General features: G+C 34.8%; 16 protein-coding genes, 1 long non-coding RNA gene and 1 other non-coding gene across 23 annotated transcripts in view; 7 read left to right on the top strand and 11 right to left on the bottom strand.

Annotated features, from left to right (window-relative positions):
* Positions 1-2,663, bottom strand: part of LOC149405440 (transcription factor bHLH157-like) — a 3,765-nt gene extending 1,102 nt beyond the window's left edge. Inside the window, exons 1-7 of the mRNA XM_089607182.1 lie at positions 2,171-2,663; positions 1,592-1,684; positions 1,424-1,505; positions 1,302-1,343; positions 1,166-1,225; positions 305-1,069; position 1 (exon numbers count right to left, since the gene is read on the bottom strand). The exon at position 1 is cut by the window's left edge and continues 101 nt beyond it. Of these exons, the coding sequence (XP_089463308.1) occupies position 1; positions 305-1,069; positions 1,166-1,225; positions 1,302-1,343; positions 1,424-1,505; positions 1,592-1,684; positions 2,171-2,286 (1,159 nt within the window). The 5' untranslated portion in view covers positions 2,287-2,663. The remainder of the gene's footprint in view (positions 2-304; positions 1,070-1,165; positions 1,226-1,301; positions 1,344-1,423; positions 1,506-1,591; positions 1,685-2,170) is intronic.
* Positions 2,664-21,927: 19,264 nt separating this feature from the next.
* Positions 21,928-28,481, bottom strand: LOC149405439 (trehalase-like). The gene is made up of 11 exons (XM_089607987.1): positions 27,806-28,481; positions 26,589-26,708; positions 26,380-26,495; positions 25,917-26,017; positions 25,440-25,549; positions 24,947-25,019; positions 24,699-24,863; positions 24,526-24,619; positions 24,317-24,416; positions 24,025-24,238; positions 21,928-22,050 (listed from the first exon to the last, which is right to left on the bottom strand). Exons 1-11 carry the CDS (start codon positions 28,348-28,350, stop codon positions 21,967-21,969), a joined length of 1,722 nt encoding a protein of 573 aa, XP_089464113.1. The 5' UTR covers positions 28,351-28,481; the 3' UTR covers positions 21,928-21,966.
* A 6,445-nt stretch (positions 28,482-34,926) lies between these two features.
* LOC149405438 (uncharacterized) lies at positions 34,927-37,612 on the bottom strand. 2 transcript variants are annotated; one of them, XR_016295525.1, is made up of 3 exons: positions 37,305-37,612; positions 35,913-35,981; positions 34,927-34,945 (listed from the first exon to the last, which is right to left on the bottom strand). XR_016295525.1 is itself a non-coding variant. In XM_089607181.1 (2 exons), the coding sequence occupies exon 1, from the start codon at positions 37,514-37,516 to the stop codon at positions 37,322-37,324; it is 195 nt and encodes a 64-aa protein (XP_089463307.1). In that variant the 5' UTR covers positions 37,517-37,612; the 3' UTR covers positions 36,594-36,886; positions 37,305-37,321. The 2 variants fall into 2 exon arrangements, 1 of the variants encoding a protein (XP_089463307.1); XM_089607181.1 differs by lacking the exons at positions 34,927-34,945; positions 35,913-35,981 and adding an exon at positions 36,594-36,886.
* Positions 37,613-39,226: 1,614 nt separating this feature from the next.
* On the bottom strand, positions 39,227-47,480 carry ABCF3 (general control non-repressible 3). Its single transcript, XM_089607179.1, has 18 exons — positions 47,221-47,480; positions 45,895-46,110; positions 45,615-45,804; positions 44,869-45,077; positions 44,615-44,752; positions 44,320-44,448; positions 44,135-44,236; positions 43,902-44,048; positions 43,242-43,304; positions 42,970-43,016; positions 42,787-42,846; positions 41,523-41,605; positions 41,220-41,314; positions 40,850-40,936; positions 40,330-40,417; positions 39,817-39,902; positions 39,627-39,689; positions 39,227-39,531 (listed from the first exon to the last, which is right to left on the bottom strand). Exons 1-18 carry the CDS (start codon positions 47,422-47,424, stop codon positions 39,406-39,408), a joined length of 2,133 nt encoding a protein of 710 aa, XP_089463305.1. The 5' UTR covers positions 47,425-47,480; the 3' UTR covers positions 39,227-39,405.
* Positions 47,481-51,011: 3,531 nt separating this feature from the next.
* LOC149405436 (luminal-binding protein 5) lies at positions 51,012-54,594 on the bottom strand. The gene is made up of 8 exons (XM_089607180.1): positions 54,324-54,594; positions 53,460-53,727; positions 53,157-53,371; positions 52,816-53,058; positions 52,254-52,733; positions 52,016-52,170; positions 51,851-51,933; positions 51,012-51,759 (listed from the first exon to the last, which is right to left on the bottom strand). The coding sequence occupies exons 1-8, from the start codon at positions 54,379-54,381 to the stop codon at positions 51,246-51,248; spliced, it is 2,016 nt and encodes a 671-aa protein (XP_089463306.1). The 5' UTR covers positions 54,382-54,594; the 3' UTR covers positions 51,012-51,245.
* A 2,891-nt stretch (positions 54,595-57,485) lies between these two features.
* Positions 57,486-60,862, top strand: LOC149405435 (beta-amylase 1, chloroplastic-like). The gene is made up of 4 exons (XM_089607178.1): positions 57,486-58,139; positions 59,029-59,239; positions 59,326-59,442; positions 59,821-60,862. The coding sequence occupies exons 1-4, from the start codon at positions 57,622-57,624 to the stop codon at positions 60,610-60,612; spliced, it is 1,638 nt and encodes a 545-aa protein (XP_089463304.1). The 5' UTR covers positions 57,486-57,621; the 3' UTR covers positions 60,613-60,862.
* A 9,955-nt stretch (positions 60,863-70,817) lies between these two features.
* LOC149405434 (uncharacterized) lies at positions 70,818-72,060 on the top strand. Its single transcript, XR_016295439.1, has 3 exons — positions 70,818-71,051; positions 71,208-71,263; positions 71,470-72,060. It is a non-coding gene; the product is annotated as an uncharacterized LOC149405434 (long non-coding RNA).
* A 6,061-nt stretch (positions 72,061-78,121) lies between these two features.
* KLCR1 (Tetratricopeptide repeat (TPR)-like superfamily protein) lies at positions 78,122-81,899 on the top strand. The gene is made up of 3 exons (XM_089607176.1): positions 78,122-79,108; positions 79,827-80,735; positions 81,340-81,899. The coding sequence occupies exons 1-3, from the start codon at positions 78,408-78,410 to the stop codon at positions 81,572-81,574; spliced, it is 1,845 nt and encodes a 614-aa protein (XP_089463302.1). The 5' UTR covers positions 78,122-78,407; the 3' UTR covers positions 81,575-81,899.
* A 1,161-nt stretch (positions 81,900-83,060) lies between these two features.
* Positions 83,061-86,088, bottom strand: SKIP16 (SKP1/ASK-interacting protein 16). The gene is made up of 3 exons (XM_089607175.1): positions 85,869-86,088; positions 84,563-85,053; positions 83,061-84,010 (listed from the first exon to the last, which is right to left on the bottom strand). The coding sequence occupies exons 2-3, from the start codon at positions 85,048-85,050 to the stop codon at positions 83,239-83,241; spliced, it is 1,260 nt and encodes a 419-aa protein (XP_089463301.1). The 5' UTR covers positions 85,051-85,053; positions 85,869-86,088; the 3' UTR covers positions 83,061-83,238.
* A 3,426-nt stretch (positions 86,089-89,514) lies between these two features.
* LOC149405431 (Leucine-rich repeat (LRR) family protein) lies at positions 89,515-92,714 on the top strand. Its single transcript, XM_089601253.1, has 6 exons — positions 89,515-89,750; positions 90,271-90,425; positions 90,512-90,729; positions 91,006-91,615; positions 91,743-92,228; positions 92,339-92,714. The coding sequence occupies exons 1-6, from the start codon at positions 89,560-89,562 to the stop codon at positions 92,449-92,451; spliced, it is 1,773 nt and encodes a 590-aa protein (XP_089457379.1). The 5' UTR covers positions 89,515-89,559; the 3' UTR covers positions 92,452-92,714.
* A 334-nt stretch (positions 92,715-93,048) lies between these two features.
* TRNAQ-CUG (transfer RNA glutamine (anticodon CUG)) lies at positions 93,049-93,120 on the bottom strand. The gene has a single exon. It is a non-coding gene; the product is annotated as a tRNA-Gln (tRNA).
* A 6,396-nt stretch (positions 93,121-99,516) lies between these two features.
* LOC149405429 (Nuclear transport factor 2 (NTF2) family protein) lies at positions 99,517-101,583 on the bottom strand. Its single transcript, XM_089604891.1, has 3 exons — positions 101,066-101,583; positions 100,419-100,615; positions 99,517-100,114 (listed from the first exon to the last, which is right to left on the bottom strand). The coding sequence occupies exons 1-3, from the start codon at positions 101,399-101,401 to the stop codon at positions 99,865-99,867; spliced, it is 783 nt and encodes a 260-aa protein (XP_089461017.1). The 5' UTR covers positions 101,402-101,583; the 3' UTR covers positions 99,517-99,864.
* Positions 101,584-102,903: 1,320 nt separating this feature from the next.
* Positions 102,904-109,618, bottom strand: FTSHI1 (FtsH extracellular protease family). Its single transcript, XM_089607174.1, has 15 exons — positions 108,714-109,618; positions 108,552-108,636; positions 107,333-107,767; positions 107,205-107,258; positions 107,056-107,121; positions 106,861-106,956; positions 106,656-106,784; positions 106,497-106,549; positions 106,210-106,405; positions 105,684-105,798; positions 105,301-105,575; positions 105,129-105,212; positions 104,381-104,493; positions 104,042-104,291; positions 102,904-103,232 (listed from the first exon to the last, which is right to left on the bottom strand). The coding sequence occupies exons 1-15, from the start codon at positions 109,370-109,372 to the stop codon at positions 103,044-103,046; spliced, it is 2,799 nt and encodes a 932-aa protein (XP_089463300.1). The 5' UTR covers positions 109,373-109,618; the 3' UTR covers positions 102,904-103,043.
* A 1,750-nt stretch (positions 109,619-111,368) lies between these two features.
* Positions 111,369-118,183, bottom strand: LOC149405427 (RING/U-box protein). Its single transcript, XM_089607173.1, has 15 exons — positions 118,023-118,183; positions 117,755-117,860; positions 117,523-117,608; positions 117,108-117,198; positions 116,958-117,007; positions 116,308-116,377; positions 115,925-116,034; positions 115,731-115,796; positions 115,143-115,600; positions 114,964-115,047; positions 114,784-114,859; positions 113,548-114,616; positions 113,368-113,442; positions 112,328-113,227; positions 111,369-111,821 (listed from the first exon to the last, which is right to left on the bottom strand). Exons 2-15 carry the CDS (start codon positions 117,824-117,826, stop codon positions 111,612-111,614), a joined length of 3,417 nt encoding a protein of 1,138 aa, XP_089463299.1. The 5' UTR covers positions 117,827-117,860; positions 118,023-118,183; the 3' UTR covers positions 111,369-111,611.
* A 5,407-nt stretch (positions 118,184-123,590) lies between these two features.
* Positions 123,591-129,074, top strand: LOC149405426 (calcineurin B-like protein 7). Of its 2 annotated transcripts, XM_089607166.1 has the most exons (8): positions 123,591-123,753; positions 124,496-124,578; positions 125,467-125,526; positions 125,652-125,760; positions 125,897-125,949; positions 126,703-126,783; positions 126,915-127,027; positions 128,704-129,072. In XM_089607166.1, exons 1-8 carry the CDS (start codon positions 123,654-123,656, stop codon positions 128,756-128,758), a joined length of 654 nt encoding a protein of 217 aa, XP_089463292.1. In that variant the 5' UTR covers positions 123,591-123,653; the 3' UTR covers positions 128,759-129,072. The 2 variants fall into 2 exon arrangements, with proteins under 2 accessions (XP_089463292.1, XP_089463293.1); XM_089607167.1 differs by lacking the exon at positions 125,467-125,526 and having other exon boundaries at positions 128,704-129,074.
* Positions 129,075-132,088: 3,014 nt separating this feature from the next.
* Positions 132,089-133,506, top strand: LOC149405425 (calcineurin B-like protein 7). 4 transcript variants are annotated; one of them, XM_089607171.1, is made up of 8 exons: positions 132,089-132,230; positions 132,323-132,405; positions 132,519-132,578; positions 132,671-132,782; positions 132,863-132,915; positions 132,994-133,074; positions 133,187-133,243; positions 133,393-133,506. In XM_089607171.1, the coding sequence occupies exons 1-8, from the start codon at positions 132,161-132,163 to the stop codon at positions 133,504-133,506; spliced, it is 630 nt and encodes a 209-aa protein (XP_089463297.1). In that variant the 5' UTR covers positions 132,089-132,160. The 4 variants fall into 4 exon arrangements, with proteins under 4 accessions (XP_089463297.1, XP_089463296.1, XP_089463298.1 ...); XM_089607170.1 differs by having other exon boundaries at positions 132,674-132,782; positions 133,187-133,299; positions 133,393-133,490; XM_089607172.1 differs by having other exon boundaries at positions 133,187-133,275; positions 133,393-133,490.
* Positions 133,507-133,539: 33 nt separating this feature from the next.
* Positions 133,540-135,899, bottom strand: LOC149405424 (SGNH hydrolase-type esterase superfamily protein). The gene is made up of 5 exons (XM_089607165.1): positions 135,583-135,899; positions 135,133-135,260; positions 134,769-135,008; positions 134,442-134,697; positions 133,540-133,766 (listed from the first exon to the last, which is right to left on the bottom strand). The coding sequence occupies exons 1-5, from the start codon at positions 135,863-135,865 to the stop codon at positions 133,540-133,542; spliced, it is 1,134 nt and encodes a 377-aa protein (XP_089463291.1). The 5' UTR covers positions 135,866-135,899.
* A 1,545-nt stretch (positions 135,900-137,444) lies between these two features.
* Positions 137,445-140,476, top strand: part of LOC149405423 (WD repeat-containing protein 55-like) — a 4,317-nt gene continuing 1,285 nt past the window's right edge. Inside the window, exons 1-13 of the mRNA XM_089607346.1 lie at positions 137,445-137,500; positions 137,735-137,839; positions 137,946-137,978; positions 138,068-138,132; positions 138,230-138,317; positions 138,406-138,478; positions 139,004-139,110; positions 139,226-139,268; positions 139,391-139,447; positions 139,684-139,760; positions 140,163-140,211; positions 140,299-140,345; positions 140,429-140,476. The exon at positions 140,429-140,476 is cut by the window's right edge and continues 26 nt beyond it. Of these exons, the coding sequence (XP_089463472.1) occupies positions 137,745-137,839; positions 137,946-137,978; positions 138,068-138,132; positions 138,230-138,317; positions 138,406-138,478; positions 139,004-139,110; positions 139,226-139,268; positions 139,391-139,447; positions 139,684-139,760; positions 140,163-140,211; positions 140,299-140,345; positions 140,429-140,476 (782 nt within the window). The 5' untranslated portion in view covers positions 137,445-137,500; positions 137,735-137,744. The remainder of the gene's footprint in view (positions 137,501-137,734; positions 137,840-137,945; positions 137,979-138,067; positions 138,133-138,229; positions 138,318-138,405; positions 138,479-139,003; positions 139,111-139,225; positions 139,269-139,390; positions 139,448-139,683; positions 139,761-140,162; positions 140,212-140,298; positions 140,346-140,428) is intronic.

Here is a 140,476-nt window from a genome sequence, read left to right as displayed (position 1 = left end):
ACTGTTGTTTGTTTGATGCCAAAAACAAAAACAAAAAAACATTTCGTCAACAACTTTTGCGCTTCGATCAAATCAAAAGCTATATAATGATTTCTGTTGAATTTACAAAATAGCCAAGATTCGTCAAAAACGTAATGAAATAGCTCAAATTAAAAAAAATTATATAAAAAAAAATAAAAAATAAAAAATAAAAAAAACAAGCAAATTGTCAAATATTTTTTAACAGTGTTAAAACTATTTATATACTCGGGTCAATATTTTATAGATCAATTAGTTTTAAACAAATATTCTGGGTAATTTTTACCTTGGAAGAGTTGGGGATAATCCCTCTCAACTCTTTGATACGATCTTGGATGAGCTGTCGATCTTTGGGCCTCGGCCGCGTACTCTCGCCGGGCCTCGCTCTTTTCCTAACGGCCCTTCTCGGATCCTCGTTCGGCTTCTGTTGCTGCTTCGAAGACGAAGAAGACGGAACGACGACATTGCTCGAAGAAGGAGCGGCGATGCTATACGCGTCGTCGATCCACAGACCGACCTGCGATTTCGTGGCCTCTCTCCTCTTGCCCGAGCACGAACGGTCCAGATTCGATCTGGTCAAGCAGCTCGTGGCGCTGCTGGACCCGCCGGCCAAGAGCTCCTCGATTCCCAATTCCGAAAATAGCCCTTTCCGCGGACCGGGAGCGAACGCGGAGCTCGGGCCCGGGGCGTCTTTTTGTGTCGAAGTGCTTTCGACCAATCGCGTCAAGTCGTCGAGGCTTTGATCCTCCGTCGGCGGCGGCGGCGGTGACGGGGCGAGCCACCGGGAGAGATCTTCGGGGGTCGGAAAGTCGTCCGGGTTGAAATCCTCGAACAAGCCCTCGAAGATCGACGGCTGAGATCGTGCGCGGTCGTCGATCACGCTCCCGGGCCCGCCTTGAAGATAATTGTCCGAGCACGGATCTTGGCCGAAATAAGACGTGCTCGTGCTCGAAAACATCGCGTTCGTGTCGTACTGAACATGATCACGGTCGCCGTGGATCTCTCGGAAAGCGTGTATCGCTTGATCCACGAATTCCAAACTCTCGCAGATCTACAAACAGAAACAGCAATAATGAAAATAAATACAAAAAATTATCTTTATTTCTCTGTGTTACATGAGAAAGAATAAAGATAGAAACTTGCTAACCTTGTGAGTTGAACCAAACTGAATTACTCCCCGAGGTTCCACCGGTATCGCAACAATCGTCTGCAGATCGGAGTTTCTTCTTAGTAAGGAATGAATAAAAAAAAAAAATTAAAAAAAAAAAAAAAAAAAATTGTACCTTTATTCCAGAGGAAAATTGTGAGCAAATCTCTGAATCAACCTGTAAACAACTTCTTATAAATAAAAATGTGGGCACAAGAAGGCAAAAGCTATGGTGGAGAAAAGAAGCGACTAAAACACCTGAAATGAATTCCGGTCCAGACCAAACCCGTCGGCGAGAATCCATTGATGCTTTCCATTCAGAGCAGCTTGGCCAATAATTCTACATTGCCATGGATTTACAACATTTGAGTGGTGTGATCTTGTTCAAAATTAATTATAGTTTAAATTTACAAAAATAAAAAATACCCTTGTCCGAGCATGTGAACTTTGTTGAGAAGCAAGTTGTGAATGGGTGACCCAAGTCTATCTTCATAGTAAGCATCTTCCAGAGTCAACAACCTAACAACACAGTCGTTCACACTTAGCCATCATCAATCGCTCATGCTAATTCCACTCATACATGATTAATTCCTCAAATAGCTTTTTTTTTCTTCCTAATTGCTCAATTAGCTTTATACACTAGTTGATATCTTTCTCATACATGGGATAATTGAATTTGAGTTCTAATCTCTGTAAGGGAGGAAACAACAAATGAAATCATACACACGTTTTCTAGATAGGCCATAAATGAAATTTTTTAAAAAATAATAATAAAAAAAAAACACAAACAAAAAAGGAATATGCTTTAATGTTGAAATGTTACTCTTTTCAGCCATTGCACTCTAACTCTGTAAGTAACAATTTTTTAATTTTTTATTTATTATTTTTGTGCAACTCACTAGTATTTTAAAACTAAATCTTGAACATCAGAAAAATAAATAAATAGTAGATAAAAATTAATTATTGAGGCATTAAGATCAAGTTGAGAGAGAGAGAGAGAGTTACATGGGATTTGAGAGATCAAATGCCCAGAAAGTGGCATAAGACCAAGCATTTGCGACACAGAGATTCTGGAGAGTCCTCTTAGTCGCCGAACAACAATTCCACGCTGACTCACCCATTTTTTTTTCAGTGACCAACTTTTTTTTTATAAATCTCTCGGAAGCTATTCCGCTACCATTAAACGACGCCGCTTTGTATATATATATATTGCAAGACAGCTTTTCAAATCCCAAATTCCTCTCTCTCTCTCTCTCTCTCTCTCTCTCTCTCTCGGCGAGGAAAGCAAGAGAAAAAAAAACCCAGCTTTTTCTGCGGACGAAGAAAAGAAGTTGATGGTCTTATGATAAGAGTAGTTCAGGCCGAAGAAGAAGACTGAGAGAGCTACAAAACAAACAAACAAAAGCTGAGAGTGTGTGTGTTTGTGTGAGAGAGAAAATGGAAGCAGAAAAGTGGTCGGTTAGAGAAAGAGAGAATGACTACTAAAAAATAGATGAACAATATATATATAGATATAGATACATATACAATGAAAGTGGTGGCTTGGGTTTTTGTTTTTGTCTCTCTCTCTCTCTCTCTCTCTCTCTCTATTACTGTGTTTTTGTTTTTATTTTTATTTAAAATAAATAAATTGATGAGACTCCGAAGAAGAAGGGAAACACCTTTGTGCATTTAATTGTGTTAATTATATCTTTGTCTTTGGACTTACCGGAAAACTGTTTTCTTTTTTGCTTTATCTTTCCCGTTTTCAGTTTGGATGACTGGCTATACCCAGTCATTTTTCTGTGTGTCTTGTTGTGCAGGTACTACATACCGCGAGAATTCAAAATCTCGCGATATTTTGGTGAACTAAATTGAAAGGTAGGAAAAGCCGAAAAGCAATAGAAATGAAACATATTAATGGTTCGAGGATGATGGTATAATTAAAGGAAGATATCATATAAGTATGTCTTTGTATTTTAGTGAGATTACCATGATTGTAATTTTTTTTTTTTTGCCCAATTACTCTCCTCTAATTTTACATGTATACTATATAGGTTTGATTTCACATGTATATACTTGGGGTTTCAAGTTAATACGAAACAATGTAATCAGCCTGAATATAATGTCATTTCGAAAATAGTTACGTCAGCAAATGATTGCATGCATGAGCATAAGTTTGTTGGATTATCTCTGGATATAAGCACAGCTTTAGTTAGAACTTAGAAGGAGCTCCGTAACTATAAATTTGATTAAAATATTTAATAATTAAGCTAGCTCTTAATATCCTTAAAAAAAAGCTCATTTTTAAGATCCATGATAAACGTTTCAACGTATTCATTCTCTAAAGGTCTGTTTGGAACTCGAAATATGTGAGAAAAAGCGAAAAATTGAGGAAAAATTAAAATAGTATACGAAGAATGCAGAGAAAACCAAACTTATTCATTATGTTTAAAAGGATAAAAATCAAATTTCTCTCTTAATTTTCTAAAATTCAAAGAAAAACACAACGTACGGATTCATATTCTTTTCATTCACGCTTTTTGGGTTATAAACTCACCCTAAAAGTTAACCCTAGACGCATCATATGAATTTTTGTTTTCTCTCTTGAGGCTGCTTGCAGCGACGGTGGCGCTTATTCGCCAGAGCTCATCAATGTTGGGAGGAGCAAATGAGTCTTAAGGAGGTCTTTCTTTTGATGAGTAGCCAAATGGAATATATCCACGATAATTTTAAATTAAGCCTATTTATTTTTAAAACGGGTGACCTGTATAGTTATTTTACCATTTAAAGGGTATACCCGCTATCCAATCCTCTTAAGAAAACAGAAATATGGATATATACAGTATAGATTTTTTTTAAATCGAGTTAAAATTACAAGAATAAGTGTATCTAACTTTACCCATAGATAAGATTCAAGTTATGAGCTTGAAAAAAGAAACCTGGAATTATGAAAATAAAGAAATTTATTTTGTTATACTATTTGAATTTCACCTACACACTATATCATCATTAAATTGCTAATTTTTAGGCAATCATCTATTCTAATGACTAAAATTGAGGATATGCCTTCACCTCTATAAAAAATTGAGGATATATATGTATATATATTTCCACCTCTATCCTGGCGTCTATGTTAATGATGTAACCTATTTAATTATCGAAAGATAATGATAGAGCCTATTTGTTATCAAATACTCATTATGGATAGCCGAAATAAATGATAGCAAATGATTTTCTTCATTGTATAATCCACAAATTTTGATTTTTCCCCTTTCAAATTGGTAACCATTTGCTCAATTGGTAATCCATTCAAACAAAGAACCGTAAACATGAAGTTTTCCTAAGTAATAATTATTTAATAAGTGGAAAAGCTAAAGAAGTATTTCAATTTTACAAGAATTTTTGTTACGTGTATATGTAGGTCAAATCGTAAACATTAACTAGCGATGGATTTAAAAAAAAAATTATTACGTGTATTAGCGATGGCCAAAAAAACACTGCTTATTCTATCAACCCCAAAAAAAATTATATAAATAGAATTAGTTTTAATGTATAAGAACAAATTAAAAGATGTTAATACAAAACCATGTCACAAAAAATGCATCAATGCATAGAATAAAATAAAAGTTCTAAATATCGAGATATGATCGTCAGCATCAAAAAGCCTAAATTTTAGCGCACACACAAGAGTGCTTTAAAAAACTGCACACACAAAATTATTCATGTCCCTTTCGGAGCTCTGAACAAATTAAGATAAACATTCCATTCCAAAATCCTTCGAACAATATAGTGCCAATAGTAATTAATAATACATGACCCAAAAAAGGAAAATGCCTTATTTTATATCATTACGTATACATCAAAAATACATGTTAAGCTTAAGACCTATACCTTCTTTCTATTTGAAGGAATGACGACGTTGGAGTATTTATATTGTAGAATTATTATTACTATTATTATTATTTCTTTTTTTACAAAAGAGCTCGTCACATGCAGTGCATAGCCGGGGAAAAAATCAAGGGCGAAAATTAAAAAATATATGTAAGACATAATAAAAATTATAAGCTATTCCATTAAATAATATGATATCTAAAGTTGAATTTTATATATTTTAGTAAACTTAAATTTCAATAGGATATCTTAACTCTTTAAATTAAAAACATCATACTTCCCCTTTCACGGATTGACATAATTATAAAATCAATAAAGGTTATTTACGAAAGTTTGGAATGAGTGTGAGTTTAAATGTCAAAATTATGAAATGTATACCAAAAATAAATTACTGGAACCCGGAATATGTGTTATTGCAATCAAAAAAAGAAAACTAGCTATTAGAATAGAGTAAAGAATAGGAACGTGAATTTATAAGAACTTCCAAGTAAATATATATAGTTAATTATTGCATAAACTAATATAATAATATTGCAATTATTAAGTGAAAAATTATACATTGGACATTAGTACATGTACTACACATACATAAGGGGTCTAGGAATTAGAGACACTCATCTCTCACTCCATCGTCATAAATGTTTGCTTATTTTTCTTTTCGATTTTAAAATTTTGACATTATTGTTATTTTATTTATTGTATAGGATTATAGGAATGACATTATTGTTTGTAACTACTAAATAGCTATAGGCCATTTACATTAAATGCAATCAAACGTTGGGAATTCGCACCAACGTTGGGAATTGAGCTTTGCGTATGTGAGACCGGCATAGCAAATATACAATACACTTATGCTTTTTTGAGACTCAATTCGGCGATGCCTCGAGAGAGAATTATTTTCGGGCAGAGAATATTCCGGGATATTTTGTGGTGGTGATCTGTGCTTTGTGGGTCCCACAGCTTGTCAAAAGCACAATAATGTGGGCCCCACTGCTTGCATTGAGGTTTGTAACTTTGTCTGTTGTGGTTCTATCGAGACGTGATTGGCTGTTATGTTAGCCTTTAGCAAACACAATTAAGACGTGTTAGTCTATTTTAATGCTGATTTCGTTTCAACTAAATGAGAATTTCAGTTTTGACTAAAGCATAATGTTTCGGTCACACGTCGATCAGAATTTTGGCTTGTTTTTGGATTATGAATGAAAATTATAACCTAAAATATACTCTAATATCTTGTTTCCGATGCCAATCTTGGACACGAACATAACATGATTCTATTTATGTTCAATTTTCAAGGCACAAATTTAGTTAACACCATATATTATTGTGCTATTTAGATATTAATCAACAAACCAACCTTGAAGAGTGACTTGTTTGAGTTGGTGCTAAAAATGGATCAACATGAACAAACTCTAGATGATTAAAAGAGATTAATCGGAGATGTCAAAGGTATGACTGAGTACCTCGAGAAGTGGTAGAATTTTAAGCTCCGAGAGGCAAATGAAATGACTATTAGGTTGTTGAAAGTAATGATCATGACCGAGACGGAGCTGCAAAATCCTCACTAAATGCTGAAAACACAAAATTCTCAGACTAATGATCGTGGTCATGGTCGCTTTGATTCTAATTATTAATTGAATGATAATTCATTCAACATCACAATGCTTTGAATAATTTTAAAGTTTTTTTCTTGATTTTTCACGCATAAAATCTACCCAACAATATCGTGAAAAAATCATCAACACAAACATCTTTCTGACCTCCAAATTTTGTTTACTCACATCAAACTCATAAGGTCCATGTGAAGTAGTTCGGGAAACGAATTTACATTTTTTTTTTGTCTTTCAAGTGTTTGAATTGTGAAAACCCTCGTTTATGATTAATACACACGTGTTCCATGAGTGACCATCGAGAAGAATGTGAGTACGGATCACACACTTACCTATATTCTAATACAGTAAGTGGGTTGAGGATCTCTCACTACGTAAAATAATTATCCCGATATGGTTCGGACCACTTTAACACTAGATGAATCCATAAATTGTGAATGAAATCATATATGTTATACCACATTATAATCGATGTTGTAAAATAGGTGTCGAAGGGCTGTATGCGAAATGAAACTACATGGTGTCTACATCTCCAATAAATATGATTTTAAGACATAATTTAGGGAGGCATAAAAAAAATCCATAGAGAATATACGCTTAATAATGAACTCACTCAGGGCTAGTGAAGATGAATTATTCAAGCCATCCTCGAAGCATTCGAATAATTCATAAAAAGAAAATTATTCCATTGATTATTTCATCATCTTGCATTAACTCTATCATTTGAATGGAATATTTGTTAATGTCCCGATCTCTTTGTTTCCCACAAAAAAAAAAACGACGCCATATGTAATCTTTAGAGACGGCCGTTCACATAGATCTCGGGTGCCTATCAAATCATCATGAATAATCCATTGTAGATCAAACTCTATGTATGTGTATATATATATATATATATATACACACACACACACTTTAACTTAACTAGAGGTACTTAAAAAAAACTTGCTAATTTAGTGGGCATCTAAGCTTTAAAAAAATATAGATTTAACAAATAATACAAAGATCACCTTGAAAAGGATATTATTATCAATAATATATAATTATTCTACGTAATCGACTATTAAATTTGACGTGCGGTTATCAACCTTTTTTTCATTTTCATAACGATACCTTTTGAAACTGAGCACTTATCATCTCATTGCAAGTTGCAAATAAATAAGTATTCTTTTTACGTATATCTCTTAAATCTACATGTATTTTAGGGTTCATTTTTCTAGTTGCTTGCAGCTATACACACCAAATAATGCAACTCTCTCTCTCTCTCTCTCTCTCTCTCTCTCTCTCTCTCTCTCTCTCTCTCTCTCTCTCTCTCTCTCTCTCTCTCTCTCTCTCTCCTTTGTAGGGTATCCAAGGTCTACTAAAAGCAAGAAGAGACACTCATAATTCTTCATAATAGAACCAAGGAGAATGTTGGCGCACCACTCTCATGAAATTATATATAAAGATATATATAAACAAATAAATTAAATCGTATGGGTCCTATATTATGTCACACAAAATTAACATATCGTCTGAGAATATTGACTTCGAAGTGTATAATTTCATACGCGATAAACATGCCACAAAAGCTATTCCATCACTACTGTATATCTCCCTTAATTAATTAGGTCATTTTTCCTTTGGATAACATTTGTTAAACAGCTAAATTTATTGCCATTACTTGAGCTTGCGTGACCTACTGGTATATCCTGCATTTTTCCTACTGTCCAACAAAATAGCTAGGGACCATATTATTTATATATATATATATATATATATATATTAAAATGTGATATAATTTCTTTTATTATTTTTATTTAACCCTGAAAAAAAAAGAAGTAAATCATACATTGCCATGCAAGGACGGAGCTAGCTAACAACCAGGGGACTTATTCTCGTTGAACTTTTGAAAATTAAAATGTTTGTCCCAAATTCTATGATATTTTGCATATTTAGCCCCAAATCATATGATTCTTTCGTATTTTTCCCTTGAATGTTTTTTTTTTCTTAACCATCCCTTATTATTTTATCAAATTTACCCCCGATCGACTACAAATCTTGGCTCCGCACTATCTGCCATGCACTAAATTGAATACAGCCAGACAAATAAAATATTAATTATATATGTATGGTTAAATGATTGAAAATATTTGCTGAAACTTTCATGAGCGCTCTGTCTCTCTATATGTCTCATTGTTATCTTGAAACATCTTCATTTTATTGTTCATTTGGTAGTCAACATTATTAATTATAACGTCTCTGGCTTTAACTATCCTTATCAAAAGCTCATCTTTATGGCTTGTGGGTGGAAGAGTCAGAATCAGGAGAGAGAAGACCCACAAGTGATTGCAAAAATGGCAAAGCTTTCTTCTCTTTTTTTTTTCTCTCTCTTTAGCTATAATTTTTTTTCTTTTCATATAGCATCAAAAATTCATACAAACCCTTTCATCTCTACTTAGCAAAAGGCTATGATTTTGTCTCCTTGACACAGCACACGCTTAATCATAGCCGTTGAGAGATGAAGTCAACGGCTTTATAAAGTTTGGATATTGCAATATTGCATGCACTTATTTATATATTACTTATTTAAATCTTTGCTGGAAAATCATTTTTGATGAGCTAAAAGTGGGGAATTAAATCCAATAGTAAGATTTTAGCTCGTTCTTTTGCATGTCTTTTGTTGCCCTCCTTTTAATCTTTCCCTTTATGTTGGGAATTAATTAATTGAAGTTTGCTTAATTAGACACAAGGCTGTTGATCAATTAATTGAGGCCATGACAAAATGTGATCAATTCAAGTGACATGCCCTACATTTGATGATTGGATGGCCGATTAAAATCCTACTTGTAACTATTTAATAATTGTGTCATTTTTGTACAAAAACTTTATTTATTTAGGCAAACAAATATGCTTTTTCCAAAGTAAACAAAAGAGCAGGCTGGCCAATTTGAGGGATACAACAATATATATTATTGATTAGTAGTCATCATGCAATGTTTTTTTTTTACTTAATAGTGCAACATTTGAATATTTGGCATCTAATTACTCTGGTCTATTGATTCGAAATTTTAAATTAAAGGTTTGTTAAAAAATTAACAAAAATTTTTTTAAAAAAAAAGATCTGAATCAGTCAAATTATCACCCCAAGTCGTAACTCGAGAAATATGGAAGTACATAAGATTAGACTACAAGACTAACATTTGATTACCATGAATAAAATTTTATTGCGGTAATTCTTAAGAAGATTTTAGAATCTTAAGATTATTATTAATTTTTTTGTTCATGAATGTGGGCGATACCACTAAAATTATTAATAGCCCTTACATATGGCGGAAGAAAACCGTAATTACAGTTTTATTAAATATAAATGAAGTAAAAAAAAAAGAGCGCGAGAGATAGATTACACGAGACTCTTGCGATGCTATCTTTTACAATAATACGACGAATATTTAAGGGAATGTCCAAAAAATTAACAATCGATAAACAATCTAAGGAGTGTCCAAACTTTCACGATAGACATGAATTAACTCGGCACTCTTCATAGCTCCAGAAATAAAGGCCCATTGAATAGACCACAGAGGTTGAAATGCTCCAATAATAGCGCCAACAATTACTTTACTATCACTTTAATTACTTTCAATTTGTGTCCAAAAGTGAGTTAGATGATGAATACACCAAATTAAGCTTTCGATTTCAGCCTCCAAGCTCGAAGGGACATCAATGGGACCTGCAAAACAAGCTATACAACGTGATTAGGGACAAGACTGGCAATATCTTGGCGATCGCATTGAAGCGAATCAATGACCCGGCAGCGGTTTCTATGATTCCACCTAAATTCATATTAAAATCTTAAGATCCCTATAAGATTTTTTTAATTTCCCCCTTTATTATCTTCTTAATTGAAAAGTTTCTTTAAATTAAATCTTTAAAACAGACGAACTTCTACATAACAGAATGTACAAAGTATACTGATATATATATATATATATATATATATATATATATATATATATATATATATGAGTGATTTTTTCAAAGGTTTTTTTTTTAACATATCTTGTAATTAAAATAAATGTAGCGAAAAAACAAAATACCACTGCCATCAGTGACCTAAAGAAGTTCATAAATAAATAGATAATAACTATTTTTGGTTTATTGATGCACTTAGCCACAAAGACTACTTGCCTCGGCCGAAGCAAAAGCACAAGATGCTAAATTATTTTTTCAAGCTAAGTACCTCGCCTCGAAGATTAATCTTCGACAAAGTTAAACCTCTGTGTGGGGGAAGAAACACTATATTAGCCATATTTACTAATAATCAGCGAGAATTAAAAATAAACTTTAATTATTTTGTTCATGTCATCAAGCTTACCTGCTTAGTTTTATAATGAGTTTTTTTTTTTTAATAAATATGAAACAAAATAACTAATAACAAATGCATAGACACGAATACAAGATAATTGAAACAAAAATAAACTCGGATCAACCCAAAAACCGGTAATGAAAAGGAGAACAGAGAACGTCGATGCTGATTTCAAGATTTTTCTTAAACCAACGGCCTTTCAAAGTCCCAGAATACAATGACGCATTAGATGAACAAAACACCAATATGTTAAACTCCAACGAATGAGAACTCTTGTTGGAAATGACCACTAGTACGAGAGAATTGAGCGGATTGTATGTCCATCTTATCTCTTTTCTATGGTGCCTAATTATCTAAGCAACCATAAGTTTCTTTACAACCTCCAACCACTATTGCATCTTAATGCTCACAAATTTTACAACCTTCAAGACTTAGTTACAAACATTTTTAGACTTTTGCAAAACTGCTCGGCTATTATTGCACAATATTATGGAAAGAAAAGTTTGTGAACGAAATTTTTTTGGGCTTTGGATAGGAAGCCAACCAACCAACCCAACCCACCCGCCCCGTCTGAGTGGACGGCAGAGCGCGTGTGTTGTTGTGGAGATGCACTTGTGTGCAGTGGCGGAGCCAGAAATTGAATCGAGGGGAGATACAATAAAAAAATTTGAACAAAATTAAAGATACAAAATATATAATAAAGGCCTCTAAAAAAATGTTAACACACAAATGATTAAAGGCATAATATATTATTTATAAAACATAATTTGTAAAGAAAAAGAATTGGACTTTCATCAAACATATATTATGCATTGATGAATCAGAAAATTCAAACAATGTAAATTGATAATGTACAAGCACATATACAAAAAAAAATATGTATATTTACGTATTTAAACTAGGATAAACAATAATAATTTTAAGAATAATCATACAAAGCCACATAAGTAAATAAAAAAAATGTAAAATTGATAATCATACAAAACCACATACGTATATAGAAAGTAAAACTAATTAAAATTCATTTTTAAAATATATAAATAAAATACTTATTTTGTTAATGATAAATTAGTAGTTGGAAAAGTCGAAATGATAAAATTTAAGAGAAAAATGGTAGATATTTGAAACTTTTCTAAAATAAATAACATTAAAGAGCTAAATAATGATTTTTTTTTTTTTAGAAATCAACTACAAAAAATGCAATCGAGGAAGATTTTTTTTTTTTGTAAACTTATAATTCTTATTAATCTATAATTATTTTAAAATTTAAAAATTATGTACTTATACCTACTAAATTTTTTTCTCGAGCCAGTGGGGACCCGTACACCCATTGGTCCCCACGTGACTCCGCCCCTTGTAGACGCCCAAAATAATACACGAGGTAACACAGAAAATTGGCACAACACTTTAAGTCGCTAAAAAAAAGCTATTTAGAAAGTTGCTCAAATTTGTATGTAACGCTTTATAAGCAACTCAAAAGTCATTTTTGTAGTAGTGCTCTTTCATTAATAATAATAGTATAATCCTAGTTGGTATATTCCGCTATCGTTTTACAACTTATATGTGCATTTATTTCAAAAACAGTTTTAGAGTTAGATCTACTCAATTTGCTGCTGAATTTTTTTATATTTAATAAAAGAAACTAGTACATTTTTTTTTTTTGAAGGCAGCTTTGCTGCAGTTGGGATTGAACCCACGACCTCCACACAGGAGGTGGTGTGGAATTACCACTAGGCTATCCTAGGTACCACAACTAGTACATTTTTTAGATGAATGATAATTTATTAGTAATTATGTATTATTATTAACTATATATAATAAAAAATTATTATACATCCATGGATCATTTCGTCATATTAATTTGTAATACTTTAATCATGAAACATGAACTATGATGTTGATGAATAGTTTTAACAACAACAAAAAAAAAATGGAAAAATAATGTACTTTATTATAATTTCAGTAAATAACAATATTTTTTGGCTTAATAGTAAATGAACATATTCTATAGATTACTAATCTTTGAAGTCATTAAAATGTCAGCCAAATCATTATCTAATCTAAGAGGATAACTCTGTTAAGAATGTATTAGGATTGAGATTATCGTTAATGGCCTCATGTGTTCATCAGCAATTTGAGGAAGAGCTAATTTTCTCATTCTCTTTATTTATAATTCAGGCAAGTTTCTTTCAAAGTTTAAATTTGTTTAATAATTACCTAACTTTCCCATTATAGGATATTAAATTTATTTCTTCCAAAGTGGGATAGAGCAAAAGGCTCTTTATTTTTCCCAGTGGGAAAGCGAAATCTCAGCACTATTATTCTTATAAAAAGTGTGTGTTTAAGTTCATAAATATATTGTTGTATTTATATCATATGAAGAGTATTAAACCCTTGTCAAAAAGGTTATACCACCATGTACGTAAAATAAATATATATTAAAGATACCCAATAATTGCATCATTTGCCACCGATTTCATAACATTTTCTCACTTTCCACCAAAACACTAATTTGTCACAAAATGCCACCATCTATGTCAATAATGTTGACATCTATTTTTACCCTTCACTATGAGATGTCAACATTGTTGACATAAATATCAACAATGTTGACATCTCGGTGGCATTTTGAGACAAATTAGTATTTTGGTGAAAAATAGGAAAATGTTATAAAATTGGTGACAAATGAGGCAATTTCTCATCGTTATAATCTCATTAGTCATGCCAGATTCTCTTGTTAAAAATGCTCAACTTTTTATTGTTTAGGTTTAAAGAGGATATTGTGGAAAGGCTGTTCATATTTGGAAATAAATTGATGAAAAAAAAAAGATAATAGTAATAATAATCAACATAGCTGAATTCTTGGTATGCTCTGAATATCAGAAAAGAACAAAGATGCTGACTTTACTCATCTAAATTAATGATTTCAGTGGTCCATATATTTGCATTATAACTTTTAACTATACTGCAAGTTTCATTCCAAGATTTAGCTTCCCATAAAGTGCTTGCAAAGATTCTTTTTACTAGTTACAAGAATTTAAAATTTTATAATGAAGTTACAATGAATAAAAAAAAATGGCATTTCACATTTTTTCAATAGTTCCTTCAAAATTTATATTAACAACCAGATTATCTATCGGAATCCGTCTACAAGGACATTTTTAACCTTGATCATAATTATAAAATAAATAAATTAATAAAAAAAATTAGCAATACCCAACGAAAATTACTAGGAAAATAAGAGAGAGAGAGAGAGAGAGAGAGAGAGAGAGAGAGAGAGAAATCTCAACCTCATGTTAATCATATTGCTAATAATAGACGGGAAAATAATAGACAAATTTCATAAATATTATTTAAATAAGTAAACAACGAAACTAATATAAATAAACTAAAATAACTAAACCGGATATCACCAAAAAATCGATAAAGAATGAAAATAGAGAACACGTCAAGACTTGTTCGACAATTTTCTTAATGCGTTATTGTTCTCCTACCAGATGTTGGAATAGCATGAGCAATTGTCTCTCAGGATAAACGACGTACGAGAAGAATAAAGCATCAACTTATTCAGCTCTGATGAACTTGACATTATCCAAGATACTAGCACCAACACCGAGAGAATTGAGAGAAAAAAATGAAAGATTTTCGTGTGTTAACTACAGCTTTTTTCAGCCCATTGTTTGGCTTTTTTTTTTCTCTTATAGCGGCTTATTTTTTCTGAACTTTTTTTTGGCACAAAACCGTTGTCCTTAATGCACATTACACCTTTTATTTGTGTAGAAAAAAACATTTAGCCATAATGCCATTAGTTTATGATTGTTACCAGCCCATAAGTGCAATTTAACATGGTAAAAACGTAAAATAAATAATGATGTTTTTCAACACACTTTAAACATCAATTTCTCATTCATTTTAGCTCCAATTTTTTAAAATAAATAAGCGATTTTATATCTCTCGTACTAAATAAATAAGAATCAATCAAAACATTTTATTTTTTATGAGTGGACCCCACTCGAATATTTTTCACAAATTAACCAATAACTTGATATTAAATTCTCTTTAATATCAATAAACACACAATTTTCCAACACCTCATTTTTGCAACAAAAAAAAAATTAAAACTAGTTCCAAATGAAAAGGAAATGTGTTTTTTGTCCAGGGTAGAAAAATTAAGTTTTAAGTTTTCCTTTTACGAATTATATAAAAAAGAGGAAAAAAAAAGCTTACAAAGGAATCTCGCACCTTTTTTTGGAGGGGAAAACAGACAAGGCAATGTAGCTGCCACGTCAGCTTTTATGCTGTCCAATAAAAGCGCAGCATGAATGTTGAAATATCTTTCAACTTACCATCACATTGCAATTTATTTACAAAAGCATATTACGCATAATAAATATATATGGAGAAGTTTTGGAAGCTAAGTTGTCGATTTTGAAGTATTATTGTTGTTTCATCTTTCTTCTGACTCACGCAACTATTAGCGTTTGAAGTTGTTTTATGTCTTCTATAGTTTTTTAGTGTTTTTTTTTGTTCAGATTAACGACAAGTTGTTTGTTAGACTTGGTTCGCTATTTTTGTAACCGTCATGTAGACTTAATACTTGTGTATTTAAAAGAGATTAATTTATTATTTCTTTATTCAATAAGAAATTCTTTCATTTTCGATATTCTTCTTCCTTTTGAGATCTCAATTTCAATATGGTATCAGAGCGTATCCGCGTTATATGAGATCCTCGATTATATTCATATATTTTCTCGAGCTATGTGATTCGCCTAAATCATGGTGGAAATGAAAGTTTCATCGACAGAGACTCATCCTACAAGAATCGTCGGAATTCCAAGACCTAGATCAATGATTGAAAATCATTTCTCTCCATACTACCTTCATCATTCAGATTCAACGAGAGGGAGTCTTGTCTCAAATGTGCTCACTGGTACGAACTACATGCCTCGGAGTAGATCGATATTGATAGTTCTTGAAGTCAAGAACAAACTTGACTTCATCGATGGATCCATTGTGAAGTCGTCACCATAAGATCCAGATCTTCTGCGATTGTGGAGTCAGAACAACAACACCATTATTTCTTGGATCATGAACTCTATCACCAAGGAGATTGCATCAAGTATTATATTCAGAGGCAATGCGAAAGATATATGGAACGATCTTAAAGAACGATTCCAATAGAGCAATGGTCCAAAGATTTTCCAATTAAAGCGTAAGTTCGCGAATCTTGCTCAAGATCAGTAGTCCATTGGAGTCTACTGCACAAGATTGAAGAGCATCCACGAGGAGTTGAGCGATTTCAAGCATGAATGCACATGTAGAGGAAAAGCCAAATTGAGCGACTATGCGCAAGCAGAATACGTGATGCGGTTCCTAATGGGATTGAATGAAACTTAAACACACGCGCGTGGCCAAGTCTTGCTCATGGGATCGACCACCAATTCCTCCAGTCAACAAAGTCTATACAATGTTGACTCAAGAAGAGATACGGAGATTGGTCGGATTGGACTCTCTTAATCCAATTGATCAATCCAATTCTCTTCCAACGGCTGTCAGAGATGACCATAAGAAGTTTAAAGCCAAAGATCGTCAAATCCGGGGTCACACAGTAGATACATGTTACAAAATCCATGGCTATTCTCCTGGTTACAAGTTCAAGCCAAATCCTCAAGTCAACGCTACATAAGGCTCTTATAATGGCGGTCAAAGTGAAAGCTAAGGATCATCTTCAAATCTCTCTTTTGAGCAAATTCACCAGATTTTCAACCACTTGTCAAACCAGTTTTCATCTTCCACCACCACTCATTCTGGCACATCTAATGAAGTCAACATGACTTCATTCCGAATATATTTTTACAATTTGGTTAATTATACTAAATCTTCTAATTTTATCTGTGGAACTTGAATCTTGGATTCTGGCGTTTCATGGCACATTTGTGCAGAAAAGTCTCTTCTTACAAATTTAAGATCGCTTCAAATTCCACAGTTCCTTTGCCTAATAATATGTTATGATTTGATTATGTTCTTTATGTGCCTAGTTTTTTAGTCAACTTTATTTTCGTCGATGTTCTAACAAAAGAATCAAATGTAAATATGTCTCTTGCAACTGATTCTTATGTGATCAGGATACCGGGGGATATGAGAATGATTGGCAAGGGTAAAGGTTGTAATGATCTTTACATCTTAACAAAAGATAACATCATCAACACCACTGTTGTGGTGAACGCAGTCACTTCTCAAAATTGGCATCAACGGCTTGATCATAGATCTTTCCAAATATTAGCAGGTTTAAAACAACAATTATCTTTTCATAGAATTGATATTTGCTAAGCAGCATAGGCTGCCTTTCATATCTGATAATAACTTTTCAAAGTGTATGTTTGATCTTGCTCACTATGATGTCTGGGGACCCTATAGTGTTCCATCTAGACAAGGACACATATTCTTTTTTACTTTAGTGGATGATATGTCAAAGTTTTGTTGGATCTTTTCTATGAAATATAAATCTAAAGTGAATTCTATCATTCCACGTTTTTGTGTTTTTGTTACTAACCAGTTTTCTACTTCTACTAAATTGTTTGGATTTGATAATGCTAAAGAATAAATTTTTGCAGACTATTTCTCAGAGCATGACATTCTACACCGATTTACATAGGTAGAAATACCGCAACAGAGCTCTATTGTGGAAAAAAAAGCATCAACATTTTCTAAATGTATAACATGGGCTTTGTTTTTTCAATCCAAGATTCCTATAGAGTTCTGGTCAGAGGGGGTCAAAAGTTAAAAATGATTTTTTTAGGGTAAAAGTCATAATTAAATTTTTTAGAGATTGCCAAAAATTAAATTTCAAAGGAGTTTAGAATGAGTTTGTATAATATATATAATTTGTAAGTATAATTTATAAGAGTAATAGAATGTTAATTTTGTTACAAAAATATTGTAAGTAGAAGTTACTAAAATTACTAATTAAAAACTAAAAAAATTATTAATTTTATTATTTTTGAAATATGATTTGAAAGGACGGAATAATAAAATCCGAAAAAATAAGGGGGACATTGCCCCATTAAGTGAGCCAAGATCCTGCATTATATATATATATATATATATATATATATATATATATATATATATATATTCTGTGCCAAATTTTCGAAAGAGCTGCTAGTTCTATTCACAATGTAACTAGTTTTGATTTTTTTCTTCCCATTTTTGTATGTAATGTAATCTAATGGTATGTTTTTCCACAACAAATTTATTGCTCTAGGAGAAGAAAACTACTTGTTCTATTTATTACTATATTTAGGAACCAACGTGAAGCTTTGATTTCACTAAAGCACAAAAGGTGTCGCTACTTATTTGACAGGGTTTTATTCCTTCGACTGTATATTGTCTTGTAAAAATGCAATCTTCTTGTCCACATTCTCTAAGCTTCTTCAGTAGATTACAAGAAGTAAAAATCAATTAAAAAAAATTTGTCCCTTTTCTAGATTTTTACAAGGACGAAGAAGGAAAACTAATGCTATTTAATATATCCATGCTACGAGAAAATCATAAGCAAAGGTTTGATGACATGATTAATCTACAATGAATAGGCACTACATAAATATAAAACTATCAATTTTGTAATTGCCGTATAAGTCAATAAGCATGCCCACCTCAAATATAGGTTTTTCAAGAGTAAGCGTAAGCGAGAGGTATTTACAACATCAAAAAAAAAAAAACGATTATTACTATAATTATTATTTTCATATAGACTAGGTCCTAGCATACAATGCTACTAAAAAAAAGTAATAAATAAACCTGAATTAGCAGAATATATATATATATATATATATATATATATATATATATATATTCAGGGGAACTATATTAGATAGAGACTTGACTGGCCTTTTAATGAGCCACTAAAAACTAGCCTCACAATTACGACCTTCTTCTTCTTCTATTTCTCTCAAAGAGCGTGATTGATCATCATGATCATAATTTTATTTATTTATTTAATGTAGGCGCTCACTGGTTAATTATCTGACACGTGGCGTCCTCCGATGCTGATTGATGGGTCAATCTGACGGCGGTGATTTTAAGGTAGGGTCTGGATCTGCCGGTTGTAAAGGAGACAATGGGCCGGAAGGGTTCAGAATTTTTTTTTTTTTTTGTTATTATTTCTTTCAAAATTTAATTATTTATTATTGAATAATAAAATATAAAAGGAAATGTTTTTTTTTTTTTTTTTGGTTCTGTCTTCACACACTGTGGTGTGGTCAGGCTATGGTCGGCGAGGGGCTCGCTGATAGTGCGGAGTGGGGCCCACTAAGGTCCCACGTCATGGCTATGCTGGACTGAATCATGACCCTGTCAGCTTTGCTGACGTAATCATACGCAATCACTGGATTGCCTTTTTTTTTTTTATTCATCTCTGTGAAGTAACAAGAGAATGTCTTGTCTTGTTTTGTCTCACTTTTTTTTTTTTTTTTTTTTTCACTTTATATGATTATGATCAATAATTATTTTAGGAAGAAAGAAGTAATTGGGCTTTCAAAGCCATTCCCTTCCAGTACCGTTTAAATTTTGACCCAAGTATCAATGGTCCAATCCATATTCAAATGAAGCATATCCCTTATAATTTTTTTTTTTGTTGAAATTACCCACAGACCTTGTTTTAAAATTTTTTCTCAAGATTTTTTTTTTTTTTAATGATAATACCTTTCTTTATTTTGATAATACTTCTGAGAATATCCTATTTTACAGTTTTTACTTTTCCGTTTATAGTTTTATTTAACTTAGTTTTTTATTATTAACATTTTTATTTAACTTTTTCTTAATTGTACACATATTTATTTAAAATAACGGCAAAAGAATATGAAAATTAAAAATATAAGATTTTTACAAAACATTTTAAAATACGAGGTATTTAGAAAAGAAGAATTTGTTCCAATTAGTAAATCTCTTATCTTTTTTTTAGATTCTAACCAAAGTTTTATTTTATTAAAAAAAATAGTCCACCAAGTTCGCAGTAAATTCATTAACAATTTACTCTTTAAATTAATATAATTTACTTTTTAGTTAATTAATCTACTGCGGGCTTGATAGTCTATTTTCTTAATAACATAAAATTTTGGCTTTTTAAAAAAAAAATGATGGACTATTGAGCTATTGACTTAATTGTTTTTTTAGAAAACCACCATTTTTATTAAGATATTATTAAAATTTCCCTTTTTTTTATGGGTAAACTAGCAACGTAGCCATTTTGAAACATGATTTTTGGAATCTAGCCAACGTTTGGTAAATTTTGCAATATAGCCATTTACTGAAATTTACGGATATAAAATACATAATTTATCCTTTTTCTTATACTTACTTGATCAAAACACTAGCCCACGTTTGACCGGTTTGAATTGTATACAGCCAATTAATTTCAGATTTTTTCGCAATTTAATTGGATATTTAGCTAATTTAATAGGAGATTCGGTGATGTAATTAAAAGATAAAATTTAATGCAATAAATGCACAAAAAATTTACCATAATTAACAGAAATTAACAAATCAGTGGAGATTAACAAAAAATTACACTGAATTTGCTTACACGGCTATAATTTCAGCAATTTAATTTCAGCTTTTTGAATTCATAATATGAGATTCGGTGATGTAATTAAAAGGGAAATGAAATATTTATTTGATTGAATAAGTCAAACAAGATAATGAATACACGTAATTATGATAAAATCCCGTTCAAAATTAGAAAATAAATTTGGAAAACAAAAATACCGTATTAAAGGAAATGAAAGAAATCGGCTCTACCTGCACATATGTAAATTTACCATAATTAACAGAAATTAACAAAGCAACGGAGATTAACAAAAATTTACGAACATTTGCACTATATTTGCTTACACGGCTATAATGTTCATTAAAGAAAAAAAACGCTCAATAACCAACTTTGTCAAGTATAGAATTTTTTTTAAAATTCGAAATATAAACCGAATATAACAAATTCGGCTACAAAACCAAGTTTCAAAACGTGGGCTAGTATTTTTGAAACCAATTCAAGGCTAATATAGTAAATATCATCTTATATAAATATGACATGTCATCAAATTTGGTTAGATTAGAAAATTAAGCGAAACGTTGACTAGATTGCAATTGCAACGTTTGATGTGGCTTAGATCGACTAATTTTTATTTTTTCATCCGGTAAAATATTTGTAGTTGGTGTTTAAACTATTATAAAAAATAGAAACTCTTTCGTATAAAAATACTTCTTTAAGACGAAAAAAATACTTTATGTCATAGTTTTTATATAAATGTCCCCTCTCTCTCAAACGAAAACTAAGATATTAGACAAGCTTACTAAACATTCAACACATAAGAAATCAAATACAAAATTATAATTCGTGAAGTGTTACGATTTCCCATTGAGTAAAAATAACGAGCAAGTCTGTTGATGTTCTTTATCTTATATATTTATAATATATATTTCGAATTGATTTTTTTTTGTACCAAAATATGAAATTCGATCTACTTACGCAAGAGTTTATGAGATAAACAAATAGGTTTCAAATTAGGTTTTTGAGTGGTAGTTTTGTTCGAGAAGTGAAAACATTACATTTCTAATTTTGATAATAATAATTAAATTATAAATCAGAGGTGTTTTATTCCTCTTATTTTGCGTAAGTTTGAAAATTTTCGCTTTTCATTTTACTAATTGGTGATTATTTTATTTGCATTCTGAACAGTTTTTCTTTAATATAGCTTCTTTTTTTTTCTTCTATACTTTATAGTTTGTGGTAGATCTTTAGAGAATCCCATATTATTGTTGACGGTTTGATAACTTGTGTTCTTTTATAGCCATGGAACTCATATGGTTGAATGTGATTTTAAACCTCTAATTGCTTATGAATAAATTTGATCAGAAGACTATCTTTCTACTCTTCAAAATAAAGAGAGAAAAAACGTTGCTTTATTGGTGTAATGTTGTCAACAATGAATCTTGAGGCCCTCAGGCCATCCAAACTCTTCCAACAATGCTAATATAACTCCATTCGACCACCCGAAGCCGGTCTGCATTTGCAACATTTCAGAAGACAAAAGTTATATCAAATTTTAATATATATATATACATATATATATATATATATATATATATATAAATGAATTTTACAATGTTATGCTTATAAATGCATTGTCAATATAGTGATTCTAAATGTCGTTTTTGGATCAGAACTTTAAAAAATCATGTTGTTCGATCTAGAGACGAACCCTAAGAACGCATGTAGGTCAAAATATCATTTTTGTTATTTCTTTGTTGGACTCAAGAGAACCATGATTATGAAAGAAATGAGCCAATATAAATCAAATTTCAAAGATATTAGAAAATTCAACGAGAACGCGATGAGGTCATTGATAATTGTGAGCGGTGGCTTTAAAGTAAAGTGGGTCCCACCACTTTAGATTCTTTTCTTTTATTTCTTTTATATGTGTGTTGTGTCAAACGAAAACACACGGGAGAAAAACTAAGAGAGAGAAATACTGTAGGTGTGAGAAAATAAAAGAGGGAAAATCAACCTAAAACAACTTAGAGAGAAAAATCAAAGAGAGGAAAGAGAAAATTGTGAGCACTTATAATCTTTGTAATCTCGGATTAATTTTATCAGTGGAACCACTCTCTAAAGCCGGACGTATGACTTATTTGATCCGAACCTGGGTAAAACTCTTTGTCTCATTCTTTTTACATTCTCGTTGATTAAATTGTCTGAATTGGAGCCACAGAGGCAAATCTATATTGTTGTGCTATTATATTCTGTATTCCGTAGGTATCCAATCCGAATCGTTCGCACAATAACGTTATTCTCTTTCGGGCTCGAGAGAGGTATGATTATGAAATGGACGGACCCAATACAATACAAAATCTAAAGAGTCTTGAGAAAGACAACAAAATCAAGGGATAGTCCTAGACTCTATCTTCTCGTTGCCGGATAGTCGGTTTTCTTGCCCCTATAATCTAAATAAGACTAGGAAAGTGAGCTAAGTATGCGTATATGGATTTCTCCCAACGCATGTTCTATATATATATATATATATATATATGTATGTATGTATGTATGTATATATGTATGTATGTATGTATATATGACGAGAGGATCTAAGTTTCCTCTTTAGGTTTAGAGAGGGAAATTGATGAGAGGAAGAGATGGAAGATTTTGAAATTGTTTGCCCACGTGAGAATGACTTACCTAAAACTTATGTTGATTGATGTTTAGGGGAGTAAATTTATAGGAAGACAATGAGCTAATAAGGGCCAAGGATACCAAGGAGGATCATGGAAATCGAAAAGAACTCTTGTTGGGGAGATGGTTGCCGCGAGAAGGTTTTGGCGAGAAGGAACATCAATAAAGATGGAGTTTTGACAAGAATGAATAGAGGGTTTTCGGACAAGAAGGTCTTTTAGCGAGAGGATGAGTCCTCAGGCGAGAGAGTCTTCATGTGGGAGGGTCCTCGGTCTTCATGTATGAGAAAAGTCCTCGAGTGAGAAGAGTCTCAAGCGAGGACGGGCCATGGGTCATAGATCTTTTGAGCGGGCGAGAGGGGTTTACATAGAAAATAGTGAGGTTCACCTTGTTAATATGAACCCTTTTTTTTGTATACAAAAATGCATACAAAGCAATTGCTATGAGAGATTAAATCCATTTTAATATTCCTTAAAACATTATTCAGTATTGGAGTTGGTGTTAGCTAAAGGTGGAACTTGTAGCCTTTTTTTTTTTTTTTTTTTGGTAACGTTTTTCTTACCAATTTTTTGGTTAAATTGACCGAAAAATACATACCCAATTTTTAATCATTTTTTAATTTAAAAAATTAGGACATTTTGTGTATTATTTTTATTTAAGAAAATGCATAGCCATTTTTAAAGTTTCTTTTTAACAAGATTTTAAACGCCGGCGAAAATCGGCGAAAAGAATACACGAAATGTCCTAATTTTTTAAATGCAAACGGAATCCATTCTTTAGTCTTAGCCAGTGTTAGAGAAGGACGTACTTGAGCAACATATTCACCGCCGGACCCAATAGATCCACATTTTTCCACATTGTACTTTTCGTACATGTTTCCGGTCTTTCTGAAGCTGACATAGTTGGTTCTTATCCACTTCACCGCGATATCCTCGGCCAACGATCTTGCCCTTTTGGATCCCGATTTTGCCAACCCCTCGATGATCATGTGTTGGATTGGAGCCCACCCATTCGGAAAGTCCCTGTTTTTTTTTTTTCAAGTTTAGATACCATTTACATATGAAAATGAATTTGAGTCTCTTAACGAAAAAAAAAATAACCATTGTTGTCCTGAATTTGTTGCCGACGTGGCAATCCCGGCTTTGTGAACTAGGCCTGATCTTTGAAGACTTCTCGCAATCTTGTCCACCAAGTCAGCATCTACACATTAAAAAAAAATGCTCACAAAATCCTCTCAGAATTCATTAAATTATAAAATAAAAAGGTTGCCAAGATTAGGAATATGAAAAATCAATGATATTTGTCAAACCTGAGTGAAATGGCATGATCCATAAAGGAATGAAGTTTGAAGCAAAGGCCTTTTGACTTTGTTTCTGATTCCTAGGCTCCCACTTATCAACTCCCTAAAGTAAATGGTTATGTGTCATTTAAATTATTGAAACCTATAAGAAAATATAAAAAAAAAAAAAAAAAATTAAGTACCTCGGACGTACTATTGCTTAGCCGGTAATCAAACCATTGGCCCTTCTCCGTGTTCCAAAAAACATAGTCGATAGCTTTCTTTCTTTTGCATGAAAGTTTTAAAAAGCGTATCGAGACGTTTTGATCTCCGGTCACTCTTGCCAAGAAGGCTATGTTCAATTCCATCTACATGTCGCCAACAAAATAAATAAATAAATAATGCTAAATTTGAAAGATTTTGAGGCCTATTATGTGAGAAAAATGTGTACCCCGAGTAGGAACGCGTTCAAATCGACTGGTAATATTGATGTTGTTGCCAAAGTTGTGAAATCAGAAATATTCCTACAACAACAAAAAAATACTACAATAAAATATAAAACGTAGACAACCTTTGCCGGAGAAAAAAATGACCGGCTAAAAAAAAAAAAAAAAAGCGGTTACAAAACAAGCATTTATAAAAAAAATAAAATAAAAATTACTGTTTCTGACCTGCAAGAGAATACCCGTGATAAACTCGAAAGGGTAAATTTGTTATATACTTATTTCATATCGTTTTTATATATTCAATTACATCTAAGTATAAATAAGTCATTAGAGTGAGTCGTTCGGATTATGAGAAGAGTTATTTAGTTAATTATTTTTTATTTTCTTTGTCTTAAGATCATGATTCATCCACATATCTCAAGTGTTTGTGTTCGCCACCATTTTGATGTTAATATATAATAGTTTCTTTTGCTTGAGCAATAAACCAAGGAAAATTACCTCATCCATCTTGTACTGAAATCCCACCCGGATTCGGCGGTTGAAGCGACTTCCCGGTAAAACAAACGCTTCTCATAAGCACTAGAGATACCCGAGGCAAATTCCATATCCTGAGATAGCGAATGGAACCAAAACTTAAATCCGATTCGAGCACTAATATCGACTAAAAAAAAAGTTCACTTTACTCAAGTATAAAAAAAATTGATAGAAAGATTAACACTATATGAGTGACCCATAAATAGTGAAGCCTTTTTTTTAATTATTATTATAGAAGTCTAGTATGTATTTTGTTTATTCGTATGTACTATTTTCGGGAAAAATATGATATAGAACTTCATATCTTTATCCCTATTTTTTTTTTAAAACGGACAATCAAAATAACTATCTTATTTTAAAAATTATAGCTTTATAGTAATTATTAGCCTTCCCAAATAAATAAAAACATGGCCATGAATGAAGCTAGTTCATAATTCGTACCATAGTTGAAGATTCAGGCCTCGGTTCGTTCCACATTGCGTAATATCGACTTAAACTATGATTACGACCTTTAGCATCTTGAACGGTAACCAAATGTTTTCCTACCAAATAATAAAAAAAAACCTTAAATTATAGTTTGAAATAATGATCTACAGTCTCAAACATATCAATAGTGGAAATGTCATACTTTCTTTTCAAATTTAATTCACCAAATCTTCATTAACTATTTTTATTTTATAAACTTACAATAGTTTCCTTGTTGTCTGTAGTTTTATTGGACTTAATTTTTGTTTATTGCTTACAGATTTATTTAGCATTTTTCCCTGTTTAAAAATTTCATTTAGACTGATAAAATCTTCTGAAAATTTAAAACAAGCTATTTATATAATATTTGAAACTATGAGTTATTCTTGTAGTTACCATCTTCAAATGGTGTATTTGTAGAACTTCCTCTCAATAATACCTGATGTCCAAAACTTGTGCTCTTTGATAAGTGCTGGGAGAGACTTTCTAGCGAACTCCAAATCCTTTGTTCTCTTGAATATGTCCACTACCATTGCACTCAGTAGAGGAGGCTGACTAAAATAATAAAAATAAAAATAAAAATAAAAATCTACAGATGATATGAAAAGAATTTGACGAGTTGGGTGAATTATTATATTTTATTATTACCTCCGATTTGTGTAATAAGTTCTGGCACCATTAAGGACGAAACCATATTCGTCTATGAGTGAAATAAGGTTAGCAACAATTCCTTTTGCCGTGTCGTACATTTTGCTTACAAGTAATCCTCTGCAAAAATAATCAAAGCAAATTAAATGCTAGATGATGATTGTAGTGTTAAAAATTATTCTTTTCTTTTGTTTTTCTAAAATTATATTTGAAAAATATATAAAAAAAAAAAAAAAAACGTGAGAGAAAGTCAATAAAAATTAAACATTATCAAGACGCTAAATTGAACAAAGAGCAGTGCCAAGTATCAAACACTAAAACACACAAACTTCTAATAAGTTTCACATCACTTCCCGCGAATTAATACTACCACTTTAATAAAATACTCAAAAATCTCCTTCGGATATACTATTTATAAATCATATCACTACTTCATGATAAATTGGTACTCCCGGATGGTTATTAATAAAATTATTGCCCAATCAACCCATAAATGAATACAAAAAAAAAAAGGCTTCTTTTTTTTTCAACGTAATTAGTCCATAAATATTCATTCTACGAGTGATATCTTGGTTTTTAAATTAAGGGACCGTTTGGTTTAGTATTCTAATTTTTTTTTTTTTAAATTTGTTTTCTGATTCTAATTTTAAATTTAAAAAACAGATTTAAAATTACGTTTCAGAATATTTTAAAATGTTGTTTGGTTATGTTTTACATTCAATTGTTTTAGAGCTTAATTTAAAATATAAGAGAGATAAAATAGAAAACACATTTTTCTTATTTTCTGTTTTCTAAACAAATTAAAAAAAAACATAATTCTAAATTTGTTTTCTAAGTATTGTAACCAAACATGTTTTCAAAAAGTAAGTGTTTTCTACAATTTAGAATTAGAAAACAGAAAACAAATTTAGAATCACAAACCAAACAACCCCTAACTTTTTAAGTAAGTGTTTTAAAATGTATATCCTAAAAACAAAGCTCGACTCTAAAAATCTAAACTTGTTTAACTTGAATGTAATGTTTTTAGGATTACAATATAACTTAATCACTTCTAATGTTTCCTAAGTAAGAGATTTTATCAAATAGTTTACTATAGATTTTGCTAGAACATCATTTTTAACGTAATATATATATTATCGAACATCCTTTTAACGTAATAAATTAGTGCGTAATATCCGTCCAATCATTGACGAACACGTGTCTAAGACAGAACTAACCTGATTATCCAATAAGAATCCCAATAATAAACCTCTCTGAATCTCGAGCCAGGAACGATGATCGGACGAGCGAGAGGAAGCAGAGTATGGAATTCAGGCCTCTCCAGAACCTTCCGAGAGACTCTTCTGCTCAGATTCCTCCACAGAGAATGAACCTCCAAAGCCCAAGACCTCGCTGCTTCGGACTCCACGTTCTCCAGAAAACCCTCCGGCTCGGGGACGAAATCCACTGGATCCGAGTACACCATATCTTCCCCTGCGCCGTCGAAGTAGTCCCTCACGAACCGCCTCAGATCCTCGCCGGAGACCGACCCGTTTGGGGACCTCGAGAGCTCGCGGAAAGCGAGCTCGGTCGAAGATAGTTGGGACTTGAGTGATAAGTCGACGTAGAGTTTGGGGTCGAACTCGGATTTTCCGAAAGTTTCGAGGGCTGTTTGTTGGAGCTTCTCCAAGAAAGTCAGCAATTGGTTTGTTGCAAAGGAAGAAGAAGTTTGTGAGAGAACGGAGACCGAGGAAAAGAGAAAAAGAAGTGGAAGTGGATTCATGTTTTGTTTATTTGGTTTATGGAATCAAAATCTATAGTTTGTAATTATAAGTAAACGAATCGGAAAAAAAAATTATTATAAAATGGATTATTGGCAACGATGATCGTGATTTGTTTCTAGTTTATGTTAAGGCTGATGAGTATGCATTCGATATGTATATATAATATGTGTGTGTGTGTGTATATGTGTTGACATATGTGTATGTATGGCTGATATACTGCCAACAACACACTTTGGATTTAAGACTACTAAATATTTTGTCCTGTTTATTAGAGTGGAATTTATTTATATTTAATAGTTATGACCTGATTTTGTAAGATTAATTTTAAAGATTAATAGTAACAATAACTAACAAAAAAAAAAAAAAAAATATGAAATATTTGTTAAAACTTAGCTTTCGACACACTGAGAGAGTGGTATAAACATCTCCCGCACTATGTTTTACGAACCGCAAATACTTAAAAAAGTAAATAAATAAATAAATAACAGTAATCTTATCACCAAAATACGTGTTAAATAGCAAATTTACTGCAAATACCATAAACATTCAAGTTTACCATAAATACGCAGAATACCACTATTATCATTTGATTTTTTTTTCCTAATATCATGAATCTTTTTTATTTTATCCATCATAATTTTAATATTTATATAAATTTCTTAGTAACCACCTAAAACGTTTTAATTGCTATATAACAAGCGTTCAATGAATGCTTACAAAATAGCATTTTTAGCATACGTGACATTAAGTTTTTGTTTAATCCGTAATCATTTTCGGCCAAAAAGATGAATTCTTTTTTTTGCTACAATACTCATGTTTTTTTTTTTGTAATAATTAAATCTCATTAAGTGTTGATATATATGTAAATATTACATATTCTTCATAAAATATATATGTGCTGCTTATATATCTTGCGAATATCTTTTTTTTTCGGTTTACTCATGGAATAACTTTATATTACGCGGCACGTGGTACCACTTATGTTAGTCAAATACCGCAGTATATCTTAGACATAATGTGTTTCCAATAAAATAATGAGAGAGAAAGAGAGCATATGATGACACGTGTCACTTCCTTATGAAGCCACGTGTTAAAATATTAAGAGAGAAGTAATTGACTTGACTATAACACATTAAGCTCGAAGGCTTCTTATTCCACAACAACGACTCATTAAACTGTGAAACGTTACCCTACGTGATGTGCTTCCAATGCTGGGGTATTCGGCGGCTCTTTATTCAGTGCTATGCATGGTTCCTTGGTAACTTCTAGTTTGATCAGGGAAACCACTGAGACCATATAGATAGATAGATAGGATCAGTGAGCTATTAAGCACTCTTTCAAGGGTGTTGAGCGACAGCCCTTCCACTCGGCACTGTCGGATCACTAAGGCTTTAGCTAGCACGCGAAAGTGTAGGATCATCATGAGTACCATCATACTTGCTGACCATCGATGAACAGATCGGATTAACCAACCAAAGCCGATTTCAAGATACTTTTGGGGGATGAGCCCAGTCAATCAAATGAATTGTAATTACAATTGAAACGAGTATTTTACAGAGAGCCGACAATGGCGGCGGTAAAAAAAATAGACTTAATTGGCTGCGTAGCCATCTTAAACACTAGCAATTTATTTTTAGCCAACCTTTCGTTAATTTCCTGTAAATAGCCATATTGCTTACGTGGCAGCTTATTAATTAAATTACGTTTACATTTTTGCCCTTATTTAATTCGGCAGATTGAATTAATTAGGCAGTTTTTTTTTCAAATTTCGAATTAAATAAATAAGGCAGTTTTTTTTAATTTTTTTTTAAGGAAACCGATTAGGAAAGTAGTTAGAGGTACCTGTTGACCTTAGGCAATCAGTTTCTATTTTTGTGACAAAATATAATATTCAATCTGCAAAATATTCCTCATTTATTGACTTTATTCTGAAAAACAATTCAAATATTACAATTACGATATTCATGATCTCAGTTGGCCGCCAAAATATTTTAGAACGTCCAAAATATTTATAGAATTTTTTCAAGTTTTTATTTACACGAATATACTGAAAATATGCTTTGTATTTACAATGAATATACTGTAAATATGCTTTGTATTTACACGAATATATTGTAAATCAGTTTTGTATTTACACGAATATACTGCAAATCAGTTTTATTTTTATAATGCTTTACGCTGAAACAATTGATATTAACTGTAATTAATCAACGTCGTATTTACAACACTGGAAAAGAAACACCAGAACCAAAATCTCAACAAATTCACAATCACTAAAACATATCTCATACACTCAAAACCACCGGCAATGCCGATGAAGAAGAAGAAGAAGAAGGAGCACGGCGGAGAACACCATGGCCGACATCACGACGTGGACAAATGAATATTTTTCTCTTTTAAACGAATCTTTTCTTCTTCTGCCATCTTATTTCTTCTCGTTGCCTCCCCGGAGAAGAAAGAAGATGACAGAAGAAGAAAAGATTCGTGGTGAGCCTGTCGACGAGGGTGCATCTTGGCGTATTCTGTGGTGCGTTTGTTTTGAATGTATTTTGTGGTACGTGATGTTTAAATTCGTTTGTTAATGCATTTATGGAGTTTTAAATGCTCCATTGATTTATGCAAGGTAGTTATGGTCGAATTTTTTTTTCCATTTAAATTATTACGCTGAAAATAATGGACGGGAATAACAAAGGGCAATCCCGTCCAAATTTGACTGTTAATAAATGACAGTGGCTATTTACAACATATTAACGAAAGGTGGGCTAAAAAAATTGCTTATTTTCGGGAGGCCATTTAACTTAATTACCCAAAAAATATGCTTTTTTGGATCGAATACGGCTTTCCACATAATTCTATATGTATCTATGATAAAGTTGCAAAAATAAGAGCTTGAATACCACTGGTAAATAATCCAAGAAACATGACAGTGAAACTAACCACTGGTAAATAATCATACTCAATTCGATGGAATTGTTTGATCTTAAATAATTATGAGAAGGGTCCTTCGAGCTAAATAGATACTAATGGAATTATTTAGATGAAATTATTTAAGAGAAATCACACCAATTATGCCACATGAAACGTTTTGAATGCTATTTAGCCAACCTTTCAACTTTGTTTAAAAACTAGCCGATTATTCACACATGGAAGTCTTATTTGATGGACATTTATAGTAATAAATCTTGTAAGCACATCTCGGCAAACATTATTGTAGCTAATGTTTCGAAGTTCTTTTAAAGCAATTTTGTAGCCATCGTTTGACTTTTTCAAACAAAAAATTATAGCACCCCTTACTCAATTACATAAAACAAAAATCTTATGAATATCTCCATTAATACTATGTCTTAGTTTCATTTAATTTTAATATATAAGAATCAATTAAGGATATTGATTCTGTTTTGTCAAACTAATCGGATATATAATCATTATTTCGTTTATTAGAAGTAATATGAATGTCTTGATTTTAGGAAGCAGTTAAATAACGTGAATATTGTATTCAAATTTGTTTTTTTTTTTTTTTTTAAACTTCTGAGCGCTCTCTCGCTGAGTCATTCTCAAACTTGCGTTCAAAATTTCGTCATGGTAAATTGTTGACGCTAATATTAACAAGTATTTACCAAAATTAACAACTTCGTATATCCAAAACCATTTTGAACCAAGAATCAAAGAAAAGCTCATAAATACTAATTATTTCTCAACTTCAAACAAGCTTGGCAAAGTGAAGAGCCCGGCTATGATCAGACGGTCAGTCATCCGCAACCAGTGAAGGAGCTAATGTGGGCTTAGAGGGGGCCCTCAAATATCATTTTTCAAAAAAATTTAAAATAATTAATTTTTTTTTTTTTTTTTCCATTTTATGTGGAAAGTTTTCGTATTAGCCTCCCACTGACCAAAAGGGTGGAGCTAAAATATCCTGGACAAAGCAAACAAAAAACAAACACGCAGAGGAGAGTGGTACAACTTACAAGGATAATATAGCAATAATATTATACTCTAATAATAATGGAGAAATTGTCTCAAGTAGTAACAACTTTGATACTTTAGACTAAAATAAGTCAAACTATGTTTTTGGACACTTCTTCTAATAACCGTAGACCTATATATTTGTTTAATCCGTAATATTATAAGTCTACAATTAATGACAATTGTATACTTTCATGTCTATATTTACTAGTAAAAATTCAAAAACATATTATGATTTATTTCGATGCAAAGTATCAAAGTTGCTACTATACTTTGTGGCCGTTTTCCCAAATAATACTCTGACAACATCGTAGTTCAACTGTCCAGAGCCCAAATCCATAGGCTTCTAATGTTGGATCTATATCCACGATGTGGTGTGAGAGGTTAAATATTGGTATTTATCTATACCCACGATGTGGTGTGAGAGGTTAAATATTGGTATTACTATTCTTTTTTAATCTTTCATGCCACGACGACTCAAAAGAAACCAGGCACAACCATCTAGTGGAAATAAATGACGAATTTCAATAAAATCAATGTTCCGTTCTTTGAAAGTACATTATCTAGGTTTTATTTGCATTCTCACACTTTTCCTTGATGATGCCAAATTATAGGTGTTAAATTTTGGGATTCTTTTGCTCGTAGTAGTTTTATCGTCTTTGGGGGCATTGACCCCATAGAACTCCGTTTAAAAAAAAAAAAAATTAAAAACCATAGAACTCAGCAAGCTCGTTAACAATATTTAACCCTAGATCTCAACTTTAATAAAGTAGCTTCAAATGGTTGCTTTGGACTCAACTTTAGAAATAAATAACTACAACGCTACAGCACTCTTTTTTCTCTCTCTAAAAATTAGGGTTTTCTCCTAAACTTCTTCTCCTCCATTGAAGCAGCCGCCGCCGCCCCCCCAGGATGCTGCTCGCCGGCGTGCTCTCAGCCCCGACGTCGGTCTTGAAAGGATCCCTGCCCTTAGGGCATTCGACACCAACTCCGGTCAACCGTCTCCTTCCCCCCTCCGATCTCCGTTCTCGTTCTGGGTGCTACCCCGCGACGTTTTTCTCCGATCTGAAAGCCTGCTCCTCCGGCCGTCCTCGTGTGGTCTTGCTCGGGTGTTCCTCCCGGTCTTGGTTTTTGCAGCTCTCGAGAGCGAATGAGGAGCCTTTCCGGGAGATCTCCGGTGCCCCGAATCCCCTCCACCGGAGGTCCTCGCGAATCCTCACCGATCTCGGTGGCTTGGGTGTTGACAAGCTACCAAGATGCAGCGGAGGTTTCTGCTCCTTCACGCCCCACTCGCCCTCGTCGGAAGCCACCCTCGCAGGCGAAGGTTCTCCAAGCCGGAGATCTTCTACGGTCGACGTCCCCGGCACTGGTTCTACCCAGACGGTGTGGACTAGCGTTTTTCGGATGTGCACAGCGAATCCCACCCTCTCGTGTGTAGATCCGAAGCTCCGACGTGGTCCCGTCGACCCCGATCCTTTTGGTCTCTCTCGGATGGAATCGCTGGAGGTGATCCGTGCCACGGGTTCGAGCCATCGAAGCCGTATGCCGAGTGACAGATGTGGCTCGTCGACGTTCGCGACGCGGCCGGGCTCGCTGCAGATCTTGGGTGCGGGTGTTGGCCTTTTTTTAGTTTGTTTTAGTTTGTTTAATTTTTGGTGTTGGCATGGACCTATCCTTTTATTGCTATGCTTTGTTTTGTTTTGGACTCGGATTAGCCGTAGTTCCCTTTCCCGTAGTGGATTTCCTGTTAGATTTTGATCTGTGCAGGTTGAAGAGTCATCTTATTCGTGGCTATCGGACCAAGGTTAGTTGGATTTTTCTATCGCCAATTTTTGGATTTTTGAACGAGCTTCTTGTGTGCTCTATTTTTTTTTTTTTTATAACCATGGTGTCCGGGAAACCAACCCGACTAAAATCCACGGGGCCCTGACATTATCGACCGGGAGACTACCCCAGTGGCCCCAATTGTTGCGTCCAGGGGGAATCGAACCGGAGATGTACAAGATCCCAAGAATCGCCATTACCACTAGACCAACCACTTGAGATTCTTGTGTGCTCTATTTGTGCTTATAATCCTTCCCGTGGTCGGAAGTTTGCACATACGTATTTCTACCGGAACTTAGTATTAGATTCACTTCGACTTGGATCTTGATGATCCATGTACTAAGGTGTTTTTCTCCTGTATTAATGGGTTTTTTACTCAATTTTAATGGAAAATCCGTTCTATTAAAAAAAAAAAACTACAACGCTACAGAGAAGATTCCCAAGGGAAAGAATAAAAACAATTGCTAAAGATAAAGACAATCACTCACTCAGATGTTTTTAAGTAACTGATCAAGGATTTTTTTGCAAGTACTAGGCTTAAAAGAAAAAGAGAGAGTTTGATATAATCGTCATGCCACGTCACACTTTTGAGTTTAAGAATACATACGCCAGCAGCAACAAAAAAACGAGTAATGCGTTTGTCAGGCTATTCATATTTCATATGTAGTTGTGGTCAAAGGGTAATTTGTTAGGGTTAATTCAGTAAAATCTGGACCCCACTTCCCAGTCCAGTACAAATTATTGAATGCTTTCAGTCATTTATTTAATTATTGCATTCATGAAAGAGCTCTCAAATGTATCCCCGCCCTGAGAAACAGACAAACCCATGAGACAAAACAACAAAAGACACCTCTCATTACCACGCCAGATCAGGAAAAATAACATGCAATTTATTAGCAAATATCAGATTTCCCTCCACCTGGGTGCCTCAAAAATCCATCAAAAATTACTAAAAATGACTCATCATCTTTCATAAATAATACTCCCCTTCTTTATCTTCTTTTATATATTATTGTTCTAATAATCCTAATTCTCTATTGAAATCAGCTCAACTATAGCTACGCAAGAGGACTCATTGAGCTCATCATCTCTCAGAGAGCAGAACTCAAAGCAAAGAACGAAACGCTTGGTTTAGTGAAGCTTTCAGTCAAACAAAAGTTGCATTAAAAATGGTGTTTTTATCTCATGTCATCGCTAACTTGTACGTGTACAAAAGAAACGTTACAAATTCTGCAGGAAACAGCATTTCACACATTATTCTCATAACCAGAAGAATAGGCAATAAATATATCCAGCTATGAAAAGATAAAATAAAATAAAAATAATTACGTGACTAACTAGAAGTCTAGAACAAAGATAGCCCATGTTAATACTTAGTAGACATAGCTGGCTATCACTACAAGTCTACAAACCATGAATCATGACTGAATGTGATATTTCTGTTTACACAGTTATAAAAGCAAATGTACTAATTCATTCACTCACTCTAATTATGGATATAATAATACTCTATAGAGTGAGTCAAAACTCAAAAAGACGGTCATCAAACGAAAAAGAGAAAGAAAGAAAAAATTCTACCTTATCTAAACGGTACTTCAATCATTCATCATGCTTGAATGGATAAACTGTCTCCACTAACCAAAAACTAAAATATCTATATTTTATTTTAATTATTTTTGATCTCTGGAGTTATGTGGTCCATTTGTCTTTATGGCAATAAATCCTATAAGCAGAGCACACTAATATATGGGGTTTGGTTCAGAAGACAACTAACCTGGAAGTCCGGATGTGTTTTAGACTTTAGACCACATTTGAGAGCTGAAATCCAGCCCCCTGGTTTTGACTGCACAAAAGCTCAGTGGAGTCAGTCATCTCTCTCTCTCTCTCTCTCTCTCTCTCTCTCTCTCTCTCTCTATAGATAGGCCAGCCATTACTACTTTTGCAACAATAATTTGACTGCCTTGACTTCAAAAGGGAGAACTGAAACTGTCCCTTTAGTAACTCTCTCCTCTATAGAAACTTCCTTCACAGCCAGAGAGATATAAACAAACAAAACAAAACAAAACCAAGTTTCCTCTCAACTCAAGAGGGTTCTTCTTCTCATTTTTGAATGGAGCTCAACACAGGTTCTTCCACTTCAGAGAAGCAAAAAGCATCGAAGGGTGGTTTCAAAGAGAAGAAGGCGAGGCTGTACATTATCCGCCGTTGCATTTTTATGCTGCTGTGTTGGAAGGACAATGGAAGTTCTTGATTTCGCGGTAAATCTCTTCAGCTTCATGAGTTTAGAGTTGTTACTCCTCTACTAGATAGAGATTACATGGTGCCAAAAAGATCCTACCTTTTTTCTATCATTATTAAACTGCATCAAAATTCCTTTTCCTTGAATGAAAAACGAATGCAAAAGTATAGATAAAATGTACTTCAGAACAAACATTCCTTCAAATACAAATTATTCTTTTTTTCAATAGCATTTACCCTATTTGCTAGTCATAGAAACCTCCAACAACACTGTTGTTGTTATAGAAGAGTTTTAACATTCTTTTCTCAATTCAAACAAGAGTTTAATAGGAAGGGTTAAAAATGTTCTTGGATCCTTTTCACATTAGGTAATATGGCAATCCGGTGTAAGATAATCAAACAAGTGTGCCCTTGAAAATCAGTTGTATTTGTCTCTTTAATGGCTGGATTACGACAGTTCTTGACTCTTTTCCAGCTCTTATCAAAAGATGACAGACATTGCAAGAGACTCTGTGGTCATAATTCAGAAGTAAGCTAAACAAAAGTGGAAATAAACACCCTGAATTTTCCATTCGGGACCAAAATCAACAAAGTAATTAGGTTATAATCAAGGTTGAAACATCCAAACACGAAAATCAAACACCACATAATTTGTTTCTTTGTATATAATTATAATAATAATCTGATCAATATTAGGGCATAGAACAAACAAGCGAGAGAAGAAACTAAACTTTATTGCAGATCATATAGGAAGGCAATACAAATTTCGGTTCTTCACAGCCACCAAAGCACAATTTTCAAATTTCAAATCAATTGCAAGATCAGAAACCCTAGAAAAGCTCAATCTTATCGGTTACATACACGAGTACGAAGGTAATTATAATTCTTTACACAGTAGGAGGATTGGGAATCGAGAAGGAACAAGTACCGAGGGGTCAAGGGCGATCAAACGGGGAGCTGAGAGACGTCGTTTTGGGGGTTCGCAGTCTCGTCTGGATCGTCTTCGTCGTCGGAATCTTCGGTGGTGACATTGACGCAGGAGAAACGCTCGAGAGAGTTGAAGAACGCGGAGGTCACGGTGGCGCTCAGCCATATCGCCATTTGATCAATCTTTTCTCGGCTCACAATGCTGTTTTCCATTTTTTTTTTCCTCTCTCTTCTCTCTCTCTCTCTCTCTAAAGAAATTCTTTTTCTGTTTGTTGTTGAAGAAATCGGGGAATTTGGAAAAGTATCTTATACGACTAGTCGTACTTCGTAGTAGTTGGTGTATTCGTACGAGAATGGAATCGATGACCGGTTTTAATTTAAAAAAAAATGAAGTTATATAGAGGAAAATTCATATTTATATTTTTACACGCTAATTTAAAAAAAAAGGTAATTTAATAAAATAGTCAATTTAAATATTGGGAATGACTAAATAGTCAAGATTTGATAAATATTAGGTAAATAGTCAATTTTATATATTTACAAACGTAAATATTAAGTAAATAGTCTATGTCATATTAAGTCACGTCATCATTTATGGTTATTTACTTAATATTTATCAAATTTTAGTTATTTAGCAATATCAAACGTTTAAATCGACTATTTTTTCTAATTTTTTGTTTAAAAAACTATACCCACATTCTTAATCACAACCTGCTTGTTTTAAGTGAGATATGCTATCACATATTAGATTTAGATTTGAACACACAACTTCACTTAAAAAATACTACTTATCACAAATTTGAAACGAGACAATTAAATCAGTAACTCAATAATTCATCCATTTTCTAAAAAATAGTTCACGTTTATTTTTATTTTAAAAAAAATAGTCCATTAATCCGCTGTAAAATGACTAATTAATTGCAACAAGCTCCACATTTGAAAATCCGAAAATCTCTCATTCTTTTATAAGATTTACGACATCATTTAAAAAAAAGGGTTAAGAGGTTGAAAATGCATTCTTTTAAATATTAAAATTAATGAAAAGGTGATGTTTCAAAGTCCAAAACTCTGTTAATCGATGATATGTAGATAGTCCCGGATTACAGAAATGAAACGCTGACTGCCAATGAAAATGCTAACAAAAAAAATTGCGAAAAAAATGCTAATGGAAAATTTATTTTTTGACGAATTTAAACCAGAGGATCATGAAGATGCTTATGACAAATATGTTATAGAAAATGTTTATAAAAGTACGAGAGACAATATTTTTTTTTTATTATCTCATCCACAATTTCGGTAAAACTTGCAAGGTAATTAAGTATTGTATTCTCACCATTTCGTCCGACAAGTGATTCTTCACTTGTTACTAACTCACTTGCGGCCGTCAATTTTAACGGCAGGCAATTTCCGTTAAATTTCTCTACTTTTCCGTATTTTGGAGAGAATTTTATACAATTCATTTAAACTCCAAACAATGATAACGTAATTATATAAAAGCTTGAGCGATCATATGCTTTGTAACGAGACATAGATGAGTAAATTACAACTTAGTCGATTATTCTTTGGAATTTGTCTCATGCTTCATAGCTCGTACTGTTTTACAGGTTTTTTTAATTGGGAATTAGACTCCTTGGACATAAATCCACGTCTAAAAGTTTCCAACTCGCTTAAAAACCAAAATCGGAATTCAATTCCAGTTTCAAATTGTTACGGCTTGTTCAGATTTATTTATTTATTCTTTTCAATCATGCAAGTACTTCTAATTTATTTATTTTTAACAATACCGGAGCAGAACGTTCCGCTCCGGTTTGGCTAGAATTCCGGCCATACCCGAAACGGAACATTTCATTCCAGTGGCAGCCAAAATTTCAATTCAGATGGAACAATTTTCTTGTTCCGTCCGAACGCCCATGATTATGCAGATAAAGCAAAAATACTCGAATAAGAAAACACGAAAAAATAAAGTTCATGAATCTCTGTAGCAATGTAATGACGGAAAACTCGCTTGCTCAAAATACATTTATCCAAAAACAAAAAGACTCGGAGCATAAGGGACTTGGGTGTAGGACTTTAAAAACTATGCAGGGTATTTGATGATTGAGTTAAGAGGTGGACTGAAGAATCTTCTTGTAATCATGGAAAGTTCCGTGGAAAGGAGAAACTTTACCTTCTGAGACCACCCAAAGCTCCTCCACACTTCCGGATATGAGATGCTCATCGTGACTCACCTGAAACCATCACCGATCGGTCACACAATCGGATACACCATTAAATCAATTCTAAAATTGAAAATAGTAATGGACTCGCGGTAGATTTTAGTTACCATGAGAACGCCTCCTTGGAACAAGACAAGCCCTTGTATGAGCGCCTCCACGGCATCCAAATCCTACATCACGACGATTTATAGTTTTTATGAGAAACCAACAAGCCAGAGACAGTAGTTTGTTGCTTACGAAAAAAAATGACTTAATTGCATATATTAAAAAAATTATATAAAAGAAAAATTGCTTTACCAAATGATTGGACGGCTCGTCGAGTAATATGATGTGTGGCTTCTTAAAAGTTATCTTCGCAAACGCAACTCTGCTCTTCTGACCACCTGTTGAAACAGCAGTTCATAAAAGGGAAATGAAAATGGATAGTCTATCGATCATGGCTTTGTAAACTGAATGCTCATTTCGGGTGTTAGATAAATAGCCATTTGATGATACTAATGAATTTGGAAAATGGCCAAAGTTTGTCTGAGATTCACAAAATAGTCGAAGTTTGTCTAAATTTAGCAAAATAGCCAAAGTTCTAAGAAAATTCGCTAGTATTGGGTGTCAATATTTTTCACCGTGTATATCAATTTATATACGGGTTAGTATTTTATATATGCGTGTCAAAATTTTAGGGTCAAAGCTTGCAACTTTGACAACTTTCCTAAAAACTTAAAACCGCCGCTATTTGCAAATCGATTAATTTTGAATGGCTATTTTGCATAACTATAACAATATATAATCATTTATAATTAAAAAGAATAATACCAGATAACGTGTACATGGGCTGGAGTGCGAGATTTCCAGTGACACCTAAAGAACCCAAGTGAGACCTCAGCTTCTGTTCCGGTACACCCTACAACAACATATCTTCAAGTCAAAATTCATCCATTTCATATCCAAATGATGTGCTATGATCGGCATCATAATAATTTAACGATGGTTACAGTATGATCCTACAATCCGCTGACAAAGTTGGCCCGTTCAGTTAGAAGGCACTCCTTTTTCTTTTAATTATTATTATTCAATGCGTATTCTGGTGATCACTACAACTCTACCTTGCTAAAACTGCATATAATAAAAGTAGAGCAGGCTTCGAAATTGCTAGACTAAAAATATCTTGAAATTCTTGTGAAGGCGTTATATAATATTTATTTAGTAGAACAGGCTTACTAGATACTATGCCTTTTGAAACCATGGTTAAAAATTTAGAGGAGAAGTATGTTCTTATTTTTCCCTCTCTTTTTCCTAAATCTATGGTAAGGACGTAGCTAAATAGAGAACTTACTGGGTAGCATCGCATCATGTACAATAATGGATTTGAAGACAAATCCAAGCCATCAACATGGTGCTGACTGAACACAGCAATACGAACCTGTATGGCCATAAGAGATGAGTAATCAGATAAAACATGGAAACTCTACGGTTTCAATGACATGATTTACATCAGGAACGACGAACCCAGCGATACCTTGGTGACCACCAAATATGATTAGGCTTCTTATTTCTATTTTCTAAACCAATTCGATGCTTAGATGTAGTAGTGTAATCAAACACGGGTATTAGATAAATTGATATATATACCTTTGCAGAGTGAGACATTGTACCAGAAGTTGGTATTGTGAGTGGAAAACGGTATTAGAAAAATTGAGCCATACCTTTCCAGAGCGAAAAGTTGTACCAGAAGTTGGTTGTAGTTCTCCGGAAATCAATTTGAGTATTGTTGACTTTCCTATCCCATTTGGCCCGACCACTGAAATTTTCAGTCCACGAAGTCAGTGTAAACATGAGATAAAAGTAAAGGAAAATGGATTATCTAAGAAAAGGAGGAAAGAGGCGCATATTTTTAACATAAACATAGATTTCAAAGAATGCAAATTGTCAAGTACAAGTTTTAATTTGTTTATGAAAAAGTGCAATCTCCAATCATAGAAAATAGGATCCAGTAAACCAAGTCTTACTTGCTATACGACTATCTAGGTCGATTCCGAAATTCAAGTTCTTAAACATTATGGGTCCACCCGGATAACCGAATGATGCATCGCTGCAACATGAAACAGCAGTAAGCTCAAATAAACACTGGATTTTAGTAGAACATGGAAAATTAAACAACACTTTAACTGATTAGGATACAGTAACAATACATTGACATGAAATCAAATCAGCACACAGTCATCTTTCAATAAGACGTGGATCTTAGTTCAAAATAAGAATCAAATCCATTCTCCTATACTCTCTTGTTTTTCTCTCCACGATCCAAGCCCGAATTCTATTTCCACGTCTGTCACATCCTTTTTTTGAGTTTCCAAATCCTTTTTCTTATGTACTGCTTTCTTTTAGACATTAGACTCATGTTTCCTTAGCTTTTTGACTGCTGCTTAATGGTTGGTTAACGAAGACAATAGTGTAATTTTTAGGACTCAAAGGATAGTATCGTAAATAGCCATAAAGTGCTAGTTAAGTCTTTTAATTTGTATAAATACGAGAAAGGGAAAGGGAACGGGAAACAAATATTGAGTAGAGAATTGGATTGTTTAATTTGTAGAGAACAAGCCTCTCAAAAGCTTGTAAAACCTTGTATTTTCCCTTTTTCTTTGGTAATGAAATATCACGGGGCGTATCAGTAATACTTTCATATTAACTTAACATTGAGAAGTTTTGCAATACAACTTGTTATTTCCACTCCCAAAGATAAGGGTACTTTGTATTCTATAAATTATCCACACAAAAGTCAACAAATCTAAGACAGACTTGTAATTTTCTTAACTATAACGTAAGGACATCAAAACACCTAAGTATAAGCTTATTGGAGGTTTCTGATGGAGTGTAAATTGAAAAGAGATTCGTAATTTTTCAGTAAAACACACAGGGGATGTTTATGTTCTTTTCCTTTTAGTATATCTCGGTAGTTCATTATTCTGCAAAAACAGTGTTCTGATCATCAACTAATTGAGTATAGTTATCAACAATAATAAAATAAAAAAATCAGCAATTTAGTAAATGTTAAAATATAGTTATGAATTAACAAAGCACTGGATAATATAAACTTTAGGTCCTTTCCTAAATCAACTTTGTATTTTAGATCTAGAATAATAAACTTTGAAAGTAATGAACTCCAGAAACTAAAATAAATTAGAGTTATTGCTACCAAGTTTCATTATACACAATAACAATCTAAAATGCATAAACAGACAAATAAAAACCCAGAAAACGTAAAATGCTAACCTGAAACTTATAATAGGAGGACCCGGTCTATCATCTGGAGTTGGAAACTCAAACTTGTAACTGCATAAGAAAAGGCCAATTAAACATAAAATCAATAAAGGTATTATAGAACGGATACAAGAAACTTCGAGAGTAATTTGTATATGAGATTCCAAATTGACTAAAAGGGAAAGCTCTACTCACTCGGGATCATTAACAACTTCATCCACGACACCCAAGCGATCCAACGCCTAAATCGGGAAAAAAAAAAAAAGGAGAAAGAAGGAGTGAATACATTTACAGGCCAAAATCAGTTCAATGGATGCAGCCAAAAATAAAATGAAGGAAAACTTGTTGAATTGATTCAAATGAATAAATGATGGACGAGTTCACAAAATACAAGCACCCAAAATCGTCAAGATATATCCAGGGAAAAAGAATTCCATGAAACAGTAACGGAGTGAGAGGGGATGTACCTTGATTCTAGACTGGACAAGAGATGCCCTCTTTGCATTATAACGGAACTTGTCAATGAAGGACTGCATTTAAAAAACAAAAAGCGCAGATTAGAACACAAGCTGAAAATATACCAGAAAAATTCATTCATAGGTGAATCAATGAAAGAACAGATAGACACAGAGGACATAGTACCGTTATGAATGTTAGGAGAATTGAATATATATATATATATATATATATATATCTATATATATATATATATATATATATCTATATATATATATATATATATCTATATATATCGGTAAAAGCTAGAGCTACTTGCAATTATTCAAGCAAGATGAAAGGTTAAACCAAGGAAACAAATGAATTAACCAGACTACATAAGATTTAAACTCTCACAAAACTGGAGTAGAATATAACTCTCACCAAACTCCAAATTCATATATATTTACATCAGATAAAAAAATTAAAATAATTATATGGCCATTTTTTTGGCAACAGTTTTGGTTTTGGAACGGCCACCCTCAGGTCTTGATGCAAAGCACCTCTTAAAGGTAGAATCATATCAACAAAGCATAATGCAGGCGAAATTTCAAATAAACCAGCCTCAAATCCACATGAAGCAATAAGTACTGAAATACAGATTTTTACATCAAAAAATAAAATAAACAAACCTGCATATGCGCTCTTGAACGTTCATTTGATTCGAAAGCTTTCTGCTGATTTTTCATTTTTTCAGCCCGTGTCCTCTCAAATGTATCATAATCTCCCTTATAGCAATGCAGTTGCTGCCCGTGTAAGTGAATGATATCTGTAACCACCTGCAGCAATGGAAAACTATAAATGAGGCTCATCTTGTTAAGCGCTTTATAGATTGGTGTATCAGTGGAAGGACAAAGGTATGTACCGTGTTCAAGAATTCTCTAGCATGGGAGACGACTATAATTGTTTTAGGCCATTTAGTCAAGTAAGTCTCTAGCCAGAGAACAGCATGAAGATCAAGATGGTTCTGCCAGTAGTTTCAGCAAATCGTTAGAAAGCTTATGCAAATCCTATATATTTATAGTGCATTAAATTTCAAGATATACAAACCGTGGGTTCGTCAAGTAGCAAAATATCAGGCTCTATGAAAAGGGCACGAGCAAGAGCAATTCGCATTCTCCATCCACCAGAGAATCTCTTCGTTGCTTTCTTCTGCATTTCTGGAGTGAAACTGAGACCCTGCAGGAGGTACATGGATCAGAATATTAAAAAAAGCTAAGAAAAACAAAGCACCAAAAGGAAGAAATTGAGAATCCTGAAATTCATGCCATACAAAAATCATTAATACAGCAATATGGCTAAAGCACCAGGTCAGGGAAGTAAATATAGGAAAAAGATAACTAACTGCAAGAATGGAGGCTGCACGGCCCTCAGCAGAGTCTGCATCAATTAGCTGAAGTCGTTTGTAAATCTCTTCCAGCCTTTTATTGATGCGATCTTTCTCAGCCGTATTGGTTTTTTCATCTTCGAAATCCAGTTCTCTCTTCAAAAAAATAATGATTTGTTAGGGACCAGGGAGGGCAAAAACATCACTCCGGCTATAAACAAAAGTAAACCAAACTTGAAACTGAAGGGAAAATCCTAAAAAAAACTCTCAACCTGTTGCGCAAGAAGATGCTCCTCTTCCTGCAACAACTGACTTCTCTCGAGATCAGCATTAAGAACACACTGCAGGGCAGTAGTATCATCACCAGAAACTTCTTGTTCAACGTGCAATATCTGGCAGTTCGCAGGAATTCCATCAATAGCATGCATAGCCATGTGCCTAAGTAAAGTTGTTTTTCCAGTACCATTTCTTCCAACAAGACCTGTAAGAAATAACACAACATATCAGATGCCGCCGTCAAGTATTACACAAGCTCCGGATTTTTCAAGTAAATGCATAAAGTTGCAACCAATCATCAAGCCCAACGGGATGAGTATTGAGCTTGTCTACACAACATGTACGAGCCAAAAAAGAAGAATATAACAAGTAAAAAAAAACCTCCCAAGTATTGTGAACTATAACGCCAAATGTAACCAAAAATTGTTCATGCAAAAGCTCTAGCTTCAATCTAAACTCACTCTCTCATTCCTAAATAGGACACGAGAAGCAATAAATGGGAGGGTTTTTGGAAGCTCTCTGTTTGCATTTTGGATATTTACTACCAGTTATAACACTGTCATTGACAATTTTTCTACAGTAATGTGATATTTCACTCACTCAAGAATGGGCCAAAAAAACACGAGATACTCCATGCTAGTATAAGAGTCTCATCATAATGAGGAGAAGAAAAAAAAAAACACTTCATCCCCCCCGTATCGGAAAATGAAATGAAGAGGGTTTTTCAGTGCAACAAACTTACCATAATGTCTTCCATATGAAAGTATGAGTGAACCATCCACAATGAGTTCACGACCTCCAACAGAAACACTGAAATTCTCCATAAAGATATCCTTCACAGTTGGTCCGCCAATATTGTCATGGTTTACACAAACAACAGGCATCCCTGCTCTGGCCGCGTCCATTTCAGCTACATGCATTTGGTATTCTACCTGTAAAACACAAGGACAATTGTAAATTTATATGGATCATAAACAATGGTCGCGAAAAAGGTCAAATACATCTTGGTATGGATTTTTTACCTCTCTTTGTCGCTCGTCCTTCCTCTTTTTCCTTTCTAGCTTCACCTTATCACGCTCGGTCAACAGAGGGCCATCAAACACCTCAACTTTCTTTTTGGGAGCTACCTCCTCATCCATTCCTTCATTCATTCTAAACGGAGTTGCAAGGCTACGCATGGCCGGTTTAGCTTTGACTAACCCATGTTTTCCAAACTTTTCAGAAAGCGTGCTACAAACCTTTCGTGAAAAAGACAAGTTTGCTAAATTAATTAATAACAAAAAATGAAATTAAAATCAACATTATAACTGAGGGTATAACTTTAAAATTTCCTTAATTATCGGGGTATGGCCTTAAGAAATGGATGGGATTCAGGGGAGGGTGAGGGTGAAAGAGTCCTTTCAAGTTGTTGCACAGCTAGCTTATACGGAAAATATTGATAATTTCCCGTTACCAGAAAAATCCGAGCGTTAAACGAGTGGAAAGAGCAATATGGGACATTTACTTTCCTAGGGATCTCACAACTAGGGGATTGGAAGACCCACAAGAGTCTATAAGCAGCATTGAGGAAAACAATAATTAAGTCAGTCATAAAGGATAAACAGCCTTGTTGGAATCTGGATGATGCTGTGAACTTCCCAGTTAAAATTAATGTTCGTATCTCTAGTTACAGAGAAAGCAAGCAATTATGTTTTTCAGCATCAGGATAACATTTGAGGGAAGCCCTCGCTGAAAGTTGCTATCCTGTGCTACTAAATAAGATCAACATGAAGAACGCGATCTCACTCTCATTGTGTTGTCTCTGTTGTCTTGTATCATTAAAAAAAACAATATCAGCACAACCACTATGAAACAAATTTCTACAAGACTGCGTTGAAATAGTCATCAACATGAAGTTTATAGATTTCATTCTATAACTTCATGAATCATGAGATTACTCCATTTGATAATTACGCTACAGTCTCCTAATTGTCAATTGGTATCTGCTAAAAATTGGTTCACAAATTAGCAAGAATTTCTTGTTTGGTTTTCTGAAAAAAACAGGTAAATCTCATCTCATCAAAGTCGACTGCCTCAATTACAGAGACCAAGAATGTAAGCTCGCTAAATTAATACACAAGCGATATTAGCACCTGTGTCTCGAATCTACAAATTGTTGAATCAACTCTTTTCTCTGATTTTGGAATCAATGAAAACTCGGTGGATGAACAAACCAATTGCATAACCAAATGAGAACATTGCTCAGAAATGCTTTTTAAGCACCTCGTTCTACAACCAACGCAATCGCGCGGCCATTTCCGACCTAATTGCCTAATCCAGAAAGATGAATAAAGGAGAGCAAGACTCACGGAGCGACACTCGGAGAAGTCGGAGACGCATTCGGCGGCGACGAGAAGGTCACCAAGGGCGTCGAAAGCGCCGTCGCCGTCGAGGCCGAAATCGAAGTCGTCGTCGGCGAGGACGTTGACGATGTAGTCGATGATCGGCTCGTCGACGTCTAGGGCTCGACGGCCCAGAACTTCGTTCACCACTGACCTCGCCACCTCTGTCATTTTCTGGATTCAGAGTGATGATTTGGCAGGGTTTTGCAGCCGAGTTTAACCTTTAATTTCACAAATAAAAAAAAATATAATATAAAAAACAAACTATTGACGTTTGACACTATTTCAGTAAATTGCTTCGGATGTATATAACTATATATATATATATATATATATATATATATATATTTTTTTTTTTTTTATTATCAGTTTTAACAATTGTTTAGCATAGATTGATTTGCTTCTTTTTTTTTTTAAGTATTGAACAGGTAAAGTTATTTCTATGTTTGTAAAAAAATTAAGATTTGATGTATATATATATATATATATATATATATATATATATATATCATAATATTACAAATTAAATTTGTATCATAAAATTATATAATTATACAATCTTTTCATTTAATAAAAATGCATGCGTCGCAAACGATTACTTGTTTGTGGCTAAGTGTCACAAAATCATCACAAGTCGTCGGAGATCCATAACCCATCACACCTTATTGTCCTGAGTTATCAATGTCATGCTTACCACTTAAATATGGGCTTGTGGAATGAAATGCATTTCCATTTTCACGAATTCTGGGTTTTAATTGGAAGGAATTATTCATTCCAGTGTTCACCGAAATTCCATTGGGTTTGGAAATAGAATTTTCATTCCAAGTATATGGAAATGAATTTCCTTCCGATCATAAGATTTTTTTTTTTTTTTTTTGCACAATTTAGAGCCGTTGGATTTGCAACAGTCACAAATCGAACGGCCCATAATTTTTTTAAAATATTAAAAATAAAGCTTTATTATACATGCGGAAGAAATCATTTCCGCTGGTGGAAGTCGACATCCGCTCGTCTAATAGAAAGAAATCTTGTCACTCACGTTTTCCCACGGAAAGAATCATTCCGCTCGAATTTCAAGGCCGAAAGGAAAAGATTTTCATCCTTATTCTGTACCATAAGCCCAAGTTTATTACCACTTGATTTATAGTATTTAATAATAGGGCTTGAATTAGGGTTGTATAAAAATGGGAATATAACACATTTATACCATGTGTTTTAGTGAAATGTCGACTTTAACCTTTGGTTTTCAAAAATGTTGAAATCATACATTCTGTTTAACTAAAATTACGAAATCATACCCTGAAACGGATAATAGTGTCACAAATCTCTCTTTCATTGATATAAACTCTTATATAAGAAAAACATAATCAAATCCAAAACAGTATCCTAACTTTCAAATTTCCAATTTTGAAATAAAAATAGCCTTAAATTGAAATTAAATAATAAAATTCATATCTCCCAATAGATGACTTCATTCTGTGTTCGAATTGCAATTCTGAATCATGGGTTCTCTGTTCGAATATGTAATTTTGATGACTATCAACTTCGATTTTTACCCTTTTGCATTTTTTTGCGTTTTTCACGATTAAGAGGCTGTTGTTTATTTTTTGGTTTTTAAATAAATTACATATATGACGCGAATGAATAAAGATAATTGGTGTTTACATATAAATATTATAGTCAACGTCAATGAAAAGTCAATAAAAAGAAGATTTGTGGCACTGTTATCCGTTTCGTGGTATAATTTCGTCGTTTTAGTTAAACAGATGGTATGATCTCGACATTTTTGAAAACCAAAGATTAAACTCGACATTTCACTAAAACACATGGTATAAATGTGTTATTTTCCCTATAAAAACCAGCTGAAAATCGGATTAACTAATAAATGAACTAATGTGAAACTAATATTTTGTATTGATCTAATTTTTAACAAGATTTATTGATTTTTTTTTTTAAAGTTATTTTCTCTCTCCATAATACTTGTTATTGGTTCTCCATGAAACTTGTTTATTATGTCGTTGAACATTGCTAAAACTAAGTAATTAGTCTGATGATATTGTTGATTGCTGCTTACGTTGCTATGGTGAACCGGTGTGTATTTATTTTTCTAGTTTGTATATGTTTAACTTTGTGACTCTATGTACAACAACTGTATTCATGTTGCTGGTAAATTGTGTTGCTTTGTTGTTGATTGATTATACAATATTATCTTCTTCTTTTTTTAGAAATAGTGTATAAATTAGGGGTTGAGAATAATTTTTTGAAGGCTAAACCGGTCCAATTACCTTTCAAAATATTTAAAAACAAATAATTCAATTCAATTATCGAAATTAGTTGAAACCGAACAAAACCGATCTAATATCACCCATAGCTCGAATCCAATTTAATATTTTCTGTATTTTTTTTTAAGTTTGTGTATTTACGTTTGTTTTTAAAGCATTGGTGTACATGTAATGTGATTAATTTGAATTATTTAATAGTTCGTTAAATTTTGTAGTTTCTTTATTATCATTAAATTATAACATATGATGGTTTGCAATGTTTTGTTTTTGTCCATACCAACTTGTCATATGGTCGATCAAATAAAAAAATCTGCGATAAGATCCATTTCGGCTTGGGATTAACACTTTTTGATTCATTACGTTGAAGTATGCTTAGCAGGCGTTCAAGAAAGCGACATGCTACTAATTAAGTACTTGATCGACACCAAATTAGCGAAATTGGCTCAATTGATCGCGGACTCCAAAAGCTCATTGTCCATTACGACACTCTGAAACTCGGCATTTCCAATGATCGATCAACGACCACTCTGAAACTCGCACGGAAAACGAGTTTGACTTTCTTCTAGACCATACATTGGAGACAATTGGATCGGGAGACCACTCTTTCGGGCCTTTCCGAGGGCATGAATAAGAATCATGCCATTGCCAACTACAAGAGGAGATTGGCAAATCCAAAGATCCAAAATATAGAATCCAAGTACACCTTAGTGTGGACTATGCACATGAACCGGATAGGATGCCTAGTTGGTCAAGGGAAAAGACATAAAATTATGAACAAAAAAAAGTTCTAATATATATTTCAAATTTTCAACTAGCTTCACTATCTATTATACTTGTATATAGCATTTTGTTTACTAACAATAGATTTGTTTTATATAGATCTCCTTGTGTATCCCATGCCGAAGATAGATCCATTATGGCGCTTAGGGCGAAACCAAATCATTACGCTGGTTATCAATTGTAGGCATATCTTGAATACAATGTAGTAAAAAAAAATTATCCACATAATCACACGAGTATAGAATGGGTTTCATACAGAATTAGAATTCAATATTTATACAATAGTAGTTATATATCTTAAGTTCGTTTACGTTGGATTTCTTGCAGCTACTAATCAATGAAATTTTGTGGTTAAAAAGGAAAAAAAATTATAAACAAAAAGAAGAAGTATACCACTATTCATACCTATGGACTTATATGGGACAATTTGCTAATATATAATTTTTGTTTTAGCAGTTCCAAATTTTACGAACTGAAAAACAAAGGCCTACTATTGTCTGTCACTGCTCACCATTATCTCGACATAATTAATACAAATCATACGACGCTATCAGGTTACAAAAGAGACATTTTTCTCTAGGCATAACCTGAAAATGACATATTCTGGTAGAACTAGGTCAAAGAAAGATCAAGATACATCAAAATCCCACCATCCCCATTAAGAAAGATAAATATACCATAATTACGAGAGGAAGAAAATCAAAGAGGATAACAACTATATAAGTATTAAAAACAAGATTCTCTCAATTACTGTATCTGCATCTCAAAAGAAAAGAAAAAACAAAAGAGGGGATTTGGAAAATTCTGAACTCCCCAAAATTTTTTGAACCATATCACGGAAAATTACACTAAACAAAAAAGAAAAGAAAAAAAGTCTAAAGTCTATGTCCTCCTCATAATCAATGGAAAATAATACTCATATATTTATATCTAGAGCTCGTCGTGCGACTCGTCATCGTCGTCGGCCGAGTCACCACCTGCGCCGGCGCCACCTGGCGCTCCTCCGGAGCGCTGGTACACGGCGGTTACGATGGGGTTGCAGACGGCCTCGACCTCCTTGAGCTTCTCGTCGTAGTCCTCTTTTTCGGCGCTCTGGTTGTCGTCGAGCCACTCGAGAGCCTCTTTCACGGCCGTCTCGATCTTCTCCTTCTCGTCCTCCTCGAGCTTGTCGGCGAGCTTGTCCTTGTCGGAGACCTGGTTCTTCATGTTGTAGACGTAAGTCTCGAGGCCGTTACGGGCGTCGATCTTTTCCTTGACCTTCTTGTCCTCCTCCGCAAAGTCCTCGGCTTCCTTGACCATACGGTCAATCTCTTCCTGTGAGAGCCGTCCTTTGTCGTTCGTGATCGTGATCTTCTCGGATTTTCCCGTGCCCTTGTCCTCTGCCTTGACGTTCAAGATACCGTTCGCGTCCACCTCGAATGTCACCTCGATTTGAGGTGTTCCTCTGATACATATATCAAACACAGAGTTTAGTATGATATTATAAGGACTATTTACTGAGAGGAGGGTAAAAAAAATAAAAATAAAAAACCAACCTTGGGGCGGGAGGGATTCCGGTGAGATCGAATTTACCGAGATTCCTACAGTCCTTGGTGAGACTCCTCTCACCTTCATACACCTGAGCGATGGAAAAGAAGATTAGTATAAGATTAATGGCGGTAATAGAGCAAACTAGATGGTGAAGAAGAAGAATACGGTACCTGGATTGAGACTGTGGTCTGTTGATCCTGGTAGGTTGTGAAGACCTGGGACTTCTTGGTTGGAATGACAGTGTTCCTTGGGATCAATTTGGTCATGACTCCACCGACGGTTTCGATACCGAGGGTCAAAGGCGCAACGTCCAGGAGAAGGATATCTGTTGCAACAATGGAGGGTTAAGTAATTGAACTGAAATCTAAAGGGTATATAAAAAAATAAAATAAAATAAAAATTATATACCTTTGGTTTCATCACCACCCTCTCCGCTGAGAATGCTTCCTTGTACGGCGGCACCGTAAGCGACGGCCTCGTCGGGGTTCACACCCTTGTTAGGCTCTTTGCCATCAAAGTAGTCCTTGAGAAGCTGTTGAACCTTTGGGATCCTGGTACTTCCTCCGACGAGGACGATCTCATGAATCTGGCTCTTCTCCAAGCCAGCGTCGTCCATGGCCTTCTTCACGGGCCCCATGGTCTTCCTGAACAGGTCGTTGTTCAGCTCTTCGAAACGGGCTCGGGTCAGAGGCTCCGATAGGTCGACGCCGTCGAAGAGGGACTCGATCTCGACACGGATCTGGTGCTGGCTACTGAGCGCCCTCTTGGCTCGCTCGGCTTCCCTCCTCAACTTTCCAAGGGCTCTCTTGTCCTTTCCAATGTCCTTTCCGTGCTTCTTCTTGATCAGCTTGATGAAGTACTCCATGATCCTCTGGTCAAAGTCCTCACCTGCGAAATGATTGCTCAAGCGATTTAAGCCCCAAGTGTCGAAACGGGTTTCGATTAAAACGTTATTTTAGCTTTTTCTTACCTCCCAAATGAGTGTCACCGTTCGTGGCAAGAACCTCGAACACACCATTGTCAATGGTCAAGATACTGACATCGAAAGTTCCACCTCCGAGATCAAAGACAAGGATGTTCTTCTCTCCTCCTTTCTTGTCCAAACCATAGGCGATAGCTGCGGCGGTCGGCTCGTTGATGATCCTGGCAACGTTCAGGCCAGCGATGACACCAGCGTCCTTGGTCGCCTGTCTCTGAGCATCATTGAAGTACGCTGTTCAAATGACAACACAAGAAACTCACATTTAAGTCCTTGGTGATTAAGAGATAGATGTAAATATTCAAACTTCATAGACTCGGTTTTTTCCTCACCAGGAACGGTGACAACCGCGTCCTTGATTTTCTTTCCGAGGAAAGCCTCGGCGGTTTCCTTCATCTTAGTCAGAATCATGGCGCTGATCTCCTCGGGGCTGAAAACCTTGGTCTCGCCATCCTTGATAGCGACCTGAATGTAAGGCTTCCCATCCTTGTTGACGATCTTGTAAGGCATGAGCTTCATGTCCCTCTGAACCTCTTTGTCGTCAAACCTACAAAAGCAGTTTAAACATCACATTCAATACCTTCTCTTAAAAAATTTGAACACGAAAAAATCAACAAGAAGTTGAGATGTATTACTTTCTTCCGATAAGTCTTTTGACGTCGAAAACAGTCCTCTCGGGATTCACAGCCGCCTGGTTCTTCGCTGCCTCACCGATCAGCCTCTCGCTGTCGGTGAAAGCAACCCACGAAGGGGTTATACGGTTTCCTTGGTCATTGGCTATGATTTCCACATGACCATTCTTGTAAACACCAACACACGAGTACGTTGTACCAAGATCGATACCGATAACAGTTCCCAATTTGGAAGTTTCCTCTTTCGCAATCGAGATTGCAGAAAGACATCCTGTTAGCAGAGATTCCACACATTAGTACCATCATAACATAATCTTTATGCCCACGCATTTAATTCAAAACCGAAAACTAACCATTTAAAGTTCAGTCAAAGCAACTAACGTACTATCCTAACCATACCTCATCATTAGCATAATATCATAAAGGCATTAACAAACAGAATTTATAAACTTAGGAATATACGATGTCTCTTTTCAATAGTATAATTTGTGTTATCAACCGAATTGACAAATTTGTTCAACCGATGCCGATCTACCCCTCAATAACATAGACATACACGTGACCATTAATATGAACAGAAGCTCAAACGATTATTCAGATCTAAAGCTTCACGAAGTTAATCATTTGAATAATATCAACATAAAACTACCATTCTAATATTTCTTCCGAGCGAGTATGACAAAATAAACTAATCTACTAATCAAATGAAGAAAAAAAAAAAATTGCAATGTCAGTAGATTATAAAAGATCTGGATCATTTAGCTAACACTGAAGCTATCAAAACAAATACAGATCTATCGCATTCTAAATCAAATTCAAAACTAATATCCAACTCAGATCTGAGCAATGAGGGACTAAAACACTAACCGAAGCAGACAATAGCGAAGACGATGAGAGAATCGCGAGCTCTCCAAGAGCCGGCCATGGCGATCAAAGCAACAGCCAACGAATTCTTCCAAGTATCTCTCTCTCTCTCTTAGGGTTGCGATTCAATAAGCTCTTAAATGTGACTCTGGTTTCGTTTTCCTCGGCTTCGTTGTTGTTAATCTTCTGAATGAAAACGCGCGTGCCTTGGAAGGCTTATATAGAGCCTTTTACGTCTAAATTCCGCTAATAGCACTCGATGCTAACACCGGAATCGGACCGAGTAATTTCGAGAGAAACATGTCATCGATCGTGACGTGGACCAATCATATTTCGAGATCGCATACCTCCAGCCAATGAGGTCGTGTCTATTGTTGGGATAATCGTGGCCGTCCGTTTAAATTTTTTCCACGTGGCAGTTTCTAGAGTCTTCCAGGTATCTCCGCTGATGTGGCAATCAAGTAACTACCTTCTCGTTCAAACGCGCGTCACTCGACCAATAAATTTCGAGAAATATATGGCATATTAATGTTTGGCTTTCCTTTCTCAATTGGTTTTTAGTTTAATTTTTAATTTTTTATATCTATTTTATTTTCTTGACGACATGTTTTAATTAAATTATTACCATTTTAATTTTAAGATTATTATAATTAAAAATATAAAATTCTTTTTTGCTTCTCGAATTGATAATCACCAATGACTATAATGTTGTCGAAAACCTAATTTTTTTAATGGTTAACAATATGCTGCGTAAGCTCGTAATTCATCGCACCTCTACAATTAAGTTTTATTTTGAAATTTAAATATAGCAAGTCACAATAAAATGTTATTATGTTTTTATGATATTATGAAGCTCTACTCACTACTATTATATCAAAATTATTGTCATCAAAATATGTGTTTTTACAGTTCGATTTGGTCCAAAATATGTCTCCAAATTATATAGGACCAATAATTTAAATGTTATTTTCGATGCCGTATCGAGTTTCCTAATTAACGAAAAATCGGCACGTCGACAAAAAACCGAACAGAAAAAATGTGGAAAATGGCAAATAAAATGTCATTTTCAAATGACGTTTTCGATTAAAAAATCGACGTGCCGATGGAAAATCGAACGGAAATAATATTGTATGATATATTAAAAATATAATGCATAATTATATATATATATATATATATATCAATATGTATCTTTTGAAATTTTAAACTTTAAAAATATATTCTATTTAATATCTATAGATTTAGTACGGATTTATATGTATTGGTGTTTATTTTTCTATTGGGGGTAATATGTATAATAATGTTTTGGGTTTAATGTTGATGTTGGACTTCGTCCTCCATCTGGCGCACAAAGGATTTGGCCCAGTACAAGTTAATTTGGCCAAACTCATACTTTTTATCTTTAGCAATATTAGTTAGTGCACCAGCCAGTCAACAGGATCGATTTACAGCTCGAGATAACCGCCTCCTGAAGACCCGGATATTCAGAGATCGTCAGCCAGATCAATCCACAACCGCCTCTCGCACGAATAGGTCTCTCACGACAGGTGTCCCGATATACAGTAGTGAGTTCCAACTCATACATGAGGTGTCACAAACAACTTGCAGCTCACGATCTCGTTTTCTCATACTATAAATATACGACAATTAGACCCAGTTTGGGCACATTACTTTCCAGTTATTATCTTTGTTATTGAAATCTCATTTTGTACTGCTTACAAGCGATCTTAATACAAACTGCCCCGAGCTATTTTTACACTCTATTTTTCGTCTTTATTTTAATTACGCATTTAATTTATAGTTCTTCGAGAGATCGAATTTAGTCTTGTTACGGAGAATTGAAGCTCATCTATAAATCTAAATCGACCTATTTTTAACCACAAATTTATCGTGGCTATTTTTGTGTGATTTATCGCATCAACATTTAATACCTATAATAATTTTTATGGGTTTAATTGTAAAAATAACAGTTTCATTAGTCCTTCAATTATTCGGTTTACACTTTTATGGTGGTTTAATATTAAAAAAAACGATTACTTTTATTTAGTTATTTAAATTTGCTTTTATTTATTAGGCTCGAGTACATATTTTGGTATTATTGTAAGTTACAACTTGTAACTGGTATTTAAAGCTAAATATTCGGTTAACAACAAAAAAAAAAAAATTTAAATAAAGGCAAAGCCTTAATTTATCTTAGTCTCTCCAATACACACTCTCTCAAAGAAACTATGGGCACACAAAAAACAAAAGGACAAAAATAGAGATTTTTTCTCACGTTCTCTAAAAAAAAAAAAACTAGAGCAGAAGTGAAGAAAGAAGAGAAAAATAATATCTTCTTTGACACATTGAGAGAGGGTAAATGGGAAAATGAAGAAAAAACAAATATTCATGCTGACACTTCTACTCCTACACGGCAAAGAGAGAAAAGGCATAACTCTCTCTCTCTCTCTCTCTCTCTCTCTCTCTCTCTCTCTCTCTCTCTCTCTTCTTCTTCTGCTTCTGCTTCTGCTTCTACCACCATTGTGATTTTTTTTCCCCAAAAACTAAGCTTCAAAGTTCAAACTGAAAAAAAAAAAATTTAGAAACGAAAAACGGTGTATTCGTTGGTCGCTCACGTTTTGGAGCGGAACGACGCGTGATTTCAACGAATGTCAAACGACATTCAACGAAGAAACGATAAATGTTTTCGTCGGGGTCGCTCACGTCTCGACAACGGCATCGCGCGCCGAATTTCGTCGATATTTAGAACCTTGAATGGGACTATTTCGAACGATTTAATTTTTTTACCAAATAGTTTTAAAAATCAAATCAAACTAGACTAAACTATTTAAGACCGATGATGAAGACATTGTTCTTTGTATTTTTTTTTTGTTATAATATTATTTTAAGTCTTCGTTTTCAGACTTGTCGACAATAATAAACGACAACAATAAAGAATCAAAATAATACTCGCAAAAATAAAAGCAGGTTTAGGTTTACATGAATAGACTTGCAGTAGTTTGGTAGGTATTCCAAGCATTATTTTCAAAAGGAGATGTTTAAGGAATTATGTACGCAGTTTGATTTGCGAAATTTCCCAATTCGATCGACGCACTCTTATTGGGCCTCTAAGTTGAGCCCATGAATTATATTGAATGGAAGACAGTGATCCCCGTTGTCCCTGTCCGAGGGAGCTTAATCAGCTCTCCTTATTCTTACAGTATCACTGTCTCCTTCAATCTCCCAGAAAAGAAAGATAAAGAAAAAAAAAAACAAAAAAAAAGGATTTTTTTTTTCATTTTCCTAACCCTAACCTATATCAATGGCGGTCGCGTCTCCGCCGTGGACTCCGAGCTTCTCCGCTTCATTCTGCGCCGAGTCTCATCACCTCCGCTGCCGCCTCCACTCTCTCCGGCCGCCGAAACGCCGATTCGCCGCCTCAGTGCGGCTCAACATGTCATCCGCCTCCGGCGCCGACGGTTCCGTCTCGCCGGAAGACGCCGGATATGTCCATCACGAACTCTTCCACGGCCTACACTCGCCGCAGCGCCGCCGGAGAGGATCGCCGGTGTTCGTCACGCTTCCGCCGGACGCCGTTGGCCCGGCCGGAAAGGTGCGGCGGATCAGGGCGACCGCGCAGTCGTTCCGAGCTCTGGCCGCGGCGGGAGTGGAAGGCGTGGTGGTCGAAGTGTGGTGGGGACTGGTGGAGAGGGATCGGCCTAGGGTTTACGATTGGCAGGGCTATTTGGAGATCGTCGCGCTCGCGAGGACGTTCGGATTGAAGGTTCGTGCGGTCATGGCGTTTCATCAGTGTGGTATTGGACCCGGTGATCCACATTGGTAAGTCTAAATTTTTGGTTGTAGCTTTCTTCATTATTTAGTTCTTTGTGATTGTGATAGTTAAAGATTCAGGCTAATAGAACTGTTTTTTTTTTCTTCTTCTGATTCTGTTTGGACGAAACAGCTTAGTACATGTAAGTTTAGCAAATGTTAAGTTTCCGAACGCTAGTGTATAATTCGTTTGTTTGAATTTGATTTTATTGTATACATTTCGGTGTTTGGTTTGTGATTCATTCATACTTGCATGTTTTTTAATTTGGGTAGAATTGCTGCTTTTGCACTTTCTGTTAAATTGTTCCATCGATCGCTTTTTTTTTCCTCCTTATTAACAAGGCCGCTATGCCTACAGGTTGGTCAAAAAACGTAAAGAAGTTTCTTTTGGTATTTGGATAGGATTAGTATTATTGACATATTGATAGGCTTCTGCTTGAAATTGATAGAATAGATTGTCATTCTATTTCAGGAAATCTTAAAAAATAGATTACAATACCGCATGTTTATCCAAGAACGACAACCTTTGTTTTTTCGTTGTGATTTCATAAGCATGTCTATACTTGACTACTGTATTTAGGTATATCTGATCTTTGCTGATAGCCGATTTCCCTAATTTTACTTGGAACGTCGGTGCTAGAAAGAAAGTAGTTGAATCTTTTGCTTTGAAACGACCTCAGTGGAACTAATCGGTCTAATCTAACAGCTTTTGCGTCTAGATCTATTCAACTATTTTCTCATAACCCGTTGTCATCGAGCAACTTTGGACACTGATAATTGAATTGTAGAATATCTATCTATATATCTCCTGGATGGTATTACATTTTTTTATACCATGGCTGTCGAATATCTATAACGGTTCCTTTGTGAACTGAATCCTGCAATCTTTCTATCGAAGGATTCCTCTTCCCCTGTGGGTTCTTGAAGAGATCGACAAGGATCCAGATTTAGCGTATTCGGATAGATTCGGTCGGAGGAACATGGAATATATCTCCCTCGGATGTGATCTTTTCCCCGTTTTGCGCGGCCGTTCGCCAATCCAAGCATATACCGATTTTATGAGGCATTTCAGAGATTCTTTTAGACCTTTCCTTGGCACCATCATTACAGTAAGACAAAGAAAGTTATCTTAATTCCTCACGACCATTTCAAAATATTACAAATTTTAAATTAACTGTTTTTTTTTCACTTGCAGGGAATTCAGGTGGGCATGGGTCCCGCCGGGGAATTACGGTTCCCTTCATGTCCTTCCCAGAAGCTTTCATGGGCTTGGCGTTCCCGTGAGCTAGGAGAGTTTCAGTGCTATGATAAGGTAAATGAGGAAGAATATGCAAAATAGTCACTCAAAACTAATTGAGTGGCAACAGCCAAAATTTGCGTCTATAGCAAAATAGCCAAAGTTGCAAGTTTTTTTTTTTTTTTTTAGGAAAATTTGCTGAACTTTGACACTGTCAATAAATTTTTGACATCATGAAGAGGAGATTTTTTTTTTTTTTTTTAAACGTTGATTATTTTGCTAATTTTTAGACAACCATTGGCTAGTTTTGCAAATTCATTCGTTTCAATTCGCTATTTAGCTAGAGCACCCAAAATCAAAGGTAAATAAGAAACATAATCGCCTCTTCTTCAAACTTTCACATTTATAATGATCCTAATCAAATTTAATATGATGCTTTTATAAATCTGCCAGTATATGCTTGCTTCTCTGAATTCATGTGCAAGGGAGATCGGGAGGCTAGAATGGGGAAACGGAGGACCCATCGGGAGTAGCAATTTAATGCAGAATCCCGAGCAGACCGAGTTTTTCAAGAGCGACAACGGAGCTTGGAACACACCGTACGGAAAGTTTTTTCTCGAGTGGTACTCGGGTTTGCTTCTCCTCCACGGAGAGAGGCTGTGCATGGCAGCCGAGACCGTTTTCAGGGGCACGGAGGTAAATACGTCCGGAAAAGTGGCCGGAATCCACTGGCACTACGGGACGAAGTCTCACCCCTCGGAGTTGACCGCCGGATATTACAACACCGCCACCAGGGACGGGTATCTTCCGATCGCCCGCATTTTCGGCCGGTACGGCTTTACTCTGTGCTGTCCGTGCTTCGAGAAGAGAGACTCGGAGGAGAGAGAGCTGAGCCCCGAGAGCAGACCCGAGAAGCTTCTCGAGCAAATCCTATCGGCCGCGAGGCTGTGCGACGTGGCGGTCGAGGCCGAGAACTCGGCCTCGGATCTGGACGACACGTCGTTCCAACAGGTCGTGAAGATGTCGAAGTTCTACTCCGAGTCAGAGGGTTTGGTCAAGCCGTCGTTTTCGTTCAACTTCGTGAGGATGGACAAGAACATGTTCGAGTATCGGAATTGGGTCCGCTTCACCCGTTTCGTGAGGCAAATGTCCGGCGCCAACATTTTCCGGGCCAAGCTGGGCTTCCATCGCTTTCTAACTTCCAGGTCAGATGTGAGAGTCGGGTTTTCTTTTGCTTATTGTTAGAAAAACTCAACAAAAATACTTACACCACAATTTCGTGTGAATAGATATTGTTATCCCATGTGTAGTAGCAATGCATCGCCTCATTCTAATTGAAATGTAACGAATCGCCTTCCTGATATTTTGAAAATGGTCGGCTTTCAATCTATATTTACACTATAATTTTTTTTTTTTTTTTTGGGTGTAATTTACTCTGTTTTCAAAGAAGCAAGTTTATTAACTTGTCACGTTCAGAATGAATGGAACTTTCAGTTTCTTTGTTATTGATTATTTTTTTCCCTGACATTTTTTTTGGTGATAATATTGATTGAACAAGGTTGGTAGGATGAGAATTATTACATTGGTTGAGGACATAAAAATCAAACTAATTACAGCTGATTGGGTCGTTGCATGGAAGGAAATAATTATGTCGATTATTTAAAGTAAATAAAAGGTGTAGCCTTTTATGATTGGAAGTTGGATTTCAGTATTAAAAATTACACCATCTGTTTAAGTATTTTTTTTTTAATAAATATTTTATATATTTAATTCAAATCATATAAATAAAAAATATGTTTTTTTTTTTTTTTTGGATTTCGTAGATATCTTATATTGAAATCATTAGGATATCTAATGAGCTAAATATCCGGATAATAATATCATTGACATTATATTTAACACCTATAAAATTTATGTTTTCTTTGTTTTCGCAAATACTATCTTTCCTTTATAGTAAAAGGTGATGCTGAGAAGAAACTTGTTTTTTAGCTTAAATAAGAACATAATAGGAGATGTACACAAAGAATAAATAGTTCTCATAATAAATAGGAAATGTACACAAAGTTTTGAAATTGAAATTAGGGGAACGACTTTCTGTGAGAGACCGATTCCACTGTACACTTGGCGGGTGGGATTTATTTTGAGAAAAAAAAAATTGGGGAGTTTTGGTTGGTGAGAAAAGAGAGTGAATGAAATCCAAAAAATGAGAGCCAAAAGAGAAAAGAAAGAGGTGAGGGTAAAATTGTATAATAAAACTTCTCCCTCCTGATTTTACTATTAAAAGCGCCAAAATTATGTTTTGGTTTATTTTGGTAAGAAATACCGAACCACTGCTAGTGTTAGTTTCATAATAAAAATGAAAATTAAGTATTGAAATTGAAACAATTTTGAAATTGAAACAATTTTGAAATTGAGGAAAAAAAACCTTGTACAATTGAGAGAATAGAAATACACGCTATTTTTTTTCAAATAGATGTTTTTAAGAGTGTTTTCTTAACCTAATCACTCTCGCTTGGGCGAGCTTTGAGTTTTGTTTTGTTTGTTAATTTTTTTTTTTTTTTTTTTTTTAAGATTGAGCTGGAAACAAGAAAAATGAATTAGGCAAAAACATAATCATGTTGATGTATTTCTAGACTTAAAACGATTTCAAATCCACTATTTATTTACCTCTATATAGTGGGGTACAATCTTATCTTCTCCGTATATATTAGACTTCCCCCAAAATAAAGCTCTAATTGTTTATTGAAAGATTATGCTGACTTTTTGTGCCACACACACTCTCTATAGTGCTCATCGTTATCAAGTGATGATATCGTTGTTGAGTTGAGAGTCGCATTGGACGGTGTTTTACAGCACATGCATTAATGGCAGACACGGCAGAGCAAAATAACATGCAATTTGTTTGTTCAACATGCTGACGTATAATATTATATAATTTTGTTGATGAATTGACTTTTCTCTAAATAAATAAAGTTGAAATTTTGTGATGTCAGATGTGCTATTTCACTTCCGAGGCTCGACCGTTCTCAAATCTCAACTCAACCACTCCTCTTTGCTCCTCTCACCATTCCACTGCTACTTTATAAGAAGTGCATATTTAATACTCTCTTAAATTATTCCAAAAATATAATTATTTTTTGTATTGTTTTTTCCATTATCCAATTTAAGCTATTTATTAAAAAAAAAAATTACAACAAATATAAATGGAAAAACTGTTTTTAATGACATATTATCATATTTTTGAAATAAATAACTTCTATTGGATAATAGAAAAAACACTCACAGATGATCATACTTTTGGAATTATCTCATAAAAAATAATCGATGGAATATTTCCTAGTCATATAAATCTCAAATAACCACAGATTTGCCATGAGGCACTGTACTATTGGAGATTAGTTCCACACACGAACCTGAACAACAATTATCAATCCACGATTAATTAAATTTTGCAATACAAAGGTAAGAGAGGAGACAAGAAAAAACCTCCTCACGCACTTCACTAGCAATATTTTGCAATTATGCTCCACGATTTTCACCTATTATAAACACCCTTATTTTACTTATTTCATTTTTCGTCAATTATAAGATTAATCTTACTTAGATCTCTGTTGTATTGGCCTTATTTTAGTTAGCATACACATATTTTTGCCTGAGATAGTTTTCTATACAATGTTTTGTCATTAATAGTCATAATCTTAATTAGTGTATATTTATATTACTATTTTAAGACAGTTACCAATATTGAATTTAGTTGGAGCCATGCCATTCTCAACTATAAACTGTTAGAATAAATTATCACGTTTTCATGATATGTTGCGAGTCCAAATAAAAAAAGAAAATAAAAACAAATAGTTGTGGACGATTTTCCTTTACATATGGAAGCCCTACAAATATACGTCCATGATCTTCAATATATGACATTAAAAAGCTAAGTGACTAATCAATATCCATGAAGATGATGAAGCAAGCATTCAAAATGAATAGTATTTGTTAGGGTTCATTAGGTAAATAGCTAGCCACATTTACAGTTTGACATTGCTAAATAAACAATGTTTCGTAAATCTTAGGTAAATAGCCACATCATGTATTTACATGTATAAATTAACGTAAATATTCCTTTTTTATTTCAATGAAAGGGTAAATCAGGTATGTCACGTCATCATTATGACTATTTATTTAAGATTTACGAAACGTTGGTTATATATCAATTTCAAATATTTTAGCTGACTAATTACCTAAATTTTGTTTTATTTGTTATTAGGTCTCTCTAGTTAGTAGTGGCTTTGACTATCTGACTGATATCTTATCTTATATCCAGCAGATAAGATGATGTGGAGATCTTGTTGTTTGATCCATATTGACAATGAAAAGGTCAATAAGTTATTAGACGGACCGAGTGATGTCTAAAACATAATGGATGTTTTGTGTTTTCAACCACTATTAATTTCATATTATAGACGTTTGTGTGGTGCTTAGTGACCTAAAAAGAAGTTGTTTTTGGGAATTATGATACGTTCTTATTGATTTATTTAATCAATTTCTTTTAGCGTTGTTCTTTTGTAAAATGAAACGACTCCTATTATATTTTGTGTAGTGACTAGCGCGAACGAACAACATAAACGAGACATAGATATTATGCTTTTCATCACCACATCGCTCTATCGTGATTTTTTTTTAACATGCATTATGGAAATTATAGTGGGATTATTTGTGATAGATGGATGATGAAACTGCATAGGTGGGTCGTGGGTGATATATATACACATACACATGGCTTGATCCTAGGCATGGGCATTTTTGTGTGATTGTGATGGTGACAAATTCTTATCCTAACTAAATTCTGATGTCATGATCAAAATTAATGCCCATGGAAACAAAAAAAAAAAAAAAAAATTAGAGTGTAAGATAAGGTGGGGATTAAAAGTAGGGGCAATTGAGTTAGTAACTCAATAGCTCACTTTGCTTTTAAAAAATAGTTCAAATTTTATTTTATTACAAAAATAGCTCATCAGGCCGAAGTTAATTAAATTAATTGTTCAGTTTATAATTACATAATTTTTTCCCCTCGACTTTTACACGTGTAACGACATTCCTCTTCAAGTCTGAAAAATAGCACTCATGCCCTTGTAATCTTGCATCGATGATATTGTGCCCCATCTGTTAATATTTGTTGACATTCTGGTCACGTGGTATACACGTGATGATTTTGTCAAGGGTAGATTAATAAAGCCCCGAAATCTGATTTGGTATTCGCTTCAACAAAGAAAATAAATTCCACAACTACTGTCTAAGGATACGACTAATTAAAAATTAAAGAAAAGCAAAAAAATAAATTATGATGTAGCAAGCTTCCGAGAGTGCGCGCGTCTTCCTCCTTTGCCTCCGCCTCGACGCGACAGACGTCACTCCTTCAAGAGCCGGCGAGACGTGGATTTGGATTGGTCGGGTTTCCAGCGAGCTTTAGTGGTGATCATGACGGCGTCGTACTCGGACGGGCTTGACTCCGAGTGATAATCAGAGCTCTAGGTTGGGCGTTCTGTTTCTCTGTTATAGGTGGCTATAGAGGAGCCCATGTTGGTGCCGTTTTCAGGTAGTCGCGTCTGGCTCCGGTGACACTCGTTTGACGTCACCAATGATTTTTGTGGTGTCTGGCTCTTCTTTGCTCTGACAAGAGTGATGCAGCCCAGCCATATTGGAAAGGCTCTGAATGGCATTCGGGGAGTGATGTGGCTGGAGGAAATGCGTGAAGTTAGGGGTAGCTATGGGGTTTTTTTGTTTCTTTTTTCTTTTTCTCGCAGTGTGCTAAACTTTTATTTTTAGTGTCCACCACTTAGGGTGGTTTTATTTTTAGTTCTATAGATGGTTTAGTTCACCATTATAGTGTTTTGGAGTAGTGCTCGTTTGGTTTTATGGCTTTAAAAAAATGTTGTGATTTGGAAAGCCAGTTTTAATCCAAACTTGTCCCATGTATTTTTGAGGTTTGCTTAGGTTTCGAGCTTTGGTCTATTTTGACCGTGCTAATTTGGATCGTTCAAAGATTTGCAAAAGATCTTTGTTGAAGGGGTTTAAGAGAGTTCTTGACGAGTTATATCATTACTTAAATCCTTTCTTATCTCATTTGTTTTTATATGACTGTCTTCTGCTTCTCATTTTCATTTCAAGAATTTGATTGTTATATGAGGTATCGATCTTTGTCTAAAATCTCTGTAAGGCCGTAGCTAATTCTGTTTTGTTAATGAGATTTTCTCTTAAAAAACTAAGAAAAAGCAAAAAAATGTACATAATTGCCACAACGTGTTCTTCTTTCTCTGGTTTACTTTTCTCTCACTTGTACAAATCAATGCACAAAGGACTATTTAAGTGCTTTAACGTACTATTTTCATAGTAATACAACTTTAAACCTCTATTTGTTATTAGGTGTGCTCTTATTGTTCTGAGTATTTTCACGCCAAACGAGTAAGAGTATACACCACCCCGTCCATTATATTATAATATTTAGCCCAATGTCCACCACCTATTATTATTATTATTATTATTATTATTTAATAATTCAATTTTATATCATACATCATATCATCAATTGCATTAAATCATTAAGCACAAATAATAATATATAATTTTCAAACAACAATACTGCGTTTCCAAGTTAAGTCATTGAGAATCACCTTATTATTGTTTAGATGCTCACCTATTAAGTATTAACACTTAAACTCGAGAATATAATAAAGTTGTGGAATAACGTGCCATTAATGTCTCAATTACGTTTTCAAATTATAAAATAAAACAAAAAAAGTGACACTAGAGTAGACTAATGACCATAAAACGGAATAAAATGTCAATATAACTAATGCACTAATGAACACATCAGATGCTTCATAAAATCCCTTCGGTCGATCGGCTAATCAATTGGACATATATTGGGTTTGGCTTGAGCGAGGTTAACAAGAAAACTGGAAGAATTTTTATATATAGTAAAAGTAAAAAAAAGCGGAATGCAAAGTAAGCTCGGGGCTATTTATTGTAATCACTCAGAGTAATACAATGATTTGAATTAGGATGTAAAGAATGCAAGATCGTAGAGTAGGAAAGAAGAACAAAAAAGTAACGTGTCCGACATAGGTCTAATTATCTTATATTTATAGTACTAGAGAGGAGATTGCGAGCTTCGGGTTACGGGTGACATGTCGTATGTCAGTTGGAGCTCACTAATATGTTCCGAGGCACGTGCCATTTGTAGACTTATTCGTATAGACAGCGGTTACAGATCGTCCGGGCTGATTGGCCTCGTATTTGCGAGTTTTCAGGGAGCGGTTATCTTGAGCTGATATTTGAATCTTTTATCGGCCTGGTGCTATTCCAGGACCTGTCATCACAAATTCATGGGCTTGGACCCAACTTCCCTGTGTTGGGCCGAATCCCTCTTTTGTTATCTTGAGGATGAAGTCCAACAGCAACAAGTACTTAGATGTTTTTTTTATTATAGTTCTTTTGTGTGTAGTTTTTGTTAGTATATCAAGTTTCACAATAAATTCATGAGTTAGAGCGTAGATGAGAAAATCGCGTCATTTAGGAAATCTTCAAATCATTTTGGATGAGTTTAGGACCTCGTCAATTTTTAAAAGCACGAACGCCTCACACTTAACTTGGTGCGAAATGCGCTTGTGCTAAAATTGGCAATTTCATGTTTTGTAGTTTTTGGGCAATTTCTCACTTCTATTCCAAGTTTAAGGCCCTTTTTGCTTAAAAAAAATACCCTACATAAACTGTAACCTCGAATTTTAGTACAAGTTTTGAATCTTTCCCTTAAATAGAGTTTGAGCTTAGTGTTTTGTTATAATTTTTGAGAGCTTTTCAAGAAGAAAACATGTGGCCAATAAGTCCTCAAGTATCTTCATCAACCTTCGATAGTTCTTTTTTCTTTTCCCAAGCTATTTACTTTATTGTAATTTAGATTTTTGTTGAACCTCATCTTCATTAATATGAATTTGTTTTTACTTTCTCAAAATTATCATTTTATTGATTATTGTTTGTTTATTTGTAATTATCAATTCGATTATGGACTAAGTACTTTGTAGGATTACGATGCAGCCGAGATCTTGATGTTCCCCATTAATCAAAATATTCCAACATCAACAATAAGAAATTGATAGCTTAAGCGTGGTCATCTTTTTTTTTTCTTTTTTTTTTCTGTTAGGGTTTTGATATAAACAAGATAAATATTAATCTACATAACAAAGTTAGATATTATTCTATCTGCAAGGATTTAAAAAAAAAAAAGAAGAAGAAGAAGCTTGCTGGCTCGCATATTCGATTATGCACTAAATATGTAGGCGCAAGAAAATTAAAAAAGAAATAAGATCACCATAAGAAAGAATATATAGCTAGGGTTCTGCCGCAAGCTCATGAAGAAGACAACTCCTTATTGGATGCATGAAAAATAAGTAAACAAAAGTCATGGGAAAAGAAGTCGATAAGGATGCATAACATAATTTAATATATAAATGAAAAGTAAAGTTCAATAATAAAAAAGTTAGGAAATTCAGTTTTATTGAGAAGAGCCTGGGACAAGCGTTGTTGATTAATATATTTAGATAAATTATTATGCCTTGTGTTATAATGTCTGCCGACAACCTCAAGCTGTGCAAGCAAACACAAGAGACTGGAATCTTAATCATTTTTATAGCTTATTTTAGTTGGAGATTAAGGGCCACCATTAATAACAAATAATCCTTATTCCTTACATGGTTTACATTAAGCATAAAAATACTTTATCCAACTCAACTCCACCATATACATCACATTTAATTGAATTCTATATATACATGCGTGATGTGCGTGTTACATACATGTACACACAGGGACAAAGCCAAGATTTCAACTTAGGGGGGCTAATTTGTAAAAAAAAATTCAGGGGGGCTAATTTATAAATTTTAAGGGTAAAAAATTGTAAAAATAAAATAAAAAGTGGGTAAAAAGTGCAAATTTTTTTTTTGAGGGGGGGCTATAACCCCCCTGAGTTCAAGCTGGCTTCGTGCCTGTGTACGCATATACTTTACCATACTTATTAAGATAAAACTATAATAATCCAAAATTTAAAGATATTGCGTACACTTATTTATTTATTTATTTTTTAAGATTTTACTTAATTATTTAGCGAGCTACCTATTGGCATTTATACGACCAATTTGACCTTATAATTTAAATTTTTAGCCAAGTTAGCCTAATATTAGTGTTTCAAAAAACAAAGTTAGCCTAATATTAAAAAAATAGCCACTAGAAACAACATATATATATATATATATATATATATATATATATATATTAGTATTCAACATATAATCATGCAACAATAAAATCCCTTTCCTAAGTAAAAAAATCATCATTATATATGATAATTACCTAATTAGTCTTGAAAAAACTCATGTAGGGATTCTGTATATTTTGAATTTGATTAACTTTGGTTAATTTAATTTACTATTATAATTAAATTAATTTACTTAAGAAAGATGTCAATTGCGAGTAGGAAGATTAGAAAAAAAAAGGAGTTCGATTTAGATTAATTATGATTGACTTTATTTATATTAATCTATTACGATGGTCAATTTAATTTACTTGAGAAAGCTGTCAATTGTGAGCATGAAGTTCAATCAACAGAAAAGAAGAAAAGTTATATTTTAATTGGAATACTGAAACAAATTATCTTCAATATATGTAATAGTATGGATACATTTTTTTTAGTTGGATTTATATAGATTCTTCGGATTTAAATTTAAGATATATTTTAAGTTAACTAGATATTATTATAACTCGTGAAAGAAAAATTAGGACACAGTTTGGCATCCATGAAGAGTGGGTACAAGTTAGGTCCATATACATGGGTTATATTCTTAAGGGAAAAAAGTTGATTTTACTTGATGCTTTTAAGTTCATAATTGAGTAATGAGAAAAGCTTAGATATATGGAAAATTGTGATAATTAGGAGTGATCGTAGGAAAGAACTTTAATTTTAACTCTTGCATTATTGAACAAGTCACGAGTAATTCAACTAAGAATGTTATTCACGTTCCAAGCAAAAAAAAAAATAAAAAAAAATAAAAAATTATTCATGTACGTAAAATATAGAAAAGACGAAAGAAAGATTTGTAAAATTTACTTGAGCGGTTGAGGATTTATAATATTTGAAAAAATTGTTCTCAAATACTTGGAAGGAAAGTCAAGTAGCCATCCTAATCACCATAAATTTTGCTGTTCTCTTGAATTCTTGAAACATTAGCCAGTTTGCAATCTCAAAGTTTCCAGTGATTTAGTTCGTACGTATATTAATTTTCGTTAAATTAACCGATAAATTTTGGGTAAATAAGCTATAGATAGCATCCTTATATACAATATTGTTGATATGCAATCTCGATTATTAACACTAAAAAGCAGACGTTTGCTCCGTTAGCTTGAACGATCGAGTCACTCTTAGAATCCACGTAACTAATTGGAACTATCAAACACGCTAGGGTTTTTGGTGTAAACACTACAATGTCCAACTCCATAGTAATTTTTAGTGAGAGAGCAATAGTGATTAGTTTCCGTATAATTCTAAATTCAATAAAAAGTTATCTTGCTTCCGATGAGAATTAGAGTATTTATAGGAGTCAGTATAAGTCATGTTTAGGCCACATAGTGGGTCGATGACACTTGTCAATGAGACAGCCTTGTTAGAGCCTCGCTGCGAGAGCCGAGGCTCTCCTTTACCTTTATTGGGAGACAATGGAGATACTGAGTGAAGTGAAAGGGGCGAGAGCGGGACCATGCATAGAGCAGGTCTGACTTAAGAAATTCCGAGGCCTAAAGCTAAATTTTAATTTTGGGTTTTTTTTAATGAAAATAATTATAATAGGTTTTGTTAGTTTTGTTAAAATGGTTGAACAAATTGTTGTGTACATAAGAACGAGTTTTTATGTGCATCAAATTTTGTGTGGCCTATAACTATTCGAAATTGTTGCCGTTTTTTTAAATGTTTCGTCATTTTTTTCTCCTAGATGGTAATGATATATATATATATATATATATATATATATATATATATATATATATATATTTTTTTTTTCTTACCACCCTATATATAGTCTATTTTCAACACCTTATACATGAGGGATTGTAGGCCATGAGACTTTAAATGGAAGGATACCTAATTAATACGTGAAAATGACCATCTGGTGTGCCCTAATAGTTGCATTAGATAAATTAGGTATATAAAAAAGAGGTGTGAATTCCAAAAGGCAAACAGAAGCCACAAACTAAGTGTGCATTGTCTCTTTATCTCTCATATATTTCTTTTTTGATGTATCAGAAATTTGGTGCATGGTTGACTTTGGGTGGGGGGACTAAATTATGTGCAATGGATATTTTGAAAAAACTATATTGCCATAAAGCTTCTTTGTGGAGAGAGCAATCATGATAAGCTGTTTTGGCTCTATTCCCTTCCCACTCAACATAAAAGAAGATTACTCTTCCCATATTTCTATCCATATCAACATTGTTGAAAAATCTGATTCAACAAACTTTGCAAAGCTTTAGTGAGAAAGAAAAAAAAAATAATTCATCCACCAATAATAATATCATGCTTAAGTTTCAGAAGATGATCAGGATCTTGATTCTCGTTTCTCTTCTTCTCAGCTCCTCCATATCAGGTACCATGATTTTTGCGGTTAAAAAAATTATTTATTTATTTTATCTGGTCATTTGAAATCTATGAAGTTGACAAATATATATAGTTAGATCTAGTTCTACCATTTTTATTTATCTGATAAAATGTCTAAATTATGCTATCCAACTTTGCATTTTAGGTGGAGGTGCTGATAATTTCTATAATAAGGGAGCCGATCGATCACAAGATCATGAGGTAGTAATTGATAATTATTTATTCAGTTTTAATTATAAATTAATTATTGAGATTTTGACGTATAGACGTTACGTCAGATACATATATTTAATCTGTCACAAACTCTCAATAATTCAGATTTATTGATTCAACTTATGAAATTATATGTCTCCCATATGATCTGCTGACTTTTATTTATATATATGTATATATATATATATATATAGGTGATCGTGGTTAAGAATGGAAGAAAGCTTTTAATGAATCTTGATCATGCAATGCTGGATTACCAAGACCCGGGAGCCAATCCGATTCATGACCCGAAAAAAGGGAATTAACTGATTATCTTCGTGATCAGATATATATATATATATATATATATATATATATATATATATATATATATATGATCTGATTAAATAATAATATTCGATCCTTGGCGAGGGAGAGTGCGAAGAAAACCTATCCAGGAGAAGATACATATATATATATATATATATATATATATATATAATGATTAATTATATATATATATATATATTCTCATTTTAATATTATATATGGATAAATTGAGTTTTATTGGTGATATTATTATTGAATTAAGAGTGTTATTGAAGTAACAGTTGTGTGTGCATTATTTCCCATGAATGAGTTTGGTTGGTATATTATGATATTCATTGGTGTGGAACTGTATATATAGATATGTTTTGATGATCAACTCTTGGACTCGTGTGTGTGTGTATATATACAGAAGATATTGCATGTATTATATATATAATTATTATTTTCTTGTAATCTGATTATATACAATCTTGCCAGTTTTACTCTCTCTCTCTCTCTCATTAATTATTTGATAATAAGGTTAATCAAGGGACATACTACTCTCAGCTCTTAGTATTATTAAAGCTGATGATAGTTAAGTACTACAAAAAGCTGTATATCTACGTATATCCTTTGGTTATATATATATATATATATATATATATATATATATATATATATCTGCTTTCAAGAGTAAATTTTTTAATTCTACATGCATGACCTGTCCTAAAAAAACCGTATCAAAGATCAAATTTATGAGAGAATTCTTGCATATCGTTTTCCTGCTACTACTTTTTTTCAATTTTTTCTTCTGATAATAAAGACTTTCTCAGCCAAAAAAAAAAAAGAAGAAAGATTACATCTCCTATCGAATTTGTTAAGTGACTGATGGCCTATAACCCTATATAAGTTTGGTTAATTATGCACGATCTTGTGTTAGGAGTTAGGACTTAGGATAAGAATTCTAACAAGATAGGATAAATGAAATTAATGAAATGAAATAATAATAAGAATTAGGTCTACAAATCACACAATTTGTAATCCACTAATATATATATATATATATATATATATATATATATATATATATAATCACAAAGAAAATTTACATGTAATATAACAAATTTTTAATGTGTAATTTAAATTAATTATTATTTAATTAAATATACCACTTCAAATAATCATAGAGATGATCATCATGCGTAAAACATGTTATATGATCATTTAGCAAATTTAGCGATATATAAGATATTAGTTTCAAATTTGAAAATCTTGGCTCAAAATTGTTTGAGGTTGCAGCATCAAAACTTCAAAGAACATTGATCATATACGAAAAATAATCTCAAAACTAATCGCCAATAAATGTAGAGATTTGTAACTAAGCAGACCACTTTAAATATGTGATTTTGGATCTAGCCTATTTTTGACAATTTTTAGGGATATAGCCAAATGGTTTATGTGACAATGATTAAGGTCTGATTTGCCCTTATTTATTAACAAATTCGTCACTTTCTCTCTCCTATTTTTTTTCAAATAATTTTTTTTGCATCAAAACTTCAAAAATTCGTATCTTTCTCATACGAACTCGAAATTGAGTGATTTCAGATCCTACAAATTCGTGGCGTCGAAATCTTCAAAAATAGACCCATTGTGTTTGATGAAAAATTATGCTTAATGCATCATATTTACGTTTCCATTTATTTTTTTGATAATTTCAAAAAATTTCAGTTATTTCCATATTTAAGGTAGTAACGTGATTTTTCTACATCTATGATATTAAACATGAGTTTTCATCAAACACAATAGATCTATTTTTGAAGATCCCGGCGTCACGAATCCGTAGGATTTGGAATCACTCAATTTCGAGTTCATATGAGATATATATGGTTTTTTGAAGTTTTTATGTAAAAAAAAAAAGTGCAGGAAAAAAGTAGGAGAGAGAAAATGACGAATTTGTTAATAAATAAGGGCAAATCATACCTTAATTATTGCCACATAAACATGTTGTCTATTTCCCTAAAAATTGTGAAACGTATGCTAAAAACAAATTTCATAGTTTCATTTTGGCTATTTTGCTACACTGCCCATAAATGTATTGAGTATTTCCAATATATTTTTAATTTTATTATGACGTAGGAGTCGTATCTTCAACATAAATTTTCTTCTCTTAATGATTTTCGAAACTATCCTCATCACAAAGTAAAAAATCCAAACATAACCGAAAAAAGGGTAAAAAAAATATCCAAATACAAAGCGTAATCTGGTTACGAAAATTCTCCACATGCTCTCAAATTTCAGTTTTTCTCTTGACAGAAAATTAACACATTCATAATCTAATGCTTAAGTTTCGTACAATAAATATTGTTTGGTTTTATGCAAGCTGATATGTGAGCAGGCACGAAACCAGCTATTGTTCAGGAGGTGCTATAGCCCCCCTCGAATTTTTTTTTTCTTCTTCTTCACTTTTTTCCCAATTTTTTTTCTTTAAAAAAAATTACTCTAAATATTTACAAATTAACTCTTTTGAACTTTTTTTTGCATATTAGTCCCTTTAATCTAGAATCCTGGCTTCGTCACATAATTTGAGCATAAGTAATTGATAAAGTAGATTAGAAAACTCAATTTCCTTTTATAGATTCTTTGTATGTCATGAAATTTTTGTTGATGAAAGGTGCATGTTTATGTCTCTCTTTGCTATAATGATCATGCCGAAGAAAACTCAAATATAGTTCCTCATATCTATAGATTATTCCGAACATTTACTATGTGATAAGATTAGTAGATCGATCAAACGATTGTGACTCTACAATTGATTTTGGTACGTTGAGAACATACAAAATAAGACCTTGTGATTATGTAAGAAAGTAGAAAGACCATTATAAGTTAAATATCACTTCATGTTCATGCTTAGTTGAGTAATCCCGAGCAAACCGAACGGAAATATCTAGATTTTGTTTTTCCTTCCGACACTATTCACGGAACCAATTTTTTTGTTCCGATGGTTAATGGAATTGGAATTTTCGGTACCTTCCGGTACTATTCATTCGAGTTTTTCTTTTTGGATGACAGAATGTATTTCAGGTTTTACAAAAATTATTATTTATCAATTCCGTGATAGAAGCAGAAGTCACCGAAAGGAGCTTCCACTTCCAATAAATCGAAATTCTGATCCTTCATGATCCCTAATTACAAAAGAATAAAAGAAAAAAAAAGTTTTTGTTTTCAGAAGAATTCGAGCAATGCCTTTAAGATAGTGTAGTTATGTTATTTGAATAATAGTTTGAGAGCAACTCTCTCTAGAGTGTTTTTCTGAGAATAGGTTTGAAATTCTCGTTCTGTTCGATTCAAAAAAGGATATCACCAACATTTTAAATTTCGAATAGAAATTGCGAAAACTTTCCGGAAGGACGACGTTTATAACCCCTATCACGTAAGGTATTTATATCTTTGAATCTTGTGAACATAATGCATTTCAATCTATTTAAATTATCGCTTGCGAAAATTTTGGTTAAATGTCCATGTATGTCTTTTCAATATCAACATATTTATATATTTTTTCTTGCTTAAACAAAATCATTTGTTTCAATAAAAATTTAAGGGAACGTATCCCAATACACACACCAATTATCACAATTTCTTCCGATTAAATTCTAACTCATCATAAATTGATCAAATTTAGATACAATTCTCTATGAAATTCGTTTAACCAATACAAAGATCCATGCTCAACAAATGGACCTTAGTTTTCTTGTCTCCTATATCAAAATCATTAGTTTGATTCATGTGAATTTGTTTATCTAATTCACCATATAAACAAACTAAGAAAGCCGTCTTTACATTTACTTATTCAAATTCCCAGTCAAAATGAGCAACCAAAGCTAGAATTATTCTAATGGACATATGCTTAACAAAACGAAAATAGATATCTTTAATAACCCTATATCATCATCTCGTTGTGAGAATACTTTTTCTACAAGCCTAGCCTTATATTCTAGGATTATCAAGACTAGGAATTCATTATTTAATTTTTAATCCATGGTTTCTCCAATATTTTCTAGGATGGTCTCATTCAGAGTGTATTTCTTCTTGTATAACACTCTCCCTTGTACACCTTCATCATTTCCTAAGATAATCTCTAATATACTTAAATTAATGGAAGAAATTTTTATACCTAGAACGTTATGTTCCTTCTCATCAACTTATCACTAGACATCATCTTCACTAATTAAACACCATATGATCTCTACATATGAAGCACATTATGTTCAGCTTCAAGGCACGCACCACGATTCGATTCGTACGAGAAACTTCATACACAATAAAATGCTCTAATTTCAAAACATTACACTGTTTGGACACTCTTTGAATAACCACAAACATTAACACATGATGATAAAATCATAAATAATAATAAAAAAAATTCAGCATTTTATAAAAATATTGCAGCCTTTTGTAAAAAAAAAAATGAATATTATAAAAAAAATCAACATTTTATCAAAATTTCCCTAGTATATTATAAAGTTTTTTTTTTTAAATATGAATTATTTATTAAAATGGTGTTAATTATTCTTATACGCCCCTCTCTAAATATTTAACTTGCATTTATTATTCTCAATTTACACTTTCCTAGAAGTTAATGTCCCTCTTGAAAAATTGAAACAAGCTGTTTGCGAAATCAATATACACACACTTGTAGACCTCTATGAATATACAAAGTTACAAACTATTGATTCCTAGAACTTACAGCTAGTGTTTGTGTACTGATTTCGCAAACATCTTGTTTGTGTAAGTTTTTAGGTACTATATCTTAAAAATTAGGGGTGTAATCAGGTTGGCTTAGTCGGTTTTTTCATGTGCTATCAACCCGAACCGCTACAACTAATTTTTTAATCTTAAAACTCAAACCAATCCGATTAAAATGTAAAACCAAACCAAACTAACCCGAAAATAGTCGGATTGATTTGGGTTGGTTTTTTCGGATTATAATTCTCGACGAATGACTTTATGACTCGAATGAAAATCATATAAGTATATTATATATAGAACGTTTTGTCAAATAAAATCAAAAGTTTACTTATCTTTAAAAAATTACATATTAAAATAAAATTTATGCATACTTTTAATTACCAAATTTTCATGTAGTCGCAAATAATAAAGTATAATACTGAGTATTTTTTATTTAATTATAATATTATTAGAAAAATGATATTTTTTAACGATAGTACATGTAAAATATTTACAATCTTAAAAAAAAAAATTAAAGAATTAACACCTTCGGGTTGGTTTGGTTCAACTCAATCTCACGGCTATAAAAAACCAAACCAACCCGAAACAATTGCGGTTTGGGTTAGTTACAACTCAAACTTTATTGAGGTTTTAATGAGGCGGTTTAAAAAAGAGTGCGATTTGATTTGGATGATCGGGTTGGCGGTTTTGATGAACACCCCTAGTAAAAATATGAGATGCTAGAAATAATATTTTAATTTTGGGAAGAACTATGTTTGATTTCGATAAACAAATTGACAATTTATTAGTTTCACCCCAAAAAAATATTTAAAAAATCTTAACAGATTACAGAGTTTAAACAAATAAGATCCCGTCGTCAATATACGCACAATCTTAATTATTTTCAATAAAAGTAATTTATACCAATCAACAGAATTATATAGTTATACTTGCAGATTATTTCACTAATTAATTTCATATTTTTAAAAAATATATTTATAATCTGTTTTTTATATTTTTTTTATGTTTATATATACATATATAAATACTATTTACAAAAAAGATTAAAGATGAAAAGTAGCACAAAGGGAATAATAGAATGGGAGACAGTACAGGCACAGCCATACAGCTAACGGCTTCTAACGGTTAAGTTTCCGTTTGAGGCAAAAGGATAACGGCAGTACCAACGGCGTCGTATAACGAATATTTCCACTCTGGTCCGGTCCTACAAAACGTCAAACCCCTCTGTCTAACGATAGAAATAAATCATCAACCACGTGTGACGTGTCATTCACACTTGCGGTAGATTCAACTACTGAAATGACAGATTTGTCCTCCATTTCCATTTTACCTCAAAAGAGCAAACCACCCCCAACAACCTCCTTCACAGCTTTGCCAGCACATACCGTCAACAAAATGAAACAGAATCCTTTTTTTCAAAACGGCCCTTTTAGTCTTCTACTTATGCATATTTGACCCCACATTTCACTACTCATCACTATTTTCGTTCCATAAGTTCATTTCACAAACAAAAATGCACTAAAACATGTGAGCTACATTTCAGAAATATACTATAAATTCAGATACTACTCAAAGTGTTTATTTTGGTTGGCCCATTTTGTTCATATCGTATTCCATTGCATATTTATAGTCGATTTCAAATTAAAAAAAATACATGGAAGTTCAGGGGAGTAGAATGCCAATTTTATGTACTATAATCGTTAAGAATAGGCAAATGCGAAAACTTCCTGGGCCAATTCGGAATTTATATTTTTAAGTAAACTGGTGAAAGAAAGTGAAGAGAAGAGGAGACATCTGATCTCTCCTTGTTTCTCTCTCTCAGTATCATCATCATCATAAACTTTCTCTCTCTACTGACACACAATTACTCGTAGAAGAGAAAAGATGTTTGTTGAGAATGGTGGCAAGTTCATATCTCCATAATTAACTCTCTCTCTCTCTCTCTCTCTCTTATTATTTATCGAAATATTATCTCTCGCAAACATTTGAACAAACAGTTGAGGTGCATATAGTGCTATCTAAATTACGCTTCCATTATTTTTTTTTATAAAAAATTACACTTCCATTTTCGACTCTTTTTCGAGCTGCGGACACGAAAATGCCGGGCCTAGTCTCCGTCAAAACCCCGCCAGAGGCGCCACCGCTCCGGATCTCGGTTACTGAGGCTCAGATCCAGACTCGGACCCCGAGAGCCGACCCGGCCGTGCCTCGAACCCCGTCGCCGGCGGCGAAAAAGCTTCCGTCTCCGTCGAATTCCCGATCCAAACCCTCGCCGGACCGCCGATCGAAGAAACCTCAACCAGACAGTCCAGGGAACCCTAGTCCGAATGGAAACCCTAACTCGAGCCAGATCCTGGCGGAGGCGTCGCTGGATAACCCCGATCTAGGTCCGTTCCTTCTGAAGCTCGCGCGAGACACGATCGCTTCCGGCGACGGTCCGGTGAAGGCTCTGGACTTCGCGGTGAGGGCTTCGAAGTCGTTCGAGCGGTGCGCCGCGGCGGCGGAGGACGGCGAGCCGAGTCTCGACCTCGCGATGAGCCTCCACGTCCTGGCGGCGATCTATTGCAGCCTCGGGAGGTTCGAGGAGGCCGTACCGGTTCTGGAGAGGGCGATCAAGGTCCCCGATGTTCCGCGCGGATCGGATCACGCCCTCGCGGCGTTTTCCGGCCATATGCAGCTCGGCGACACGTTCTCGATGCTTGGCCAGGTCGATCGCTCCATCGCTTGCTACGAGGAGGGGCTGAAGATTCAGATCGAGGCTCTCGGAGACACCGATCCCCGCGTTGGAGAGACTTGCAGGTATGGAGTTTTTGTTTTTGTTGTAGTAGCCTCAATAGAAATTTTGTACTTTGCTTTGAATCTACTAGGTGAGGTGAAAGGGGATCATGGTGAAGGTTAGATACTCGATATGGAATTTTAATTATGAATTCCGTTCCAATTGTTTGGAACCAATAGAAGGAGAGGAAATTGAAATTTATTCATAACCGAATCATAGAAAATTAATTGAAACTTACTAGTACTTTTCTGATAAGGAATCTGAATTTGGAGTGTTAGAGAAAATAGCGCGGGCATATTAATTTGACTGGAACTGGAAGTTTTGTTCTTCGGCATGAAAGATCTTGCTCTTTTACTTTCTAGGAGAGAAGAGATAGTTAAACCAAACGAGTAAAACCTTAAAGTTGTGTTCGGTCTTGGAATTGAAGCAGAACTTTTGCCTCAGTGCATTTCATATTGAGAGAGCCTCTCTTTGGTGTTTGAAAGATCGCCATTAAATGCAAATCTTCATTCATCCTCTAAATCTGGAAGAAATTCTGTATCTCATCCACCTTTTATATTATAATTAAGTGCTTGACCGGGTTGGTAATAACTTTGTCGATTAGTCCTTATACTCTTAGAAGATATATGAACATGTAAAACAAAAACAAAATTTCGAAAGTCGATCACTTTTGATCGGATCATAGTCATCGAAAAATGCGTTTATGCTGAATCGAGGTTGAAATAATATAAAAAACCGTAGGTATTTGGCGGAGGCCCACGTTCAAGCGATGCAGTTCGAAAGAGCAGACGAGCTCTGCAAGACGACCCTCGAGATCCACCGGGCCCACAGCGAGCCGGCGTCTCTCGAAGAAGCCGCCGACAGACGTCTGATGGCCCTCGTGTGCGAGGCCAAGGGAGATTACGAAACCGCCCTCGAGCACCTCGTCCTCGCCAGCATGGCGATGATCGCGAACGGGCAAGACAACGAGGTCGCCTCGATCGACGTCAGCATCGGAAACGTCTACATGTCTCTCTGCCGCTTCGACGAGGCCATCTTCTCGTACCAGAAAGCTCTCACCGTCTTCAAGTCATCGAAAGGAGAGAATCACCCTCTCGTCGCCTCGGTCTTCGTCCGCCTCGCTGACCTGTACCACCGGACCGGGAAGCTCCGAGAGTCCAAGTCGTACTGCGAGAACGCGTTGCGAATCTACGCGAAGCCCGTCCCGGGGACCACCGCGGAGGAGATCGCCGGAGGGTTGACCGAGATCTCGGCGATATACGAGTCCGTCGACGAGCCCGAGGAGGCTCTGAAGCTCTTGATGAAGGCCATGAAACTTCTCGAGGACAAGCCGGGGCAGCAAAGCACGGTAGCGGGGATCGAGGCTCGGACCGGAGTGATGTTATACATGGTGGGTCGGTACGAGGAGTCGAGAAACTCTTTCGAGAGCGCCGTGGCAAAGCTCAGGGCGAGCGGAGAGAGGAAATCGGCTTTCTTCGGGGTCGTGTTGAACCAGATGGGATTGGCTTGCGTCCAGTTGTTCAAGATCGACGAGGCCGCCGAGCTGTTCGAAGAGGCGAGAGGGATTCTCGAGCAAGAATGTGGGTCTTGTCATCAAGACACCATTGGAGTGTACAGCAATCTTGCCGCCACCTATGACGCTATGGGAAGGTACATAATTTCATTCTCATAATTTTATTGTCTGTGAAATTATTTAATGTTTTATTAAACTGTACTCGTGATCGATCCAAGCAAAAAAGGAAAAAAAAAAAAAAAAAAAAAGCGAAAAGGTAAGTTATGATTGGGATAGTGTTTCCTTACCTGCCTTGTGAATAAAGCAATAATAAAAAAAACATGAGATATCTTGTTCTATACCCTTCTCTTGTGGTGATTGGACAGGACAGTGCAATTATCTAAACTCTTCAGTAGGGCTAATATACATTGCTGGCTTTTCAAGTCATGAATCATTATTCAGAAAGTGAAATTACCACATCATGCCCAAGTTTTTTCTTTAAACTTAGTTGCATGTACTTGTGACACATCATATATTAAGAAAATTCTAATTATTTTGAACATTTCGCTGGGAATTATTTCCCTTTTTTTTTCTTCTCAAAATATTCGTTACTGTAAAATATTCACCAAAGTTACCATGTGGGTCTTTACTTTATTCATTGCAATCTTATGTTGAATCAGGAACTATTATTATTATTTTTTAGACTGAGTTTTTTTTTTTTTTTTTTTTTTTTTTTTTTGGTTGCTGTCTTGGTTATTGCAGAGTTGATGATGCCATTGAGATCCTGGAACATGTTCTGAAGTTGCGAGAAGAGAAGCTCGGGACGGCAAACCCGGATTTCGAAGACGAGAAGAGAAGGCTCGGAGAGCTTCTGAAAGAGGCGGGTAAGACTCGAGACAGAAAGGCAAAGTCCCTCGAAAACCTCATCGATCCGAGCTCAAAGAAGACGAAGAAAGAGTCGACAAAGAGGTGGCCGGGTTTGGGTTTCAGAATTTGAAAAGGTCCCACTACTTTTCTTCATCCACGAGCTGATTTTCTTACTTGTGCACATTCTGTAACATAGAGATGTATAGAGTTGAAGATATATATTTTTTTTATTTTCGCCGAGGTTTTTTTTTTTTTTTTTTTTTTTAAGCTTGGAAATTTCACATTTTTTTTTTGTGTTAATTATTTTTATTGAATGTTTAGCTGGTGGTGCGAGTTTGAAGTTCACATAAAAGTGAAAAATATTCATGGGGTGAATAAGCTACTTGTATGTTTTTATCTTCATGATTTGCTATTTCATTTTATTAATTAAAGTTTGTGGAGATTTCATGGTAAAAGTGCGCTCATCTGGATCTGAAATTCAATGAGTTAAAGACCATGCGATATATAATCAGCTATTGGTTGGTTGTTCGTGCAGGTTTCTATAATGGAAAACATAGTACTCAGGAAAATAATAAAATTACAAGGATAAAAAAACAACAAAATCAAATTATTGGCGATATTAAAAATGAAATTCGCGACCATTTTTCTTTTTGAATAAATATACATAATCTCGCACTTGCATCAAAGTAAGTACTGGTTCAACGTCCAAACTTCAAACATTGAAATTTGTTGAAAGAATTGATAAAGCCAAAATCAAAATATATATCCATTAGACCAACCTCAACTTCAGCTTTATTAAATCACTAGGCTGTCTTTGGTAGGATGGAATATAGGAAGTATGGAAACTATTTGAAGGATTGTATGAGATGATTTATTGTTTCCATTGTTTAGTAACAAAGAATGAAGGAAAAAAAGAGAATGATAGATTGATTCATGTTAGTGGGGTCCACCAAAAAACAATCTTTTCACATTTGGATGGATTATGCAAAGTAACAAAACAATTTTGATCATATTACAATAATATCCTCTTAGTGGACATTTGAAGATATTATAATAAGAGGGTATGTATGTAATTTAATATAATAAAAATCATCCATCTTCTTCTTTTTTCTAATTGTACCAATGAATAGATATATTTTAATCATTCCACCTTTTATACCAATCAACTTTTTTAATACTTATAATCCACTACTTTCTTTTCCTTTCTATTCCATCCCACTAAATCCATCTCCTCTTGTTATGAAGTCTCCGTACGAAAAAAAAAATTAATATCTTCCTTGTGCATTTGAAACAAAATTGTCATCACCCCCACTCGTAGCCATTCGCATGCTTTTCTTAAGAAACTAATATACAGATTATTGAGTTTGATATGACAAAATGATTTCCTATTCATTTTTTTTTCTCTCTCGGAAAGTGGAATATTTCATTAAAACTGCAACTTCAACTCTTTCGTAGAATTTTGATACCAAAACCTCCCCTCGTTGCTCACTATCTTCCATCCCATTTCCTATTCGTTTAGCATTGCTACAAGTTTAACTTGCCAAACTATTATAGTTCCAAATTTGTGTGCTATGAATTACAAAGACCCCATTGGATTGGTATCACACAATGTAAAAAAAAAAAAAAAAAAAAACCATATATGTTATTTATTTATTAACACCTCTGTAACTCTGTTCCAGTCTCAGGAAAATAATAAAATTACAAGGATAAAAAAACAAGTCACCCCTTTCAGCTCCACAACCAAAACCCACACAGATTATAGATAGATATAAGACAAACATACCATCAACAGGCTCAGAAAATGTACTCCGGTAACTCCAAGGGAAACTGAGCGACTTCGACCCGGAACGGGTCGTCTTTCTGGTCGCTGAGCCGCCCCGAGACGAAGGTGAAGAAGCCCTCGATGGAACCCTTAGAAGACGGCAAAGGCGTGCAACTCTCGTACACGAATTCCTCTTCCCCCGGAATCAGCACCGGAAACTTCCCGACCACACCTTCTCCGTTCACCTCCGACACGACCCGCTCGCCCGCCCGGATCCTCCAATGGCGCCAGTACAGCTGGCACGACCCGGAACCCTGTGGCAGCATCGACATCCGAACCGAGTACGCGAAAAAGTACTTTTCACGCTCGTCGATGAGATCGGAAAATTCCGGGACGAGCACCGCCGAGGCTCGGACTTTCACTCCGCCGGAGGAGGAAATCGCCTCCGAGCACCACGGAGGCTGCTCCGGGAAGAGGCTGATGCTCCGACGAGACGACGATTTACGCTTCCGTCGACCCTGTCGGAGCTTGATGATGCCGGTTTCGAGGCGGCGAACGTGCTCTTCCAGCCACGAGAGCATGGACGGCGCGCAGGGGATTGTTTCTCCTGTGGCCGGGAAATTTTTCGTCCCGACGTGGAGCCGATTGTCGTTGCAGTCGAGGAGGAATGTTTTGCTGATGATCGACGACGATTCTGCTATAACGACTCGACGTCTGCTCAGTCGCCGAATCTCCGTCGTTCGCGAGACTATATCGGCGAGCGGAAGCAGATACACGTTGACCGTCCGATCGTAGAAGCTGTAGCTAGAGTTGGGCAAAACGGTTTAACCGGTTAAACTTTTAGCCAATTTAGATTGGGAAAAAATATACAAAATAACCATTTGAGACTAATTTATAAGCTAAAGTTTCAAATTTTCATGAAAGTAACTAAACTGACAAAATCGTTTTTTACACCAAGCTCAATTTTTTTGAAAATTATTATAAGCAATTTATCACTTTCAAAACAATTAATCCTAAGATCAATATTTTTTTTTAACCGGATTATTGCACATTTGACTGTTTCACTAATTTTAGACAAACATTGGCTATTTTGCAAATCCATTACTTTAAATGAGCTATTAAGCTAAATCACTCATTTAAACGGTTAGTCGTTAACCGTTTAGAACGGTTAAAGATTCATCTGATTAACCAAGATTTTCTAGAACGATTAACTAAATTAACCATTAGTTTCAATACTTAGCTTCTTAGTAGTCGGTTTAACATGAAATAATTGGTTAAAAATTATCGCTTAGGTTAATATTAACCAAAAACTAACAGTTAAAATATAAATTAATCGACCAGTTAATTTAGCTGTACCCGCCAATGACGCCCAATGGACACCCATGGAGCGTGTCCGAGTAGTCATTGTCAAACTCTTGCCCGTCGAAGAACCGATAAAGGATCCTCGTCAAGAGAGGGAATTTCAGTCCGAGCTTTTGCTCGGCTTCGTCGATCTCGGCCTCGGTGGCGCCGGGTTGGAGCGTGGCCGCCGATTCGGGGAAGTTTTCGAGAAGCCATGCTCGGAGCCTCACCGAGCACGAGTTCGCTCGCTTCACTGTCTCCCACGGGTAAGCGGAGAAGGATTCGCGCCAGGTTTGGTAGCTTTTCTGGAAGGTTGGGACGGAGTTGGAAAAGGGATCGAGGGGTCGGGAGAGAAGAAGCTCCCGAGAGCAGATCTGGGACCAAAGAGAGTCGTCTGAGGCTGAGGATCGGAGCTTTCGGTTCACGCAAGAGACTCTGGCTGTGTCTTCTGCTCCGAGCTTTGTCAGGATTGTGTGGTACTCTAGATCGCCCAGAGACTCCATCGTCTTGAAAAAACCTCGTAATGAACTAATAATGAGCACAAGAAATCGCAAAAAAAAAAAAAAAAAAAAAAAAAAAAAAGCGGCCCAAAGATTCAATTTTTATTTCGAGTTGAACGATACTTCCATAATGAAGGAAGATATTGAAAGTTATTGATCATTGATATGTTAGATCTATTCAAAACCAAAAATTTATGTAAAATCAAATTATGGAATGAACGTCAATCGTGTAGGTTATATATGTTTATATATTATATATGAATCTTGGTTTGTTGGATCTCAGTTACGATTACAAAAATCAAAATCTAGTTCTTAGTCTCTGGAAGAAGAAGAAAAATTCGAAGGTTGAAAACAAGGAACATATATTATATACTGTCAAAACACTATAGAAAGAATCAAATGAAATCCAAACAGCAAATCAAAACATCTTATAATATCTTACCATAATCTTGTAACAAAATTAATGTTCATGTTATTATCTTGTAACGAGCTAACGATCGTTATATATATATTGAAGAACAACTTCGTGAAGTTTACATAGTCTAATATATTTATTTTTAATATCATGCTTATTTTCATACAAGGCATTTTCATCACTTATTAATCAGCACTTATATAAACACGGTTTGTAATTCTCCATTTCCTAATTTCATGTTCATTCAATCGCATGCTAAAACTAAACAGAAGCATAGAAACAATCAGATTGTCCATTGATCTTAATTTCAAAATTTCGTATGGGTTTTGTAATTACCAGCGATATTTGATACAGATGTTTCAGAGATCATTGATGAATAATTCAAGAACTATAGACAAATAATTACCTTCCTAAGCTCCGACTCGTTCCGGCGATTAATAGTCGGAACAAAATTTCAGATTGTAACCTAGTCGCTTAGCTCAACGATGAAGTGAGACTAATCTATAGTATCAGCCGATCGATTCCCTCTGTAGATTGAATGAAACAAGAAACGACAACTTTAAGTCCGAAGCTAATGTCGTTTCAATTTTCAACCAACCACGTGCAATGATGGGGCCAGGACTTCAATTTTGCAACCCCAATACTCTTTCGAGAGTTAAATAGGGAAATTCCACAAATAATAGTCATTCTTTGGATATATTCCCATTTTCAAATATCTCCATCTATTAAATGTAGAGTAAAACTAAAAAAAAAAAAAAAAATGTTAACAATTTCAGTTTATTCAATGTTTCAAATTTTTTTTTTTTTTTTTTTTTTTTTTTATTTTTTTTTTTTATAGAAAAATCACTTCCAGGTTGACGTAATTATCCAACGACAAGTACTCGTATATATCCTTCTAATTTTAGTTTACACACAGTTTTAATTTAAAATTCATTTCGTTATATTGATTAATGAGATTTGTAACTAATTAGACCACTTTAAACATGTGATTTTGGATCTAGCCTATGTTTGACAATTTTTAGGAATATAGCCAAATGACTTATGTGACAATAATTAAGGTCTTATTTACCCTTATTTATTAATAAATTCGTCACTTTCTATCTCCTATTTTTTTCAAATAATTTTTTTTGCATCAAAACTTCAAAAATTTGTATCTTTCTCATACGAACTCGAAATTGAGTGATTTCAAATCCTACAAATTCGTGGCGTCGAGATCTTCAAAAATAGACCAATTGTGTTTGATAAAAATTATTTTTAATGCATCATATTTACATTTCCATTTCTTTTTTTTGATAATTTCAAAATTTTTTAGTTATTTTCATATTTAAGGTAGATTTTTCTACATCTATGGTATTAAACATTATTTTTCATCAAACACAATGGATCTATTTTTGAAGATCTCGGCGTCACGAATCTGTAGGATTTGGAATCACTCAATTTCGAGTTCATATGAGATAGATATGGTTTTTTGAAGTTTTTATGTAAAAAAAAAAGTGTAGGAAAAAAATAGAGAGAGAAAATTACGAATTTATTAATAAATAAGGGTAAATAAGACTTTAATTATTGCCATATAATCATGTTGGCTATTTCCCTAAAAGTTGTGAAACATAGGTTAAAAACAAATTTTATAGTTTCATTTTGGCTATTTCGCTACAATGCCCTTGATTAATTCTAAATTTTATAACTACCTCGTCTGTTTTATTTTAAAATTAATATAATTAAATTATCTAAACATTTCGTTTTGATTAATTAAATTAAAATAAAGTAGTTAAGTCATAGAATGTTCAAATTTCTATAAATCTTCTTCTATTAACGTATTTAATTTTAATCAATTGTCTACACTTCACACTTTCAAATTTTTTCTAATCCTTTTATTTATTTATTATAATTTCATTTTAATAAATTTAATGATTTAAAAAAATTCATTAGCTGATATAATATGAAATTATATGTTAGGTTATTTGATTCTGGTTAACTTTTGTTATATCTTTTTATACTCTTCCTAAGCTAAAAAAAATATACTTTTATCTATTATTACTTAAATCTTTTATCTTGAATAATAAATTAGTTTTTGTGAAAAAAAATTTACCTACAAAGTAGTTGAGTATATTTAAATATTTATTCAAGGATATGCTTAGAATTTTTTTATATGAAATCAAGTTGTTATATATTTTATATAAATGAAAGATATGTTTTGATACATTTTTTTATATATATTTTTTTAAGAATTAGTTTAAATATTTTATAAGATCTATTATAAAATTTATATAGTTTCGTTTCATGTTATATATATTGTCTAGCACGGCTTGAAACACAAGAATTGTTGTGTTCTTACCACGGATTGAAATCTCGCGCGAGATGGGGGTATCTCGCGCGAGTTCTCGTTTCTCGCCTAGGTGCGAGAGCGAGATGTTAATAACTCGCAAAGTTGTCCGTTTCTCGCGATATCTCGCAATATTTCTCGCATTTTGACTTACCCCAATTTCTCGTTCAACTGAAGTTAAAAAATGAAAAAAAAACCACCCAAATCGCAAGATCTGCAAAACCATCCTTAGAAAAAAGATATGCAAATCTCGCCTCTTCCATCGTAAGATCTGCTGAAATCTCTCATCTTCCCGCGCGGGACTTTCGTTTTCCTTCGCTTAGCTGTCCAACTTCGCCAAAATCTCGCGCAAATCTCTCTATCCCGCATGGTAACTGTACAGATCTGGGTTTTGAAATTTTTTTTTTTTTTTGTGTAATCAAATGATCTATTCCTTTCCGTGTGTATGACTTGCTCAAAAATCAAAATATGTGTAAAAGATGGAAACTTTCTTTTGAGAAGAGAAGAAGTTTGCAGATCTGGTAAAAAAATGAAATGAGGAAGATGGAGTTTTTGTTTTTTGTTTTTTTTTTTTTAAAAGAGGAAGATAGAAACAAGAGGAAGATGCGTGTAGCAACGTGTAGATTCCGATAAAAGCAAGTTGTTTCATTTTGTAATTTTTTTTTTTTAAGCAAATGGTATCATTTTTTAATGACTTTTTTTTTAAAACAATTTTGGGAAGTGGAAAGGAAAGGAAAAATGGGTTTATTATTAAAGACCCACGTTTCATTTCTTTTCCACTTCCAAAAATTGTTAAAAAAATCATTAAAAAATGACACTATTCGCTTAAAAAAAATCATTACAAAATGAAACAACTTGCTTTTATCGGAATCTGCACGTTGCTACACGCATCTTCCTCTTGTTTCTATCTTCCTCTCTTTTTTTTAAAAAAAAAAAAAAAAACTCCATCTTCCTCATTTCATTTTTTTTACAAACTTCTTCTCTTCTCATACTACCAAAAAGAAAGTTTCCATCTTTTACACATATTTTGATTTTTGAGCAAGTCATACCACATGGAAAGGAATAGATCATTAGATTACAAAAAAAAAAAAAATTCAAAACCCAGATCTGTACAGTTACCATGCGAGATAGAGGGAATTGCGCGAGATTTGTGCGAAGTTGGACAGCTAAGCGAAGGAAAACGAAAGTCCCGCGCGGAAAGATGAGAGATTTCAGCAGATCTTACGATGGAAGAGGCGAGATTTGCAGAGCTTTTTTCTAAAGATGGTTTTGCAGATCTTGCGATTTGGGTGGTTTTTTTTTTCATTTTTTAACTTCAATTGAACGAGAAATTGGGGTAAGTCAAAATGCGAGAAATATTGTGAGATATCGCGAAAAACGGACAACTTTACGAGTTATTAACATCTCGCTCTCGCACGTAAGCGAGAGACGAGAACTCGCGCGAGATTTCAATCCGTGCTTTCAGAGTGTCAACAAATTATTGTTCTTTGTGGAAATATTGTCCGACACATATCAAGAAGCAAAAGTACAAATTACAAAATATAAAATAAAATAATGGTTCGGTAATTTCATACCTCAACAAAATAATGGAAAGTATATATATATATATATATATATATATATATATATATATATATAACAAAAAAAAAAAAAAAAATAGCTTGCCGTGCACTATAATTACATTGACGCTTACACTTTGGTAATAAACAAAAGATACACATTCAAAAAAAAAAAAAAAAAAAATCTATATATCTTCTGTTCCACTGAAGCTGCAATGGCGACTCAAAAAGCAAAAATGGACGGCGAATTGGTGGGAATGTGCTTGGAAGCGGCGAGCGAGAGTTTGGACGCTGTGGAGAAATGGCGGCGACAGAAGCGAACACTCGAACGACTTCCGTCTCACCTCGCCGACGATCTCCTCCGCCGCCTCCTCCATCGCCGCCTCCTCTCTCCTTCTCTTCTCCAGTACTCATCTCTCTCTCTTATCTTTTCATCTAATCGCCAATCTGATTTCATTTTAGCAGTCCTTTTGCAAATCTGTCGCGTTTCTGATTATATGCCTTGAATTCGCTCTATACACTGTTTGTTTTTGGCCGATTCGAGAATCTGAAACATCTCCGCTTGATTCTGATTATATTTTGTGTGAATTCGCTGTTTGTTTTCCGGTCGATTCGAGAATGTGAAACATCTTCCTATTATTTCTGATTCTATTTACTGATATTGCTGTGTATATATAGACTTTTTGTTTCCCGACTGGTTTTGCCTGATTCAAGAATCTGAAACTGGAAACATCTCAGTTTATTTCTGATTTCGTTGTGGAATATAAACATTATATTATGTTCTCCGAGTACTATTCTTCGAAGCTTATAAACTGTTTGCTTTTTTAGAATCTGAAACATCTCCGCTGATTTCTGATTTCGTTGTGGAATTGTATTTTATTTTAGTGAAATCCTTTTTTTTTTTTTTTTTGGCAAATATTGTGTAGAGTTTTCAAAGAAAGCGCAGAGGAGGTTGATCTGAGAGGTCAAATCTGCGTTGACGCTGAATGGATGGCGTACATCGGAGCTTTTCGTCACTTGCGATCGTTGAACCTAGCTGACTGTCATAAGCTCACAACCTCTGCTATTTGGCCTATTGCTGGTATAGTTATATATCTGCATTTTGAATTAGTCAATGCAAACCTGATGATTTATATTTTGTTTTCGTTTTTTGTTTTCCTTTTTCAGGGATGTCAAGTTTGAAGGAGTTGGATCTTTCGAGGTGCTTGAAGGTAAACGATGCGGGTATTAAGCACGTGATATCCGTTTCGAATTTGGAAAAGCTAAATATTTCGGAGACTGGGGTTAGCGCAAATGGAGTCAAGCTTCTCTCCTCGCTCAACAACTTGACTCTCTTGGACTTGGGTGGTTTGCCAGTCACCGATCTTGCCTTGACTTCTCTCCGGGTACTTTGTAATTTTGTTTGTGATTTAAATTTTGCCGATATTCCAAGTTATCATCTTTCTCTAGAGAAGGAACTGATAAGATGTTAGACCAGTGATCTATTATGGTCATTGATAATAAGAATACCGTTAAGACTTAGGTAATCTCAAGTTTAAATTTTTGGCTATTTCCGGGTGATTTGAGACAACCGTGGTCTCTTAATGCAATCCCTATTCAAATATCCTTGGAATTGAATATTTTGATTTCATTAATTTAATCTAAGTAATTTTTGGCCTTAGGTTCTAACAAAACTACAATACCTTGATCTTTGGGGAAGTAAAATAACGGACCGAGGAGCTTATGTGTTTCAGATGCTACCCAAGTTAAGCTTCTTAAATTTAGCTTGGACCAATATTCAAAAGCTTCCAAATTTGCGCTCCCTCGAGTGCCTTAACATGAGTAATTGTACGATTCAAGGCGTGCTTGATTCAGACGGCGAAAAGGTTCCTCTAGTGAAATTTATTATTTCAGGAGCCTCGTTCTTTGATGAATCAGAAACATTTTTGCACGTTCACTCCAGCTTTCTGTCCCATCTTGATCTATCAAACTCATCCCTCCACGAATTCGGCTTCTTATCTCATCTGAAAGTTCTAGAGTATTTGGATCTCAGCTCAACCTCGATGAACGACGAAGAAGTTTTTGAAATCGCTAGCGTAGGAGCAAGCTTGAGACATTTGAATCTTAGCAAGACCAAAGTGAGCTCCGTGGGAGTAGGAGTTTTAGCTTCGAATGTTCCCAACCTTGAAACATTGTCATTGTCTGGCACATTGGTCGATGATTCTGCCATCATATCCATCGGCTTGATGAGTTCTCTGAAAGAGATTGACTTGAGCAAGACAAGTATTAAAGGTAACAATCTCCACTTGTAGAACATTTAAGCAAACAGTTATTAGACCCGGAAAGGTAAACATAATTATATCAGTACTCTGTGTTCAGTATCGGAACCAAGTTTATGTTTTGCTTTCTGGGATATCAGGTTTCATCTACGAGGTTGGCCCCGAAGCAGACCCACTTCCATCATTTCAAGCGCTGCAAAATCTGAAAGGCTTACGAAAACTGAATCTGGACCAAACCCAAGTTATGGATCCGGCGGTGGAGTGGGTATCGAGCCTGTACGAACTGACCAGTCTATCGCTCGGAAACGTCTCTCTCACAGACGCCTCGTTGTCGCATTTGTCGGCTCTTGCAAAGCTGCGAGAACTGGCTATTCACGATGCTGTGCTGACAAACCAAGGGCTCGGTGCCTTTCGAATCCCGGGAACGCTGAGAGCGATGGACCTGAAGGGTTGCTGGCTCTTGACCGAGGACGCTTTAGTGTCGTTCGGTAAAAGCCATTCCAAAGTTGAAGTACGGCACGAAAACGCTCACGTTCTTCCGTCGGACCGAGCTTGTTTCGATAGTCCGTCTCCTTCGAGACCGCCTTTGAAGAAAACGGGCTTGACTGTGTCGCCTTGTTTTATCGGTAAGGAATTGTTGCATCAGTTTTCTTCATTTGTCATATCAAGCTGTTATTTATTTATTTATTTTTTTTTGGTGGGTAATCTAATTAATTTTAGGACATTGTGAAAACAGACCAAAGATTGAAGTACAGCCGGGACGAACTTCTAGGACTTCGGGACTCGCCTCTTTCAGCTGGATCTCCTTGTATCTTTGATTCGGTTACACTCAAAACTCCATTAAATTGAAAATAGTAGATGAAATGTTGTATTATAGTTGATGTATTTATCCCTTTTCGACATCAGAGAATGGGTCTGTACTTTGTGTTCTTTCATTTTCAAAGCTAAGCCATTTCCTTTTTTTTTCAATTTTAATCAAGACGATGTTTGTAATTGTAACAGAAATATCCTCTTGTTTTTCTTAGGAAACAGTTATTTCTTTGGGGAAAACAAATCATGTTATTTTCTTGAGAACTTGTATATTTTGCTGATGGTCATCTAATTTTTACTGATTGGTATCTCTTCTTAATATGTACATTGTGATGTCAGATAATGTACAAGCTTCAGAGCATAAAAAAAAATAATGTACAAGCCAAGTCAGCGTCTCACAATCTATAATTTGTTAACTACTGATTGGTCAATGTTCCAAATGTCCAATTCGATTAAAGTCAAATGCAAACAAATAACGACTTATATAAGTCGCTCAGTATATAGGTTTATTCAGGCAATGAAAGAGATCAAAACTAGTTACATAAAATCATTTCTACGAATTTAAGCAAATAGGGGCTTCTCTACTTTAATTCAATACTGTTTAATAAAAAAAGAAAAAAAAAAAGATTGGACAAGAGGTTCTACCGAGACTTGAACTCGGGTTACTGGATTCAGAGTCCAATGTCCTGACCACTAGACCATAGAACCACTACGCTCCAAAGCTTGCAAACTTTAAAATATAAACTGTAGAAATTACTCCCAAGACAAGTAAATTACAACTTAAAAAGAAAAAAAAAAGACAAGTAAATTACGTGTTTCATGCCTACACGTTAATAATTATATACATAGATTAAACATTCTGCTTTTTTGTCAATTATAAAACCTTAGGATGAATATATATATATATATATTCTTCTGATACCAACATCGAGATATGGTGAAAAGTTAAACCAAGGTTAAAAATATAGTAAGGCTTAGTCTCAACTCTCAAGTCGGTTTTAAGCTGGAATTTATTTATAGGTAAAAAAAATATCTACAATAACAATATCTAAGCAGCATAGGACAGCTTTTTTTCAAGAGATTTGTAAGTAATTAGGCCATTTTAAACATGTGATTTTGGATCTAGCCTATGTTTGACAATTTTGAGGGATATAGTCAAATGGCTTATGTGGCAATAATTAAGGTCTGATTTGCCCTTATTTATTAACAAATTCGTCACTTTCTCTCTCCTATTTTTTTTCAAATAATTTTTTTTGCATCAAAACTTCAAAAATTCGTATCTTTCTCATACGAACTCGAAATTGAGTGATTTCAGATCCTACAAATTCGTGGCGTCGAGATCTTCAAAAATAGACCCATTGTGTTGCATGAAAAGTTATGTTTAATGCATCGTAGTTATGTTTCCATTTATTTTTTTGATAATTTCAAAAATTTCCAGTTATTTCCATATTTAAGGTAGTAACATGATTTTTCCACATCTATGGTATTAAACATGATTTTTCATCAAACACAATGGATCTATTTTTGAAGATCTCGGCGTCACGAATCCGTAGGATTTAGAATCACTCAATTTCGAGTTCATATGAGATAGAAATGGTTTTTTGAAGTTTTTATGTAAAAAAAAGTGTAGGAAAAAAGTAGGAGAGCGAAAGTGACGAATTTGTTAATAAATAAGGGTAAATCAGACCTTAATTATTGCCACATAAGTCTGTTGGCTATTTTTCTAAAAGTTGTGAAACATAGGCTAAAAACAAATTTTATAGTTTCATTTTGGTTATTTCGCGTGCCCTTTTTTCAATTTACATCAATTATAATTTTTTTTTAATTTAATTTATATTTGTATGACATAGAAATTCAAGGATCACTTATGATAAATATATATTATTTGAATATTGATAAATACGTATTATTTAAATAATAAGAATACCACACATTAATATTGTCGAGAATTGGTATTTTGTAAATTCTGATTGATAAAATTAATATCGCTATTTTATATAACCATGCAATATTCTTCGGTTACCAGTACCAAAATAGAAGGAAACAAAGTGTGTAGCAACTAGCAAGTACAAATTGAAATGATTTTGGCGGCTGAAAAGAAAAAAGAAAATAGGTCATTTATTCCATGCCCAATAATACAAACATCGCTTCGGTTTTAACATCATTTCTATTTAAACCTGGCTTACCGGTAGCGGGACGGGACGGAATCCCCGCTACCAGTATGAACAGTAACGGGACGAGACATCCCGTTAAGGCTGACGGACGGGACTCCCGTCCCGTTACTTTGGCTAACGGGATCCGGTGATCCCGTTAGTCCCGCTATTTTTTTTTTTTTTATTATTCTCGGCCGTTGGATCTTTACCGTTTAAAATAGAGCCGTTAAAGACTTTCGGCCGAATTTTTTTATTTTATTTTATCCACTTTATTTCTAAAATCTATAAATACCCCCCCCCCCCCCATTTAATTTATTTTCTTCACACCTTTCCTTTAAACTCTCTCAAACTCTCTCAAATTCTCTCAATCTCAAATTCTCTCACACTCTCTCGATTTTAATCTCAAATTCTCTCTAACGCTTTCATTTTTTCATGGCCTCATCATCCCGCAACCAAGGAGGTCGAAGGGGAAGAGCTTCCCGAGGTCAACAAATGCACCGTTTTGAAGAAAATTGGTTGCACTTATCTCAAAACGCCCCCGACCCAAACACCCAATACTCCTTCGATCCAAATTATGTTGCTCCTACTTTCAACCATTCGGAATTCACCGAAATTCCAAACACCCAAGTGCCATACTACCCTCAAATGGATCCCGAGCAAGCCTATCAAGCTCAAATTCCGCCATCCGAAATGGCTTTTCAAGAATTTCAAGTATTCGAGCAACATTATCGTGAATCCCAAAATCCAAATGAAGAAGAAGATGACGATGAAACCCAAAATCCAAATGAAGAAGAGGAGGAGGAGGAGGAGGAAGAAGAACAAGACCTACCACCACCACCACCACCACCTCAACCTCGAACTCAAGTTCCACGACCTCGACAACGTGAACAACAAGAGGAGACCCGACAACGACGACAACGACGAGAACAACAAGAACAACAAGAACAACAACAACAACAACGTGAAGCACCTCAACAACAACAACAACCACCTCAACAACAACAACCACCACGACGTCGTGCTAGGTCCGTTGTGTGGACCTTCTTTGAAGAGGTGATTGCGAATGGCGAAAAAGCCGGAAAATGTCACAGTTGTGGCAAAATATTCAGCGCTCACTATGTGTGGGAGTCAAGAGCGACGCCAAGCCTTGTCCCGTCACGGTCCTAGACGACAAACGGTGGCCTGGCCGGACCGTCGCATCCGGAGCGGCAACAAGCATGGTCACACTCCCGAGGACTCGCCCCCTCGGTTTCAAGATGCGGCCGGACACGGCCCCTCGGTGAAAATGAGGAATGGAAGGGAGAGCGTGCTAAGGTCGGGAGATCCCCTCCATCTAGCGCCAAAATGTTGTCGCTCGTTTTCGGACAACTATTTAGAAGCCCGAAGTGGTTAGACCCAAGGCCAGACCAAGTGGTCTCACTCCGGCTCGAGCGTGTCGGACTTGGTATCCCAAGTCGTCCCTTAGCTGTAGATGAAGCTCACCTCATCTTGATACCTGAAAAGCAGTAGAGGATACGTGAACTACAAAGGGGAAACAGAGGGGTTGAGGTAGAATGTAGAGGGTTTAGGTGTTTAGAGGCCGAGACTTGAGAGAAACGAGCGAGGTACGAGTTCGACAGCGTTTCAGTACTCAAAATTTGGACCAGGACCAAGGGAGGGACCCCGGTATTTATAGGCGACCAATGGGCGTTTTGAGCATCCCCTTGGCTGAGGGCCGGCTCGGAGCCGGCCGTGGAGCGAGGGCCGGCTCTGAGTCGGCCGTGGAGCGAGGGCCGGCTCTGAGTCGGCCGTGGAGCGAGGGCCGGCTCTGAGTCGGCCGTGGAGCGAGGGCCGGCTCTGAGTCGGCCGTGGAGCGAGGGCCGGCTCTGAGTCGGCCGTGGAGCGAGGGCCGACCCTGAGTCGGCCGTGGAGCGAGGGCCGACCCTGAGTCGGCCATGGAGCGAGGGCCGGCTCTGAGTTGGCCGTGGAGCGAGGGCTCAGTCGGCCCTTGAGCGAGGGCCGGCTCTGAGTCGGCCATGGAGCGAGGGCCGGCTCTGAGCCGGCCGTGGCCGAGCGCCGGCTCTGAGCCGGCCGTGGCTGAGCACCGGCTCTGAGCCGGCCGTGGCCGAGCGCAAGGCTGCGCGAGGATTTGAGCGGCGAAGGGAGAGTATGACTCCTCGATCCCTCCGTAAGGCCTTTCCCTCCCCGACTCCCTCATCTCGATGATTTGATTCTGGAGGCTTTGAATCACAGTCACCATGTCGAGCCCGTTAGCAGGGCTGACCGCCGGGACCGCGGGAGTCGCCTGTTGACGCTCGTTGGATGCTTGGTCTCCGGCATTGGCCTGAGGTCGGGCGAGAGTCGTGGCGGGTAGCGTCCCTTCGAGAGTTAAGCCTTTGGTGGAGATCCTCTCCTCGGGAGTTTCTCTGTGCCGTCAGGCACTCTCTAAGATCCGCACTCGGCGCTTGGCGCGGCGATGCCGCTCTTTGAAGGATTGTCCGGCGGGCGCTTCGGCTATCGGCCCCATCATCTCCCAAGGTCGCTCCATCTCAGGCGGACCTATCCTCGACGTCGTAGCCGAGGAGGTTGGCGATGAGCAAGCCGTCGACGCCGGGACGGTCTAGGAGCTCCGCGAGCCGTCGAGCCGTGTCCTCTTGGAGCACGGCCTCGGGGTAAAACATAAGAGTGGGGACTTCGCTATTGTGGAGTCATCACAGGCACTGCCAGGGGACACCATCTGGAGCCTCGTCAAGCCAGGTAAGTCACATCGATCCCGTAAGTTTTAGACGTGATTTAGTAGAATATTTTGTTTCCACCGATCAATCTTTTAGTCATATCGAATCTCAAGGCTTCGTTAGATTCATTAGTTCTATAATTCCAAATGTTCAAATTATGTCTAGAAAAGCCTTGAGATCCGATAGCCTAAAATGGTTTTTAGGAGAAAAGGAACAAATGAAAGACACAATATCATCTGGTAGATATAGCGTTGCCTTAACCTCGGATATATGGACTGGTCAATCTAAGATGGATTTCATGAGCGTTGTAGTGCACAATATAGATGACGATTGGAACCTAAACAAACGTATCATTGCCTTTAGGAGGATAGAAGGTTCTCACACTGGTGAAAACATCTTGGACATCATAGTTAGTGTTATAGGTGAGTGGGGTTTGAACAATAGGATTATATCTGTAACCTTAGATAATGCCACAAGCAACAACGCCATGATTATGGAGTTAAAGGAGAAACTTAACGTTGACGATACTCTTTTGCATCAACATTGTGCTACCCATATTATAAACCTCATAGTTCAAGTCGGAGCCGCTAGTTATGACCCTTCGATCAACAAGATTAGGAATTACATTAGTTGGATAAATAGTTCAACCTCTAGAGTAGATGAGCTTAAGAGACGCCTTAGACTAAACGGTCTCCAAGAACGCACCTTTCACCTAGATAACAAAATTAGGTGAAATTCTACCTTTCTCATGTTGACCAACTTCTTATCCGAGCATTACGTCAATGTTATTGTTTCTTACATTAACAGCGAACATGGCGAAAACGCTATATCCGAATATGATATTAGGATGGCTGAATCATTTGTTTCTTTTCTCGACATTTTTTACAAAGAAACTTGTTATCTCTCTGCTGTTTACACTCCTACTTCTTTTCTCGGTCTTCATACTATGACCGCAATTGCTGTGCATCTTGATAAATATAAAAACGAAACAATTTTTCAAGATTCTATTCAAGCAATGACAGCCAAGTTTTTAAAATATTGGGGGGCTGGAAAGGTTCCATTATTATACGGTTTTGGAGCCATTCTAGACGTCCGATGTAAAATTGGTGGTTTAAAAAAATTTCTGAAGTACATTAGAAACCATTTTGTGGACCAAGATTACATTGCACTTGATCTCTCGAGGATCGTGGAAGCTTTTTTTTATCTTTTCAAGGTATACGAGGCGAAACTCCTACTGCAATATCGAGCACAACCATCTCAATCACAGACGCATTATCCGAGAAGACACCAATACACGAATGTCTTCGTCAACGCGCCCACGTACAGCCCATCACCTCAACAACAAGAAGCTGGGACAAGTCAGACGAGGTCGAGCGCAACCGACACACGGTCCCATCCGGAGATCCAAGAGTACGATCGGAACGATTGGGTCAGGACGGATGACGAAGCCATCGACCTCTTGGTTTGGTGGAGACAGAATGCGAGGAGGTTCCCGGTCTTGTCATCTATGGCACAAGACATCCTCACCATCCTTGTTTCAACCGTGTCATCTGAGGCGGCTTTTAGTAGCGCGGGCCGCATCATCGACGATAGAAGATGTAGCTTGAAACCGGAGATGGTCGAAGCATTGACGTGCGGTAAAGATTGGATTCAACATAGAAATCGAGCACAAGAAACATTCATGTGCTTCGATATTCTTGACGATTTTGAAGTTGATTTCGCAAATGTAAACATAAATGGTTAGACTAACTTGTATAACTAAGGGATATCCCGGCCCTTGTCCGGGATAAATTTTCAAATAATTAACGAGGAAAGGGGTGCTCTTTTTCCTCGCCGTCGCACTTTTTTAGGGGTCGGTGGGGTTTTTTAGGAGGCCCATTTTTAATTTCACATTTTTTTTATTATTTTTTCTACCCATTTACTTCAAAATCTTTTCAATTAAGTCCTTGTATATAATTATTGAACTTCATTTAAATCTTCATTTCTACCCACTTAATTTAAATTCCTTTCACTTACATCCCTCTATTTATTTATTTAAATTCATTTAAAACCGACTTTTTTATTTTTTTTTATGCCTAACGGGGTCCCGAATTCCCGTTAGGCAAACTCCCGTCCCGTCCCATTACTTAACGGGACGGGACTCCCGTTTGACCAATTAACGGGAGTCCGGGGTTGGGCGGTAGCGGGAGATCCCGCTAGGCCAGGTTTATTTCTATTCCTTCACAAATTCATTACCCATCTCATTTCATCTGAATTTCTTGAACCAACCTTCCCAAAAAAAAAAAAAAAAAAACCCATGTCTCCAAGAACATCCGTGTCCCCGCAAATCCTTGAAGCTCTTAGTCTAGGACCATATTAAAGCCTACCCCAAAGCAACAAACCCAGAAAAAATCAGCACAAACAATTTGAAAAAGGTGACATCTTTACCATAGATCGAAAGCAAAACTGATGTTGAAAAAGTGACAAGGACTGTGTTCAAGAATCTTGCTCTAATTAAGAAAAAAAATACCAAGTAAATTATGTAACTAGTATTAGATATATCACTCATTCCTATCAAAATATTGTTCTGTTTGTTCTTCACTTGGTTAAAGCTGTTGTTGGTCTACTTGTGCGTCCATGACAGAGCTGTGGTGATGAACCATGAACCACCGTCCGTTGTGGAACTCGAAGACGTTAGAGACGTTGAAAGGCCCGGTGTCCATGTCATCGACGTACGTTTTCATCGTCACCCAAGCCATGTCCGTCGCAACCCGGGCCCGCACTTCCCGTACCTGAAAGTTCACTCCTTGGTCCCAATTGAACGCAAATTCCCAACTTTGGATCACCGAGCTATACCTGAAAAAAATCGGAACATTTTCAAAATTCAAACATTATACATGGAAATGATCAAGGAATAATGTCGTCGTTATTTGTTCAAATCAGTCGATGGGGTTCTATGAACATGGAACGTCTTCCCTAGCGATAGAGCTCAATCTTGTCCAAAACTAATACTTTATGCACTGTGTGATTTTAAACAGATATCAGTATGTCAAGTTTCAACAATTACGAGCACAACTCAGTTCAATCAAGAATTCTCTTATAGCGTAACTCACATTAGAAATAAAAGAGAAGTTCGGGCGGGCAAGAAGAAGAGTCGTACCCTGAAAAGAGATTTCCTGAAGCGTGAACGCATTTCACGTAATCCGCGTTCAGCCACAAACGACTCATGGCCGGGAGCGATCTGTCTCTGATGATGCTAAAGAATTCATTATTTGTATTCACAATTGCTCGCGTAGCAGCATAATAGGCTTTCCATCCATTCACCGGCGTAACGCTGTCCTGTTCCAACGTAAAGTCCTAAAAACAAACAAACAAACACTAAACATATCAATGGCTGTAGAATAATTTTTCCATAAGTCACAATAGACATATAACAAATCCCTCTTTTAGGAGACGGTTTAGCTTATGGAAAGTAATGGAAAAGCCATTGAAACAAGGAAATAAGGAAAGAACCAAAAATCTTATTCTCTATAACCTACATTATCCAATCGGTTGAACCAAGTTAAATGCCTAAATCTTATCCCTATGTTTATGCAATAGGTTCTGAATTTAAATTCATATTCATGGTTAGCATATTTCCTAGTTGAGATACCAAAATAAATATGAATCCCAAATATTTCATAGACTGCAAATTCAACTTCCGTAAACTCAAATCCGTAACATTGTGAATCCTTGAAATTGATCGAAACAGCTAAAGGGAAAGTAATGAAGAGGCAATTAGCCCTAGAAAATGGAAATGGTTGATACCTTGTGATAAAGAGCCTTCCAGGCATTATCGTCGTTGGCAGCTTTACGCATGAGCGAATTGGTCATGGAGAGACGACACAGACTCGGATAGTCCAGATAGCTGAGCGCGTGGGTGGTAATCTCCGGCACGAGCTGTTCCATCATCGACGCGCCGCTCAGAACCGCCATTTCCGACGCGCCGCCACCATTCAAATGCGAAGCTCCGGCGGCGATTCTGTCGTCCGATCGTCGGCGCGGTGGTCGGAGGGAGAGGAAGGCGAAGAGGAAGCAGAGAGCTGTGAAGGCAATGGCTAAGAGGAAAGCGAGTTGGGGAGAGAAAGGAAAGGATGTTTCCATTGGAAAGACATGAAAGCTTGTGGTGAGACACAAAACATGAATTGAGTTCGAAACGACGTCGCTGTGGCGATGATGGTCCTCGTTTCGGAGCCCTAGATTTCTTTCGTCAGTTGAAATGGCAGAGAGAGAGAGAGAGACGACGATGAAGAAGGCGTAACGGACTCAGGAATGAAAAATAAATAAATTAATAAATAAAATGTAAAATAATATTCAGGGGAGACCTCCAGTTCTCCTTCATTTTATATATTTTTGTGTGGAAATTGATATTTTTCGTCTAATTGTTTTTTTTTTTTTTAAAAGATGACTTGGCCTAAAAAAGATAAACAAATTTATTTACCATTGATTTTACCTCTCCCTACGTAAGAGTTTTTCATTTATTTTTTCACCTACCAAAGAGCTTTCTCCCAAGTAAATATATCACAAGATAAACAAAAACTATCTTCATAAACAATTTGAACCGAATTCTATTCTGAACTTTTCGTTCTATCCGAACTGGTTTGGTATCTTTTTCCCTTTTTTTTTTTTAAATGTAAAGTAGAGTACTTTTTTGGTTTTTATTTTTATTTTTTTTAACAATATCATAATCGGTTTTAGCCAAAATCATGGCCATCACGGAAACACATAAAATTGTGTTTCGCTAACCACCAAAATTCCGATTTAGACACAACAAAGAATATGCTATTAGACATAACATATGCTATTAGACACAAGTTTCAAATCGGTTCTTTTCAATTGCGTTTTAATCGATAATTTAGTGTAATACTCTAAGCTAGAGAGCTTTTCCGTTCTCTAATCATATGAGTTTACCGCCTATTAAAAGTGCAAACAAATGTAAAATAGTCACATTTGATGAAAGACTCATGTTTTTTAAATGTCTCTCTAAAGCTTGGACTACAATCTTAACAGCATTTTCAAACAAGAAATCAGACATTTTATACCAAATCCGCATAAATCATTAGTAATTTATATTAAATTTATAATCCAACGGCTAAAAACTAGGAAAACTATAATGTAACACTCGCCTAAATATGGTTTCTTTCGTATGGTTGATGTGAATTAAGATCAACACTCGCCTAAATATGTACTCGTAGGTAATGTAACACTAACATCAAATTCTCCATAATACCATTAACGTAATCATATCATCATAAGATAGTTTTATTTTATTTTAATGCAAACTATATAATTAAATTCATATGAATGATGTCGTATTAGTTAGTTTTTTTTTATAGTCATATAATGATTTTGAAAAGTTATGTTACAAAGAAATAATAACATAAGCTTATGAATCGAAAGAGTAAAAATTGTAATTAAATCCATTCCCAAGCACTAACGGTTTGATTTTTTTTTTTTTTTCATTACCCTCTTATTAATTTTATTTAACGAGAATGAGATCAACTTTAAGAATCAAAATTCATGACTGCATTTACATACAGGATGACACATTTTCTCTTCAGGGCCAAAATTGATTACGATACATAATTATTAATTAATATAACTGATTTAATGAGAATGAGATCAACTTGAAGAATCAAAATTCATGACTGCATTTACATACAGGATGACACATTTTCTCTTCAGGGCCAAAATTGATTACGACACATAATTATTAATCCATATTTCTATATCCTCTTTCAAGCTTTCATTCATCTTCTTTGGACTGAGTCACCATCGCGTATTCGATCTCCCGATTTTCATCTTCGCTGGGGATGAACGGAAGGCTCGCAGGGTCTTCTTCTTCGAGAAGGAGACCGATCGGAGTTTTTGGAGGATATTTGTCCAATATCAACTCTATTTCTTCCCCGCTGATTTCTTCGCGATTCACAAGTACCTGTGTTTTATAGAGAGCTCAAATTGAGTCAGCAATACTAGTCGTTAAAAACTCGCAAAGTTTTTAGCAATACCAAATTAGTTATAAAAAAAAAAGTTCAACCTCTGAATTTAGACAAAGTTGAGCCAAACCAGAGATTTTGCCACAATTTAAAAGTTTAGGGGTATGGTGTGTAAGAAAACACAATTAGTGGGGCATATATGAAAAAATCATATAATTTCAGGCTAAAGTATAAAAATTTGTATAAATTAAGGATGAAAAGTTTAATTTTCAAAAGTTCGAGGACAAGGACCAAAGTGAAACAACCCGCGACAACGTAGAGGTCACCAGTGTGAATAAGACTTTTTCTATATTTGAACAAGCATCCGGTTCAATTCGATTATCAGTTTTTCAAATTTTGGAACGAAATGTTACGTATTTAGCCAGCCAGCCATTAGACTTTTTAATTATGGAATTAGTCTATTAAATTTTTTTTTTTAAATCAGGGTCTTAAAATCATGCATTTTTATTATTCCGAATTCAGGTAAACTAATTATGCAGTTAGGGTTTAATTGCGTATATCATTTATTCCGATTATTGAGGTAACCTCCGACCAAATAACTCAATCACACTCAAACCGAGAGGAGATTTCAAATCAAACATTTTATTATCATTCCGAATGCAGGTCAAACTAACTACGCAATTAGGGTTTAATTACGTAAACTTATTATTCAGAAATTGTCTTCAGACCTATAACTCGATCACTAACGGGTAAAAAATCAAAGCTAAATAATAATAATAATAATAATTATAATGGATGGGTTTAGCACCTTGACAGTTTTAAGGAGGGCAGCGTGGTGGGTTCGGAGAAGAGAGAGTGTGCGGCGATACATGTCCCGAACAAGATCTTCGGCTCTCTGAGCGATCTCGTCGTCGAGCTCGAAGTTGAGCGGCGGCTCTATCAGACCATAGTCGTCGTACAGCGATCCTTCGAAGTCGAGTCTCGGCCCCACAAATTTAGCCTTTTTCCTCCACGGTGGCGGTTCGCCGTGAATCACCATCGACTTGTCCAAATTCCATCTGTTCAAAGAGTTAAGAAGAACATTTCACCACCAAAAAAAAAAAAAAAAATTACAAAACTAGATTAGTATTTATGATACGATAAATACATTGTCAAAATTTTCCGAGCGAGCCATGAGGCATCAGCAAGGTAGCTGACTGATGCCCTTGATGTGTCTCGTCCGTATATCACTTCTTCTGCGGCTCTGGCTCCGAGTAAAACCTGTGCACATAACGGCGCTGATTAGTAGTGCTAATGGTTTTGTTGAATGAGTATTGATCAATCATCATAGTAAATTACTAAATTTTATTGATGAAGATAATATTGATTAATAAGAGATATCGTAAATTATAACTACTTTATAGTTTATAGTATAAATACTAAATGACATTGTAATGACTTTTTAGTACAATTTTTATATGATTAACAATTACTAGCCAACATAACAGCTCGTAATGGATTTTGAAACTATTTCTCAATATTTAATTTCCGATATATAAATATATATATATATTATTATATTATTATTATATATATATATATATAGTAGATGATTGATCTTTAGACACAAATCACTCTTCAATGAACAATGATTTTTTTTTTAAGAAAAAAAAAGATATTGGACTCTAGACACGAGTAGTGTTCATTCGTACCGATTTTTTTTTTTTTTTAATCAGAAAGATAAAAAAAAATGTCTCCAAAAAAACTTTAAAACTCATTTTTTTCAAACCTAAACATTTCTAGACACGTCTCCATATATTTCTTCCTCTAGACTAAAATATATTAACTATTCCGCAGCAATGCGCGGGGCATATATATATATATATATATATATATATATATATATACTTGCAAACCTGAAGGCGATGTAGCAACTGTGGGCGCTTCTCAAACATGTACGATTCATCGTCGAGCCGATGGAAAACAACTTGTGATAGCGTCTGACGAGCAGATCGGTTCCAAAAAAAGCCATCGTAATAATCAATCAATCAATCGTTGCAAATTAAATCATAATAAAAAAAAAGCTACCTCGCCGCGGGGGACGATAGAAATGCGGTCGCAGCGTTCGACGTTTGCGTTTTCGTAGCGCCTCAAGAGGTGTGAAGTGACGGCAAGTCCGGCTTCGGTTGTGGCACGGCGACACTGGCCTCGATGGCCCAACTCGATTCCGATGCGTTTAGGCCCAACGGTCAATCGGTCCACTGCGTCGTCCATGTCCGACTCCTGAATCGACATGTGTCCCTTCCTCACCGCCACCAGCGCTGCCTCTTGCACCAGCTGAGCCAATTTCGCTCCCGTCCATCCTATGAAATAAATAAATAAATAAATAAAAAAGATTAGAATAAGTAGACATGCTAATTTGACATAAAATTACAAATGAGATCAATTTCCTACAATTTTTTTTTTTTTACCAGGCAAGTTTTGTGCATAGCTAGATAAATCGAGGGATTCCGACATTTTGACTTTGCTCGCATGAATTTTCAAGATCTCTAGTCTCCCCTTCGCCGCGGGGGGACGGATTTTGATCTGTAGCGGAGAGAATTGCAAATCATCAGAATATGCAATGATTGATTCGATGTAAAATTTCATCTATGAGGGCTTTTTGGAATGGAAAAGCTATTAAGTTATTTGGTTTGTTTATCCAAATCGATTAAATGATACTTATTTCAACAAAGAAACCCTTCTTATTGTACACTCTCTCTTAACACTTTTTTGTTTGTAATATACTTCAATATCAAAAGCTTGTGAACTATTTTGCTCAGAAAACAAGTTTAGGGACCAAAATGCCACTCTCAATAGTTCAGGGATCATTTCCGCTCTTAAGTGATAGATTTCTTTAAAATTCCAGGGACTATTTGCACCAAAGGAAAACTAGGCTGACCAAGTGAGTTTCAAAGCAGGGAACGAAAGAGAGTTAGTTCGAGGGAAAAGAAAAACCTTGCGATCGAATCGCCCGGGTCGGAGGAGCGCCGGGTCCAACAAATCTCTACGATTAGTGGCGGCCAAGAAGATAACGCCTTTTCCGGTATCAAACCCGTCAAGCTCTATCAACAGCTGGTTCAACGTGGTTTCTCTCTCTTGAGTCGCCGCGTTGTACATCTGATCCTCGGACTGCTTGAAAATCCCTTCACGCCTTGCCACACACACACAAAAAATAATCATTTTAATCATTATCAGGAATCATTTTTATCTCTCAACAAAATTTTCAATTTATTTTAGAATACCTTGTCGCCAAAGCATCTATCTCGTCGATGAAGATAACCGATGGTTTGTTTACCTGTAAGCACATGGAGAAACAACCTTGAAGTTATGTTAGGTCCAATAACGATCGAAAACCTGTCATTTTGTCGTTGTGTGAACAGAGACTAGGAAATGGTGTTGACCTTGGCTCTCATGAATAAGTCCCTAATACGAGCCGAACCGACACCGACCAAGACTTCGACGAATTCCGATCCGGCCATCTGATAAAACGGAACACCAGCTTCGCCGGCAATGGCCTTTGCAACCAGGGTCTGGTCATACACATAGGATAAATCTTTAGAAATCGGATTTATTTTGCCGAAATTAATTCGGATAAAAATTACAAACCTTGCCACACCCGGGAGGTCCTTCTAGAAGGACGCCGTGTGGGGGTTTTATTCCCAATTTATCAAAGAGCTCCGGGTTCTTCAAGTACCTCACAAGCTGATTGACCAGAAGCGTATCGCAATCAGCTTAATTAATTCAATGAAAACGTGAAACGATTCTCTACATCCGATCCTATTTTAGTGGACACGACAATACCTCTTGGAGTTCCTCTACAGCTTCGTCGATCCCAGCCACATCTGCAAATTTAACCCCGGTTGAACCCTAAAAAAGAACATTGATCGAGCTTTGAGAAAACTTTTTCGGCTAAATTATCTATAAAAATAAAAAATATATAAATTACTAACGTCGACACGAGCTTCTGCTTTAGACCGTGAAAAATCAATCCCTTGCCATAAATCCTGCCAAAAAAAAATAGCCATGAGATTTCGTACACACGGCAAATAAGAGAACCTCGAGACAAAGAGACTCGTACCCATTTTCTGAAGTTCTTTGGTCTTCTAGAAAGGGTGAAACGGACGAGAAGGACCATAATTAAAAGGACGAAGGTGATCGGTTTCAGAACCTCGATACTCGCCGATACGCCGCCGAAGGTCCATAACTCGGAGAGTTTCGAAGTTATTCCTCCTTCCCCGAAGAAATCGGCAACATTTTCCCATGCCCTTTCCAAGACGCCGAGAACGATTCCGAACAGAAACTTGGAAAGCGGTCTGACAACAGGCCACACGACATAAACAGCGGTTGCATACACGAAACTTGTGACGGCAAACACCGCCGAAGCCAAGAAGCCTCCGACGATGACCGCCGCGGCGGCCATTAGAGCGGTCACCATCCCGAGCTCCACCATGATTCTGCTCGACAGTGATGACGCCACGGGATGAGGGAACTCTGTTACTTTTCCGACCCAAGACTGAAAAGTAGGACGTAATAGGCATAAACAAGCAATGATGATCAAAGTTCATACACATGATGGGTGTGTTCGGAAACCCGGAAAATCTGAGGGTAAAGAATCCATTTACTTTTCTTTGTGTTATTTGGATCGTTGAAAAAAATCGAGAGGGATCGAAGAACTCGAGCGAATAATTCCAAAGATAACATTCTTTTTCCCTCAATTTCATTCACTTTCAAACACAGCAAGACATAAAAAGCAATGATCAAAATTTATAAACATGATGGGTGTATTTGGAACCTAGAAAACCCAAGGAGAAAAAAAAAAAGAATCCCTTTTTATGTTTTCTTCAGTTGTTTGGATTGAGGAAAATTCGAGGGAAACATGGGTGAAAATCAAAAATCAAGCAAAGCCGCACATGTGAATAGTACCAAGGATTTCATTCTCTTTCCCTCAAAATTGTACAGACTTCCAAACGCAACAGAGCGTTTTGAATTTCTCTCACATTTTCCATCATAAAATCCTAGCTCCAAACATAGCCGATACGATAAGCACTCAATTTCGAAAATGTACACTAAAATTACGATTTCATTTTCCTTGGAAAAATTTGTGAAAAAAAAACCCAAGCAAATTCGCGATGTGGGGAGAAAATGGTTCCATGGACTCCATTCTTCCCCTCAATATTTCGTTTCCTCTCACATTTTTCTTCAAATTTTCATTATCCGTCATCATTAAATCTGGGTTCCAAACATAGTCGACACAATGACCGCTAAATTTCGCAATGAGTATAAATTCGGTGGCTCACCGTGGTCGGCTTCTCGACTTGAGAGCGAGGTCCTTTGTACTCCTTGAGGAGCTCGAGAGCTTTATCCTCATCGACCCTCATCGCCCTGAAAAAAAAAAATGAATAAAAAACCAAACCCATATACATGAAATCTCTACATCACCAAATTTCAAAAGGGACTACCATTTTCGCCTGTGCAAGCTCTTGTCTCCCGGGATTTCTCTCAGCTCGACTATAAAATCTCTGATCCCATTTGTTCCCACATTCCAAGTCAACATCTTGACCTTGTCGCTCTTCAAAGCCCGGTCGAAATCGTCGAATTCGATCTTCGGCAATGCCTCGAAGCTCTCCCGGAATTCTTGTTCCTCCGATAAGCCTCTCCCGAAGATTTGCTCCGGCACGTAAAGCTTTCCCTTGTGCTCTCTCAGAATATCGTTCAGAAACACCTCGTCCTTACCTTCTTCTTCTTCCTCTTTTTCTCTATTCTTTCTCGCCACGTCACTCGACCTCGCAGCCAAGCTCAGCATCTTCGACACGAAGCTCTTGCCGAGATTCTCTTTCTCCTTCAGTGTGTAGAACTTATCGCCAATCAAGTACCGAGGCTCGACTTGGCTCGGATTCTCCTTCAAAACCCTAGACACGAAATCATCGCCCTTGTCGGAGTTCGACGACTGGCACGAGACGGCCGTGGAGCGGCGAGGGATACGGAGCTCCGGGCGACCAATCCGAGTAAAGTTCGAAGCTTTGAAGCGAATTCTGGGTCTTGGAGCGAGCCCATTGAAGGGTCGGTTGATTTTGGGAAGGTAAATCGCGGGAGAGAATCGAGCGTCTAATGAGGCCATAGTACAGAGTTCGTTCAATGCGAGGTGATTGATTTGCCAATGTTGTTATCTTCCATTACAGACACACACAGAGAGAGAGAGAGAGAGAGAGAGAGAGATTTCAAGGGTTTTTATGATGACGCTGTCGATTGAGAGATTTCGTGTTTTCGGCTCCGACACCGAAATGTTTGAATGTTGGCGAAGAAAGCTATTGTGACTCACTGCGGCGAATAATAATTTGCATTATCCAATGAAAGAGCGACTATTGCACTTTATTTGAAGGAGTTCACTATGATGCACTATTACCCCCTTTTTTTTTCCTCTTCTTCTTCTTTTAATGAGAACTCGTTTGATTTAGAGGCTGCTAGATAAAAGAATATCAAATATCCAAAAGGATTAAAATTCCGCGGATTCCGGTAAGAAATCAGACCGAAAACCATTTTTTTAGAGTCCTAGTAACAGTACCTACAATACTGAAATTTTTCTTAGTTTTTGACATTTTCCGAGAATCATTCCACTTTCCGATTGTTTTTAGGCAAATTCTCGCGCATTCCGACGAAAATTTACCTGTAAGTGGTCAAATATTGACAATTCTTAAAATCTGATGATATTTAGTGTTCATCACGAAATTTATCTTTAGTTTTTGATGATTTAGTTCAAATTTCTAACTACATTATTGTCTTTAATTGGAGTTTGTATCCAATTTTTTCAAATTTTTTGTTACATCCAAAGATAGGCTTTAGATTTAAATGTGTTTTTGGGTTTTTTGTTAAATTAGTTGTAGAATATGAAATTTTATGTATAATTAATTTATTTTTAACATGAAAATTATCATTATTTTGATTTTGCATTATTGAACTATGTCATTAAGTTTGTGTTGAATTTTTGTTGAACTATTGTTGTAGATTTTTTTTCATTTTTATCCTATGTTATGTATGAATTTTTTTTTAAAATATTTATTCACTACATTTTTATTGAACTATTGTTGTAGATTTTTTTTTCATTTTTATCCTCTCGGTAAGTACGGTATTTGACGGTATTCTTCGACGGTAACTGTATTCTCAACGGTACAATTTACCTTTTCCTTTTCCGAATTTCACGGTATTTCTCTAGCTTACCTTTGGATACCAATAAAATCTGAGTCTCGAAACGATTACAGTATTTCGATCATTGAACCAAACACATATTTGTGTAAAATCTCCACCCGGAGTGCAATTCGAGTTTTTGTCCAATCGGATAAGCGGCACGGTAACTTGACTATACCATTTATTCTCATGATTTTTCAAGACGCCGTGCGATGGAATTATTCGCGCCATTGGTGATATAGCAATGGGATGCTAAGTCCAGCCGATATGTCCCATTTGCTATAAAAAAAAAATAAATAAAAAAAGTAAAAAAAAAATTAAAAAAAAGCCTCGATGTGTATGTGTAGACTATGTCTGAGAGCTAGAGAGAGTTGACCGTGATGAGCTGGTAGTTTTCTGTCGGGTTAAGGATCGGTTTTTCAACGACGCTGAGGACGAGAACCAACGATCTTTAAATCAACGACAGCAATCCCGCGTTATCCAATTATACTCTTTCTCTTCCCCAAATAAAGGATTGCCAAAAAAAGAAGTCGATGTGCCAGTTTTTGGCAGATAAAAAAGTACCGGTGGGTAGCTCCAAAAACCCCGAATTCACTTATACTCCTATAACTAATGGTTTTTAAGAGTGGTGTAGGGTGCTCTGAATTTTGAGCTCGTGTGAAAGTAATACTTGCTCAAAATCCTAATTGATTTGTATTTCTGGTTGTTTTTATTTGATATTGGTGATATCGTGTTCTCTCGTTATATGCATGTGTCCCGATTGCGATTCCAAATTATTAGAAATCGGACTAATCAATTCCGGCATCTTTTTGAGCTCTGCAATCGATAAGAAATCTAAGAGTTTCGAGCCATGCGTGCTATTATAAATATGGTTTCAAAATCAATATTTTTATGACAAAACTCGTCATAAAATACTTCCAAGAAAGTTTGACTGAAAGTTTGACTACTGTCATCATAAAATGCAAATTAACTTCCAAGCATTATTTGTCCGTTTTCCTATAAAAATTCTTAGCGGGAGGAGTTAATTCAGGAAGAAAGCAATCATATTTTTGGATAGGAAAAAAAAAATAGCACTTCTCAGCCTACACAAGAACACAATGTCTCCACTTGAATGAGCATAATTAACTATCCACAAAATCAAGAAAATATGTGTTTTCCATAGTGGACATTTTTATTTACTCCTTTTGCTTTGCGGTCTCTACGTACTGCTCCGCGAGCTTCTTCACCTTCTCTCCTTCCTTGATGAGGAAATTTGCATTCTTGGCTTTGCTGTGGTATTTCATTACCTTCTCTCTTGTTTTTGATACGGCCCACCTGTACTGCTCCACCGTTATTATCCCACTTTTACATAACGGTCTCACGTGCTCCTTTATGTACGCCTCGACCTGTAAAAAAGCAACACCCAAAAACGATACATTCCAGAATCGATGCCAAAATATAGGGGTGTACGAAAAAACTAAAATCCGTAAACCGGACTGGACCACTTATTCTTTAAAGCCGATGGTCCAGTTAAAACCAGCTTTTATCTGATCTTGGTCCAATCCGATTTTTTTGACCGGTCTAAAATGGTCGGGTCTAGTTTCTCTCCTTCCTTGACACCGTAGTCTAGACAGGATGGGATTGGACCGGACCTAAATATATGAAGTTTATTTTTTTAATTTAAAATAAAACTAAAATGATATTCAAATCGGTCTGAATCCAAACCAAACCAGACCGGACCGGTCTAAAACAATTTGGTCCAGTTTGATTTATTTTCTTAAACAATCCGGTTCGGTCTCAAATTTTTTAAAACTAATTAAAGCGGTTCAATCCGGTTTGAAGACCAGTTTCAGAACCGACCGGACTGTGCACCTAGCAAAATAAGTGGGAAAACAAGAAGACAAGGTTTGACCTTCTTAGAGATAGAGTTGTCCGGTCGCTTGGAACCACTCTCGACATTGGATTTCTTCTCCTTCTGCCGAACGGTTTCACCGGTTTCGGATCGGTTCGGCGAGGTTTCCCCAACACTTGCAGATTTCTCGGCTTGGTTTAATCCACACTGCTTCATTGACTCGTCCGTGGGTAATGTCTTTGTCAGCGGCTCTTTATCCGGACCATATAGCTCTTCACATTCCGCAACGGAAGGCTCTTCGCCTTCTTTACCGAACAACAGTTCCCGAGGGGCGCAAGAATCGCCAACCGAGTTCGGCTTCTCCGCCACCGAGCAAGCATTTCCAAGGCTCTCGGGCTTATCGTTATCTGCGGCATTTGTTGGTTCATCCGGGTTGAGCGTGGAGAAGACTAATTTCATTTTCGAAGCAGCCACTTCCGGTTGTGCCTTGGGAGCGGAGACTCCAATGTAATCCTCGTCATCCAAGCTGTACTCAAACTCGCCGTAGATATCGAGATCGGGAACTTCGTCCATTTCAAGCACGTTCTCCGTCCCTTCCTGCTCTTCAGGCTGGTCTTGGCCGGGACTGTTCGGAGGTGAGTCCGAGAGAAGACCGGCGTTCCTCAGCGCTTGAATTGAAGGGTCCTCCTCGGATAGTTGCGATTCCTCAACAGGGTTTGTTGATGGATTCGAAACCGAGGTGTCATCTTCTGGGGCCTCTCTGGGCTTGCTGTTTTCTGAGCGCTGCAATAACTCCTGAGAACAAAGATTTATATAAACGGGTTTGCTGCTCGAGCGATCAGCCACGGCTCTCTCTATATTGATCGCATCGGCCACAGCCAACTCTGTTTCAGCGCTCCTACGGATGACCGGAAGATTCGCTTTCCTCAAAAGTTGCTCGGTTAATCGGTAAAGCTGTGCCTGTACACCATTATTAATGAAAAGGATTACATCACTCTTTTTTTTATTATTATTATTAGTGGAAGATACCTTCAACACTAAGCTGATAAAGAAATGAATGTCCTTCAAACTCGGTCAGAAGACATTTAACTTGGTTTTACCTGCCTCACAGACATTGGGATTTTATTGCGACGACTAGGTGCCAAAACCGGTCTCATCTCAACTGGTAATTGAGCCTGCTCCAAAAGAAAAAGAAAAAAAGAGAGAAAAAAGAAAAAGATCATTGTGACAGAACCTAAACACGGAAAGAAACAGCTTTCGAATATAAACTTACTACGTACTAGCAAAGGATAATTCCCTTTAAGCACGGCATCGTCTCCTTGTTTTTCACTCGCTGACGTGTCACCTCCGCTCGTCCTCCGAGCGAGAACCTCCAACGCCCATTTCCTTTTATCGACTTTGACATCGCCCGATTTAACCACCGCGGTCTCTTTACGAGCATTTGATTTTGAGCTCTGGACTTTGCCGTCTTTCACACTTGCACCGCTGTTTTTTTTCTCAACCCGAGAACCCGAACCATCGAATACGGACTTCGAAAGTATCTCAGCCGAGGTGGGTTTAGTATCGCCGGAATTTTTTAGAACCGCGAGAGGTTTGATGTCATCCTTTCTAGGGCACACAGACGTATCGGCTAAATACAATCGAGACAGAATCGTGTCGGACCCGTGTCTCTCGGACCTTTCCCGGGTTCCCGTGCTCTCGGAATGGTTCCTCAGAAGGTCGAGAACAGACTTGAGGGTCTCAATCTTCTCGGGCTTCGAAGCCCTCAAGCACCGATGCTTCCAGAACTCGACCTCGCAGTCCCGGTCCCACGCACGTTTTCGCCTCCCGTTGGACAGCGAGTAGATCTTCTTCGTTAGATTTTCCCGTACCTTACCTTTCTGTAACATCGACTTCTTTGCCTTGGCAGAAAGCTGTGACATCATCTTTACAGACTCTGTCTTGGGACCGGACACGGCGACCCTGAAAGCAGCGAGAAGCTTCGGGTCGAAGAGGTTCTCACCCGAATCCTCAACAGACTTGTTTCGAACGGCCTCTCTGATTTCTTTTCTCAGCGTTTGCACAGCCACCGAAGATTCTTTGTCCTCGCCGGCTCTCTTCATGATCTTCTTCACTCTCAAGCCAGTCGTAGTCTCGGCTTCTTTCGCTGATTTCTCTTCACGCTTTTGTCCTCCCTTGGATGGTCTGCGTTTTTTGCCTTGAACAATACTCATGATATCCGCAGTGCCGTTCTCTGGTTCGGAATCACATTCTAGCTCTTGGTCCTCAGATCTCAATTTCTTAGGAGGAGATATCTCATTCGTGATCTCGGTTTCAGAGTCCCCGTGAGCGTTCGCATTAATGTGATCACTAGAATTTACATGGGAATAATATAAAATGTCAGAAACCGTACACAGTGTGGGGTCAAAAGGCAGAGATATAAGGCTTGGGCTTAAATTAGAGGCAAAGATGTCTAAGTGCTGATTGCTAAAGATCGAAACTTGGAAATAAATTGAAATACACAAACCAAACTGAACCTGCTATCCGAATGTTTTCTCTTTACACCGGTAATTCCAAGTTCATCCTCATCAATATCCAGTAGAGATTTGACCACTGAAAGAACATGCATATCTAGAGTTATGACACAAATAATTACAATAAGTAAAGAATAAAAATTTTCTCTCATACTCAGCAAGTGGCCAAAAAAAGAAAATTACCGGTGGGTTTACACTGTTCCGTACAACTGTTCTGTTTCACACCTTCATTCAGCCCATCTTCAATGACATTTTTGTTCACATCGGCTAGGAATTAAAAAACGAGACAATAAACTCAATTGAGTCAGCGCAGGCAAATGGTACAAACCAATTAATACGTTAAAGTTACAATGAAAAATTACCATGCAACTGTTGTTGATGAACACCCGTATCAGAACTACCGTTGGATGAATTATTGGTGATGCTAAATTCATTAGCACATTCCTCCTCTGAACTCTCAACGCCTTTGGAGTCATTTATACAATCACTAACGGGTTCATCAGAGATTTCTAATTCCGTCTTCACCAAACAATTTGAAGAACCAAGGGATGTATCGCATGGTAAGGCCAACTCAACTTCTCGTGCTTCCACCGCCGTTGACCAAGTCAACGTCTGACTATTGTCCTCCGAAGTCAACACAAAAGTTTGAGTTTTCGTGTCCGTTTCAACTTCATCGAATTTGTTCAGCCCAACCATAGACACCACAATAGCCGTCTCACCCTCGTCTGCTACAGAAACAGACACCTTTCTAGAGTATTCATCCTCACCTAATTGCACTAAATTTTCCCCTGATTTCTGTGGCATCTCCTCAACATCACACCTATAAAAAAACACTTTACTGACTTGCTGAATAATAATATTAATGTATTGCATAAAGAATGCTCTATTCTTTGGAACAAAAAGGTAATTGGATATATAACTAAAAACATGCTTCTTTCTCTCTTACTTACCTTGGGCATAACCATGTGCTCTCGGACGTCCCTTCAGTATCAAATCCCACACAAAAAGCATGATACCTATCACAATGATGAAGGAAGAAAAAAAAAATTAGGACGGTATTTAAATCATAAGCTACATGAAAATGCAAAAAAAAAAAAAAAAAAAAAAACAAAGTATACACGTGTGTGTATGCATTGGGACTTGCCATAGATCGCATGAATCGCACGCGATTGATGTATCAAGATCGGCATCTCCCTCGGAATTCGATGAGCCGTTTCGAATTTTGCAACCGGAACCATCCAAGCAGATAACTGCCTACAAAACGATAAAGAGAGTCTCGGTCTAAAATTAAATTAACAAGTTAAAATGTAATGTGTCAGATAAGAAGAATTCATAATTTTCCATGGCAGTGTTTGAAGAAGGTGGCAGTAAAAAAACTCTATCTGTTAAAAATAAAATAAAAAAGTCACCCATAAGGTGCAAAATTAAAAAAATGAAGAGTGCTAAGAAAACCGGTAAGAATTTAGGTGTTTTAGATAGACGTAACACTGTTTTCATTTAAAAAAAAAATTAAAAAGATTTCATTACATTTTCATCAATGTAGTACGATGGAAAAGACAGTGTATTATTCTTCCCTTCAATAAGCCAATCATCATCTCTGCATAGATCAAAATAAATTAAAAGTAACATAAAATCAGAATAAATTCTTAGTTAGCGCCACAGCTAAACCTAATATTAAAAATAAAGAAGAGATAACTTATATTATTAACAGAAATAATAATATGAGTATGAGACATCCTCAATTACATGTGTGGGAAATACACCCAAAACATTAAAGACATGCTAATACAGATAGCTGAACAAACCACTAGTACAGATGGTCAATCTATGGCTGCATTTGGTGTTATATTTTCATAAGCAGCTTTGATTATTTAGTCAATTAACCTGCATTTAAAATCGAGCACTTAATCACTTCTGCTGAAAAACAAGTTTATAAAACTTCGTATGATTACAGTGCAATCATGCACAATTAAAGGAACTTTTTACTTAATTTACGACCAAACCATGCTTTAACTATCTTACCAAATGGTTTTGACCGTAGTAGTTTTTCTCTTCGGCAAAATTAGAAATAATCTAGTAAGTACAGCAATGCCAAACTGGCCCAATGTAAATCGCAATACCCATTTCTAGAAGCAAAGTCAAATGAGCTTCCTAATCAAGAAAAGTTAAAAGTGAACCTGGGATACGAGTCATCGTCAACTTTGCTGCTTCCAATTGTATCATACACCTTCGCATTCAAATTAATCGATGAGTTTTTTGGAAATCAAAGTTTTGTTATGAACAAATATCCATCGCAGACAAAGGAAGAAAAAGTATCGTTCTCTCACCGGAACACAAGTGATCAACTGAAACTCGTTCTGGCAAAGCGGGCAGAGATTCGTAATCGTAGCCCAGTTGTCGATGCACCCAAAGCAGAACCTTAAAAATTTTGCAAAATCAAATTCTCCATTCAACGACGAACAGGTAAAAGGACTCCGAAATAAGTTTACCCCAAATTATAACATCTTCATTTCACTTCTATGGAAAAAACAAAAGCACAAAAGACATGTTCATAGACTCAAATAACCCAATCGATTCACTGAGAATTTGAAACCACATTCAATAAGCCCAAAGAAGTACCCAAGCAAGCAAAACACATTCTTCCTTGGAAAAAACTTCACCACAATAATATATATGAACAAAGATACTCATAATTTTATTACAGTTTTTTTTTTTTTTTTTTGGCTAAAAACACAAGAATACCAGTGTTGGCAACAATCCAAAACCCCTCTGTCAATGATGATATCCATGCAAATTCCACACCTCTCTCCCCCATAACTATTACCATCCTGAAACAGCAACAAAAATCCATACATGAATTGTAATCCTTACTAGAAGAATCAGCTCACACTCCGGAAGAAGCAGGAAAAAAACTTCACTAAAATAAAACAATTATTAAAAATAAAAATAAAAATAAATAAGAATTGAGACTTGCGATGTTAATGAAATCGTCGACTTCAACACCGTATTGCTCTGTCTCCGCACTTGCAACTAAATCGACTTCCATAGCTTCGCTCCGAGAATCAATACGCAATCAGAATCTAGCCGGAAATAAAAAATAAAAAAATAAAAAAATAAAAAAATAAAAATTGGAGATCAATCGTTGGTTATGTGAATAATCAAAGTTTCAAAGTTCGAAATGGAAATAAAGGGGGATAAATTCAACCAAGTAAATTAAAAAAGCGATGAGGAAGAGAATTTACCTGAGAGCGCATTGTCGTGGTCTGTGCCTCCACTAATGAGCGAGCTCCGAGGAAAATAAGATATACTTCGCAAGCAGTGGAACGCGTTTCGATGCCGTTTTTACTCTGCGTTTCGTGTGATTTAAAACACAAGTTTTTATTTTGACAGACTAATAATCGTAGAGTAGTTTCCATCAAAAAAATAAATAAATAATCGTAGAGTAGTGTGAGAGTTTGGACATCAAAATTTACAAAGCTCACGAAGGGACAAAAATTTCAATTTTTAGCTGAGAATTTCAAATATATCGCTTTTCTTTTGGAATTCTAAGAGTATAGGACTTTACTTAAAATTTTGACAAATTTACCTTTGATTGTTTCTTGATTTAAAAATTAGAGACGAAGTCGACCGAACTTTGAAACGCGGTGAAGCAATAAATGAACGTTTTACTGTTCATGCAGACACGTTTTACTGTTTGGCCAATTTTATTCTTATAATTACATTAATTGTTGCTCTTTGTTTATGTAAAAAAAATATATTTAAAATAAAATCAGACAAAAATGAACTCAAACGAAAAATTTTATATTTGCCCCCTGAATTATAAGGTGCGTAACAATGTCTATCCCACTTTTTTTTTACAATAGTTTATTATGTGTTTTTGAGTTTTTTCACAAATCATTCTTCTGTCAAATATTTAATGTAAATAAAAGTTAAAATTGTATTTTCAATATTTATAATTATTTAATATTAAATTAAATTTTAAAATAAAAATAAATATTAAATATTAAATTCACAAATTACTCTGTTTCTCTCTTTTTGTCTTTGTTGGCACAACACAACTTTTGTATTAACTGTTGTATCATTGTAATAAATAATTATATTTTTTTATTATTTTGTTAATAATGAATGTTGATGATAATATTATACTAAGAAAATAAATAAATAAAAATAAATAAATAAATAAAAATAAACAAATGAAAAAAAAAGTAATCGGTGTAGTGGTATAATGCAAATTAAGTTTAAAAAAAAAAAAAAACTTTCAGCGCTGTCCCTCTTCCAAGAACGGCGTCTTTTACCATTTTTCTTCTACAAATAAGGAATCTTCGCCCACAACAACCACAGTTCTCCACTTTTCTTCAACACGGTCAACGAACCACGATTGATTGGATCTCTCCATCAAACCATGAATGGCATTTTGAAAGAGCCGGATATGTGCTCGAAGTTTCATGTGCTTCTTGTTCTTCCTCTTCACGGAAGACCGCACAAAATGAGCTACGAATTGCCCTTAGAGTTAGATCTTTTCCGATTTAGGTCGATGTTGTACTTTGTTTTAAGATGTTTCAAATCTGTATTTGCGGGTATTTAACTCCTCTTCTAATAGAATGTTCTATGAGCTTTTTTTCTCAAAAAGAAAACAAAAAGTAATCAGTGCCTAAGTGAAGAGAGAGAGAGAGAGAGAGAGAGAGAGAGAGAGAGAGAGGTGAGAGAAGCGTTTGCAAAAAATAAAAGTAAAAAATGAATAGGTGGGCCACATCTTCTCTCTCATTTCTCTTCCTCTTCTTCTTCTATCTTCTTCTTCAAATAGAAATAGAACAAAACTCCATTGAAGGTATGAAAATCTCGAATTTTATACGGTAAACATGATAAATGAATGTGCGGAGGTTGGAAAGTGTCCGAAAATCTTCAGACGTTTACGGTAATCACGACAAATCTCGTCTGATTTACCCCGATTTTCTCGGAATCTAGCAATTTTGTTAGAAACGTCACCGGAACCTCCCCAAAACTCGGTTTCCGGCCGGTTTCTGATCGGTTTCCCTGAAATTTTAATCCCTTGGGAAAAATGAAATCATTAATGTGATTGTAAAGACATCAAAGATGCTTTATTTTATATCTAGTTGATGAGTCTCATGGCATCTAAATGAAAGAGCAAATGGTTGTTGTGTTGCACTATGTGGATAAAAAAGGTATGTAAACCACTTTTTTTTTCGTGAGCATGTCAAGGTACCATTGCTACCTCACTTAAAGCTTCACTTAATATATTGTTTACTATATATAATTTGAGTGTTATAGATTGTGGGAACAATGTTATGATGTAATAATTAGTAATATGAAAGGAGAGTTTAATAGTTTAGAGACACTTATTATGAAAATAAATCCTATTTCATATTACAACCATTTTTTTCTCTCATAAACTTCAATTAGCACTTGGGTGTGACAAAAAAATATTTTTCAAGTTGTAGAGATCTTTTGTGTGGTAGCTACTGAGGTGAATGTTGTTGGAGCATCATCCAATGTTATGACATCCTTGAAGAGAAGCAAATTGAATGTTTCTCATGCATTATAATATGGAGAGATTGAGAAACTCTGAAATATCATGGAGACACACACTTGCCAAATAACTTAGCTTGCTCATTTTGTTTTTATCTAGAGTTGAAGTCCTTATAGTTATTGTTGATGTTTCATCAAGTTTTGAGAAAAAATATCAAGCAACTAATTTAATAGAAAAGATGCGAGCATATTACTTTATCTTTTTTCTACATTTAATGAGTATGACATTGAAAATTTGCAATAAAAAAAAGATACAACGAAACAAGATACTACTCAAATTTTGTAAATAAAGACTACAAGAAATGAAGAGAAATGGTTTGGATTTTTAAATTGTTAAGTGTCATCTTTCTGAGAAAGCCACAACATACAAGTGTCTGACATGAGTAATATCTACATATTTCGAGGTAGATCAAGATGCAAAACTACTGAGATTACAAATTTACGTCATTACTGCATGAAGTCATTCCATCATCAATATGCAACTTCAAAAACCAAACACTTGTTTGTTTCAACGAGGTAAATAGTGTACTACTTCTTTGTGTAACGCGTTTGAGTCCTCATAATTTGATTTTCTTACCTTCAAGAAGCAAAAACAAATTCAACTTGTTGTTTTATCAAAATAATTTTCTTGCAAATGAATTCACAACTTGATGATCAACTTCACAACTATACTGTCGATATGTGCTAAACTATAGAATTTTTCAGATTTTAAGGGGAATAGTCTTGCAAAAAAAGATGGTTGAAATAAAAAGAGAAAAGTATATCTTTAGTTTTCGATTATTGTTCTTGTCCTTAATTTTGCATGTTGCTATTACAATGATCGAAATAGTATTTTTCTGAAATGCATATTGTAAAGCCGTTGCACAATCTTAATGGGGATTAATGGTTGAATGATATCTTAGCTATTCATAATGAAGTCAACGTTTTCATAACTTCAAAACTCGTAGTCGAAATTTGCACTATTTTTAATGAGCTGAATGGTTTATCATATATTTTGCATTTTTCTTTGTTTTTTTTTCCCAAACTCCAATTATGGCTCCGCCAGTGGGTGCTTTGATGAGCCGAAGGAAGCTGAAGGTAGCGCAATCAATCAACAATTCGAAATACTTTTCTTAGCTCTATTAAACGTTCACAAGTGATATTAGAGATTTAGCTTGTGCTAGTGAACACACACCTTTGGAATGCCTTTACTTTAATAGGGGTGGGAGAACAATTAGAGATTTTTTCGCAAATATCTTACGTTGTCAATATGATAATTAAGGATCGGAAGATCACTCTGCAGGAAAGTGATATTATACCTCTAAGATTGAAAATCAAACTTGTAATCCTATATCTTCCGAATATATTAATACAAAGCAAGGAAAACAATGTCGTTTTCGTTGCTGTTTCGAAGCTCATGATTTACGGAAAATCGTCATGCCGATGGAAAATCGAACGGAAAAAATGTGGAAAAGGGCAAGTGAAATGCCGTTTTCCATGGAAAACCGACATGCCGATGGAAAACCGAACGGAAAAAATGTGATAAAATATATTTAAAATATATACATATAATACATACATATATTTTTTTAATTTTTAAACATATATAAAGAAAATACATTATGTATATAATCTTTTTTAATAGAAAATTGTATAATATATAATATTTAATAAATGTGTGCTATTAATAATATTTAATATATATAATTTATAAATGTGTGATATTATCTATTAGAATTGTCTCATAGTATGTGTGATATTATATATAATAGAATTGGATATTATATATAATTTTTAAATGTGTGATATTATATATTAGACTATGTGTGATATTATAATTTATAAATAGAGGTTAGACTATGAGACAAATATCTAGTAAAAAACGATGGGTACAAAGGAAAAAAAAAACAAAAAACAACAACAACGACAGCAGCAAAAAAAAAACGACAACAGCAAAAAAAACGACACAACAAAGAAAAACGACAAAAAAAAAAACCGACAGACGATGAAAAACGACAAAAAACAAAAAACGACGAAAAACGACGACGAAACGAAAAAAATAGCTTTCATCGGCCGGAGACCTTCCGACAGCGACTTTTTCGCCGAAAATCGACGATTTTCGTCGACATTTGATTCCTTGATACAAAATATAGAATAAGAAATTAAAAGAAATTCACCACTGATAATGTTGTTGTTATATGTCATCGAAAAAATCTGGATTCGGATAACACCGCTGCACAAAACGAACATAAAAAAAAATGTACGATGAAATTATGCGACCACTATGTCCTGCAGACAAAGGGCAAAAATTGGCGCAAGTTTTTCCACTTTTATTTTTATTTTGTAAATCCGACGATCGTGGTAGAAAAAATTCCTAAATATTAATATTCAGCGACATAATCATTCGGCTAATGTTCTTCATATAGAATTGTAGCATTCTGCGCAAATGACTATGAAATTATGTCAGTAATTATGTCACGGATTTATCCTATCTATAATTAATTATAAAATTAAAAAAATATATTTCAAATATTCAATTATTAAGCAACTATGTTTATGCTAACCTGTCACCCGGACAACATTTCACCTAATAAATTATGCTTATCGTTCCATCTTTCTTATACGTAAACAAATTCTCAAATCAATACTTCACTTTCGGCATATTTGAAAGTCCACTTTTGCGATAATTTGTTGCTCCCTTAAAAATATTAAATAAATAAAATAAAAAGTCGGCAGTTAGTTAGTCGGTGAGATACCTGATCTCAAAACTCAAATAATACCTCTTTTTAAAATACAATTGATTAATTCAAACACTATGTGTGTCACGACCTGGGGACACGATAAAGTTGAAAAAGTGAAAAAGAAAATAATAATAATACTAATAATAATAGATATACTTCGGCTTCCAACACTATTTTAAAAATAGAACATTATTGATGAGAAACAATAAAATAATAAATAAAAACTTGGATCTAGTGTTACGAAGAACATAAATTGTATTCTCATCCCCGTTAACGGGCACAAAAAAAAAACCACCACTGAACTGAGATCAGGTCAGTTTTATTTATCCGCAGAAATAAACTTTCAATTTTTTGAAATCTAAGAGAATGAAACTTTTACTCCCTTTCGGTCAGAGTCAATTGGTTTGGTTATGAACACCAATGAAACGCGTATACAATAATTATGGGTTGACTTTTTTTCTTCTTCTTCATTTCGTTTCGTTTTCATATTTCTCACGTACGCTTATAAAAACAAGAGCTTATAGCATTCACTTATCTGCGAAATCAACATCTTTCAGCTTATTTTTTGTGGATTGACAGGTCTAATATCAAGGTTTTACTGAAACTATGCTCAAGTTATTGAGATGTTTTAGCTCAAATAATAAAGCTGTGGTTGCTAAATATAAAGGCTCCGACAGCCCCATCGTTCTTGCCTCAGAAACTGCATGTAAGTCAACGAATTTTTTTTTTTTCACGTAAGAATACGTTTGAGAAAATTCTCACATATTTCTCTTCTAATAATCTGTATATTTACAATTGTGCATAAATACCGGAATATTTTGTTTTCTCATTTTTACACATAAAAATGAAGAAACAAGTTGGGTTTAATTTGTTTTGAGCATAAACATCACCTTTTCGCCATCTTAAAATTGGATCAATCAATATATCTCGCAAAATTTTTTTTTTGTCATTTCATTTTAATAAACCTAAACATGTAGATTCTACAAATGATTTTGAAATGAAAAAAAAAATAAAAAAAATATTTAGTACTCTAAATATTTTCATATTGATTAGTAAGTTTAAAATTTAATCTAAAGATTATCTATTATTAAACTGAAGATAAATTGGTATGCTTAAAAATTAAATATAAAGAAAGACATCCTAAAAACATATTTTGAATTTCAGGTAAACTGTTTTTTTAAAAAAAAAATATAAAATAATTTAGGATGGGATTTTTTTTTCTCAGCAGATGGGTACGTAGATCTTAAACATGTCTTAAACTTTGTAATGTAAATTATTTTCTATTTTGAAAAAAAAAATCATTTTCGAAAAGTAAATTCGTAATGTTTGTGATATATTTCAAAAAGCATGGTTTGGAGACATATTTGGCTAAAACTCGTAACGTTTTTTCTATATTGATCTTTTGGGATTTTGAAAACTCTTGAAACATTTATGCCTTTATGTTTCAGTCACTATTAATGAAGTAGAAGCCTTGTATGATTTGTTCAAGAAGCTAAGTAGTTCAATTATCCACGATGGGCTTATCCGCAAGGTAATATTAAACATGATTCACTATGACTTTGCTGATAGATCATAGAACTATAGGATTCTTGTTTGTTATATATATATATATATATATATATATATATATATATATATATATATATATAGGGACGAAGCCATAATTTCACTTTAAGGGGGCTAATTTGTAAATTTTAAGGGTAAAAAATTGTAAAAATAAAATGAAAAATGGGTAAAAAGTGCAAAAAAAATAATTCAGGGGAGCTATAGCCCACCCTCACTTACTCTTGGCTTCGTGCCTATATATATATATATATATATATATATATATATATATATATATAAAGTGGAAATTACCCAAAACTCCTCCTTTTAAAAACTTTTTATGAGAATATCTCATTTCTAAATCTTATTCCATTTCTTTCATATTTATAAATTTTGCTTTGTTTCTTCTAATTATATTTGAATTATTTTATTTAAAATGTTAACATTTATATTTGATTTGTGTTTCATTTAAAATAACAAAAAAAGATTTTGATGCAATATTTGAAAATTTTAGATATTCAGAAAATTACCATCTTCAAACGAGTTATTTGATGGAACTTCCCCATAAACACGAAAGTTTGAGGCAGCCAGAAATTAATGTATATAGAATAGTCAATTATTAGATTTAAAAAAAAAATTATGTTTAAGGTTACAGTTTTATATGTTTATCACGTCATGAACTTATACAAATAAAGAAAACTCATAATGTCATTAGTAGTTTTCAAATGAAGAACGTAGTTTTGAAATTTTGATTAGTAAATTTATCCAATAAATACCCTTACATTTTGTTTTTTGCATTCATGATCTTAAAATATCATTTGACTAGGTAAATTTAACCTTATATTATTATTAATTAAATTTTTTTGGTAACCAGGAAGAATTTCAACTTGCCCTATTCCAAAACAGCAAAACGAAGAATCTTTTTGCAGACAGAGTACGTGGTTATAATAATTATTTTTGTTATGGGTGTAATTTTTTTGTTATAAATATATTATGAGCTGACTTAATATTGCCTATAAAAAGTATAATGTCAGTCACTAATACCTAATTAATTTATAGGTGTTTGATTTGTTCGACTACAATCGTAACGGTTTTATTGAGTTCGGCGACTTTGTTCGATTGCTAAGCATTTTCCATCCAGATGCTTCAGAAGCTGACAAAATCTCATGTATATATGACTTTTCTTATTTTAATTTAATTTTGTAAAAAAAAAAAACGAAGCTTATAGACATATTATTATTATTATCCAAGGCAATTAATTAATTATTACTTTTTTTCATTAATATTAAAAAAAATCACTGCAGTTGCATTTAAATTGTACGATCTTCGGCAGACTGGATTTATCGAGCGCGAAGAGGTTAGAATTTCTCTGCAAATATTGATCTAAATTTTTGCATAATTCTTACAAAGAAAATAAAAGTTCATATATTCTAGCACGAAACTTGGGAATTTTATTTCTAAATTTTGCATGAAAAGTTTATCTGCCGCGTGCACATACCTTAAAAACATATAACGCGTCCAATTTTTTCGAAAAAGATTCTTAATTACGTTGTCAGTCGAAAATAACATGGAAATGATCACCGCTGAGCTTGGGACCAGACTTGAGCTCTAATTACCACTGTCGGAGCTAACTAAAAACTACGGAGGCATATGCCAATGAACTTTTGAAAGTTAAAAATTTTATTCTAATTTTTTTCTTTATTAATTTTTACAATTTTAGCTTAAACTTCTATGGTTGTTTCACATATGCCCCCTAAAATAATTTTTTCTTATACACACTCTATACAATTTAGAATAATTTATCCCCCATCCAATGTGATTATTATATATAATTTTTTAAACTTTAATTACATTTTTTATTATCATTTTTACTATCGACCCTCCTGGTTTTTTTTTTCAAATTAATTAACCCCGCCCCCACTAAAGAACATACTCATATGTAAAGGTTATCAAACATTATACGAAGTCGTACACAATGATATTTTGTACTAATGTAATTCGAATTTGATACTAATTTTGAAATACTTAACACTATTTTTAAGATTAGTTAAATAAATAATACACTCTAGTGTACTTTAATATAATCTGCTTTGTATCATATTATGAAAAGGTGAAAGAGATGGTATTGGCGTTTGTGAACGAATCGGATCTGAGACTCGCGGACGATGTAATCGAATCAATTGTGGAGAAGGTAATTATTTAAGAGAATGCAATATTTTTTGAGTTAGACATGGCAACAAATTGACGTTAGAATTTTTTTTTTTTTTTTTTTTTTTTTTTTTTTTTGAAGTTTGATTTGATTTATTAATTTTTGTACTATAGACAATGCGAGAAGCGGATACAAAGGGTGATGGGAAAATTGACAAAGAAGAGTGGAACGAATTTGTGGCAAAGTCTCCAATTCTCATCAAGAACATGACTCTTCCGCATTTAAAGTCAGTCTTATCTCTTTTTCATAAATCAATTAACAATTCAGTTGAGATTTTTTTTTTCTTTTTTAAATACTAGCAATATAGGTCGGTGACAACTTTTTCCAATTAATTATATATTTAAGGGTCTAATATATATATATATAATCATATGACATATTGAATTTTTTCATTTTGTCAATTTTTTGTAATTTTTTAGTAAATAGTCACGAAATATTTTTACAAGTTCAAAATTGACATAAAAAAACCTATAAAATTTACAAAAATTAAAATGAAATACAAAGTCAAATTTGGGAATAAAAAACTATCCTAAAGATGTCAGATCGCTATTTTGATTATTTACTTCAAATTTACAAAATGTTGGTTTAACAAATCTCTTAGTTTAGGTGACTTAGTTGGTTACAAATTTGTATATTTAATTAAATATTATAAAACTAATTGATTTGTAGAATAGTTAAGGTTTATTTTTTTTATATTTTTTTTTACAAAATAGCTAATTTTTAAAGGGTGTTTTTTTTTTTTAACATTGTCTATTTTGACACTATCTATAAAGGTATTGGCAAGTATATACAAGATATTGAGCTCATATTTAAATTTATATGTTGTCAAAAAAGTAATTGACGCCAGGTGCTTGCTTTTTTTTTTTAAGATTTGTAACTAACTAGGCCACTTTAAACATGTGATTTTGGATCTAGCCTATGTTTGATAATTTTTAGAGATATAGCCAAATGGCTCATGTGGCAATAATTAAGGTCTGATTTGCCCTTATTTATTAACAAATTCGTCACTTTCTATCTCCTATTTTTTTTTTAAAATAATTTTTTTTTTGCATCAAAACTTCAAAAATTCGTATATTTCTCATACGAACTCGAAATTGAGTGATTTCATATCCTACAAATTCGTGGAATAGACCCATTGTGTTTGATGAAAAATTATGTTTAGTGCATCATATTTACGTTTCCATTTATTTTTTTGATAAATTTCAGTTATTTATTCCATATTTAAGGTAGTAACGTGATTTTTCTACATCTATGATATTAAACATGATTTTTCATCAAACATAGTGGATCTATTTTTAAAGATCTCGGCGTTACAAATTCGTAAGATTTGGAATCACTCAATTTCGAGTTCGTATGAGAAAAATACGAATTTTTGAAGTTTTGATGCAAAAAAAAATTATTTGAAAAAAAATATGAGAGAAAAAGTGACGAATTTTTTAATAAATAAGGACAAATCAGACCTTAATTATTGCCACATAAGTCATTTGGTTATATCCCTAAAAATTGTCAAACGTAGGCTAAAAACAAATTTCATAGTTTCATTTTGGCTATTTTGCTACACTGTTTTTTTTTTTTTTTTTAGCTAATATTTTACTAAATTTAGATCAATTATATCTATTCTACTGAGTTTAGACAAACACTCACTATTTTGCAAATGTCATAATTTTCAGTTCATTATTTAATTAGATTACCCGGCTTGCTATTGTTATTAAAAAAAAAAGGCTATTGTGAAAAAGTATTTTATTTAGAATGATTTTCATAAATAATGTTTTTGTAAAGAAAAAAAAAATTTACATATTAAAAGTCACAAATTTACATTCAGATTTACAGTATGTGTAGCTCTCTCTTTTATTCTTTATTTTCTCATAATAATCCTGTGGAAATTTGTCTCCACATCTGCAGGGACGTGACGATGACATTTCCAAGCTTCGTGATCAACACTGAAGTTATGGACTGAAATATTTCTATTTAGCAAGAAATATATGTTCAACTTAAAATGAGTCAACATAGACAAAAGTGAAAAAAATAAGGTCTTTTTTTAACCATTAAAAAAAAGAGCCTTGATTTTGTAAAAATACAAAATATAGGGATGGGGGCAAGCTCTTGCTCTAGAGTGTTTATATATTATATAAGTGAGTGATGTAATTGTGAATTAACCTATTCCTTTTTTTTTTTTTTTTTTTAATTTTTTATTTCTTAAACAATTCTTTGTAATTTGAATGTGGTTTGGTCTAAAGGTGTGCAAATAGTATGGTAGATCTAGTGTTTTTTTTTTCCTTCAAGAAAATGTCTGAATCTGACCAAGCTTGTTCAATGTCGAAAATAATTAAATATATTTAAATGCATTATATCGATGAAATCAGGGATCGGTGCAAAATCTTAGCGAATGAAAAAAGAACAAGATTCAAAATGATAATGTTTACAAATACGAATATGCATAAATTAGAGCTCGTTCCATTGACATACTTACAGGCAGAGCTAAAAGAAAAATTGAGAAGGACAAAATAAAAAAATTGTTAATTCTAGGACCAATTTTTTTTATTTCATCGTTATTTATCCGTTCGGACTATTCCCCTTCATTGCCACCCGTAAAAATAGAAGAGAAAATGGAATAAGGAAATAACATGATCTTTTTCTAAATGGAAGAAATGACACAAAATCTCTCACCATTCAGAATTATGGGAATATATATTTGAATCGAACCTACAACTACTAGCATGTTATGTCCTAAAAAACATAACAATACACAAAATAAAAAAGAACCAGATTCCAAAACCGAAATTGATATATAAGTCTCATCACTGGAATATGGAAATAATGATGATTTCGTATACACAAAATAATGCAACGCATATTGATAAATATATGCAGTAATTATTGTGCTCGTAAAGAAAAAAAAATCCAGAACAATAAATTTGGTGAATAACGCATTAGTTGTTAATATTCCGAGGAATATATATCTAGATATATAAGCATGAGATATCTTGACAGAACAATTCATACTGGTTGTCATTTTTAAATATAGTGTAGGCCGATAATTTTCTAAGCATATTCATTATATTGTTATCTACGTAAATTCATAATACGAGTTTGACATATTTTTATTTGTTTATTTTTAGTTAATTTTTTAGATTCAATGTGCTATAGTTTCAGTTATCTTGCCTTAACAAGATAACCTTTTTTTTTTTTTCTTTTCTCTTTTGAAAAGATCGTCCGGTTGAGCTTTTTTTCTTCTTCATAATCTCATGTTATATAATACATCATCAATTAAGCACAAATTATAAGTATGAAAGACTTCTACGTTTCATTTGTATGGATTGAATTATTGCTCTCCTCACATGAAGTTACCTCACAAGTCGGAGGTCTTTTTTTATAACTTTGAGTGTATTTTTGATGTTCAATTATCAATTATTAAGTCATCCATCTATAGATAGTGCTATAGCGTTGTTTTTTCTAATTATAAGGAAAAGCAACACTACTCCAACAACGACGACAAAAAAGACATCCAAAAATAATTCATCTAACTCGGGTCGGATCGACCAGAAAACGGATCAATTGCAATGTCAATAGGAACAACTCAGAACTAATCATCTCTCATTAAAGAATGATTGGTTATGAAGTGACCCTCGTTACTTAACAAGGTCCGTTTCAAAGCCGACCCTCCATTGTACAGGATTTCTAACTCGCCCCCGTAATTTTTTTTGTTATTGTAGTCCAACTACTCGCCCCCGTAATTTTTTTTGTTATTGTAGTCCAACTTAGCTTCTAGGAAAATGTAACATTATTTAGACTCAATACTCGATAAAATTACTCTCTTGAAATATTTTACTAGATTGCGTGCATGCATGCATTTTAATCCTTGTGCTCAACATTAATATTAAGTATTCTTAAACCATAAATTTCCGAACACTCAACCAGTTAAAAACCTAAAGCGTATTCCAAGGACCGAGTTTAGGTAACACTATCTCTTTCATGTGAGGTCTTTTCTTGTGTGAGAGTGTTGGTTAATCTCTAAAAATAATGGAATATATTGAAGTTAAAATGATTTATTTGTAATATGTGCATAATCAATTATACAGTACGTGTGAATGTATGAATAATACTAAAAAAAACAAAACTTAAAACCTACAACCTTATCAGTAAACAAACCCTAGCGAAAATTATTTTTATTTAGTTTACGTTAAGTTATTCTCTAATATAATTAACAAGTTGTTTGATAATTTAATTTGTTCAAATCATTGAGGCTTTAAATTAAAAAAAAATGTAACAAAAAACCATCAGTCTTTTTTTTTTTTTTTAATTTTTTTTTTTTAATACCACTAATATACAAATTGGACTATGATTAAGAAACTTTGTATGTTAAAACTCGAAAAATGTTCTCTTATTAAAAAATGGGTTCTCAATTATTTTAAATGATGAGAAGGTTACTTTAAATACACACAATTAAATTTCATGCGATTTTTTTTAAATAATGAAACTTTAAGCAAAGCTACTTTAAAGACTCTGCATTCAAGGAAACTTGTCAAAGAAAATAGACACAAGTTTTAAAAGTTAAATAAAACTCCAAATATTGTTTTCTTTTAATTTTCAAATTTACTGTATTTTTAGTCAACTCGAGTTTTTTTATACCACGTATTAGAAACGGGTCCTCTTCATTGGTAAGAATTTTGAATTGATACCAAATTCATTAAATTGTCAGTCGGAGATCACGAGTTATGCATTAAAAATGTCAGTGTAGATTTGTTTAAGAGAGAGAGAGAGACAATACATTTATTTAATTTATAAAAATTGTGGACGCCAACTTATGTATACACTCAAATTTTAACCAAACTAAAAGTTAAGGCTTCATGAAAAAAAAAAAAAAAAGGCTAGGCAAAATCATACAAATTCTAATTTGGCGGACAAAGTGCACCATTTAAAAATTGAGGACCATTCGTACAGAAAAGCTTTAGTTAAAACATAATTAAAACAACAATTAATTGATGCAACTAAACTATCAAAATATAGAAATTTGTTAAATAGTCAATTTTTTTTTTTTTAAATTTTAAGTAAATAACCATTATGATGATGTGACATTGTTTTGACGTTTTTAGCATATCATTTATGCCTTTGGAGCTTAATGATTATTTATAATTATTAACGAATATTTTACAACTACAAATGTTTTTTTGGTTTTGTTAATAAAATTTCAGTAACTATTTACTTAAAGTTTATCAAAAGTCGGTTATACGGCAAAACTTACGGCTATATAACTAGAGAGCTGTCATTATAGACCAGAGTTAGTGTACGATATCGAATAATAAGCTGTCTCTTGTTCCAAACGCATCAAAGAGAGGAATTAATAAAAGTCACACAATAGATGGGTTCTGTTTGCATGAAGCAGAAACGTAGATACGAAGACCCTGCAATTCTTGCTGCTCAAACCTGTTGTAAGCTTTATAATTTATTCTTATTATATCATTTCCTTTGTAACTTTGACAGGCTATATATGATTTCCATTGATCCTGTAATTATTTTGCAGTCAATGCACGCGAGATTAAGATTCTGTACGAGCTTTTTAAGAAGCTAAGCAGTTCCATAGTTGATGATGGGCTGATAAGCAAAGTGAGTTTGATATTTGTATTGTTATCACCAAAGCTTGCATATAGTTCTTTTTTTTTTTTTTTTTGGCTAAGTATTCCCTTTATTTTGAGCTTGTTTTTTCATTTCTTCTTCAGGAAGAGTTTCAGCTTGGCTTATTTGGCAACAGCAAAAGAAATAACTTTTTTGCGGACAGGGTGAGAGAGAACATTGTAACATGAATATCTTTATTTCTATCTATATCTTTTCAATTATTTTTTTTTCAAATAATCTGGTTAAATCTTTGCAGCAGATCTTTCAACTGTTTGATGCGAAACAACACGGGGTAATTGGGTCCGGAGAATTCATTAGGAGTCTCAGTGTGTTCCATCCAGAAGCGCCACAGGCTAGAAAAATCGAATGTATGAATGGAAAAAAAAATATTTCCAACATTCTATATAAAATCAGCATCATACTGAATTTTTCTGTATAATTAATTTAGGTGCATTTCAGTTGTACGACATAAGGAAAACCGGCTTCATAGAACGCGACAAGGTAGATTCTATCGAGGGCTTAAAGCCTTAAACTAATTGCTAATATTTTCTGATTTTTACTAACTGATAAAAAAAAAAGGTCAAGGAGATGATTTTGGCGCTTCTCGAAGAGTTGGACTTGATACTTCCTGATGAAATTATCGAAGCCATAATCATAAAGGTTTCGCTTGAAACACTGAGAATCATATTTAAATAAATAAGTAAATTCCTTTTATTTTTTTATTTATTTTCCCCTTCTTCTTTCTTCTTGTTTTGATTTACTATTTTCGTAGACATTCGAGGAAGCCGATTTCAACGGAGATGGGAAGATTGACATGGAAGAATGGAAGGTGTTTGTTGATCAAAATCCATCTTTACTGAAGTACATGACAATTCCATATTTGAAGTAACTAATAATCCTCGCTTCTGCTCTATGAATTCATATCAACCATTTTAGTTCGTTAAATGGTTTTTGTGTGTGTGTGTGTGTGTTTTGCAGGGACATCACGAGTGCGTTTCCAAGTTTTGTAGCGAGACCAGATACACAACAAGACAACTAGCCGAGCTTTTCATTGAACACTATGTAACAGTTTTTTTTTTTTTTTTTTTTTAACAAGCTGAGCTCTTTACCTTATTAGCTCGAGCGTCATTTTGTGACAAGCATGTCCCTGAGGTTCATGGGGTAACACATGTCGGTGTGTTGGCCGCTCCAAACGTTGTCGGCGAGGATCGAATTGACCGCATCGGTCGGATGAAACTGGTCCCACCAGATGTGGCTCGAAGCGTTGTTACAAGCCATCTCCGGCGAAAGACACATAACCCACCCTTTGTACCTCCCAAGCCCACAGCAAGCTTCATTTGTCACACTGAACCCTGAAAATAATCACAATCAATGAAACAAATAAACATACATTATTTATTATAAAAAATTGGCTACATAAGCCACCTAAACTATATGAATTGTAAATTAGCCAACATTTGGTAAATACTTTGTAAATAGCCAACTTGCATACGTGGCAACCTATTAACTACCTTTTTTTACATGTTTGACTGGGTTAAATAAGTCTTTTATTAATTTGTCAATAAGTTAACTTGGTTATTTACAAAAAATTAACCAAAAGTGGGTTATATCTCAATTCACTATAACCGTGTGGCTATATAACTTAATAACCCTTATTATTATTCTTATTATACACAGGCAACATAGACTCAAAATTTTCCTAGCTTGCTGCTATTCAAATCTTGATATTCGATTATACCAATTAGGAATACGTGAGAGGATTTCACTATGGCAAAAACTAGTTACGGTTCAAATGAGTAAAAAAAATGCCTAAGGGAAAGCAAAAAAAACCACCCCATCGGCTCAATCCCTCAAACCCGCAATTATGGACATTCGAACAATAACAACCCACCAAACTCCATCAATATCAAACTCAAATAACCACTTCGCTATGTCCAAAATCATCATAGTGTCGATTTTTATCAGCTTTTCGACAATTATATCGAAGTCGAGTAGTGTAGTTTGGTTTTTTTTTTTGGTTTTCTCACCGTAGCTCTGGTGGTTCTTGAGTATGTCCATGGAGCTTCCGAAGACATCGCAGAAAATGATGGTGGCGTGTCGGAGCTTTCTTCCGAGCTCCTCGATCATGTACCTCATTGCGAAGTTGAGCTCCATTATCATGTCGTTGATCTCATCGATGCACTCTCCGTTCTCGCTCCGATACTGCCACAGATAGTGCGGAGCACACCCGATCGGTGCCATTCCCATCACCACAATCTTCCTCACACTCAAGTTGTACAAGCTCTACACCCACACACGCAGAGAAAGAACTCAGTTACTGATAATGACTGTAGAGAAGGGTCTTTATCTTTTACCTTGATCTGTTGTCTGACTATGGTGGCCAAGAACTGGTTGAAAGTCCAAGGCAGGTACAGATTTCGAATGTCTGAGACATTACGGAGATAGTAATGGATGTAGTCGTTGATCCCGATCGAGATATAGAACACCGAGTTCGATATCAGATCTGCCGTCTCTTTCTCTCCCATGCTCAGCATGAACTTCTGATACGTGTCCGTGAATTGCTGAACTTGTTGCGTCAACGAAATTCTCTGACCCTATTATAGAAACAAGTATAGCCGATTAAAAGGTAGTCAAGACGAGAAAGTGAACTAAAGAAAAGGAAAGAAGAAAAAAAAAGTTATACTTTCTAAAAAAAAAAGTAAAAAAAAAAAGTTATACCAAATCTGAGCCACTAGTGAAAATAATTCCTGCACCAGCAGAGGCATAGTTGACTCCATGAATCATGTCCTCGATCTTCCCGGATTGGCCAAGATAGCTTGGAACAAAAGGAAGCCCGAGACGCAGCGCTGGTCCACGGATTCGAATCAACGAAAAACAAGATACAAAATATCAGGATTACATAAATAACAATTCAACTCATTTTTTTTAATATTAATTTTTCAAGACTTCTGTAATTCACTTCTTGTTAGGCTGCTGATAAAAATATAATCCAATAAATCTATAAATTTTAGTCTTTACCAGTTCTCCGACCTAAGAAACCCTAAAAAAAGACACTATCTTGAAACCCTAAATCTAGCGATCAAGTCGAATTAGCGAACAGAGACAAAACATCTTCAGCTCAAGAATCTAAATGAAAATCAAGAAAGCGAAGCGGAGATTCGTTCGTACCGAGGTAATCGACGGGAATTCTTCCGTTGGAGAAACGGCCGGTTGGCTGACCGGTGTCGAAGTCTCGTCCGTACGGAGGACGATCGGCGCGTGCGAGCGTGCCGAGGAAGTTGTTGGTTCCGCTATCGACGGAGGAGTCGCCGATCACGAACAGCGCTCGGGCCAGCGGCGACGATTGAGGTCGCGGCACCGTCTCGATTCCGACCGGCTGAGATCGCACTTCGATGAACCCTAGAAGATGAATAACAAGAAGAAGAAGAAGAAAAATGGTTCGAGTTTCCATTGAATTGTTGGCTCTCAAGCAGAGAGAGAGAGAGAGATCGAGTTTTGGCGGGTAAATGAATCACAAAGGTCGGTGAGTTTGTTTGATTGCTGAGCTAAGCTTCTTGATGGGCTCAAATTTTATTTTGAATCGGCCCAATTGAGTCCTTTGGTTAATGGGTTTTGGCGGGTAAATGAAGCCAAGTGTTCTAAAGTCCGATTTTTTTTTTTTTTTCCTTTTTTTTTTTTTTTTTTTTTTTTTTTTGGCTTAGAAAAGAAAATCCGACTTCTTGGAGTAGGATTTGAGTTTCTATATAAATATCTTCATAACATGATTGCTTCTTAACAAAAAAATTAAAAAAAAATATTTGAGCAATCAGTCGATTACAGGAGAGTCAAAGTATTCACGTAAGTACTGAACTTCATTACTTTTTTTGGGTCGATAATATTGAACTCTACTAATATGTCTATATCACTAATGTGTATCTTGTTCTTGTTTTTGTTTCTCTAATTAAACAGGGTATCATATTATTCGATTTTTTTTTGTTTGCTACATCTATGTCTACTCCGACTCCACCACCACTCAAATCCGCCAAATCGCTCTTTGACGACTCTCCAAAATCAGTTACTAAGTTCGTAATATGGCCTCCGAAACATAGGCCCTCGAACCATGGTGACGATAGTAAAGAGGCTTCTACTTCGAATACTACTTCAAACATTGAAATAAATGTTGAGACCGAAGAGTTGAATCATGTAGCTGTAAATCATGATGCGCCCTCGAATTCGGATGAATTGGGTGAAAATACTTCAAGTTCACGTGAATTGGGTGAAAATAACAAGACTCGAATCGGTTCACTAGGCATGTGGTCTTTCGAAGCCTGTGAGTTAGCTAATCGATTCGCGTACGGGTATGGTCAACCAATAAAAACAAGTAATGATTACATTGCCGAGAAGCAAGTCATTACTCGGGTGAATTCTGAGGAAGCTTCAATCGTAAAAAGAGATCGTTTTGGGCGAGAGATCGAAGTGAATGATAATTGGCTCGTGAATTTTAAAAAATTTAGATTGTCACTTGGTTATGATTAATGGCTATTTTTTATTGGTTGTAATTGAGTATTATGCTATAAGTGTTTTGTTTGTTTGTTTTTTTTTTGGTAAGACTATTATATTTGAGTATGTTTAGGTCCGCTAGATACGATGGTGTTTATTTTTTATTTTAATTACGGGATAATAATGAGATTTCAATAAGAGTTTGTCATTTTATTTATATTTATCAGTAGTATTCTTCTTTACTTGTCATGTAAGTTTCTTGAAAATACAAATACGTTACATAAGAGCACATGAAATAATATTAAAGCTTCAAAATCTCAAATAAAATAACGTTAAAACTGCAGAAATCGAAGTGATATAAAATAAAATAAAATAAAAACAACTAATATTTTTTTTAAATGACTATTGATGAGTTTAATGGATTATCTGCAATGCGTAATAAATATCGATGACTATAATGATATAAAATAAAAAAATAATAATTTTATTAGAGTAAATTACAATTTAGACCTGAGAAGAATAAAATGTGCTGAAAATCTAGCCCTAATTCCCTTTTCTTCATCAACCTCACTCTCAGTCTCTGTTTCTCTCTCGCTCTTCGAACCAGGTATGTTCTTCCTTTTATCTCTTCTCTCTGCTCTTCAATCCACATATTCGTTCCATTGATTTCTGGCTTACTTCCACAAACTGTTCCATGGCTTCGTAACTTCAATTACATGTATAATATTCAATTTACCGGTTCACGATTCGAAGAACACTTTCGCGATTCAACTGAATTCGGAATAGCAGAAACGCATCACAAAACCCTAAGAATTCAGTGTTGTTGATGTCTTTTTCTTAGTGGAGCTCTAATGGAGATAAGCTTGGGAAACCAACCGTTTGACATTGACTTTCATCCTTCAGACCAGCTTCTCTGTTCCGGTCTCATCACCGGAGATCTTCTTCTGTACTCTTCTTCTCACTTCCTTTCCCTCTCCATTGTATATAGAAAAAAATATATAATTTACAACATTTTTTTCCTGATCATATTGTGCTCACTGTGTTCCTTGCAGGTTTCGATACGGCGCTGATGCCACACCTCAGAGGTTGATTTATTATTTATATATATTTAAATTGTCACGCTTTTGGTCTTGTTGAATGTGTAGATAATGAATTATTGGCGGTTTGTAAACAGGTTGTTGGAAGTTCACGCGCACACTGAATCTTGCAGAGCAGTCAGATTCATCAACGGCGGTCGCGGTAATAATAACTGGTTTTTAGCCTTATATATGTATATTTTCCTTAGCATATTGTTATGTTGTTATTATGAAACGGGTTTTATTTTTTATATCATCAGCGATTGTTACTGGTTCTCCGGATCACTCCATTCTGGCCACGGACGTGGAAACCGGCGGCGCTATCGCTCGCCTCGACAATGCTCACGAGTGGGTTTTGATGTCGTTTGTCGTGGTTCTTTTTTTTTACAATAATAATTTTTTTTTCCCAAGTACTAATTATATATCTGTTGCGCAGGGAAGCTATTAACAAGATTATCAATTTAGACGAGTCTTATATTGCCTCTGGAGATGACGGGGGTGTTATTAAGGTCCCTAACCTTTTTTTTTATTGCGTTTGCCTTTGTTATTTCGCATACTGTTTGGCTATGTATCATTGCAGATCAACTGGAAATATACCAAATAGAATAAGAGCAGAGTCTTGAAAGAAAAGAAGGATGGTGTTTTCCTTAGAGATGGCCAAGTGTGCTGTATCTGTTGGAAAATAAATAAAAAAATATAACATATGGAAGATGGTCTTTCTGATTGTTGATATGATATGAGCCTTAGAATTTTGTTGGTAAATGGTAAAAAATACAAGATTAAAATGGGTATTCGAGAGACCCGGGACTCTCCCAAATGTTAGGCCTAAAACCCAGTTAATTTTGATTCCCCAATTGATTGATTCTCAGCTCATATTTATATGCGAATACGATTAATATTACTAATTCTAAACCCTAACATGTACCCATGTTAACCCCTACTTGTATTCGTGTCTTCTTCTTCTTTTTTTTTTGTCTTTATGAAATTTTGAATAATAAAAATTCTTATTCCTAAAGCTTCTGGCTTTTCCATAGGTGTGGGACACAAGACAGCAATCTTGCTGCCATACTTTTAGTTGTCACGAGGATTATGTTTCCGATATGACTTATGAACCCGACTCCAAGAAGCTATTAGGGACAAGGTAAACATCATTTTTTTTTTCAATTCAAACCAGGCTATGCAAGCTTTTGAGACAAAAAAAAAGGAGAAGGTATATGATATATCATTTGGTGTTTTCGATATTCATTATTTTGCAGTGGAGATGGGACTCTTTCTGTTTGCAACCTCCGCAGAAATAAGGTGTGGTGGTTATTTATTTTTAAATATATTTTAATTGTGCTTTGTAATATCTCTTATAAACCATACACTGATCTACGCTAGACCTAAGGATTTTTCTTTTTTCTTTTCTTCTTATCATCAAGATCCAAGCTCAATCAGAGTTTTCAGAGGATGAGCTACTTTCTGTGGTTATCATGAAGGTATGATAGGAACTTCCTTATCTCTTGAAGAATTACATGCACCAACAAAATGATTTTCCATTTCGGCTACTAAATTAAATTACAGTTGTGATGGCGTGTAAATTTTTTATCATCGGTCCTATTCACTCACTTTAAATTTTTTATGTCGGTCATATTCTCCAAGAAAGCAGTGGTTTATTGATTTGTAATGAAATGTCATGAAGAATATATTTTTTTTCTCTCTTTTGTGTGCTCAGAATGGTCGTAAAATTGTGTGTGGAACACAGACTGGAGCTCTGTTACTGTACTCGTGGGGACATTATAAGGATTGCAGGTAATGGTGGATTTTGAGAAAGATTGTCTCTTTACCTTGTTAACGAACTTCAGATCAAGAAAAATTTGAAATCATATGTCGCATAAGTGATGAAATTGGATTTTTGTCCAAAGTGGTAAGAAATTGAAAAAAAATGACTGGTTTGACCAAAATACCCTTAGTAACTAAGAAAGTACGGCGTACGGCTGCTTATGGGCCGGATGCAAATTTTTCTCTTCCATCTAGCGAACGATGTTTTTCTTAGTCATTAAGGGTATTTTGGACAAACGAGTCATATTTTAAAAATTTTGACATAATTTGGTAAAAAAAAAACACATTTTCATGACGTATGTGTTTTATTTGTTCAAATTTCTTCAAAACAATCATACGTTGTACTGATCCACGTTCTTTTTAATTTTCTAGTGATCGCTTTATTGGTCTCTGTCCGAACAATGTTGGTTCGACGTTGAAAGTGAGACTACTATAAACACTAATTTCGGAATTGTATATTTTTCTCTCGTGCTCTTATTTTGACTGAACTCGTTTCCGTGTGGTTTAGCTTGACGAAGATAGGGTTATTACTGGCTCGGAGAATGGAATCATCAAGTAAGGACTCGTTTAATATTTTTTTCATATATGTTCCTTCTTCGACAAGTACTAATGCAATCTTTCCTCTGAATCTGTGCTAGCCTTGTAAACATATTACCCAACAATATCATTCAACCGATGGCAGAGCA

The sequence above is a fragment of the Urtica dioica genome, chromosome 2 (genome assembly GCF_054948205.1).
Source record: "Urtica dioica subsp. dioica isolate 48M chromosome 2, U.dioica_male_clone48M_v1_H2, whole genome shotgun sequence".
NCBI classification, from domain to species: Eukaryota; Viridiplantae; Streptophyta; class Magnoliopsida; order Rosales; family Urticaceae; genus Urtica; species Urtica dioica.
Note: the sequence above shows the minus strand (reverse complement) of the source record. Positions and strands in the feature narration are given on the sequence as shown.

Bases quoted from the DNA above. Each gene is read 5' to 3' on its own strand.
- LOC149405439 (XM_089607987.1), bottom strand. From the start codon at position 28,350: ATGAATCCACTTCCACTTCTTTTTCTCTTTTCCTCGGTCTCCGTTCTC. The intron at 24,417-24,525 runs GTTTGACAAATA...TTTAATGTGTAG, and splicing joins GATCATGCCATTTCACTCAG to ATGCTGACTTGGTGGACAAG. The intron at 22,051-24,024 runs GTACGTCCTTCT...TTGCAAATGCAG, and splicing joins GCGGTGAATATGTTGCTCAA to ACCGGCTTCGGGTGGTCGAA.
- LOC149405438 (XM_089607181.1), bottom strand. From the start codon at position 37,516: ATGGAAAACAGCATTGTGAGCCGAGAAAAGATTGATCAAATGGCGATA.
- ABCF3 (XM_089607179.1), bottom strand. From the start codon at position 47,424: ATGACAGAGGTGGCGAGGTCAGTGGTGAACGAAGTTCTGGGCCGTCGA. The intron at 44,753-44,868 runs GTTGAGAGTTTT...ATTTTTTTGAAG, and splicing joins AGCATCTTCTTGCGCAACAG to AGAGAACTGGATTTCGAAGA. The intron at 42,847-42,969 runs GTGAGTAGAGCT...TTTCTTATGCAG, and splicing joins GAAGTTGTTAATGATCCCGA to TTACAAGTTTGAGTTTCCAA.
- LOC149405436 (XM_089607180.1), bottom strand. From the start codon at position 54,381: ATGGCCGGCTCTTGGAGAGCTCGCGATTCTCTCATCGTCTTCGCTATT. The intron at 53,372-53,459 runs GTAATACATCTC...CTGCTTTTGTAG, and splicing joins AAAAGACTTATCGGAAGAAA to GTTTGACGACAAAGAGGTTC. The intron at 52,734-52,815 runs GTAAGAAAAAGC...ATCATTTCGCAG, and splicing joins CGGTGACACTCATTTGGGAG to GTGAGGACTTTGACCAGAGG.
- LOC149405435 (XM_089607178.1), top strand. From the start codon at position 57,622: ATGGCGGTCGCGTCTCCGCCGTGGACTCCGAGCTTCTCCGCTTCATTC. The intron at 58,140-59,028 runs GTAAGTCTAAAT...TTTCTATCGAAG, and splicing joins GGACCCGGTGATCCACATTG to GATTCCTCTTCCCCTGTGGG. The intron at 59,240-59,325 runs GTAAGACAAAGA...TTTCACTTGCAG, and splicing joins TCCTTGGCACCATCATTACA to GGAATTCAGGTGGGCATGGG.
- KLCR1 (XM_089607176.1), top strand. From the start codon at position 78,408: ATGCCGGGCCTAGTCTCCGTCAAAACCCCGCCAGAGGCGCCACCGCTC. The intron at 79,109-79,826 runs GTATGGAGTTTT...AAAAAACCGTAG, and splicing joins CGCGTTGGAGAGACTTGCAG to GTATTTGGCGGAGGCCCACG. The intron at 80,736-81,339 runs GTACATAATTTC...TGGTTATTGCAG, and splicing joins ACCTATGACGCTATGGGAAG to AGTTGATGATGCCATTGAGA.
- SKIP16 (XM_089607175.1), bottom strand. From the start codon at position 85,050: ATGGAGTCTCTGGGCGATCTAGAGTACCACACAATCCTGACAAAGCTC. The intron at 84,011-84,562 runs GTACAGCTAAAT...GCCCAACTCTAG, and splicing joins CCATTGGGCGTCATTGGCGG to CTACAGCTTCTACGATCGGA.
- LOC149405431 (XM_089601253.1), top strand. From the start codon at position 89,560: ATGGCGACTCAAAAAGCAAAAATGGACGGCGAATTGGTGGGAATGTGC. The intron at 89,751-90,270 runs GTACTCATCTCT...AATATTGTGTAG, and splicing joins CTCTCTCCTTCTCTTCTCCA to AGTTTTCAAAGAAAGCGCAG. The intron at 91,616-91,742 runs GTAACAATCTCC...CTGGGATATCAG, and splicing joins GAGCAAGACAAGTATTAAAG to GTTTCATCTACGAGGTTGGC.
- LOC149405429 (XM_089604891.1), bottom strand. From the start codon at position 101,401: ATGGAAACATCCTTTCCTTTCTCTCCCCAACTCGCTTTCCTCTTAGCC. The intron at 100,616-101,065 runs GTATCAACCATT...GTTTGTTTTTAG, and splicing joins GGAAGGCTCTTTATCACAAG to GACTTTACGTTGGAACAGGA. The intron at 100,115-100,418 runs GTACGACTCTTC...GATTTTTTTCAG, and splicing joins TCAGGAAATCTCTTTTCAGG to GTATAGCTCGGTGATCCAAA.
- FTSHI1 (XM_089607174.1), bottom strand. From the start codon at position 109,372: ATGGCCTCATTAGACGCTCGATTCTCTCCCGCGATTTACCTTCCCAAA. The intron at 108,637-108,713 runs GTAGTCCCTTTT...TTTTTTTTTCAG, and splicing joins AGCTTGCACAGGCGAAAATG to GGCGATGAGGGTCGATGAGG. The intron at 107,768-108,551 runs GTGAGCCACCGA...CCTACTTTTCAG, and splicing joins AAGTCGAGAAGCCGACCACG to TCTTGGGTCGGAAAAGTAAC.
- LOC149405427 (XM_089607173.1), bottom strand. From the start codon at position 117,826: ATGGAAGTCGATTTAGTTGCAAGTGCGGAGACAGAGCAATACGGTGTT. The intron at 117,008-117,107 runs GTGAGAGAACGA...TTGAATGCGAAG, and splicing joins AGTTGATCACTTGTGTTCCG to GTGTATGATACAATTGGAAG. The intron at 114,617-114,783 runs GTTCAGTTTGGT...TGTAAATTCTAG, and splicing joins AGAAAACATTCGGATAGCAG to TGATCACATTAATGCGAACG.
- LOC149405426 (XM_089607166.1), top strand. From the start codon at position 123,654: ATGCTCAAGTTATTGAGATGTTTTAGCTCAAATAATAAAGCTGTGGTT. The intron at 124,579-125,466 runs GTAATATTAAAC...TTTGGTAACCAG, and splicing joins ACGATGGGCTTATCCGCAAG to GAAGAATTTCAACTTGCCCT. The intron at 125,527-125,651 runs GTACGTGGTTAT...ATTAATTTATAG, and splicing joins AGAATCTTTTTGCAGACAGA to GTGTTTGATTTGTTCGACTA.
- LOC149405425 (XM_089607169.1), top strand. From the start codon at position 132,161: ATGGGTTCTGTTTGCATGAAGCAGAAACGTAGATACGAAGACCCTGCA. The intron at 132,231-132,322 runs GTAAGCTTTATA...ATTATTTTGCAG, and splicing joins TCTTGCTGCTCAAACCTGTT to TCAATGCACGCGAGATTAAG. The intron at 133,075-133,186 runs GTTTCGCTTGAA...CTATTTTCGTAG, and splicing joins TCGAAGCCATAATCATAAAG to ACATTCGAGGAAGCCGATTT.
- LOC149405424 (XM_089607165.1), bottom strand. From the start codon at position 135,865: ATGGAAACTCGAACCATTTTTCTTCTTCTTCTTCTTGTTATTCATCTT. The intron at 135,009-135,132 runs GTATAACTTTTT...TTTCTATAATAG, and splicing joins TCACTAGTGGCTCAGATTTG to GGTCAGAGAATTTCGTTGAC. The intron at 134,698-134,768 runs GTAAAAGATAAA...GTGTGGGTGTAG, and splicing joins TAGTCAGACAACAGATCAAG to AGCTTGTACAACTTGAGTGT.